This window comes from Lepidochelys olivacea, assembly GCF_965140295.1.
Source record: "Lepidochelys olivacea isolate rLepOli2 genome assembly, chromosome: 11".
Classification (NCBI taxonomy): domain Eukaryota; kingdom Metazoa; phylum Chordata; order Testudines; family Cheloniidae; genus Lepidochelys; species Lepidochelys olivacea.
Genome location: NC_140421.1, coordinates 79984213 through 80126645, shown reverse-complemented (window position 1 = coordinate 80126645; position 142433 = coordinate 79984213). Strand labels below are relative to the sequence as shown.

At 49.8% G+C, this 142433-nt stretch overlaps 2 protein-coding genes and 2 long non-coding RNA genes across 12 annotated transcripts; 2 read left to right on the top strand and 2 right to left on the bottom strand.

Moving 5' to 3' along the window:
- Positions 1–4610: 4610 nt before the first annotated feature.
- On the bottom strand, positions 4611–48009 carry LOC311528158 (butyrophilin subfamily 1 member A1-like). 4 transcript variants are annotated; one of them, XM_084642856.1, is made up of 10 exons: positions 47934–48009; positions 47487–47648; positions 30499–30731; positions 25489–25605; positions 19463–19810; positions 15851–16132; positions 13711–13827; positions 8927–8947; positions 8796–8822; positions 4611–5371 (listed from the first exon to the last, which is right to left on the bottom strand). In XM_084642856.1, exons 4-10 carry the CDS (start codon positions 25592–25594, stop codon positions 4809–4811), a joined length of 1464 nt encoding a protein of 487 aa, XP_084498982.1. In that variant the 5' UTR covers positions 25595–25605; positions 30499–30731; positions 47487–47648; positions 47934–48009; the 3' UTR covers positions 4611–4808. The 4 variants fall into 4 exon arrangements, with proteins under 4 accessions (XP_084498982.1, XP_084498983.1, XP_084498984.1 ...); XM_084642857.1 differs by lacking the exons at positions 47487–47648; positions 47934–48009 and adding an exon at positions 44676–44760; XM_084642858.1 differs by lacking the exons at positions 47487–47648; positions 47934–48009 and having other exon boundaries at positions 30484–30795.
- An 8874-nt stretch (positions 48010–56883) lies between these two features.
- LOC311528157 (butyrophilin subfamily 2 member A2-like) lies at positions 56884–122975 on the bottom strand. 6 transcript variants are annotated; one of them, XM_084642852.1, is made up of 19 exons: positions 122361–122975; positions 119685–119816; positions 112311–112600; positions 100724–100834; positions 95673–96020; positions 94263–94544; positions 88520–88624; positions 86048–86068; positions 83673–83693; positions 79550–79570; positions 72499–72519; positions 70565–70585; positions 69017–69037; positions 68749–68769; positions 65372–65392; positions 64146–64166; positions 63389–63409; positions 63245–63271; positions 56884–57843 (listed from the first exon to the last, which is right to left on the bottom strand). In XM_084642852.1, the coding sequence occupies exons 4-19, from the start codon at positions 100821–100823 to the stop codon at positions 57332–57334; spliced, it is 1584 nt and encodes a 527-aa protein (XP_084498978.1). In that variant the 5' UTR covers positions 100824–100834; positions 112311–112600; positions 119685–119816; positions 122361–122975; the 3' UTR covers positions 56884–57331. The 6 variants fall into 6 exon arrangements, with proteins under 6 accessions (XP_084498978.1, XP_084498977.1, XP_084498979.1 ...); XM_084642851.1 differs by lacking the exon at positions 119685–119816; XM_084642853.1 differs by lacking the exons at positions 119685–119816; positions 122361–122975 and adding an exon at positions 119398–119678.
- LOC311528170 lies at positions 92361–95776 on the top strand. The gene is made up of 3 exons (XR_014713535.1): positions 92361–92421; positions 94747–94932; positions 95686–95776. It is a non-coding gene; the product is annotated as an uncharacterized lncRNA (long non-coding RNA).
- Positions 122976–123097: 122 nt separating the features above from the next.
- On the top strand, positions 123098–127847 carry LOC311528165. The gene is made up of 3 exons (XR_014713528.1): positions 123098–123336; positions 127323–127353; positions 127741–127847. It is a non-coding gene; the product is annotated as an uncharacterized lncRNA (long non-coding RNA).
- Positions 127848–142433: the final 14586 nt, after the last annotated feature.

Genomic DNA, 142433 nt, shown 5'->3' with positions numbered 1-142433 from the left:
TTCCTACCCACCCGCTCCGTGCCTGGCGGCTGCGGCCCCTAGTGGGAATGTGTGTGTTTCCGCATGAAATTTAATGTGGATAAACGTAAAGTAATGCACACTGGAAAAATAACCCTAACTATACATACAGTATGATGGGGGCTAATTTAGCTACAACAAATGAGGAAAAAGACCTTGGAGTCATCATGGACAGTTCTCCGAATACGTCCACGCAGTGTGCAGTGGCAGTTAAAAAAGCAAACGGGATGTTAGGAATCATTAAAAAAGGGATAGAGAATAAGACGGAGAATATCTTATTGCTCTTATATAAATCCATGGTACCCCCACATCTTGAATACTGTGTACAGATATGGGTCCCCTCATCTCGAAAAAGATAGACTGGCATTAGAAAAGGTTCAGAAAAGGGCAACTAAAATGATTAGGGGTTTGGAACGGGTCCCATATGAGGACAGATTAAGGAGGCTAGGACTTTTCTGCTTGGAAAAGAGGAGACTAAGGGGGGATATGATGGAGGTCTATAAAATCTTGAGTGGTGTGGAGAAAGTGAATAAGGAAACGTTATTTATTTGTTCCCATAATAGAAGAACTAGGGGCCACAAATGAAATTAATGGGCAGCAGTTTTAAAACAAATAAAAGGAAGTTCTTCTTCACTCAGCGCACAGTCAACCTGTGGAACTCCTTGCCTGAGGAGGTTGTGACGGCAAGGACTATAACAGGGTTTAAAAGAGAACTGGATACATTCATGGAGGTTAAGTCCATGAATGGCTATTAGCCAGGGTGGGTAAGGAAGGGTGTCCCTAGCCTCTCTTTGTCAGAGGAGGGAGCTGGATGGCAGGAGACAGATCACTGGATCATTCCCTGTTAGGTCCTCTCACTCCGGGGCACCCGGCACTGGCCGCTGTCGGCAGACAGGACACTGGGCTGGATGGACCTTGGGTCTGACCCTGTCTGGCCGCTCTTATGTTTTTATGCTGCCCCTGCCCTGAGCCCCTCTGCTGGCAATGGGAGCTGCGAGGCCAGGGCCTGCAGTCAGCAGCATTCAGAGACCCCCGACCCTCCCCACCAAGGAGCTGCTGCCAGAGAGGGGGTGCAGGTCACTTATGGGAGTTGCCCCAGGTAAGAGCCACACCCCCCACCCCATCTTGCACCCCGCACCCTTTCCCACACCCAAACTCCCTCCCAGAGCCCAACCCCTCACCCCCTCCTGCACCCCAATCCTCTGCCCCAGCCCAGAGCCTGCACCCCACACCCAAACTCCCTCCCAGAGCCTGCACCCCAAACCGCCTCCCGCAACCAAACTCCCTCCCAGAGCCTTAGGGGGCAGGGAACAACTTGGACCCGTTCTGGGCACCACCAAAAATTCTACAAACCTGCCACCCCTGCACACAAGGGAGCTATACTGGTATTCTCACTGTGTTACAGCAGGGCAGTACAGAGACAGGAACACAAAGGAAAAGTGAATATCTTTGATAATGTCGTATCTCCCATAGTGTGTGTGTGGCTGCTAAATCATTTGCACCCTCTGCTAAAGGCAGGGACAGTATCTTAAATCAATTGCATCACCAGGGGTGTACGATGAAGCCCTTTTAACAGCAAAATGCAAACCTGCTTCCAGTCTCCCCTGCCTGACCTCAGCATGACAGTCAGGCAGCTCTGATTCATCAGCTCCCTCCCCACAGACAGCACCAAGGATGGACTCGACTGTGTGCATAGTAGGGCTGGGAAGGTTAGTTGTATGGTCGTATGGGAAAGTGCTGAGATGAGAAACGTGGGAGGAGGCAGGGGGGAGCCGTGTAGCCTGGGTGGAATGAACATATGGGGAGAGAGGGAGAAAAGCCATCTTGGTTCCTTCCCCTGAGTGAGTCCGATTCATCCAGCCCGGGCCCCTCGCTCACGCCGCCCTGGGGCCGCGCTCTCACTCCCCTTCCCCTGGCCCAGCTTCCGAATCCTCTTCCCCAGCTCTCCCCACCCCTCCCTCCATCGCGCTGGGACCAGCTCCCTGCACATGGCTGAAGTAGGAGTAATGGTCTCAAGTTGCAGTGGGGGAGGTTTAGATTGGATATTAGGAAAAACTTTTTCACTAAGAGGGTGGTGAAACACTGGAATGCGTTACCTAGGGAGGTGGTGGAATCTCCTTCCTTAGAGGTTTTTAAGGTCAGGCTTGACAAAGCCCTGGCTGGGATGATTTAACTGGGAATTGGTCCTGCTTCGAGCAGGGGGTTGGACTAGATGACCTCCTGAGGTCCCTTCCAACCCTGATATTCTATGATTCTATGATTCTAAGTCTCACTCCTCCCCTGTGCTGCCCCCCTGTGGCTATTTCACCCAGCAGAGACTCCTCCAGGGCTGGGGTATTTCCCTGGCCTACTGGCCCCCTTACACTTACTGGGGGCCTGGGCTTGCCGTTCCTTTGGAAGTTGTATAATGCAGTTAATGGCCCCGAGGGGACCTGAGAATCCTCCAAGTCCCTTCCCACTCCTTCACCGTCACAGTCATCCCCATCAGGTAGGTGAAGTGCAAAACCCACATTCCTCACTTTTCACCACCTTAAACACTGTGGGGACGTAACAGAGCACAAGGTGAGACTGAAATGGGGGGGCCTCCTTGGAGCAAGAGGGAGGGAGGAGGGATCACTTGGGTGGGGGGCCTGTCTCCCAGCAATAAACAGGTCTCCCTGAGCCCCCACCTACAGAAGCACCTCCCTCCACATCTCCTGAGAGAGAAATCAAACCTATGTGGGAGGGGTGTAAAGTTCTGTTTCGGACACCCAGAACTGTAAACCAAAGTGTTACCCCTCTGTTTTAGAAAGAGTGAGCTTTACTGGAGATTAGACGGTGTCCGCTCCCTGCCACATCTTTCTGTTCAATTCACCAGCAAACTCCTCGAGACTCTGCCAGTCTCTACCATAGCTTGCAGGTAACAAATCAATGATCTCCACTTCCCGAGTTCCCCAGAGATATTTCTCTGCAGCATCCAGTCGCTCTCACAGGACACTGGCAAAACGTTACTAAGTTTTCTGACTCCAAAGAGACACACAGCACACCCCAGCCTGTGAGCTGAGCTGAGGACTCAATCTACACTCCAGTATAACAGCACTGATAGGTAGGAAAAATAAGACTCAGTTTATTAACAAAGAACAGCCATTTAAGTGATACTAAGCAAGAGAAGAAGAGACCAGATTGGTTCCAAACAAAACTAAACAAAGCAGACTTTCCAGTGACTACAACTCAGTTTTAGCACGTTACAATCGTTACCTAAGAAGTGGTTTCAGCGACGTCACTAGCCATCCAGGCCAGGGGACCCAGCTTCCACGGGCTCGGAGGGGGCCGTTCTCTTTCTTCCCTAACTAACAGTATGTCCTGGAAGTCGACTGCATTTTTTTCAGGAGCCAGGAAGACTTCCTGGGGGTGCGGACTCTGTCCCCGGTGTGCTCACTAAGCCCTTTCCTGCCGGCCGCATTGCTTCGTTTACCTTATCTGTAAATGTACTTTCGTTGTTCTCTGCCTGTACCCAAGCCAGTTGGACATTCCTCTGGCTAGGGCTGGCTGGCTTTATGCACTGCCTCCCAAACACATTAAGAACATATTTCCAGCACTCACGTATAACTCTTCTGTACACAACCCACACAGACATCACACAATGATTTTGGGGACCAGCATGTCACCAGTTTATATATGACACCGTCTGGATACCTATGAGGACAACCGTGGGGGGGGTAATGAGTGTGTCAGACCTGATTTGAGTTACTGTACAGTGGGTACTCTGCCAGTTGGCATTGAAGGGCTCATGGAGCACCTCAGGAATATTTTGGCCCTGGCGTTGCTATACAGCACCGTCCACTGTAACTCCCTGCTCTCTGTCCCATTTTCTCTCTCTGCCAGATGTCTCCCTGCTCCCCTGGCAGCTGCCTTTTCACCATCAGTCCCAGAAACTGTTTTCCATCCAACGCCCCACTTATCCCCCCCTCCCCCTCTATGCAGCGATCTCCTCTCCATCAAACCCCCTGTCTTGGAATCTAGTCACGGCACAGATCTGCACCGTCCTGGCTAACGCTGGGTGGGGTTTGCAATGGAACATGGTTCTGATCTATGTTCATCTTCCCCTGAGTCATACAGGGCCCTGCAGGTGCCTCCCGGGGCAGCGCAGCTCAGGCACAGATGAGACCGAGGTTAGTCCTGTCTACACTGCAGCACCCAGCCGCGCTCTGAGGGTGTTGGCAGCCACCGTGCGCTCAGTGGCTCCTGCAGGAACAAGAAACGGAGAGTGCAGACAGGGCCAATCCCTCCTCACTCATCCCTCCCTCCTCTGACTCCAGCCTTCCCCACTCCTAGATCCCTCCCTTCTGCCAACTCTTACCCTGCCCAAGATCCTCCTGCTCCTCACACTGGGGTCTTCTTCCCTTTGTCATTTCTGACATGGTTCTCTTCCTCCTTGTGGTCTCTCTCCCCTCCCCTCACCCCTCCCCTCTCATAACATCCCCCAACCCCCTCCCCAGCGTCTCTCTCATGATCTGGGCTCTTCCCTTCCTGCTGCTGCAGCCCCCTCCCCACTCCACCCCACCCTTGGCCACAGCATCCACCGCTGACATTGCACCCACACATCCCCATCTGTCCCTGCACCCCCACAGCCCAGCAGCCTGCTCCCCGCACCCCCTTCTCTGCCCCCTCCTCTCCCCCAGCTCACAGGCCTGGGACTGGGAACTGAGGGAGGGGGCAGGCAGGTGATACCCTTTGTACCATCCCCATGGGAACAGGGCTGGGGGCTGGTCAGCGCTGGGAGGGGATAGTCTCTGCCACGGGTGTCACTCTCAGGGACAAAGATTCCCTTTGGCCTGAGCTGGGACAGGACAGATTATTAGGGGAGCAGTGTTTTTACCCTCCTCTTTGTAACCAACATAAAAATAAGGATGGAGCGTCCCGGAGAAGGTGTCAGTGAAAGTGAAGAGATGGGACCTGTCAGTCACACTGTAAAATGAGACCTCGCCTGCTTCATAGTCCAGGAAAACCCCCACCCGGCTGGGCCTGATGCCTGTGGGGAGGGGGATCTTGGGGGGGGAGGTGCAGGCCTCGTATTTCCCATCCCTCAGCCACACAGCCCAGTATCCATTCCCAGGAGTGAGTCTGACCTTCCCTGTCCTGATCACAGATTCCCTACAAACCCCCACAGTCCAATTTATTTTGTCTCCCACCTCCACCTCCCAGTAAAACCTCCCGCCTGTGAATCCATTTGTGCCCAGGACAATCGGATAAGTATTGAATCTCTCAGGATTGTCAGGTCGATCCTGTCGTCTATCATCGTATGTCACAGTTTTCTGATCCTCAGACAGGATGAGGTTGGGATGAGCCGTGTTTGGATCCAGAGTCACGTCCACTGGGGAGAGAATCAGAGTCAGTGCTGGGGGTAGGGGCTGGTCACTGGGATCAAAGGGCAATTCACCCACATGCCCATTAATCACTGTGATATGGGGTTCCTCACCCTTAAGGGGAGTCAGGAGCTCAGCTAATGCTGAGGGGACAGGGGCAGGGGGAGGGGGGTGGGGAGCAGGAGTGGAAGGGAAGGAAGGGGGAGATCTCTAGGCAGACACCAGGGAATCAGAGGGGGACGAAAGGGTGGGGGCCAGGGATGCAGCAGGCACCAGGGAGGGCACGTACCAGGGTGCAGAGGGTGAAGGGAGGAGTGGGCGCCAGGGTGATGGGGAAGGGGAGGGGTGGGCACCAAAGGGGGAGGGGAGGGGCAGGTGCCAGGGGGTCGGGTCGAGGGGAAGGACATGGGGGGAGGGGAGACAGGGACGGAGGGGAGACGGGGGGAGGGTGTGTTGAGGGGGCTGAGGGTGGGTTGCACGAGGGGAGCAGAGAGGAGGGGCAGGTGCCATGGGGCTGGGAGGAGGGAAGTAATGGGGGCAGAGGAGTGGCGGGGGGCGGAGGGGGAAGGGTGGGGGAGGGGGAAGGGCAGGCTGGGCGGTGGAGAACACCCCTGGCACAGCCGTTGCCACCAGGTGAGGGAGCCCCTCCCCCCTTCCCCTCCCTTCCGCTCCCGAGGTCCCTGCCGCCCACCACCTCCCTCCTCTCCCCCCCATGAGCCCCCCCGCCTGCCCCTCACTGCGTCCCTCCTCACCCCCCAGCCCACCGCTCGCCATCCCGAGGACGAGGTGCGGTGAGCGGTGGGCGGGGGTCTCACGGGGGCAGGGGGTGAGGTGGGATGCATCGAGTGACGGCCAAGTGGGGGAGGGAGGTGGGGGAGAGGCCTGGGGCCCAGTGGGGGTGGAGTGTGGGCAGGGCAGCGGGTGGAAGAGGTGAGACGGGGGGCTAGCCTCCCCCAAGGGAAGCTTCGCCCACTGCTCATGACGGCAGGCGCCAGGGGGCAGAGGAAGGTGCTCAGGGCTGGGGCAGGAGGCAGACATTGGGGGGCAGCAAAGGAACGGGAGGGGCAGGTACTGTGGGAGCTGCTGTGGGGCTCTGAGGCCACTCAAGCCGGTTCCCCGTTGTGCTGGTTGCTACACGGGCAGAGGGGGATCTTCACCTGGATCTGAATGACTGAGGGCACAGATCCCAGGGACTGTCAACAGGACAGTTCACGGGATCCGGAGTCACCTAGGGCGGCACAAAAGGAGCTCGGGGCCTAAGTCCCTGGTTTCAGCTCCACGGTGAGGCACAAACCTCCTGCTGACCCCGTAGCTTCCAAAACTCACTCACAGTCGAAGTTTGTGCAGTAAAAGTTCCCTCCGTGCCTGTGTTTCTCCCTCCAGCCATGACCATGGCTGCCTCCCTCTAGGCGCGTGGACGCCTATTCCCCTGCCTGAGCCCCAGCGTGATCCACAGACTGGGGGAAGATCGGGGTCCAGCCACCCCAGCCTAGTTTGGTAGGCGGGCTCAGGGGCGCTCTCTCAGACCGGGTCCCTCAGGCGAGGCCACGCAGCAGCTGGTTGGGGAGGGCTTCCCTCATACATTTTAACCCAGTGGCTAGAGCATTCCCCTAGGATGGGGGGACTCCCAGTCCCTGCTCTCCTCAGGCAGAGGGGGAGCTTAAACTGAAACAGGGCTCTGCCAGTCTCAGGAGAGCGCTTTGACCACTAGGCAAGGCTGAGGTGGGGGGCTCCCGCACTCTCTCCTGCTGAGGATTTTCCATGGTGGATAAATAAAGGTCCATTGGTGCAGGGACGGGACCCTGGCTTCCCCCCTCGCCGGGGGGGTGCTCTAACCCCCCAGCTGTAAAGTCAGCTGCATACTTGCTCTCTCTGACCCAATCACAGGTGCCGACTCCGTGGGTGCTCCGGGGCTAGAGCACCCTCAGAAACAAAACAGTGGGTGCCCACCAGCCATCCTCCAATCAGCTCTTTGGTGGGCCCAGCTGTTTGGCAGTGGGCAGGAGGTGCTGGTGTGGGGCAGAGCGGGGGCAGGAAGAGATGGAGCAAGGGCAGGGCCTTGGGGGAAGGGGCAGAGTGTGGGCAGGGCCTTGGGGTGGGGGTGGAGCACCCACCCAGAAAGAAGAAAGTCGGCACCTGTGCCCAATGATCTTTAATTATTCAGTCCGTCGTGGAACAGCTTCCAGAGAGAGGAGGTCTCAGAACAGACTAACTTATACCCCAGGGGTTAGGGCCCTCCCCGGAGAGCTAGAAGGCCCTTGTTCAAATCCTTCCCTGCCTTGGGCAGAAGGGGGAATTGAAGCAGGGTCTCCCAGGTGATGGCTTTAACCACGGGGCTACAAGTCATTGCCAGCTCCTCCACCCCTGGCCGGTTTGTGTGGCGTGAGGAAGGCGTCCAATTCATTCCCACAAGATCTGCCGTACGTGCTAAGCAGCCTGACTCCAAGAAAGGGGATCCCTTTGTGGATCACTGAGCAGAGAGAGGTGCCCGTCTCCACGAGAGAGGCTGGGCTTAGCACACACCACTTTCATCCGCATCTCCTATCGTCTAGCGTAGGCATCTCCTCACCTCATGTCTTGGCTTTTGTGAATCACAGTCTAAGGGCAGGTCTTCGCTTAAAATCCTGCACCGATGCAGCTGCGCCGCCGTAGCGCTTTCACGAAGATGCTCGAAACTGAGAGGAAGGAGCTTTTCCCATCAGTTTAGTTCATCCAGCCCTGCCCCGCCCCCGGCTCAGTGCATTAGGATACCCTGGCGTGCGAGGAGCCCGGGGCTCCCGGTGCTACAGTGTGCGTGCACATCCACTGGACTCTCTCATCCCTGCTGGAGCTGCCAGACTCTCCCAGCCTGCTCGAGTACACACACATGGTCAGGCTGCGAGCCAGGTGAAAACACGCACACATAGCCACAGGTGTGAGGCAGAAAAGCTGCTGTATGGGCACAATTTGTGGCAACTGGGTCAGGGGAGTGTCACAAGCTGGTTATAAAAACCTGTCTGCCCTTGCAGTGGGGACAGGGCCTGCCTCACCCCAGAGCCAGGGGGACACTGAACAGCTCTTGTCTGCTCCTGTTACACGAGAAGAACACTGTGGGTAGAGCTCGGTCTGAGCATGGAAATCCTGCCGTTGGGAAGAGAGCTGAGCCGTTCAGTGCCAGTGATGGGCAGATAAGAATGGCCATCCTGCAGAACCCAGGTATGGCCCTGGGAAGGGGACACTAGGGGATATATTTCATCACTAATCAGCCCTTTCCCAAAGGGAGTGTGTCCCTGTGCTCAGCAATAAATCTGCGTTTCGTCAGCCCCCAGTGACATTGCTATTTCCAGCCGACTGAATGTCACAGGGAAATGCTCTGTGCAGGGAAAGGAGCAGAGAGCTCCCAGGGGAAGGTGGGTCTCACCATGGATTCAATGCCAGCGGTATGTACAGTACCTGTGTAGAGCCGGGCGCTTCTCCACTCTGCAACCAAACACAGACAGAGGGGTAAGAACGCCCCTGGACACAGACACACTGAGCAGGAGACAATGTCACACAGGGGTCGTACTAGGGGGAATGGAACTTACTGAGCTCAGCCTGGAGTTTGTCTGAAAATAAAACAGAGAAATGAGTCAGTGTCACATTATCTTGCAGAAGGGAAGTGAGTGAAAAAGACCTTAAAGCAAGGAAGCCTCCTGGGAAGCAAAGGAAAAGGAAAGGAAGAAATACAGTACAGTAACCTCATCTGGCCACCTGGTCAGGAGCAAGAGGTTGTTAGAGCTAAAGAGGGATCCTTCAGCAAATGAAAAGTATTAACCCTGTGAAGCCAGTAGAAAGCCACATTAAGTACACTGGGTGAAGCGAATGATAGGAATTAGGGGGTTAAAATGGAATTAGAAGAGGGAATAGCCAAAAATATAAAACAAATAAAGGGAACAATTGAGGAGGGTAATGACAATGCCGAGAGACTGATTTCTTTGCAACAGTTTTTACCATACTGAGTGTGGTGGGAAGAGACCAGCCCTGGAGCTGCTCTTTTCAAGAAATGAACATCGGGGCTTGAGGTGTGAAGCAGAGATAATGGAACAGACTGATTATGAAAGAGCTAGACGCCACCAAGACCAGAGGAGATCCTTGCCAGGTTGCAAATGCCCAAGAGTTGTGAAATGACCTAAGAGCATTATGGCTGAGCTGTTAACAATAATATGCATCTCATTAAAATCAGCTACTCTTCTGGAGAATCGGAATGTTGTAACCAGCTTTTCAAATTTTGGTAGGACTTGTCCTGAGAATGACAGCTCAGTGAGCCTTGGGGAAGGGGTTGGAATAGGGGCAGGGAGGAGGCAGAGTTGGGGTGGGGCCTTGGGGTAAGGGGTTGGAATGGGGGGTGGGGCTAGGGTGGGAAGAGATGGGGTTGGGCGGGGTCGTATGGAAGGGGTGGAGTGGGGTCAGGGCCGGGGGTAGAGGGGGCTCGAGCACACAGGGGAAACGGGGAAGTCAGCGCCTATGGTGGTATTAGTTAAGTTTTTCCTCGGTGATGCCCTCATCAGGGACAAACATTGTCATTCATGTCCCCAGCAGTGATCCTCACACATGGTGCTTGCCGGGCCTGTGTGAGGCCCACGTTAAAGAAGCGTTGCTCAGTCATGAAATGGATTCAAGTGGCTCGAGACCTTTGCCTAAAGCAGCACCTGCTTGAACAGGCTATGTGACCTGCTTTCGTTTTGAGGTCCTTGTCTGATTGGAAGTGGCCCTCGGGCTCTGAGAGCACTGTTGCTTCGCGGTCCAGAGCAGGTGCCTCTCTCAAGAAACGGGGGAGCTGTTCCCCATTGCATACACCAAGGAAAGGATCTCATAAGACCAACTGAGACTCCAGGAGACTCACTTTGCACAGGGCTGGTGCTCGTGTGCGATATGGCATGGGTGCCTTTAACCTTTCCCTGGTACCATGCGGAGAGATGAGAGACCTGGTGTTATGGGCTCTGGTTCCGGCCCCAGGGCATCTGTGGAGTCTGGTACCAAAGAGGATGACGGTGGCACTGACTGTCTCCGTGTCCGTGGCATTCCAGGCAGCTACCGACCTCCTTTGCCTTTCACCCCAACCTCTCCTTTGGTCCAGGGCTATGCCATCTATAGCCCCATTGGCTGAACAGGCTGTTGAATCAGGGCCAGTATCGAGGTTGGTGTGGGAGATCTCAACAGCGTTCACCGTCCTTGACTTCGGCACTGTCAACCAGTCCAGTACAACTGATGACTTTGGGACTGACACTGCCTCCAGCCTTGGCATACGCAGTGCAGCTGGAGCTGCTTCCATTATCAGCACTGGTCCCTGCCTTGTTATGGGTAACAGATGAGTCAGGCCAGTTACTTGCGCCCTCTGGTCTGGCTCTGACTTTATTCCTGGAATCCCAAGGCTTCTCAGTTTCAAGGTTGGGATCTTCCTTCTCCTGGTCTCCACAGCCAAACCAGCATCGGGGACTGTTTACAGAGCATTATAGGCATCAGGGCTGGTGCTTCTCTCATGGTCGAGATGGGGGTCTCTGGCCACAATGCCTTATCCTTACCAGAGGCCTCCATGGAATCTGTGGGACCTTCCTGGGTGATGGAGGCCATACTGCTTAGCTCAAGCAAAGGTGACATTGCTGGTCAGATCAGCAGTAGGAAATATAAGCCCACCACAGGTTCCAGCACTGGTGAGCTTTACCCATGGAGTATTTCGAGGCCTATCAGGACCTCTTGTCCCCTGCTTCACTGGGGATTCAGGCAGAGTTCCTTCGATGAATGTCCATCAATTAGCGGATGCCCTGCAGCCATCTGCTCCTGGTAGCGTAGCCCTCCCGATCAATGATGCACTACTGTAGTCTGCAAAGGTTTCTGGAGCCTGCTGACTTCCATGCTGCCCACCACACTGCATTGATTCGGCCTTAACTGGAGTATTGTGCCCAGCTCTTGGCGCCACATTTCAGGAAAGATGTGGACAAATTGGAGAGAGTTCAGAGAAGAGCAACAAGGATGATTAGGGGTCTGGAAAACATGACCTATGAGGGAAGATTGAAAGAACTGAGTTTGTTTAGTCTGGAAAAGAGAAGACTGAGAGGGGACATGATAACAGTTTTCAAATGCCTAAAAGGTTGTTACAAGCAGGAGAGAGAAAAATTGGTCTCCTTAACCTCTGATGATAGGACAAGAATCAATGGACTTAAATAGCAGCCAGGGAGGTCTAGGTTGGACATTAGGAAGAACTTCCTACCTGCCAGGGTGGCTGAGCACGGGAATAAATTGCCTCGGGAGGTTGTGGAGTCTCCATCACTGGAGATTTTTAAGAGCAGGTTAGACAAACACCTGTCAGGGATGTTCTAGATGGTGCTGGTCCTGCCATGAGTGCAGGGGACTGGACTTGATGACCTCTCGAGGTCCCCTCCAGTTCTATGATTCTATGAAAGTGCACAGAAAGGGCTTCTTCTCTCACTTGGCATAAACTCCCTCGTCATGACTGCTGTGAATGATAGAGCCCAGCAGGGCAGGTTTAGGTCCATTCTGAAGGACAAATTCTCCAAAAGGATGGATTAAATGGGCAGGAAGATTGACACTTGCTCCTCCCTGCACATGGGAATTGTATGCCAGCAGGCATTGCTGTCCAGTTATGACTTCATAAATTGGACAGTGATGCCTAAGTTTGCAAACCAGCTGCAAGTAGCCACTAGAGAGGAATTTCAGGAATCTGATTTTCGGCAAAATCTACAGGGTTCTGACCAGAGTGCGGGGTGAGGGGCTCAGCCTACGTAAGCAATGAAGTATGCAACCTTCTAGTTGAAAAAAAGCCACATAATTTTGCTCCATGATCTAAATTTTCACCGTGAGATTCTGTGCTCGGAACCTGCAGCATCGGTGCACGGAAGAGCTAAGGTGACCGTGACGGGTTGGATCACAGAAACCCCCTGGGGCTGCCAACTGATGTGCCAAGACTATGTCTGCCCCTGCTTACCCTGCCAGCTTGGGACTCCAGCACCCTGTCCTGTGGAGCCAGACACGCCAGTCTGCTCCAACACAGACCCAGGGTCTGAGCCACATGCCCCAAAGCTGCAGGCTTATCTGAAAGCAACTTAGGAAGTGTTCCTGTCTTTAACACTCAGATGCCCAACTCCCAATGGGGTCCAAACCCCAAATAAATCCAGTTTACCCTGTATAAAGCTTACACAGGGTAAACTCATAAATTGTTCGCCCTCTATAGCACGGATAGAGAGATATGCACAGCTGTTTGGCCCCCCCCAGGTATTAATAAATACTCTGGGTTAATTAATAAGTAAAAAGTGATTTTATTAAATATAGAAAGTAGGATTTAAGTGGTTCCAAGTAATAACAGACAGAAAAAAGTGAATTACCAAGCAAAATAAAATAAAACATGCAAATCTAAGCCTAGTACAGTAATAAAACTGAATACAGATAAAATCTCACCCTCCGAGATGTTTCAATAAGTTTATTTCACAGACTGGCCGCCTTCCCAGTCTGGGCACAATCCTCTCCCCTGATACAGCCCTTGTTCCAGCTCAGGTGGTAGCAAGGGGATTTCTCATGATGGCCGCCCCCTGTGTTCTGTTCTACCCCCTTATATGGCGTTGGCATAAGGTGGGAATCTTTTGTCTCTCTGGGTCCCCACCCCCACTTCTAAATGGAAAAGCACCAAGTTTAAGATGGAGTCCAGTACCAGGTGACATGGTCACATGTCACTGTGAGACCCCCCCCCCAAGCCTTCATTGCTCCCAGCCTGGCTCACAGGAAGGCCTGCCTGCAAACAGCCATCCACCGTCAATTGTCCTGGTTGATGGGAGCCATCAAGATTCCAAACCACCATTAATGGCCCACACTTTGCATAATTACAATCGGCCCTCAGAGTTATATTTCATATTTCTAGTTTCAGATACAAGAGTGATACATTTATACAAATAGGATGACCACACTCAGTAGATTATAAGCTTTGGAATGATACCTTACAAGAGACCTTTTGCATGAGGCATATTTCAGTTACATTATATTCATACTCATTAGCATATTTTCATAAAATCATACAGCCTGCAACGTCACTGTGACTTTTAACATTCCTGGCATCCGCCGGATCCTGGGCTGCTCTGGTGCCAAAGCAGCCCCTGAGGTAAGTCAGGGCTAGTCCACATGGGTGTTGCAGTGATGTCATCTCCAGAGCACCATCTTCTAGCATACGGTGACTTGCACGCACAACACCCTCATTTCTATCCTGGGGCTCCCTATGGTTTTTCATAGGCCAAAGCACATAAAATAAATTTCCCCTTCTGCGGGGTTCTGATATACTATAAATAAATTCATTTATTTATTTTCTCCCCTCTTGTCACTTTACCTTTCTCTCTGTGTTGCCTCCACAAGCAGTACCCGGCCAGGGCAATGAGAACCGCCAGGAGAGCCAGGATCACCCCCAGAACCACTGTCCAGGCATCGACTCTTGGGAAAAAGAGCTCTGCAAGAGAAAGTGTTATTGACTTGGGAACAAATATGTACACAAGAATATTAGAACAGCCAGACTGGGTCAAACAAATGTTCCATGTAGCCCAGTATCCTGTCTTCTGACAGTGGCCAAAGCCAGATGCTGCAGAGGGAATGAACAGAACAGGGCAATAATCACGTGATCCATCCCCTGTCACCCACACCCAGCTTCTGGCAGTCAGAGGTTTAAGGACACCCAGAGCATGGGGCCACATCCCTGCCCATCTTGGCTAATAGCCATTGGTGGACCCGTCCTCCATGAACACACCTGCTTCTTTTCTGAACCCAGTTATACTTTTGGCCTTCACTAGATGGCAATGAGCTCCACAGGTTGACTGTGCGTTGTGTGAAGAAATATTTCTTTTTGTTTGCTTTAAACCTGCTGCCTATTTGTTTCATTCCTTGGTTCTTGTATTATGTGAAGGGGTAAGTAACACTTCCTTGTTCACTTTCTCCACACCCGTCACAATTTTATAGACCTCTGCCCTATCCTCCCTTAGCTGTTTCTTTCCCAAGCTGAAAAGTCCCAGTCATTTTAATTTCTCCTCACAGTGAAGCTGTTCCAGGCCCTTAAACATTTTTGTTGCCATTCTCTGCACCTTTCCATTTCTAATATAGCTTTTTTGAGATGGGGCAACCAGAACTGCCTACAGTATTCAAGATGTGGGCATACCATGGGTTTATATATATTTATTATGATATTTACTGTTTTATGATCTACCCCCTTTCTAATAGTTCCTAACATTCTGTTAGCTTTTATTAATACCACTGCACATTGAGTGGATGTTTTCAGAGAACTATCTGCAATGACTCCAAGATCTCTTTCTTGAGTAGAAACATGTAAGTAAGACCTGATCATTGTATATGTCTAGTTGGGATTATGTTTATCAATGTGCATCACTTTGCATTTATCCACATTGAATTTCATCTGCCACTTTGTTCCCCAGTTTTTTGAGATCCCTTCGTAATTCTTCATAGTCTGTTTTGGACTTAACTATCTTGAGTAATTTTGTATCATCTGCAAGTTTTACCATCTCATTGTTTACCTCTTTTTCAGACCTTTTATAAGTATGTTGAACAACACTGGTCCCAGTACAGATTCCTGAAGGACATCACGATTTACCTCTCTTCTTTCTGAAAACTGACCATCTATTCCTACACTTTGTGTCCTGTCTTTTAAGCAGGTACTGATCCATGAAAGCACCTTCCCTCTTATTCCATAACAGCTTACTCTGCTTAAGAGCCTTTGGTGAGGGGCCTTGCCAAAGGCTTTCTGAAAGTCAAGGTACCCTGCATGTATTGGATCCACATGTTTGTTGACCCCCTTCAAAAAATTCTAATAGATTAATGAAGCATGATTTCCTTTCCACGTTGACTTTTCCCCCAACAAATCATGTTCACCTATGTGTCTGGTAATTCTGTTCTTTACTATAGTATCAACCAATTTGTCTGGTACTGAAGTTAGGCTGTAACTGCCAGGCTCGGTTCTGGAGACTTTTTGTTTTTAAATAAGAATTCTCTTCATCACCCCCTTGAGAACTGTGATGTTCCAGCACAGAGAGAGAAGTCACATACAAACCTAAATACTCTTGCTTGAAGCTTGCAGCGTAACACAATGTTTTGTTTTTTAGAATCCAGAATCTTAACACCCAAGAACCCAAAACAGAGAGGGGCTGCTCCCTAAGGCAGCAGGCACAACTTCCACCTTGCAGGGCCCTAGAGCTCAGTCTCTAGCCCAAGCCCAAATGTCTACACTGCAATTTAACAGCCCCTTAGCCCAAGCTCCACAAGCCTGAGTCGGCTGGCATGGGCCAGCCATGGGTTTTGAATTGCCGTGTAGACATATCCAAAGAGAACTAAGCTTATTCAGAAGTTTCCAAGAAGTGCTCAACATGTTGAAGATCCAGGCCAATAAATAGGAGACACAATGATAAATACTTTCTGCCCATGTCTGTGGCATCTCAGTCCATCCATGTGCGGCACGGATGGGCACTGACCTGCTATGGAAATCGCTGACTCTCTCTCCTGGTCGAGTCGGGGGTTCCTGACACAGCAGGACACTTTCTGGTTGGACTCTTCTGTTAGAACAATGGCAATCTCTGTTTGAAACAGGCCACCGGCCTCTTGGGATATTTTTTCAGAGGCTGATGGAAAGAGCTTCCCCTGGAGATCTCTCCACTGAGCCTCAGGCTCTGGGTACCATCCAGATGATCGACACACCACCTGGATCCCTCCATCCTGATGTCCCTCTACAGAGATGTCAGGATCGGAGCCCAAACCTACAGAAGAAATAAATAAATTTGTGATAACCCAGTAATGAGCCAAAAGCTTTATTACACTGTTATCAAAAGCCATTTCCTATCAAACTAATAATTGAATGTGAGTCCACGAGTGCAGCTGGTCACCTAATTTGGCCAGATTCCTATTTGATATAGAGTAGAATTAATGTTAATGTCAGTGCTGTTCTATGCACAAACTTTCTCCAGTTTAGTTAACCTGGTTTAGTTAATCAAGTGCAAATCCCTTAAATCAAGACTAAAACGAAATCAATATAAGCCATTTCCAAACTCGTTTCAGAGGTTCCACCTGGATGTTTCCACTAGTTCAGCAGTTCTCAAATTTTAGCAACCTAAGGACCCCCATTTTGATTTCAAATTTTCAGCAAACCCCCTTGCCCAACCCACTCAGCACCAGGCCCTGCTCTCACTCCACCCCTTCCCCCAAGACCCCATCCTCGCCCCACCTCTTCCTGCCCCTCCTCTTCCCCACCTCTTTCTATCCCCTCCCCTGAGCACACCCCGTCTCTGCTCCTTCCCCTCCCTCCCAGCCCCTGCTGCACACCGCTGAACAGCTGTTCCCCAGCACACAGGAAGCACTGGGAGGGAGGAGGCGGTGTTGAGGGAGGAAGGGGAAGGAGTTGATCAGCGGGGTCAGTGCACTCCCTGGAGTACCTGGGGGTCCACGGACCCCATTTGAAAAACTCTTCACTAGTTCATTGAAACCAGTGTATGTGTATGTGTAAACAAGCCTTAAATAATTCACTAATAAAAAACTTTATTATAGGGGAATTCAGGTTGCCTTGGCAGGGCCTTGTATCCTTCCAGAATGCTGAAATGGGTAGCAGAAAACTGATACCTCTCAGAGCCAGGAAATACACTCACCAAAACAGAAACACAAACCATGGGCGGCAGGGAAAGCTGAGCCTTCCCAAACAGCCAGGATGTGGCCCATCCACACTCCGCCCCTTCTCTCCGTCCTGCTTCTCACTCTGCAGGTGTCCGGCTCTTCCGGGGCTGCCAGCCTCCTGATGCTCTGGGGCCAGGGGGGCTGGGGCTGCTCTGCCCGGCTTCGGAGTCCTGGCACACCGGGGCCGGGAAGGCAGGGGCCTTGCTGCCCAACAGCCCAGTGCTTTGGGGCCAGGAGGGCTGCGGCCACGCTGTCTGGCCTCCCCACACTCCAGGGCCGCGTGGTGCTCCGTGGCCGGGAGGGCTGGTCCCTTCGTCCCTCCCATTGTACTGGTCGACAGCCTGGTGCTTTGGGGCCAGGAGGGCTGTGGCCACACTGCCCAGTGTAATGGCAAAAACAACAGCCAGAAAATTTTCCTACTCCAGCCCTCCCAGCCCCGGAGCACCAGGGGTAGGAAAATTTGCTGGCTGCTGTTTTTGCCATTACATTGGCACTCCAGCTTGGAAAGGCTGGAGCTGCACTGCCTGGCCTCCTGGTTCTCGGGGCCAGGGGGGAGGACGGGCGCAAACCTGGGGCAGGGACCAGTGGCTACAATGGAAGGGGGCTGGGGGCACAGGGCAGGGGCCATGCCCACAATGTGAGCTGGGCTCCATTGGACACAGAGGGGATGAGGCCTCGGGTGGAAGGGGCAGGGCTGGGTCGGGGGAGAGATGGGGGCTGTCGCAAACACTAGATAAGGTCACACTGGGGATTTTTTATTACTGATGAGCTAAACTGAAATAAAATTATCTTAATTTGAAGCAAGTGTCTTGTGAATTCAAATGGATTTCTTTATTGCGGGGTCAGTCTGTGGGCAGAGAGGCCCTTAGGTTGCTTGGAAATTGCATACAGACCATCCTAGAGAGGGAAAACAACCGCCCAGAAGAGACAAAGAAGGGATGGGTGTCTGGTACCATTTCCGCTCGGGAGTCTTCACCAGAAAAGCACAGGCTAGCAGGGGTTCTCACAATAATTTTTTTGGTGGCCTAAGTGTGTGCAGCCACTCCGGTGGCCACTCTGAAAAACCCCTCTCCGACCTGCAGCCCTTAAGCAATAGCCCACCCTGAGGAAGGTGAGTCAGGAACTCACTGGCCAGCTGCAAAGTCCCAGCCTCCCCATGCCTTGGCCGGGTGGGAGCCGGGCAACTGCCCAAGGGAGTGCCTCAGTGACCGAACCCTGCTGACAAGAGCCACCTCCAGTGCCATTCACACTGGTCCCACATGTCTTGTTTGTCTTACAGAAGCAATTACAGGTCCCAGCTGAGACTGGGTCCCCAGCGGGCTGGGCATGGTGCACATATCATAGGAGACAGTCTGCGCTGAAGAGTTTACAGTCTCAACAGGCATGATGGAGAAAGGGCGAGCAAGGAAACAGAGGCACAGAGACGTGCCCAAATTCTTGCACAGCTCAGTAGCAAAGGCAAGACTGGAACCCTGTCCCCTGACACTCAGTCGACGGCTCTATCCACCAGGTAACCTTGCCTCTCACTTATTGCTGGTCTAGCATATGTGCACCTGCTTCACATTCTCCAGTGATGCTGGGTGAGCGGCCCCATAATCCTGCCAGCTCCTGAGCAGGGGCAAGGGACTGGCTTTCCCGTTGATGAACACAGACCGTGCCTCTCGCCACAGACACTTCGCGGCAGGTGTGAAGGGTTGAATAAGAACCACTGGAAGCAGCTGTGCACAGTTTAACTGATGGGCAGGGAGGCTAAACTCTTCCACTACTTTCACTTGCAAAGGTAATTTTAGAAACATTATTTGTAATCCCCTTGGGCTTAGAGAAGCCCCTTTAACACCTGCCTCAGGCAGAGGAAGGGCTGGGTGTTCCAGAGGGAGCAGGGTGGAGAGAGGGAGAGGACAGGGGTGGAGGCGCCAACTCCGTGGGTGCTGCGGGGCTGGAGCCCCCCTGGAGAAAAATTAGTGGGTGCACCCATGGGCAGCCAAGCCCCAGTGGCAGGCGGTGGGCTACAGGACCCTGAATATCAACCACGGTTACCCTGTGGGTGCCAGACAGGAGGCCAGACATTAGCGTGAGGAGGATCAGCTATTGTTTGGCCCCAGGGGTGCACAAGAGAGTTGTAATAAACACAACATATTCATATCACCCAACTTTTTAGGCGTGTTTGTGTATTTGATTAACCCTGTAAATGTAACCCATTAATGCTACCCCAGACTCCCAAGAGCCACAACACTCTTCGAGACAATCTGAGTACTTGCGTGGATTTTAGAGCCCTTAGAAAAAACAGTCAACTAGAATAAACCTTCACCAGAGCAGAGCTGCTGCCCCACTGTAATGAGATAAATCAGGTGTCATCTCACAATGAATCTTTGATCCACTCATACCCTACTGAAGACATCCAAGTATCACAACAAGTTACTGACCTGCCACCTGTAGTTCCAACAAAGCTTCTTCATAAGCCACTCTAGACTGAAAAAAACACTTGTACTGTCCATCGTCGGAGGGTTGGATATCGCGTATTCTCAGGGAAACACTCCCATCGGTGATGTGGTCTTTTAAGAGCTCAGTCCTTCCTTGATATTCTGGCATCTGCTCACCATACTGATCCTGCCCATCGTGGTACAGATGCACAACTGCAGAGTACTGGGACCTGAACCATCTCACCTCCATGCTCTGAGCATCCATCCTGGGGGAAAGGTGGCAGGGCAGGAAGGCCTCCCCACCTAAGGAAGCGGTGATTGGATGGGCAGGTCCAGTTACTGTGAACTGTGCTGAGAAAAATGCAATGAAAATAGAAATTAAATTGACAGGGGGCTGAGGGTGGCATTAATTCAGCAGTAAGACAAAATAAAAGAGCGTCCTGCATTAGAAGTGAACACCCCGTCTCCATGCAGTGCCCTAGTCATGTCTATAAGTGCAGAGAGTCACATGCTTGGGGTAGCTGCATCTTTGACTCCCTCTGGGGTCTGCTTAAGGATTGTCCCTCAGGTCTCAGGCCTCCAGCTGTCACCTCTCTCTGGGCAGGGACCCATGGCCCTCTCTCTCCACTGGGGTTTAAGGCTTGCAGCTTCATAGAATCATAGAATATCAGGATTGGAAGGGACCTCAGGAGGTCATCTAGTCCAACCCCCTGCTCAAAGCTTCCTTGCAATTCACTGTGGTTTTCCCACCAGGTCTGACCAAAGTTCAGCACCTGTGCTTTGCTTTCCATCCCAGGGCTATGAACAGTGTGTGCCAGAGGTTACCAGTAACCAAACAGGTTTTCCAAAGCAGGGAACATTTATGGACAAAAGCCCGAGAGAGAAAAGTTACCATAAACCAATCAAACATCTTACACTTATCGCAAAGGATTCTCATCTGGCACATGGGGACAGACTCTCTGTCAAACCTTTCTCTAAGGGTTTCTCTCAGTTTGTAGCCCAAGATCCCAGGCTTCTGGTTAGTTTAAATCAGCTTTTCATACCAAAAATCTTCATTCTCTTTGGTTTCTGGAACCTGCTCTGAACTAGTTTAACCGCCTGGGGTGGTACTTCTCTGGAGCTGTTATCTGTCCCACAAGAAATTACACCCCATCATTTGTATATCCTGCAGGAGATGGGGTGACCCTCCCCCACGGAGTAGATTACAATCCGGAGCCCACAAAGATACATATAGAACGGATCGATACTGTGAAGTTCCACTCGGTATGCTTTATGAAAATAGGCTTATGAATCTGAAAATGACATAGCTGGAATGTGCTTTATGCAAAAGGTCTCTTGTAACACATCATTGACAAAGTTATAATGTGCTGAATTTGATTTCCCTATTTGTATGCATGTATCGTTCTCATAGAAATATGAGGTATGAACCTGTATTGCTGGTGTAGTCATACCAGGTGAGGGCCGTCAATGGGGCATCAGGACTTGGTGACTCCCATTGACAGGACAATTGGCTGTAAAAGGCCTTGTTTACCTTAAAGCCTTCCTGTGTATGGGTCAGGCAACCTAGGAAGAATGGAGACTGGGGTCTTACACAGACATGTGACCATGTCACCTGATACTGAAATCCATCTTGAAGCGGGTACTTTTCCAGAGTGGGGGTGGGATTCCAAACAAGGGTTTCCCCGCCTTAGGGAAATTCTATATAAGGCGGGGGAAGTAAACAATGAGGGTCTTCATCTGGTTTAAGAGATGGCCTCCCCACCCCAAGAAGATACCTGAAAGCATCTGGAAACAAAAGAACTGTAACTACAGGGGTGGGAGAGAACAGGCTGGACCCAGGTCAGAAAAGGCAACTGACCTGGGAAGCATTTTACTTGAAATAACATCGAGGGTGAGAAGTTATCATCTGTAACTGATTTCTTAGTGTATTAAGCTGAGCCGTGAGTGTTTTGGTTTATCTTGCTTTATGATTTACTTTGTTCTGTCTGTTATTACTTAAAACCACTTAAATCCTACATTTTATACTTAATAAAATCGCTTGTGTTTATTAATAAACCCAGTGTAAGTAATTGTTACCTGGGGGAAAAACATAGAATCATAGAATCATAGAATATCAGGGTTGGAAGGGACCTCAGGAGGTCATCTAGTCCAACCCCCTGCTCAAAAGTAGGACCCATACCCAATTAAATCATCCCAGCCAGGGCTTTGTCAAGCCTGACCTTAAAAACTTCTAAAGAAGGAGATTCCACCACCTCCCTAGGTAACGCATTCCAGTGTTTCACCACCCTCCTAGTGAAAAAAGTTTTTCCTAATATCCAACCTAAACCTCCCCCACTGCAACTTGAGACCATTACTCCTTGTCCTGTCCTCTTCCACCACTGAGAATAGTCTAGAACCATCCTCTCTGGAACTACCTTTCAGGTAGTTGAAAGCAGCTATCAAATCCCCCCTCATTCTTCTCTTCTGCAGACTAAACAAACCCAGTTCCCTCAGCCTCTCCTCATAACTCATGTGTTCCAGACCCCAATCATTTTTGTTGCCCTTCGCTGGACTCTCTCCAATTTATCCACATCCTTCTTGTAGTGTGGGGCCCAAAACTGGACACAGTACTCCAGATGAGGCCTCACCAATGTCGAATAGAGGGGGACGATCACGTCCCTCAATCTGCTCGCTATGCCCCTACTTATACAGCCCAAAATGCCATTGGCCTTCTTGGCAACAAGGGCACACTGCTGGCTCATATCCAGCTTCTCGTCCACTGTCACCCCTAGGTCCTTTTCCGCAGAACTGCTGCTGAGCCATTCGGTCCCTAGTCTGTAGCTGTGCATTGGGTTCTTCCGTCGTAAGTGCAGGACCCTGCACTTATCCTTATTGAACCTCATCAGATTTCTTTTGGCCCAATCCTCCAATTTGTCTAGGTCCCTCTGTATCCTATCCCTGCCCTCTAGCGTATCTACCACTCCTCCCAGTTTAGTATCATCCGCAAATTTGCTGAGAGTGCAATCCACACCATCCTCCAGATCATTTATGAAGATATTGAACAAAACCGGCCCCAGGACCGACCCCTGGGGCACTCCACTTGACACCGGCTGCCAACTAGACATGGAGCCATTGATCACTACCCGTTGAGCCCGACAATCTAGCCAACTTTCTACCCACCTTATAGTGCATTCATCCAGCCCATACTTCTTTAACTTGCTGACAAGAATACTGTGGGAGACCGTGTCAAAAGCTTTGCTAAAGTCAAGAAACAATACATCCACTGCTTTCCCTTCATCCACAGAACCAGTAATCTCATCATAGAAGGTGATTAGATTAGTCAGGCATGACCTTCCCTTGGTGAATCCATGCTGACTGTTCCTGATCACTTTCCTCTCATGTAAGTGCTTCAGGATTGATTCTTTGAGGACCTGCTCCATGATTTTTCCGGGGACTGAAGTGAGGCTGACTGGCCTGTAGTTCCCAGGATCCTCCTTCTTCCCTTTTTTAAAGATGGGCACTACATTAGCCTTTTTCCAGTCATCCGGGACTTCCCCCGTTCGCCACGAGTTTTCAAAGATAATGGCCAATGGCTCTGCAATCACAGCCGCCAGTTCCTTTAGCACTCTCGGATGCAACTCATCCGGCCCCATGGACTTGTGCATGTCCAGATTTTCTAAATAGTCCCTAACCACCTCTATCTCCACAGAGGGCTGGCCATCTACTCCCCATGCTGTGATGCCCAGCACAGCAGTCTGGGAGCTGACTTTGTTCGTGAAGACAGAGGCAAAAAAAGCATTGAGTACATTAGCTTTTTCCACATCCTGCGTCACTAGGTTGCCTCCCTCATTCATTAAGGGGCCCACACTTTCCTTGGCTTTCTTCTTGTTGCCAACATACCTGAAGAAACTCTTCTTGTTACTCTTAACATCTCTCGCTAGCTGCAGCTCCAGGTGCGATTTGGCCCTCCTAATTTCATTCCTACATGCCCGAGCAATATTTTTATACTCTTCCCTGGTCATATGTCCAACCTTCCACTTCTTGTAAGCTTCTTTTTTATGCTTAAGATCCGCTAGGATTTCACCATTAAGCCAAGCTGGTCGCCTGCCATATTTACTATTCTTTCGACACATCGGGATGGTTTGTCCCTGTAACCTCAACAGGGATTCCTTGAAATACAGCCAGCTCTCCTGGACTCCTTTCCCCTTCATGTTAGTCCTCCAGGGGATCCTACCCATCCCAGTTGTGCACGTCTCTCTTTCAGTGCTATAGAGGGCGAACATTTTATGAGTTTACCCTGTATAAGCTTTATACAGAGTAAAACGGATTTATTTGGGGTTCAGGCTCCCAGAAAGGCTGAACTCTGGGCGCTGGGAAAGTCCCTGTTAACTGAAAAGCCCCACGGCTGAGTGAATCTCAGTTTCTGTGAACTGCAGAGGGGCGTGGCCCAACCTCTGAGTCTGGGCTGGAGCTGAATTGGAGTGTCTGGCTCAGCAAGACAAGAGTGGAGGGGCACCCGTTCTGGCAGGAGGGTTGTTCTCTGTGGTACCCCAGAGCATCAAGTGACAGTCTCAAGGGGGTCTCTGTGACCGAACCCATCACAGATACTATCTATGGAAAGGGTGCAAAATAGACAGAATATTCATGATGTTAATTTGATAGTCCCCAAATATGGCATGCGGTTGCCATATCTGCCACCCAGGGTTCACAGGTGAATGTTATACACTATCCCTATCATCGCTGAATAGGGCTGAACACTTCTCACAAGCACCTTGGGTATAATGGGTAATGGGGAGGGGGGGGCTGGTTCTCTGACACACCAAGGACTTTTCATGCTGCTCCAGTGCAGTGCCCTCCCTGACTGCTGTAAGGATGGTGTAAGGGCCAGCAGGATGTGAAAAGAGATCATTGCCACTGTGCAGGTAAAGTCAGAAGTCAGATAATGAAGAGGGAGAAGGAGGCAGATAGAAAAGTGCAGGGGGCAGAGAACCAGCCATTGTGGAACTGAACAGAAAGGGGGGGTCTCTGGGCAGAGACTCAGCATCCAGAGCAACAAAGAGAGCTGGTTAAATTAGCAGAATGGAAATCACAGCAGGAGGGAATCAAAATGTCTGTGCAGCTGTGGGGACAACCCCGGGGGTGCCATGGGATACGATAAGACTTTCACTGAGGGCACAGAATGAAGAAGGTCTCACTCTCACCCCTAGACGGCTGTGCCTAGTGCAGTGTGAATGACCTGTGGGTTTTAATTTCATAACTGGAGAGTTGGGAAGTCATGATTTGTTTGTGGCTGAAGAGTCTGATCTGTGACTTACATGGTCCAGCGGTGTAGTGTAGCGGAATTGTGTAGTGTCCCTTTAAATAGTTTGTGAGCCCAGTAACGGCGCTCACCATGTTCTATGTTTTAGAAGCCTCCAGTCAGAGCAGCAGCGTGTGTATAGATAAACACCATCACTAGGACCCAGCTGTGCTCTGCGGTTTATGCTCGTTGTGTAAAGAGCAAAAGACCAGGGCTGGATTTAGGGGCAGGCGACCCAGCCAACCACCTGGAGTGCCAGGATTGGTGGGCGCCAGGCTCGGGGGGTGCCAGGCTTGGGGTCCTGTGTCTGTTAGTGACAAAAGGGAAAACAGAATGTTTGAAGTGAAATGTTTCAAGTATAGATGTTAGTACATTCCAGTTATTCCTACAATTAAAAATTTTCTTTGAGGAAACTTTTTTTTTTTGCTTATATAGGCATGAATAGATACAGATGTACAGATCCTAGCATGCACATTTATTGTCTTATATGACAGGGATAAATCATGCATGCAAATCGTGCATCAAAGCCATGAAATGGGCTACAAATACAATAAAAGAAAAGTATTCAAAAAATTAACCAATGGAAGGGGGGGCAACAAAGAAACGCTCCTCGCCGAGGGCACCATTTGGTCTAAGGGCTGGCCCTGCAAAAAGCAGACGTGGTTTACGAGACAAGGCAGTGAAGCGAGGTGGATGGTGATGACCAGCAACAGAACATCAGCAAACCCAGCGAGAAGGCCGGAGCTCCTACCTGACACCAGACTGTGAACCTGTAGAGCGAGGCAGAGAGCGACGTAGCCGGGCAGAGCGGAGCTCACTGTGGAGCTGGGAGAGAACAAGGGAACCTTCCCCATCATCGTAGCTGGGTCTGGGGAACAGGAGAAATAACAAACCAGATGGTGAGTGAGCGGGATGCGGTGACAGCGACACAGGGCAGTGGGGAGGAGGTAACAAGCACCAGAAGGGAAGGGATTTCCCCCACAGGTCTCGCCTGCCTGGCTCTGAGCAGGGTCAGATGTCACTGGGCCAGCAGCCGGTCCATACCACACTCACACCATGGCTGCACCTGTGGAGATGTCTGGTGTAATTTAGATTGCCATAGGACATCTACACTGAACACATCACCGGCCACCGACAGTGCCAGGAGGCATGAGCTGGAGCGACATGGTGCATCAATGATGAGAGAGGGACCGAGAGACTTTGTCCATTGGACCATATGAACTGGAGCCATAAACTCACTGAACGTTAAATCTCACCAAATGAGGGTCAATCCATCCTCATCATCGCATTCACTCACTGTACTCCACACCTGAACATAGCCATTATATGAACAACATACCCTCATACCTCAATGTCTGTCCTTTGACCCGTTAACCTTTTACCCCCAATCGGGGATATTGCAGATTATGTATTCCTTAGCCACCCGATCTCAAACCGAACTTCTTCTTACACCCCTTGACAATCTGTACGTTATTCCCTGATAACCTGAAACGTCTGTGCTTAAATTCTGTACCGTTCACTTTTTTAAAAAACATCATCTTAATAAAAATTTTAAATCTGTAAACTCTCCAGGGCAAGGATGGTTCCTCACTAGTGGTGTGTCCAGGGCACAGCACAATGGGGCCCGCATCTTGGTTGGGCCATTTAGGTGTTACTGTAATATAAATAAATAAATGAGAAAGGGGGTATTAAGGAGAGCAAGTGAGTGCAAGCAATGCCTCTGAGCGTGGTAGGAATGGCCCCTTATTGCTGTAGGAGAAAGCAGCGCCATCTCCCAGCCACACCTGTCTTGGGTGAGGGCATGGGCAGTAGGTATCACAGGCCACGGAGGCTCAGCCTCCCCAAACAGCCCAGCCTGCCCAGCCCAGCCCATGCTCTGCCCCCAGCCCCCACCTGCCTGCTTCCAGTTCCCTCTTTTCCGCTGGGACTTGGGCAGGGGCAGCCAGCATGTGGCTGGGACTTGGGGCAGCTGGGGCCGGTACAAGCACTGGCCTATGGCCAGGACTCAGGGTGGTGCTCCGGGGCTGGGGGTGGCTGGGGTGGCCTGGGACTGGGGGGCCAGTGGCTATGGTGGGGGTGCACCGGCAGGGAGGGGGGCGGGGACTTGGGCAGAATGGGAGAGGCCCAGGGCTAGGGTCCTGCAACGGGCAGGTCACGTGCTGCCCATAGGTGAGGGCTCTCTGAGGATCTCCCTAAGAGCAAATCAGCCCCCGGCCCCAGTGATTTTACATGTCAGTGACCCACCCAACATCTCCAGGGTTGGTGCAATGTCAGGGTTGAATTATGATCAAGGTCACCACATCTCTGTGGCCCCTCAGCACCGCGACATTTAAACAATTCTAAAGTGAGATTCCCAGAGGCGGTACGGTCTGTGGTCCTGTCTCTGACAGCCGGGAACACGTAGCCTGTAGGGTCCTTAGGCTTCCTAGGTGTGTCTGCAATCTGCGGGTACCGGGCGTAGGAGTGCCCAAGTGACTGCATACGCCGGGCATCACCTCTGGCTGGCTGGGGGCTCACTGGAGGGCTCGTGGGTCTCTTTTTGGAGTCTTTTTCCTACGTTCACCCTCTGGAGGGAGAAGGCTGCGGTGCTGGCAGGCATGGCCAAGGAGACTTGGGACCAGGTCAGTCGCCTCTTGGATGGCTTCCTCCGTACGGAGAAGTTTTGATTTTAGTTCCTGGTATTTTTCAGGATCTGTGTGAAGGGGTGTACCGGCCCCTTGTTAGGCCACCAGGGACAGACCAGTCGCTGCAGGCCTCAGAAGGCCACGTCCCCTCAGCCTGGCTGCACCCGCTCCCAGTGGAAGCGACAGATAAAAGGAGGCGGCCCAGCCCAGTCTGGGCCGGCGGAGGAGGAGGAAGGACGTGTGTTGCAAGCTCCTGCAGAGAGGCCAGAGGCTCCCCAAGCAGTGGGAACCTGAGACCCAGACTACACTGTGAGCAGCCAGGCAAGCGCAGAGGTTGACAGGGATGCTGAGCTGCGGCGAGCCAGGAGGTGTATGAGAAGCGCCCTGGGGTAGGAAGTGACCCAGGGAACGTAGTAGGAGCTGATGGTTCATCCCTCAACGTGGAATTCCCTGGCTTCATTGGGCCCTGGGTCGGAACCCGGTGGAGCTGGATGGGCCCGGGTGACCCTGCCACTCCCCCACTTCCCGCTAGGTTTGGCTACTGTTTGTTCTGCCCGGCCCAGAAGGTCAGGAACCCGAACTGTTACTGTCGGCCACAGGCAAGAGGCTCGGAGGCTACAGACTGCTTGTTCTACCCTGCCTGTGGGTTGATATTTGCTCAGCCCTGCCAGGGATCCCGAGACCCCACTGTTGCAATTATTTGATCCCACAGGGAGTCCAGACACGTGTGTGACGGCATGGGCGGCGGGTGAAACCTGGGCTTGGGGAAGCTAGCCCCTGGCCTGGCCCATCCCTTCTGCCTGAGGCTCTTCCCCTCCCACCAGAGCCCAGAGCCCCACCCTGCATGGCCACCACCGCCTCCCCCCACCCCCGGGCTGCCTGAGTGCCCCCAGCCCCAGAGTGCCAGGCGGGTGGCGCAGACCTGCTCCCGCAGCCCCGGAGCACCAGGCAGTTGGGGTGGGTGGCGTGGCCTCCCTACCCCAGTCCCAGAGCACGGGCAGTTGGGCAGGCAACATGGTCCCCCTCCTCCAGCCCTGGAGCACCAGGTGGGCACCTCCCCTTAGCCCCAGAGCACCCCCTCAGCCCCGGAGTGCCGGGTGGGAGGGCAGGCAGCATGCCCCCCCACCAGCACCAGAGCACAGGCCGGCCCCCACTGGCCCCAGCCTGGGTCCCTGGCCATGGGGGGGAGGAGCCCCCCACAGCACAGCACCAGGAAGCAGGAAGAGGCCTGGGGGTGGCGCGTCAGTGGGGCCATGCAAGGCTGTTTGGGGAGGCTCAGCCTTTCCCGGCCTTCGATCCCCACTACCTCTGTGTGAGGAAGTGTACGACCTCCACACTGGATCTATGAGCGTGGCCCCCTTTGACAAACAGCCCCCCCCCCATCACAATCTGACGTTCAGTTGGTGAGAGAAACCATTAAAACGTGAGTCTACAATTCCCTGGTCCTCTTTGCTCCTAGACTTAGGGCTAGGTTCAGAAAGATTTAGGTGCTTTTCGTCAGTAAAACTTTCGTTGGCCCAGGGTGTGTTTTTTTCAAACTCTTGACCGACCCAAAAGTTGTACTGATAAAAGTGAAGCGTAAACACAACCCTGTAATGTAACTCACAAAAGCCAGCACGCTACGCATGGAACTGCCTACGCTAGACAATGGGAGGTGCCAGCCACAGCCAGGAACCCTCTTTGGAGATACCCGCCTCTGCTGGTTTTGCAAGAAGCCAGGGGAAGCGACACTTCCCTCGCACCTTTTTAGCCCCCTGGTTAGAGCACTCACCTGGGATGTGAGCGACCCAGGCGACAGCCCCCCTCTGCCTGAGGGTGAGAAGGGATTTGGACAGGGATCCGCTCTTTTTAGGAGCGTGCTCTGAGCACTAAGCTATGGGATACTGTGTTGCGAGGCCCCGTCAGTCTGTCCTATTGAAGCTGTTGCCCTCTGGATAAATAATTAAAGCTGAATTGGAGCAGGGGGACTGGACTCTGGTCTCCCACCTTGTGGGTGGGTACGCTAACCACCCTCCGATAGCGTCAGTCTCATGCGTGTGTTTTCTTGTGCTCTCTCCCTCTCCTTCAAAGAGTGATCTAGGCCAGAGCCTGAGAGAGGGAACATAAACTTGAGTAGGACCCGCTTGCCGGGGGGTTACAGCACTGACCAGCGTCCAGGCCTGTGTCCCCAGTGCAGCTTTACCTGGAGAGACAGGGAACGCCTCACATCAGCATAGCCCCATGGTTCGAGCACCCTCCTGAGTCACCAGCTGCCTGGGGACTCTTACCATAACCCAGTTGTGGCTCTGAGGCCCCGTCCCCGTCTGGAACCAGGTCGGGGGAAGAGCCGTGCAGACAGCTGTGGGGAGCTGCACACCCCCCACCTGCCCTGGCCCGGGGGATGGAGGGTGGGATATGGGCTGGGGGCTGTTCTCAGGCCCGCCCAGCCTGGGCACACGGGGGGGTCTGTGGCTCCCCAGCCCTGCTCCGGCTTCCAGCTTGGCTGGGGGGCGGGGCCTTCAGGGAAAGAGGAGGGGCAGGGGCGGGGCCATGGAGGGAGCAGGAGCTCCTGGCCCCCCATTTTTGGGAAGGCTCCGCTCCCCTGTGCTGAAGGCCTTTTCTTCCCCTGGTTTGTGACTTGCTCTGGGGCTCATGCGGGAGATAGGCACCGGGCGCCTACAATATGGCAGCAGGGCACGTGCCCAGAGACAGAAACATAGTCAAAAGCTTAGGTGCTGAGTGAGTTTAGACCCCTGCATTTTCAGCTGGAATTTTGTGCGCCACTGGGGAGCCTAAAACGGGAACCTGGTGCCTAAACCCCAGACTTAGCTGCCTGGCTCCTTTTGTGCCTCGGGACCTTAGTAACGAAGGGAAGGGAAGAGAAACACACACACGCACACGCCATCATAACCTCACCTAAGGAAAATGACATAGGGTCATTACCTGCCCATCGCATCTAACATTAAAGAAAGCAGATGAGAGGAAGGGAGGCCAGCACTGTGGATCTCTGAATTTGCATGGCCACTTCCACAGCCTTGTTTATTTTCAGAGTAAGGAGGTGCCTGTTGACCCCTATGGCCTTTTGGCAGTAACACCTCATCTAGATTAAGTACTGTAAGGAAATCTCAGCCAGAGCCATTTACCTGGAGCTCCCCTACCTGCTGAATCCCGGAGAGACCTTTTCCAGCTGTTTCTGCCTCTGCAGGGCGCTCCTACCCACAGCCATTTGAGGAAGAGTTGGTCTCACAATTGTCCATTTCCCTTGCTGAGGCTGTCTCATCCATTCCATTCAGGGAGTCCTGGAGCCCAGGGGCTTGAGGCTGGATTCTTCATGCTTTATTGATTCATTTAAGGTATTTTAAACTGTCCTGCTTCCTGATGCTTCCACCTGCTGCAAAAATGAAAGTAAGAAACCGGCTGGAAAATTACAGTCATAGACTCCCTGGCACACGTTGATTGCTGCACAGAGATCAAAGTTCTCTTAAAGAGACATACACCTGCAGTAAGTACCAAGATGGCAGGTCAGGTGCCAGCAATCTCAGTGATCCATGTGAGCCAACCTGGGGTGTGTCAGCCCTGAAACCTGCTTTTCCTCCTCTCCACTGATCACTATAACAACAATAAATTCTGTTTATACCACACCTTCTGCCTCAGCTTTCTGCTCCCGATCTGAGCAGCTACTCAAAGTTTGGGGCCCTGTGGGTTTTTCCAGGTGGGAGAAGAAATTGAAGGTGGAACATGATATCTTTGGGGCAATCTTGTTTATTTACAAGGAATGGACAAAATTGGGTTTCCCTGAACGTGGAAGGAACCAGCAACAGGTTTCTTGCTCACAACACCCAAAGCATTCTTCAACAAGCACCCCAAAACCGCTCTGCAGGCTTTTCCCATGGCTGTGCTGCCAGCTGTTTGGACACGCTGTGGCCTTGTCTACACGGCCACTTACAGCCCTGAGACTTTCCTCGCTCAAGGGTGTGAAACCCCCCCCCCCCCCCGAGCGACGCAGGTTTCAGCGCTGGAAAGGGGCCGTGTAGACAGTGCACCAGTCCTGGGAGCTACGCCCCTCGTGGGGATGGCTCTTTACAGCGCTGGGAGAGCTCTTGCTCCATGGCAGCGCTTTAACGTCAGCTGTGTAGACATACCCTCTGTCTGTCTGTCTGTCTGGCTTCTCCCTCACCCACCCTTACTCTAAGACAATACTTCACTCTGGAGCCCTCTGCTGACAGACTCAGAATGGCTGGTTGGCTCACACACACCTTTGTCGCAGGTGGGGCTGTTCAGCTGGAGCGTCCAGCTAGCTCAGACGAAGGGTGGAGGTTACAGCAGTTTAAATGAGCTCTAATCTGACGCTCAGCGGAAAACTAGCCTGTGACCATGTTATTACAGACTCTGTTGTAATCCGTACACACAAGGGGGCTGGATGAAGGTTTCACAGTCACTAGCAGTACTGGCATTTCCTCACTTATGACCAAGCGCTTGACTTCGCAACCTGAACATTCTTTTAACGTTGCTGTTTTGCATGTAATTTCCCAGGTTTTAAAAAATAATAAATGGGGGGAAAAATAGAAATATTTTCATCGGCACCAGACACCAGAGGAGTGTGAGCACGGGAGAGAAAGTGTCGCTGCTCTCAGGGCAAGTGCCTGGCACCCCAGGAATCCGGCATCCAGGAGGTGCAATTGTAGGTTACCTCCTGCTCAGCTCCTTCAGTCTTGGGCTGGACCATGCTCAGGGTTGCTCTGTGTGGATGGGGCATGTGCAGCCCCATCTCTCATAGGAGTGGTGAGAGGCTGGAACATGTTCCGTGCAGATGGGAGCTTTGGAGAATTTAGGTGCATGTGTGAAATGCAATTTTTCAGAGGCTCATAACTGGGCCAGATTGCAAAAGACACAGCCCTGACTCCAGTCTGATTCCCCTGTCAAATTTTAAATCCCAGCTTGAAAGCCTGGAGGCGCAAGGCCTTCTCAGAGAAACAGGTGCAATATTTTTTCAATCAGAGCAAGAGAAGAGAGAATCATAGAAATGCAGGGATGGAAGGGACGACAGGACGTCACCAAGTCTAGCTCCCTGCACTAAGGCAGGGCCAAGTAACCCGAGCCCATCTCACACAGGTGGCTGCTCTTAAAAACGCCCAGCGACGGAGATTCCACAGCATCTCTTGGAACCCTGTTCCCGTGCGTCACTGCGGCTGTCATGAGACACTTTATCCTAGGGCTTGGCTCCACTGACAAGTTACTGCGCTGAAAAATCACCCCCGCGTGCAGCAAGTTTCAGCGCAGGAACTTGCCGTTAGTTTTGTTCAGGTGCTGGGCGAGCTCCCTCCCCACGCTGGCGTCGCGACCGGCTGCAGGTGCACGCAAAGCCTTAATAGCGAACCCAAGTCTCCCTTGCTGCACCGTAAGCCCCCCACTTCTTGTCTCACCCTCAGCGGACACGGAGAACAACTGAGCACTGTCCTCTTCAGATCAGCCCTTAACATCTTTGAAGACTGTGATCGGGTCCCTCCTCTGTCCTTTTTCTTGAGACTAAACACACCCAGTTATTTTAACCTTTGCTCCTAGGCCAGGTTTTCTAACCCTTTTATCATGTCCCCTGTTCTCATTCTCAGACATGTCGGAGCCATTTTTGCTGAAATTTTCCAAAACTGCTCAGCCTGAGGCAGGCACCCAACATGGAAAATTTGTAGCCCTAACTGTTTAAATTGATTTAGTTGGGGCTTGGTCCTGCTCTGGGCAGGGGTGGGACTAGGTGACCTCCTGGGGTCCCTTCCAACCCGGATCTTCTATGATTGGGGATTGGTCCTGCTTTGAGCAGGGGTGGGACTAGGTGACCTCCTGGGGTCCCTGCCAACCCTGATCTTCTAGGATTCTACGATAAATTTGTCAAAGTTATCAGAAATTGAAAATAGGGTCTTATGGGAACTGCCAGGCCACCTTAATTACAGGTTTCAGAGCAGCAGCCGTGTTAGTCTGTATTCACAAAAAGAACAGGAGGACTTGTGGCACCTTAGAGACGAACCAATTTATTTGAGCATAAGCTTTCGTGAGCTACAGCTCACTTCATCGGATGCATCACTAGCAGCTGGGCCTGCAATACTCGTTCATTAGCGTTGATATTCAGGCTTTTCAGGTGAAAATTCTAAAGTGCTTTCACAGATGGAGGAACATTATAATCCCCACTTTTCAGATGGGGAAACCGAGGCACAGAGACAGTAATGACCTGCCCAAGCTCTTCAGTGCTCCCTGTCCTGGATTTTAGAGAAGAAAGCCTAGTCTGAATCCATGGCTGTTGAAAGAATCTCCACCCCTTTTCAAGGCTCCAAGCCTGACAGGGCTGCAGGCCGGATGCTGTGTGTTTTATAGTAAATGTGAGAGCTGCCTACCTAAATAAGTGCTATGATCTCCAGGGTACTGAGCAAATACAGAGGTTCTCAAACGGGGAGGATGCACCCCTCTGGGGGGCACAGAGTGTATTCAAGATGGGCCATAAGAAACTTTAGGAGGGCCATACCAACCTACCTTCTGCGCTGCTCCTGGCGGGGGCACTGCTTTCAGACCTGGGAGCCCAGCCAGCAGCTGCTGCTCCTTGCTCTGTCTTCAGCGTTGGATGGTGGCAGATGTACGTGTGTGGCGGGAGCGGTGTGAGGGGAGGGGCATAAACGACTAAAGACACCAAGGAGAGGGAGCATGATGACATCCGTTTGAGAACCACTCGTATATGTTAAGCGTGAGACCTGCCTACCTAAATACGTGCCCGATTTTCAGGGTACTGAGCAACTACTGATCCAGCTAACTAAAATGGTAGGTACACGTGCTCAGCACCATTGAAAGCCAGACCACTTATTTAGGTACCTAAATAAGAATGTTGGCAACTCAGTTCAGACCCCAGCTTTGAAAACATGGTTTCAAATAATCCTTTGTAAATTATTGTTCCTCAAATCCTGGAACCACAAGTTTGTGTTGAAAGTCTCTGTCCCTCCCATCTCTGGAAGCAGGAGTTGTTCTAAACTTCAGACTTGGCAGCAATACATTAAAACCCCCTCTCCTTAACTAATGTTTTCCCCGCACACGGTCCCTGCAGGTCAGAACAGATGTTGAGAGTCGTGCGGAATTAACATCAACCTCTGTGTAAGGTGGCAGTAAAGAGAAACTTCCCTGCAGTCCATCTCTAAGCACGAAAACATGCTGCACAGGTGTCTAAATCTGGCACTGATGCTGCAATCCAGGCAGTCAGAAACCCATTGACCTCAGTGGAAATACACAGGTGAGCGGTAGACAACACTGATCTGATCCGTGTAACGTAATCTCTGTACACTCACGCACATCACACATCATTTGAAGGCCTGTTAGGTCTACTTCAAGATGAGCTATGAGATGGAGCTGTCCAACGTCACTGTTACCGTACAAATGGAGATAAACAATGACACCATCAACACTTTAAAATGACCACTTCGAAATATTTGCATTTTTTCTGTTAGTGTAATGACTTCATGTATTAGTTCAAGACATAAGATTGGAGTTCTTTGTGACCTTAAAGCCCCAACAACTAAAGGGTAAAACAAAATTGAATAATAAATTTGCATGGATATCACGGAAATGTAATAGCGCGGGTGACATTTCTATTCACTGTCAACATCATCTTATTCACCATTACAGGCTCTGTGGAGAGTGCGTGGGAAAACCCACTCTTCACTGCCTTAACACATACGCAGTTCCATGCAGGAAAGAGTTTTCTGACAACAATCCCACTTCTGCCCTTTGAGTCTGTGATGACAGTTTTCTCTGTTCCCATATCGCTCTGAGTTCCATTGACAGAACCAGGAGTCTGACACACAGGAAATTCCCCAGAGTCAAATGTACTGTGTACTTCTTCAGGGAGATTTAACATACCAAGGATGGTAGCCATCTGGCCTAGTTTGGCCCGTCTGCTGTAAAGAAGTATGGAAACATGGCACACTGTCCATATAAGTGGAGTTTCCAATCACCCTCTCACTCTGCACAGACATTTAACAGTAGTAGCCCCATAACTTGGAGAAAATGATCCCAAACTTGAAACTAGGAGACGGGGCATTCACCCATGTCTGAAATTCCCCCCATAGTGGTAGCCTGTGCTGAGTTACAGCGTCATCAAACTCTTTACCGACATGTAATAAGGACTCAGTGTCTTCAAACTCCAACACCTTTTGAGTGACAAGGTGGGGGAGGTAATGGAGCAACTTCTGTTCCTGAGAGAGTCAAGCTTTTGAGCTTACAGTGTCAGCCACCACTCGGGAGACAAAAGCAGGCACTACATGAGGTGTACCTCCTCCCTGCTCACACCATTTAACAAATGAAGAGAGTTTCAGAGCACTTGGCCTCAAATGCTGGAGTCAAGCCATGCACAGCATGGTTGAATTGCATACCAGCAGGCATTTGATCTGTGGTACAAGGTGCATACACATCAGAATCAACAAGAAGTCTCGCAATCCTTTGCCTCCCTCAAATTTCCTAATACATGCAACACAGGAGCACAGGGTGCGAAAACCACCCAGGTGAATCACACTGGTACCCTATTCATTTGGGAACGTTTATTTCACTTGCTGAGCAACAGCATATCGCTGCTGATCCATGGGCTGAACGGCAGGCTGCTGTCCTAGAGCTGCTGCCCTTTCCTTTCATTTCAGGATTGTAGCATAGACTGTGGCCAGGTCAGCTTGTTTGGCATCCACAGGAGGTGCGTATGCAAGTTTTGTGTAGGTGCTCTTCTATGTTGCAAACTTGTGGTTGAAACCCCTCCATAAATGGAGTCATTTGAGTGTGAACAACATCTTCCTTTGGTAGTGGTAAGACATCCGGAGATAGTCGTCTTAATAGACATCAGGAGAAATCTTGGACAGCGTTCATTTGTAGGAGACAGTTTCCTTTTCAGTCCAACCCCGACAAATTTCTTAACAAATATTTAGAATTGCCAGAGGACCAAAACCTCCATTCTCCTCCCAGCTCCAACCCAGCATGGGGACCCAGCATGTGCAGCTTTCCCTGGGGTGGCAGCATGTTTTCTTGCAGTTCCCACTCCAGCCTCCTTTGCTATTTATTTAGTAGTATTTTATGTGGCTAGGGTGCGTTAATCCCCATTGCTGATTTGGCCCCTTGGGCAGATATTGTTTCTGACTCAGGGACTCAGAACTGTCGGGCCAGAAGCAGGTGTATGTGGCTCAGCAGTTGTGCCAAGGGGTGGCAGGTATTTTCCAGGATGTACTGGATCCAATCACATATTCTTTGGGATTGTCCAGCATTCCCAGATACCAAAGCCATCAGCTCTTGCCAGACATGTTCTAAAGGCAGAATCAGAAAGTCCCAGCCCTTGAGCTGAGGATCAGGAGTTCCCTCCCCTGGTCCAGACCACATTTCCAATGCACAAGTAAAGTGACATGAATCCCTGTTCCTGAGGTGTGTGTTGGGAATGTTGGCCAGTGACGGATCTCTGAGTGGAATTCCAGAGCGGATTTCTGGGTGTAATTTCTGGTGTCGTGTTTGGTTTGGTGTGTATAATCCCTTCTCTAGACAAGCAGGGTGGGTTGTAAGGCCAGATTTTCAGAGGCATTTAGGAGCCTAAAGAGGCAGATAGGTACCTTATGGGAGTTTCAAAAGGGCTTACACTATTAGGTACCTAACTCCCACTGGTTTCAGTAGCCCTTAGGCACATAACTTGCCCAGGTGCATTTGTGAACCCCACTAGGCGTCTGTCTGCCTCTGTAGGCACTGACATATCTTTGTCACTCTGGCCCATAGTGAAATTCCATGGGCCGTACTGGTCAGGACATCTGCCTCCGTTAGACCTGGACTCCTCAGTGCTTCCTGTGCTCAGATTTGTGAGAGCACAGGCCCTTCCTTCGGGGCAGCCAGGGGCAACCAGGGACCTCACCCCTCTATGAGCACTCTATCTGTGAGCACATCCTGTTGTCAGCTACCCCGGGACCTCCTGTGCCTATGCCCATTCTCTGCTGGCACCACAGATGTAGCCCTAGGAAAAGCCAGACTGGGAAGAAAGCTGGGGCTGGAGTTCATGTTGCATTAGTTTGAGTTACTTTGTGAATAAAGCAAAGTCCCAGGCAGGGGTGAGTTTGACCCCACACAACACGTGCAGACTCTGTTTGGAGCAGGGTGCGAAGGTCGCTTGTTTACTGCATCACGTCAGCAGGAGTTTATAGCTCCTTGGCCAGTTTCTAGCCCCCTGTCCAGTGAGAGAAGGAGATTGTCCACCAGTGCCCCTAAAGCAGTTGCACTTCCATGGCCTGGCCTCAGTTCCAAGCGAGTCGTATCTAGAGTGTGAGCTTCAGCCAGATGAGCTTGTGGTGGGCCGCTTGCTAGCTCCCCTCCTCTCAGCTCGCTCACGGATAGGAGGCCTGACAGCGGGTGATAGTTGGTTAGACCTGAAGCCTCCAGGGTGGGTTTGCTAGTGTTGGTCAGACTATTGCATGTTGGGAAGATTCCTTCTCAGACTGAGGCCAGGGCTGTGTAGGTGAGGAGTGGCTCGCCCCATTCCTGTCTCCTGTTAACAGAAGATAAAGCACGGCCGCCTGCCCCAGCAACGCTGTGAATTCTGTGACAGACATGCTGAATTCCGTGGCATCGCGATCCCGCCCAGCTGCGAGGAATGGTGATGTCCCCAGGTCTTAGTGGAATCGTCTCAGGCTGTCACATTCAGGCAGGTGTCACTGTATCAATTACACTCAGTTCATTTTTAAGGTTATCTCTGCAACCACAAGGGCTAGAAACAGGGTTTGATACTGTGCTGGGCCTCTGGGACTTACTTGCAGCCCAGAACTCACAGCTCTGGGGGACAGATGGCAAAGGTCACTTGACACCACTTCTGCACCCTTGGAATTCCAGGCCGCTCTGGGGGAGGAGGGTAGCAGAACATCCCCCCGTGTAATTTAAAGTAGCCCGGGGAGCTACCCTAAGGCACAGGAGCCCAGTGTGGGCCACCTAGGGGAGACTGGACTGTGACAATTGCCCCAGTGCTAACAATATGGACCCAAACCCTCTGCCCGCAGCACATTCCCTCCCAGCCCCATTAGCACCCAGCTGCACTCCCAGTACATCCCTTATGGTGGGGTTTCCAAGGGGCCCTGTGATGCAGAGCCTGTGGTTGTGTTGCACAGCGTCTGTATGGGCGAAATTCTTCCCCAGCCAGATACAGATTTTAACGGCCCCTGTACAGTGCCACAGTGGGCCAGACCAAGAGCTTAGATTCTGGATGCCGGTGGCATTCCCAGGGTGCCTTTCTGCAGAACGCCACTGCGAGTTTGGAATGTGAAACTATTTGATGGGTTACCAAAGAATTGTGGTGTCAGAGGCAGGACACCGAGATGGCGAGTGACCTTTGGAATGGCTTCCCTGAGTGTCGCAAAGAGGACACACCTGTTTCTCTGTTTGTGTTTCGGTCTGTTTATTTTCTGTGCACTTGCAGTCTACAGGGGGGCGTCCATGGGTAGAAAAAGTTTCTAAAAACAGAATTTCCGTGTTGTTAATTAATTGACTGCTCCAGGTATGGTAATAATGCTAAATACTTATGAGTGACGCATTTTGGAGCTGTGGAGTCTTAAAGGAAATATTTATTTTTATGAACTTTTCCTCACCTCTTTATAATTCTTCCGCAAACCACTCAGACCGGTTCTCTGGGCTGTGAGTCAGACATTGACAGTGCCTTGTTGGTTACAGTCAGGAACCTTTAAGTAGATATCTGAAGAGATCTGCAGCTTTCTGATTTATGGCCTATAGTGTAAATATGACCTGAAGTGACCTGAAATGCTCAGATTTCCCTGCTCTCCTGCACCCCCACTCACTGTAGTCTGGAGTTGGTGGAGTCTAGAGTTCTGGCAGGTCCCTCTCCAGCCCCTAAGGGAAATGTTGCCTGGTCTGCTCTGGAGGGCTCTACCACCTACCCCAGCACAGTGATTACAGCTTTTATTGATTGCTGGGTTCCATGGAGTTCCCAGAAATTATGCAGCTTCTTTAAAAGTCACTACTGTGTCATTACCCTCCTCTGCACCATCTGCTGCCTCTTGTTTGCAAAAACTGCCCATTCATCACCCTTTTTCAAAGCTCATCAAAAAAAGACTAGTGGCAGATAAAACCCTGAACATTGCATTGCATTGCATACCAAGAATACACTCCCCCAACGCTTAAAACCTCTTCCTGCTCTTCAGATTTGTCCAGGCTGCAATACCCAACCATGCCAGTTTAATGTATTGGTCAGGGTGTCCCCTTGCCGTATGAACTGTTGGTGGAGGTCTCTTGTCCTTTCTTTACCCAACAGGGATAACAACATATTATTACCCCCAAAACTAAAACTTTACTGAATGTTTACAGAAATGTCCAAAACTGTCACAGAACTGAAATGCAAATGAGGCCTGACCCATTCAGTCATTTTCCCAGCTCACCAGCAGATGCCAGCAGAGTGCTCCTTCTCCCATGGAGCCCATCTACCCCTGGAGCTCTGAAGCAGCTCCTGATTGTAATGGTTCCTTGGTTAAAGAGCCCTTTAGGACCTGCAGTTTTCTCCCTGTAAAGGGACTTGTATACTGATTAAATCACCTCTCAATCTTCTTTTAGTAAACTAAATAGGTTGAGCTCTTTAAGTCTCTCACTGTCAGTCATTTTCTCCAGGTATTGAAACATTTCTGTGGCTCTCTTTTGCATTTTCTCCGGTTTTTAAACATCCTTTTTAAAATGGAGACACCAGGACTACATACAGGACTCCAATACTGGTCCCACCAACACCATATTCAGAGATAAAATCACCTGCCTGCCCTGCTCACTTCTCTCCTGTTTGTACAGATGAGGATCACATGAGCCCTTTTATCCACAGCATCACTCTGGGAGCTGAGTTGTTTTCACACTGTGAGCCCTAAATCCCTTTTAGAATCCAGTCACTGCTTTCCAGGATACAGCCTCTCTCTATTTTGTTGGTATGGCCCACACCCCTTGTTCCTAGGTGTGGCACTTTCCAATTGTCTGTATTAAAACACCTTTTTTGTTGGTTGGTGGCAGAGTGCCCTTCTGAGGGAGTGTGAGCCCCCTCTCCTCTATGCATGTGTCAGGATCTGGAGGCCCTTAACCCTCTGGTGCCTATGAGCTTTTCCCTCTGCCTCCCATAAGTTTACTGGGATGTGGGGGGCCCTGCACCTCTAGGTGGTGTTTGAACCCCTCTCCCTGCCACACCCCATGTAAGACAAGAAGTGAGGGGGGTAAGTCCCTCCTGTGGATGTCTGCAGCCAGGTCTATACTAGGAAGTCAAATCAGTATAACTATGTTGCTCAGGGGTATGAAAAATCCACATTCTTGAGCAATGCAGTTATACTGACCTAACTCCGTGTGTGCACAGCGTTGCAGTGATGGGAGAGCTTCTCCCACTGATATAGCTACCACCTCTCAGGCAGGCAGATTAACTATGCCAATAGGAGAAGCCTTCCCATCAGTGTAGGTAGCATCTTCAATAAGCACTCTAGCTGCACAGCTGCATCTCTGCAGCGTTTCAAGTGTAGACCTGCCATAAGCCTCTCTCCATGTTCCCTTTCATGTGAGCTATGATCTGGGGGTAAGGGTTGGGGTAGTGCCCCTCTGCAGGGATCAGAGCCCCTCACTCTGCCCACCATATGAGCCGGGTCTGGGGAATCCCTACATCTTTTGGTGTGGTGCTCAGAGGCATATTAGGAGTATGCACCAAGAACACACTGCTGAAGAGTGGGGTGAGGAGTTGAGAGCAGGAATACATATCATGGATTTTCCAACACCAGTGAGGAGCAAGATAACACCCATTGAGATGAATGGAGTAATTTACTCCTCTCAGAGCTATTGTTTCATGCTGTGTCATCTATACTGCCTATTCTTTCCATTCTCCCTTTGTCCTTCCTAAAAAGTTCCCCTTGTAGCATTAGCCTGTGCTGAGGATCTGGGTATAGCACAGAAATTGCTGATGACTGATTTAATAAATATTATAGGGCATGCCAGCTCTGCTACAGATCTTTCCGTGTAAAGGATAATTATTTTATGTGCTTTAATATATGCATGCTTGTCCAGATTGTTTTGAAATGTTCAGTGCATTATGGGAGTGTGGAATACCATTGGTAAGCCCAATGTGGGGTTATTGAGCACAGGATTCACAAAACACAGCTTCCCCCAAGAAACAGCATTTCATAAAGTTCACAGATTCTTCAAATATTTTTATGCACACCTGGCTTCTCAAATGGTAATAGGCTTAATGGGATGGGAAGGGGAGGGTAAGCTGGAAATAGTGGTGGGAGGGGCTACATGTTGCAAGGGATTGTGGGGGATAGAGAAAGAGAGAGACACACCAGTCTCCTTTCACATGATTAAAGTTACTGTAACCACCATGTCCTAAAAGTATCAGGTAGGTTATTGGGATACAGACCATGTCTGACATTTCTCTCACCAGCCCTGTTAAAAACTGTGTACTACAAATATGTCCAAACATGGCCATTATCCCTATTCAATTACAACAAAGTGTATTGGGGAGGACAGGGCAGTTAGGCATCAGAAGGCAACATTGTGGCCTTGTGGAGAAAACAGTAGACTGGGACTGAGAAATTCTAGGCTTTATTCCTGGTTTTGCCACTGGCTTTCTGCAGGTGACTTTGGCCAAATCATTTTATCTCTCTGGCCTTCACTTTCCCATTTGCATAATTGGAAGGAAGATGTTTCTCTCTCAGACGTACCAATGAAAAAAGCTAAGTATACTCATCATTTCCTGGCCTTTGCACTGTACTGACGACAAGTTACCTACCTGCCCTATACTCAGACACTTCACCTGCTTCACAGAATGAACACCACTTCTACTGCATTTTTTAGCCTCTTCAGCTCTTTATACAGCTCTTCATACAGCTCTTCACTCTCATGCACATACTATCCAACACTGCATTTTCACTTACCCTCATTAAACTCATAGGCCGCTCCCACCTCACTGCTGACAATCCCCATGGCAAGAAGAACCCTCTACCCCCCAGTGACACTACCAACAGAACACAGCACTGAAATGAGGTACATTGGATCTCCCAAAGTATACAGGCACCTCTTTTGTTTGATCATACACACGTGGAGGTCAGGGAGAAGGGCCCATGTGAACCCCAGAAGGCCATGGCCCCTCGTACCTCTTTATAGCACAATCACAGCTCTTCCATACAGCTCCATCTAATGTCTCCATACACTGTTTTGATTAAGGTATTTTAGTGCTTGTAGGCCCAGAATGTATTAAGCTGATTTTTAGAGCCTGTTAGACTTTTGGTACGTTTTTCAAAAGCATCTGTTTAAAATAATGTAGGTCTGGGATCAGGCACCTGACGATGCAGATGGGGGCCTAGTGGGTTGTTCAAAACAGGTTAGGCACCAGGGGCTAGCTCCACAAAAATACAGAGGTGGGCTTGGCTGCTACTTTCACTTTAGATACCTAAATCTGACACTTAGATGCCGCCAATCCTCAAACCCCCATACAGCTACGACCTAAAGCCCCTCCACACCTAAATTTCTGAGGTTGAAATCTTCCAGGGGCCTAAAAATCTGCTCCTGGGCACGCTCACACCTGCCTCAGACAAGGCACCCAGCTCCCTAGTTCCAACCGAAGCCCCAGCACGCTCCTCACACGACATGTTCCCTGGCCTGTCTCACAGGTGGGCCCAGTTCGACAGGCCATTGAGCTTTGGTTGCTGCGGGCTCAGCAGAAATTGTCTGCAGTCTGCGCACAGCAGGATTTAAATAACTCCATAGAGACGGGACAATGAGCTTCGTCCTGCAGACTCTCCGTTGGCTTGGCAGCAGCCATGACTCCTTCTGGGGAGAGGAGCTGCCTCTAGATTTCCTCCTCAGCCTCAGCCTGGAGCAAGAGTTGAACGGTCCCCTCCTGGGCACAGACTGGAGCTTGCTGACCTGGAGCGAGACCCTAGGCAGTGCTGCAGCTCCTGGAAGCTGGGGTGAAACTCACCCACTCCAGCTACAGCGTAAAAGAACTACGACCTGGATCTACAAAGGACCCTCACAGCACCAAACTTTTAGGCAGCTAAAAGTCACTAGAATCCAGAAAGCCCAAGTTAGACGCCCAGGCTCCCTGTACAATCAATGGGAAGAAGGAGGTGCCTGAAAGTACAAAACCCAGCGTGCGAGGCACCTCCACACCAACGCTAACCAACGGGAAAGGCCGATGGGAGGGGTGTGTCCTAAGACCCACCCCTCCTTGGATCTCAGGTTACGAGGTCTGGCTTGGAGAGAGGTACCTTTGTCTGCTTGGGAGCCCCTCAACTGGAGTTAGGTGCTCAGGTCATTCTGTGCAAAATAATCCAGCAGAGGAGGAAGAGGTCATGGTGCTGCTGGCTCCCTTGCGGCATTTAAAGTACTCGACCAGGATGTGGGAGTTCAGAGTTAAAATCCCCTCCACAAAGATCCCTGTAAGCTGTGCGGACGTGCAGTTCCATCTTTAGCCACCCTGGTCCTGCGCTGGGACCTGGAGCCGGCAGCAGCATTGCCATACCCTGTCCATGTACAGATTGAATTTTGTGATGTGTCCCACCTCCCCTCCATCCTGGTGCACGCAACAAAATTCACTCCGCACACGGACATCAAACATGAGAGGAAACACTGTTCCTGACTCTCAACCTCTCTGTCACATCTTGAATTTCATACACTGATGGATCAGAATAAAGTGCTCTCAGGTGAGCTACAGACCAACAGTTGTTCATAGGAATTATTCAGCAGGTATTTTACAAGACCGAGAACATGAGAGGAAATCATGACCTGCTAAGAGACAATTAACGGAGAGAAGCAGTAAAATTAATCCCATACATTGGATTGGTTGTGACTTATTTGCTTGATTTGAAAAGAGACCAAAAGGACCTGAGTCTCCTTGCTGTCGATAGCCCCCTGCTTGGCCAATCAGCATGGAGATGCTGAGGGGTGGGAGGCTGAGAGGTCTCACCAGATGTCCCACAGGACGGCCCAGGTCACCATCAGAGGGGATCACTCTCAGATCGAGACCCCCCTTTTTTGAGGACCCCCACAATGAGAGCAACCCCCCCTCCCTCGCCCACACTTCACACACACCCCTCCTTGGTAGAGGGAGGGAAGCAGGGAAAAAAGAAGCAAGAGAAGAGGAGAAAGGAAGGAGGAAAGAGGAAAAGGGAAACCAAAAAGGATAAAACCCAGTGTCCCCAGTGATTCCAAGCATCAAAGCACTAGGTAGGAAATCAAATTCTGCCCCCTTAAGCCAGTGTTTTCTATGCCGAGAATTCTGCCTGCAGCAGGTGGATCAGACCCAACAGGTTCCAAACCTCTCTGAGCCTCTTACCTTATCAAAGGAAAGTTCGTTTCCTGGCACAATCAGTGGTGGAAAAGGAGAAAACTCCACAGAGGCTCCTCCTCATGCTACGACGTGAATCCTAATTCTCTCCCCGTCCTCGAGGGGAGACCGGGAGAAGGAGACGTGCAGCAGCAAAGCCGGGGGGGTCTCAGCAACTGCCCTGGCCCTGCACCTCGGCCCTGCCCCGCTGATGTCGGGGTCTCTCTGTGAGGTCACCCCCTCCCCACCACCTTTGCCCAATGGGCTGAGGTCCTGCAAAAGGCCTTTGTGATGTCACTGCCCCCCACCCCTCCCCTCCCAGCTGATGTCCTGCCCCTGCCCAGCCTCTGTGGAGCTTGGAGTTGTTGCCCCCGGATCTCCGCACTCAATGACTGGTGAGTCGGGGGATGGAGCCGGTTATACAATAAACCACCAGTTTTTCATAAATTAGTCGACTTAAGGCCAGAAGGGACCATTGGAGCATCTAAGATGACGCCCTGCATCTCCCAGCCCTCCCGTGTGTCACAAGAGCTGCTTCTGCACTGAAGCACCTTCCCGAAAGGCATCTAGTCTTCACTGGAAGACATCAAGAGATGGAGAATCCATCACTTCTCTTGGCAGTTTGTTCCAGTGATGAGTCGCCCTCCCTTTACAAATCTCTGCCTTGTTCTAAGGAGAATTTTTCTGATTTCTGCTTCCAGCCATTGGTTCTTGTTCTGCCTTTCTTTGCAAGACTAAAGAGCCCTTTAAATACTTGGTGTTTTCTCTCAGCGAAGGCACTTGTATGCTGCCATCAGCTCACCTCTCCATCTTTTTAAAAACTAAACAGACTGAGTTTTTCAATCCCTCCTTATAAGTCTTCTCCAGCCCTGAAATATGGCTCTTTTCTGCATCCTCTCCAGTTTTTTGAAACGTTATTTTTGAAATGTGGACACCAGAACGGGATGTAGTATTCCAGTGTCAGTCTCCCCACTGCTGAATCACCTCCCTTTCCATCCTCTCTTTATCTATCCATGGATGGCGTCACAGACTCACAGGACTTGTGCTCTCTCTCAGCCTCATACAGTCCTTGGGAGGAACCCCCTTCAGTGTGACAGCCCTTCTCGGAGATCCACTCTCTCAAGGGTTAAGCCGTAGGCCCTTCCGCCTCCTGCAACCCCTCTTCTCTGAGCCTTGAGCATGCCTGTCTGCAGTGTCTACTCCCAGAGGGAAGAACGCAACCCCGATCTCGAGACTGCTGTGACTCTCAGCCAGCGTAAAAAGAGGGGTTTATTCAGCATCTGAACACAGCACAGGAAACTCTCAGGGCCTCAGGCCTAATCTCCCTCTGCACAGTCCATCTAGGTCTCTCCTGCTCCCGTGTGGGCTCTGGCTGTTTTCTCTCCCCAGTCCAGAAGCCCCCTCTTTCCAGCTAAGCGTCCGATATCACCTTCCCACAAGCCTGTGTCCTTTGTCTTCTGTCCCAGGTAAACAGGCTGCCTGGGTCTCCTCTATCTCAGCCTCTCCTCTCCTCCCTCTTTTCTTTCCCCCTGGCTGGAAGCAGTCACCGGGTCTTCTGTCCTCAGCCCATTGTCCTACTACTGGCCCGACCTGGCTGTGACTTCCAAGCTGGGCCTCCCGCTCACCAGTCGCTGGGGTATCCATTCTCCAGGCCTTTGCCTGAGGGCCCAACTGACAGGAGAGATCACCGCTGGTCCTCTGTAACAACAAACTACCTCTCCCACCAGTGCCACCTCGTTAAACAAACAGCACCCAGGGAAACTGAGTCCCACACACAGGATGCAAACCATTGAAAAACCAAGAAAATCACCCCGTCATCACCGATGGCTTTGGCCCTGTTCCCCACAGCATCGCACCGGGAGCGGATGTTGAGTGGCTTGCCCAGTATGACACCTAAATCCTTGACAGAGTCACGGCTTCCCGGAGTACAGTTCCCCCTCGGTGGCCTGCCTGCTCTGTCCTGCTGCCCCCTCCCACTGCGCCAAGAGGGGACCTGGTGACTGGAGCTGCTGTGGTTGTGTGAGAGCGCCGGGCTGAGAGACCAAAGGGCACCTCTGTTCTGGAACAGAGGGGTCTGGCCGGTAGGCGCAGTCGCCCCCGGTTTGGGGCACAGAAGGGGCTGTGGCTGGCAGCAGCTTGAAGCCCGTCCCCCAGCTGCGCTAGGCACTGTTTGAATGAGTGCAACGTCCGTGTTACATACGGGCTGCTGGGGCTCGGTCGGAAGCACTGAACTGCCTCAGAGTTCTCTGTTTGCAAGGTCGGTGCCAGGAGATTAGAGAGACAAGGCGGGGAGGGGATCTCTTTCATTCTCCAACTTCTGCTGGGGAGAGACCAGCCTTTGAGCTCCACAAAGCTTGTCCTCAGGCCCTGGTCTCTCTCCTCAACAGAAGCGGGTCCAATAAACCATATGACCTCCCCGGCCTGGTCTCTCGGCATTTTGTGCTCCCACGGGCGTGGCTGCCTCCCTCAGTGGCAGTCTGTGGGGGAGGTCTAGAGTGGCCAGGTGTCCCGATTTTAGAGGGACAGTCCTGATTTTTGGGTCTTTTTCTTATATAGGCTCCAATTACCTCCCACCCCCATCCCAATTTTTCACACTTGCTGTCTGGTCACCCGAGGGAGGTCTGGCAACCCCCTCCCCAGCCACAGTCCGTGCGTGCCCAGCAGTCTGTGTGTGTCTCAGCAGCCCCCTGCTCACTCCCACGTGGAGTCCAGATCGGGCTGAGCTGGGCCTCTGGTTTGTTTGATCCCTGAAGGGTTTTCTGGGCACTAACTGGGACCCCAAGTTTCTCCTACTTTGAGGAAATCCCTGTGAAAACTCACCTTTTCCGGGTGTCTGTTTCGCACCCTCTGCCAGAGACGTTCCCCATTCTTTCTCCAGTTCAGCTGGCAGCAGGTCTCGTGCGAGGGGCGGGGGAGAGCTGAGATTTCAGGCTGCTGTCTTATGGCGGGATTGCTGCGATTAACTGGCTGAATGTGCTAATTCTGGGGACGAAACGGGGAAAGGGGCAGAGATCGAGAGTCAGGGAGTGAAATGGAGAAAATACAGGAAGCATTTCGAGCAAGGGCGAAGTGCAATGACCAGAATCCAGAATATTCTCTGCACCCCTTGTCTAACTCTGGGCCTGATTCTCTTCCGCATTGACGGCCCTTTCCCTGTCTCCGGCCGTGTCTGGAGGGCTTTATGCCCCTGTCCAGCCCCTTCACACTGCCAGGAAGGGAGAGGTGTTATGGAATCTTAGCCCAAAGAGGAACCAGGCCCTGTGTCACCTTCATCCTGGGTTTCAGGTGACCCCGAGAAGTTGGGGGGCCACCGGGGCCTAGAGCATGGCCCTGCCACAGCGGCCCCGCCCCCGGTCATCCTCTTCCCCGGAGGCCCCGCGCACCCACTGTTCACTCCTCTGGCCCCCGAGGTCCCCCTACCTGCCCCTCGCTCCTCTCCGCCTCTTCCCCCGGGACTCCACTCACCCCCTGCTTGCTCCTCTCTGCCCCTTTCCCCGAAGGGGGGCTACCGGGGGCCATGGGGCCAGGCACCCGTCCCTTTTCTCTGTCTTCGGTGAGCGGGGGGCTGAGGGGTCCTTGGGGAAGGAGGTGGAGCAGGACAGGAAGAGGCAAGAGAAGACAGGGCCGCGGGGGAAAAGGCCGAGGGGGGGCGGGGTGCAGGTTTTGGGGGAGGAGGCGGAGGGGGGATGGGAAGAGGCAGAGCAAGAGCAGGGCATCGGGCTAAGAGGCAGAGGGGAGCGGGGTGCAGGCGGGGCCCCCACTTCTCTGGAGCTTCGCTTCCAGCACTCGAAAGATGACCACGGGCCCACGGGCCTCCGGCGGGGAGACCCGCCCCACATCCCCAGCGTTTCCCCCCCGCATGGACGGCCTTTTGGGGGAGGCTCAGCCTCCCGTGGCCTTTTATACGGGCTGCCCGTGCTCAGCTCCTTCCACGCTCTGGAGAGGAGCAGCACCCAGGGGTGGGGCTGAGCCGGGGGGCGCTGGGTGAGGGGCAGAGGCCTGAGACCGCAGGGACACAGCGTGAGGCACCATCCCAGGCATCCCCATGAAAGGAGCAGAACAGGGTTTACCTGGGGTGGGGAGTGTATGGAGAGCGTCTCAGGGCCGGTGGAGATGTATTGCCCTGGTGAGCAAGTGTGGCTAAAACACAGGCCTCGCTGTGAGCAGGATTTGAACCTGCGCAGGGAAACCCGGTCGGATTTCGAGTCCAACACCTTAACCGCTCGGCCCTCACAGCTGTGAGTGACGTGACCCCCTAAGGCCCGAGAAACTGGTAAATAATCACAGTGCCCAGGCCTGAAGTCATCAGAAACACAGAATTCAAACAGGAAACCTGGTTCCCAAAGCGCAGGGGGATTTGGGGTTCTCGTTGCTTAGCCATGTGGTTAAACATCAAACCAACCCCCTCCTGTGGGGCCTGTAATTGTTTAAAGATAGGGACATGGAGAGGTTAACTGACCTGACCAAGGTCACGCAGGGGGTTAGAGTCCACTCTGAGCCCCAGTTCCCTGCTCTATCCACCAATGTACTGACTGTCTTGCTGTATTCAACAGTTTTTATTGTCTCTTTTCTCTATTTATAAACAGGACTAAGCCATGACCGGACTGTCAGATTGGAGAATGGGACACGGCTCCCTTCACCTGGACCCTGGATTTCTCATTACTTCAGAGAAACTTGTTAGTGGAAAAATGAACCATATTCAAATAACTACAGATTATGAACCGTTTGTTGTTGTTGCCTTGGAAAATCTCCCAGCCCTTTCCCCTGAGTCAGGAATTATGGTTTATTGGTTCACTCTGATTTGTTTCAGTTTTATGTTTGCATCTATTGCAACTAATGGGTCAGAGGTCACTTCCGAAAGTCCCAGACACGTGCCTCAGTTTCCCCACCTAGCTCCCTTCTCGGTACCTTTGATTTTCCTCAGAGTCTCCTTCAGAGCACTGGTTTGTTGGCACCAATAACCAGGTCTGATTTCCAGGTCAGGAGACGTGTCCTCCAGCTGCTGGAACTTTCCTTTTTCACAACAAGAAAGAAACAGGTTTTTTCCCCAAATAATCATTATCATATTTTACTATGAATTTGTTGCCACTGAAAATGCTGAATTGAGGGGTCTGGAGAATGAATCTCTGTGTATCCAGCCACAGAATAGCTACAGCCCCAGCAATGGCTGGCCAAGCTTCCCCGAGTGTCCTGTCAATGTGCTTCAGCCCTGATTGACTGAGACCAGCTCTGGGGACAGGACGGGAGTTCAGTCCCCGCGGGCAATTCACTCCTTGGCCTCCATGCTTCAGTGACCAATAGATTACAATGTTCCTGCTGGTCTTCATTCTGTGGACATCTGACCACCTGCATCTGGACCAAGATCCACTCCCTCATGACAGGTTCATTCCTTACCAGTCTCTGAATGGTCATCAGAAGAGAACCCCAGTGCCCTGGAGGTGACAGGCCCGGACTGTGTCCCTGGAGTCCCGGGGCATCGTCCCTGCCCTAAGGCTGTGGCTGCACTGGGGAGTTTACAGTGGCAGTCTCGAGTGGAGCCGCTGGAAGCCGACGGGAGGGAGTTCTCCACCCTCAACGAGCAGCCGTAGCCAGGTTGGCAGGAGAAGCTCTCCCAGCACCATAGCACTGTCCACACCGGCGCTTTGGTCCGTGTAACTTGTGTCACTCGGGGGGTGGCTTATTCACACCCCGAGCCACATACGTTCTACCGACACAAGGGGGAGTGTAGACGCAGCCTTAGCAGAGAAGCGATTAAGAAAACCGCTTTAGTTTTGTAGGAAATGCAGGAACCCCAGGTTTGTAATAAAACCAAAGGAGATTCCGACCCCACGAGTCACCTTCCCCACTTTGCAGTTGTGCCCTGGAATAGTTGTTTTGTCTCAGCCTGTGGCCAGAATAATGAGGTGTGAGGGGGAAGGAGCCAGGCACCTGTCTATGGTGCTTCTGACATCCTAGAGGGGAGAAAGGAGAAAAGACGCTCAGTCCCCCATGCCACTCACACAGGGGGTGGGAACTTTGGTGGTAATTTAAAGAGAATCAAGGGGCTCAAAGAGAGACAAAGGTGTTAACGTGACCCTGTCACTGTCCAACATTAAACAGGTGAAACAAGGCTTGCAGTTTGGTATTTAGAAACTTCAGCCTGCTTAGTCCCAAGGCAAACACCCCTCTAAAATCCTTGTTAGTGTTTTATTAAAATACAGAGGAAAAAAGAGAAAGAGCTAAAGCAATAGAAATGTAAAATATTCAATAAGACTTTTCTTTTTACGGCGTCCCTTGTGCCCTTTCTCTTTAGCTGGGAGAGTTTTTAGCAGGAAAGTTCCTTATGTGACAGTCTCTTAGATGGTATTTAAGATGGTAAGAGCTGTCCTTCTGGGGAAATAGAAGAGGTTAGCTGAGATGGGCTGGAGCTGTCATTGTTGTGGTGTTTCTTGTAAAAGTCCAATCCCATTTCCTAGGTGGCAAGATAAGGCAAACACACACCCAAATGGGGAAAGAAAGGAACAGCAAAGATAGAAGATGCAGCTTCTGGCTCTGGTGTTGACCTCTTGCAGCTTCACTGCCAGAGAAACACAAGCCTTGCACAAGGCCTTCCAGCGACGCCGAGACCTGGCAAACTTGTTTCAGCTCAGGCTGCTTGGGGCATGGCATTTAGCTGTCGTTCTTTTCACAGGCTTACAGCAGTGTTGCAAAACATGCAGTCTTGGCCAGCTGAGTCAAATGTTGATTGAACAGAAGCAGAAAGAGAGGGATAGGAGAAAGAAAAAGCGATACGGAAGGGAAAAGAGAGGCTGGGGGTGGAGGTGTCTTACTTAGGCCTGGCTACACTAGAAAATGAGGTCGACAGAACGACATCATTCAAGGGTGAAATCCAGACCCCTGCGCAGCCTAGCGGAGCCAACAGACGTCCCTCCTCCCCCCGCGCCCCGACCCGGAGACAGTGCTCGGTCCAGGAGAGAATTCGTCCGTCCCCCAGCTCTCCGCAGCCGGCGATGGCGTTCCGTTGGCACGGGGGTGTCCCCAGGTGGTGTTTGGGATTCAGTTGGAACCAGTGGAGATGACACCGTCATCTAGCTCCCTCTCTCTGGCGTAGTCTGGTAAGAATATCTCATGGGATTACAACAAGGAAGGTTTGGAGTTTGAGATCCCGGAGCCCTTCCTTTTCTGGCTGGTACCTAGCCACACAGCCAAAGGTGGGGAATTAGCTCACATGGAAGAGCGGTTGCTTTGCCTGTGAGAGGTTGTGGGCTCAGTGGCCGTATTCCCCATGCGCTGCTGTGCATCTTTATTCTGTCTCATGTGATCAGCCCACCCGCCTCCTTTTCCTCCTGTTTTGGCCTCCCTGTCCATAGCAGTCAGGCAGAAGATCAAACGCCTTCCGTCCCAGGCCTGCAGCTAGCCAGGGGATCGAATCCACAATCTTGACCTCTTTAGCGCCAGGATCTGGCCAACTGAACGAGGCAGCCCCTGGGAAGCTCCTCAAAGCCTTCCGCCAGCGTATGGTTAAAGATGTGAAAAGCATGTGAAAGTTCATCAACTGTTGCAAGAAGTGTGAAAAATGTTTCGTGGCCATTGTGAAATCCTTTCCTTTTCTTTTATGGGGGGAGCATTAGGGCTCTCTCTCTCTCCCGCTCTCTCTGTGCACGTGTAAGCGCATTTCCCGTTTAGATGCATGAGAAAATTTGGAAGGTTAGACAGGCTTCAGGGCGGTGGCGTTAGCTCAACTGGAAAAGTGCTGGCTTTGCATGGGAGAGGTAGTGGGATTGCTCCCCATGTTCTCCAGCCGACTCTCTTGGGGTGAGGAATTGGCCCTCTTCTTGCTGAGCACCAACCACCCTTTGCCCCCTCCCCCATGCTCCTCTGCACAAAGCTGATTGGCTAGGAGGGAGTGTCACTCAAGGACATGATGACTCTGCTCTCTGGGATGCACTGAGTGAATGGGCAGACGGGTGGGAGGTGCCTGATGCCATCATAGCTGTAGGTCACGTAACCCACATGGCCTCCTGAGCTCAGCCCACGATGGAGGCATACAGACAGCTTGGAGTGAGCCAAACCAGCTAAGGGCTGTGTGCGGCCATGTATCTGTGGGTGTCTGGCCAGGCCAAGGGAGGGGTGTTAACTGGACGCTGTGCCAGGGAGTTTGTGTAGGTCCGGTTGGAGATCCTGAGCTGGGTCTGCTCCTGGATTTGTTGGGTTAGATAAAAGTGGTGTTCTCTTCTGAAGTCTGGTGCTTGTTCTAGGGGCTAACTCTTATCCCTGCAAGACATTTCATGCAGGGACCGTTGGTCTTTGTGCCAAGGTGCGTGGCTGGGATCCAGGACTATAAGTATCCCCCCTCCCCCAACACTGTTGTGCTTAAGAACCCAAAGTCCACGGTTTACCTGGCTAGCGCCTCGGCCTGGGGCCAAAGGTGGGGAATTAGCTTAAGTGATAGAGGGCTCACTTTACCTGTGAGCAGTAGCGGGTTTGATGCCCACATTCTCCAAGCGCTGACTTGTTGCAACTGGAACAAAGGACAGTAACTACAGGGGTGGGAGTGATTGCTGGAACCAGGCCATAAACTACAGCTTTGGTCTGAAAAGGATTATACCAGAGATAACATCCAGAGTGAGAAGTTAGTAGCTGTAACTAGATCCTTAGTGTATTAAGTTAGCCTTGCGTATTTCGATTTATTTTACTTAGTAACTTACCTTGTTCTGTCTGTTATTACTTGAAACCATTTAAATCCTACCTTTTATACTTAATAAAATCACTTTTGTTTATTAATAAACCCAGAGTAAGTGATTAATACCTGGGGGAGAAAACAGCTGTGCATATCTCTCTATCAGTGTTATAGAGGGTGGACAATTTATGAATGGACCTTGTATAAGCTTTATAAAGAGTAAAAATGTTTTAATTGGGGTTTGGATCCCATTGGTAGCTGGGTGTCGGGGTGCTGGAGACAGGTACCCTGCTGAGCTGTTTTCAGTGAATTCTGCAGCTTTGGGGGCATGGCCCAGACCCTGGGTCTGTGTTGGGGAGGCGAGCATGTCTGGCTCAACAAAGCAGGATTCTGGGGGGGCCAGACTGGCAGGGAAAACTGGCTCAGAAGTAATTTTGGCACATCAGGTAACAGTCCCAACGGGGGCTCTGTGACCGAACCCATCACAGGGATATCCCCTTGAAATCAACCTCTCTAGTCTCACGCACCCTTGTCTTTGTGACACTGGACGTTTCCTGTCTTCCTTCAGACTTTCTGCCATGCAATCTCTATGACCCTGGAGGGCCTGATAGGTGTCTGACCTGTCGAAGTATAGGAAGCAGGGGCAGCTTCTCTACCTCCTCCGATCTCATTGACCCACGGCTTTTGCCGCCCCTATGGCACTGTCCTCTATGGCGCAGGAGGACTCTGGGAATTCTGGCTCAGACAGTGCTCCTGAGACGTGGTGGGAATAGTTCAATAGGCATGAAAAAATGGGTGTCTCTAATCACAGTCATCCTAGTCTCTGGAGGGTCTGGAGGACTCTCATCTACCTAGCCTGGGGCTCATCTTTATGACCTTGGAGGACACCTGTCTACCCAACTCCAATATCTAATCTCTGTGACACTCCCCTTCCCGCCCTGCAGCCCCAGGGATGGGAAGGAGGGGTGTGAATAGCTCTGGAGCTGCAGGAGGAGCATGGGGGCCCTGAAGGGCACATGTGGGGGCTGCAGGATGAGAACTGTTGGAGGGTCAGGGACAGAAGTGATGTGGGGCTTGGGGCCGTAACTACTAGCGGGTCTGGGGGACAGGCAGATGCGGGGGTGGCAAGGACAGCAAATTAATTGTGATTTGGGAGGTTTGGGGAGAAGGTGAATCCTCTGCACCAGCCGGGAGCCTGGGAGATAGACACCCAGTCCCAGGGACTGGGAAGTGTGACCTCCAGGCTACTGGGGAAGGGATGCTGTGGTGAGGAGGAGGGGTGGGGAGGATGTCATTTGGATGAAGGTGAGCTGGCTGCAGGGAGGAGAGAGGCAGGTACAGAGCAGCTTTAATCAGAAGGGAGAGAAGAAATCAAAGTGGTGGGGGGGAATAAAGTAAAACAAGTGTAAATAGAGAAACCTGGGGAAAGGCATGGGGGGTAGGGAACTAATGTGAAAAGAGTGAAAGCAAAACAATCCTGAAACCAGAAAACCTCTTTGGGGCAGAGCAGAGGAAGGGAAGAGCTCGGGGAGAAAACTGGGAACCTGTGTTGGAATGATTTGTGATAGGGAATAAAAGAGATTTAGGGGCAGACAGAGAAATAAATGGATGGAAAACAAGTGCTAGCTAAAATGATGTGAAAAACCGGGTGAAATAAAATAAAAGGGAGAAGGAAAGAAAACACGAGAGGGAGATCTATAAAATCTTTCTGAATGTGTGACTGTAACTCATTAGCAGGGGTGAAAGTAAGCAGAGGGACTTACTGGTACCCCGGGTCCCCCCTGGGCAAGGTGTGAGGGGTGGCTCTGGCCACCGGAAGGGGGGGGGCCTCATGTGGAGGGGGGGCTGGGGATCAGGCTCCCCCAGGCAGCCCTTCATTGCTGCCACTGTGATTTGAAGGGCCACCCAAGGCCGCTGCCCCTTTTGGCCCCCCCATCAGGGGCCCTGCCGGACCCTACCGCAGGGCTGCCGACGCGGGGGAGCAAAAGTAGTAGCGCTTTAACGTTGGTTGGTACTGGCGGCCAGTTCTCACCAGCACGCCATAGCGGCCTGCACCAGCCACTTTCACCCCTGCTCATTAATTCCTACCCAGAGCTCATTTGCAATATTTCCACTTTAATGCCTTTCAGGACAATGCATCAAATTTTTGACTGTTTTTACCACATGGTCTGGTTATGAAAGTTCCCTCCCAGTCTCTTTAAGCCTGACATTTACTTAATGTAAATAAAGCATATAAAAATGTTTCCTTGTTTATATCCTTTTCATTTTCCAGGTGTGGTTTTTGAAGATAGTCGTGGAATTTTTTTTTCTCCTGACGTGGTTGTGTCACCGAACACTAATGAGGATATGCATGTCTGTCACTCTGGGATTGTCTACAATGCAATGTAAGCCCAGGGTTATTGGGTCTGGAGTCCGCTGGCCCATGTTGGAGAACCCTGGGCTTGAGCATCGACACTGTTTCTTAACCCTACATAAAGACATTTCTAACCTAGGGTCAAACCTGGGGCTCTGGTGTCCACACTGCAGCATGTAGACCTGAGTCAAACCAACCTTATCCCAGATTCCCCAACACCCACCTGAAATGTGGCCGCTGTGGCCCTCTGACCATGTTTCAGTGTAGCAAAACTTCTCCGCCCACCCTGCTTGTTACAGGAAGTTTGAACAGCCCACCAACACAGACTGCCAAGGAGTGATTTGGTCTGAGTGTGCCCAGCTACCAGAGCCAGCAACATGGAGAAGGCACCTTTTGAAGAAGTCCTCTTGTTTGCGCTTTCACTCCTGCATCAGAAAAAGGACAGAGCTTCCTTGAAGTGCTGGTGGATATTTCAGAGGAATTTTCTGACCCACCAAAGGTACCTGATGGACTGTATGATGGAGCAGGAGGAGGAGTACCCTGGCATGGCAGAATCACACTGGCATATGCTGCTCAGTATAACTGGCATAGCTGCTGGTATTCCCTAGGTAGACTGGCACAAGGCCTCAAGCAGAGACTGGTGAGATCACATCATCCTGCAGATGCCCACCAGACAGTCCAGAGTTTATGCAGGAAAAAAAGGTACTCTCCTTTAAAAAACAAACAGTTTGAAAGAAACAGAGAAAAAAGAAAATAACAAGCAGAAATAACAGTATTTAAAATACATGCTATATTTACAGTCAGGAAATGTGAGAATTACAATTAAATGTAATAATCAGAAAGCAGAGAAGAGAGTGTCCAAAATCTGTGAGAATAAGGCCCTAAAATAGCTTTTCTCATGAACAAAGGGATTGATTTAATAAGCCATCCAATAACACAATCACTTTCCATAATATTTAACAGTTTTATTCCCTCTCTCTTTACTTATCCCCTTTCCCTTTCTTTCTCTCTCCATTTCCTTCCAGCATCTCCCTCCCCAGAAAAGCCCCATGTTCCCCTTTCCAGTCTTCAGCTTCTCCACTCCCTACCATAGGCGCCGACTTCTCCTGGCGCCGGTGGGTGCTCGACCCCTCTCAGCCCCTGCCCCACCCCGACTCCACCCCGGCCCCGCCCCCTCCCGTCCCTATTCCAACCCCTTCCCCAAATCCCTGCCCCGGCTCCGCCTCCTCCCCTGAGCGCACCACGTTCCCAGTCCTTCCCCTCCCTCCCGGAGCCGGTTACAGCTGTTTGGCGGTGGCAAGCGCTGGGAGGCAGACGGAGGAGCGGGAACGCGGCACCCTCAGGGGAGGGGGAGGAGGAGGAGATGGGGGGGCGGGGATGGGAGCTTGGCTGCTGGTGGGTGCAGAGCACTCACTAATTTTTCCCCATGGGTGCTCCAGCCCTGCAGCACCCACAGAGTCGGTGCCTATGCTCCCTTCAACCCCCCATCTCCTCTGTCTCCCCCATGCCCCTCTCTAGAGCCATAGCAGTGTGTTGTAACCCATCTGAGCTGTCCCTGGGACAATGACTAGTTCAGTCCATTTCTGGTCCACAACCAGAGTGAACCCTAGTGGGATATTGCTACCCCTGACTCCACCTCCCCATCTCCAGGCCTCAGGGGCAGATTTTGAGCAGGACGCCAATGCCCACCCAGAAGAAGGGAAGGATTGTCTCCCCAGTGAAAGACGCTGACATGAAAGTAAAGATCAGGGTCTCATTACCAGTATCATAAAATGCCACGCACTCCGCTTCATAGTCCAGATAAACCCCAATCTTCTTAGGCCTCTCATTCAGGGGCATGGGAGTCTCAGGGGAGGTGAGAGCCCGGTACTGATCCCCACACCGCTCCACAGCCCAGATCCCCTGCTCAGGGTTAAATCTGATCCCTCCCTTCCTCCTCATAGACTCTCTGGCGACACCCACAGCCCAAAATCCCCCATCTCCCACCTCCACCTCCCAGTAATGTTTCCCCAAGGTGAACCTCTCGCAGCCCAGCAAACAGAAAGAATGGAATCTCTCTGGATTGTCCGGCACCTCCTGCCGTGCAATTCCACGCCTCACGCTTTTCCGATCCTCGGACACAACGAGCTGGGCGTTTGCCGTGTTTGGATCCATGGTCACATTCGCTGCAGTGGAGAGAGGGAGAATCAGGACGCTAAAGGCAGAGCCAGAGGTGCAGGAATGCGGGAATGGCCCCCCCACTCCCCACGGGCCTGGCCCCCTGCCCCTTCTCCTCCCCCCAAAGGCCCGCCTCCTGGCCAGGCCAGAAGCTGGAGCCCGACCTGGGGAACCTCTGCAGCTGTGGGGAGTCGTGGACCCTCCCATGGCCCTGCCCCCCAGATGACCCCCCATCCAAGGCTGATGGAGGGTCCGTGGCTCTTCGCAGCAGCTGCCCGGCTGTCGCTTACCATGGCCCGGTTGCAGCTCTTTGGCCCCCCAGGCCAGGCTGGAAGCTGGATCTGGGTCAGGGTAAGAGCCACGCGGGCAACTGTGGGGAGCTGCAGAGCCTCCACCTGCTTTGGTGGGGACCCAGGGGATGGGGACTTGGGCCAGGGGCTGCTCTCGCCCCTCTCCCCATCCCAGGTCCCAGCTTCTGGCTTGGCCAAGGGGGCAGGGCCTCTGGAGGAAGAGAAGGGGCAGGGGCAGGGCCATGGAGGGGGGTGCGGCCTCGTGCCCCCCCCGCCCGTCAGTTTTAGGAAGAAGGATCCATCACCCCTGGACAGAGCTCATCTCTGGGGGAAGGTTTGATCTGCCCCAACTCCTTCCTCCGGGATTTGCCCAGCTCTGAATGGGGAGGAGCTCCAAGATCTCATCAGAGTGCAGGGCAGAGTCACAAACCCGAGCAGGAACAGGTCAGTGACAAGAGCAAAAGGTCATCTGAGCCAGGCCTGAGATGCAGACTCTTTCCTCTCCTGCAGATGCCTCTCCCTGGAACCAGAGACCCAGGAATGCTGGGGATTTTATTCCCGTTTCTTTCTCATGGACAGAACCCCTGCTGTGCTCCTCCTTCCTAATATTTAAAGTCAGATCACACCATAACATGATTTGATATACCCCTAACTTAAGTTCAAGGCCAGGTAGAAAGGAATAACAGCCAAGAGACCATCTCTACTAGAGGGAAGCGATCCACAGGAAAAGGGAATTAGGACAGGTTGAAGAAGCAGAGAGATAGTTTAGCACAAACAGTGCTTAAAGTAGATTGAAACACAATGGGCCGCTCTCACAACTAGAGTCGGTGACATTGTTAGGCCAAAACTTTTGTTGGTGAAAAATTCAGATTCAATAACACAAACATTTTCCAAATCCACGTCAGTTTGGCCAAATTGTTTGTTTAAGAGAAATAAAAATATTAAAAAAAAATCAGAATATTTTGTTTTGATATTTTAAAAACTAAACATTTTAATTTCTTTGGTTGGGAACAATTTTTCATTTCAAAATTTCCCTTAATCTTATTTTTAAAAAAGCAAAAAAACTTTATAAATGCTTAAAATAAAACATTTTGTTTAAATCATTTTTTTAACTCTCTACAAATTTTCATTTCTGATCTGACCCAAAACAAATTTGTCTTCAATTTTTTGAAATTGCCAATGAACTGAAATATCCACTTTTCACCCAGGTCTCCTCATGACATTATCTAAGGAGGAAGGAGGAGATCATCTGTTTTCAGCAGAGGAGAGGAAACTTCTCTCCTATCCACCACACCCCCCACACTCTCTATCCTTTAACCATCCGTGGACGTTACTCCAGTTCTCATTCGATGTAAGTCACTGCAGAGTGGTACCAATGTAGACGTAGCTCACTTCCAAGGTAAAAAGTTGGGGAAGCAGCTGTCCATTGGCTACCCTACACTGCAGTGGCCACTGCAGAACTGACCTTACCATCACCTTCCTATGCTCAGTGGCTCTGGGGTCATCTCAGCTGGGAGTTACTTGACTCTTCAAATGCATGGGTTGAATTTGCAAGCCATGTTCCCCTAACAATCATGTTCTGATTATTGTTAGTGATATTCCAGTGTATGCGGTTTGGAGGGAAAGCAGGGCTTATAATGGAAGCTCACTTGCATCCTCAACTACAGAAGACATAGGTGGCCCACAGCTGATTCAGGTGTCTCTAGCTTGGCATCCAGGTGGAATGAAAAGGGATTGAGAAGGTGGTATCACTTTTTCCATTTGAAATTAAATGTAGGCCATCTCCCATCCCAAAGCTAGATCTGACTGAGAATTCTCACCTTGTGTGAGGTCCTGGCATGGCAAAGGATAAGGCCAATATCCCATTTCAGTGTTAGTATAGATAATGCTTGTTGTGAATGAGTCAGAATTTCATGGCTGTCATGAAATCTATGCAGCTATCAAAGTTTGTTCATGGTAGCAATGTGGACCAGTGAAACTCACTCTATAGATAAGGTCCCAGCTGAGTTTCCTTTAATAGCCCATTTTTGCCACGGTTACAATACTTATATTAGCTTCAAAATTGGCTGATGAGGTCTGGCTCTTAATATTATATAAATAAAGCTGAAAACAAACAAACAATCAACAACACAGCAGTCAGCAGGACAACCCTATATGAAGACCAGTGTCCAGCATCAAAATGTAGGGGATTAAAGTTTAAATTTGAAAGTAGTTAATATGGTTTATTCTCTTTGGCAATCTAAGCACTGAAGCTGGGGGAATTTTTTTTTTTTCTGAAAAATGTAGATTTGGACTGACTGAAAGATTTCACGAATTTGTGTAAAATTCAGAGAATTCTTCTGGTAGGGAAAAAACTCTGAAAAAGTTGACACACTGCTTTTTCACATTTTTGAAACAAAACAGTTTGACTTTTTGGTTCAGAAAGATTTTTCTTTTTGAAATTTGCTTCAATTTTATTTTAAAAGATGTTTTAAACCTTTATAGATTAATCAGCCATTTCTGGCCAAAAGATTTGTTTCATTCAACCAGATTTTTTCAACTTTTCAGTTTGCCCAATTTCTTTAAAAAAAAAAATCATTTTGAGCCACCCTGAAAAGATTTTTTCATTTTATTTACAGTAGAACCTCAGAGTTACGAACACCCCAAGAATGGAGGTTTTTCATAACTCTGAAAAAATGTAATGGTTGTCCTTTCAAACGTTTACAATGTTCAGCTGACTTAATGCAGCTCTGAAATTTTACTGTGCAGAAGAAAAATGCTGCTGTCCCCCTCACCCCCCCTTTTTTTTTAGTAGTTTATGTTTAACACAGCACTGAACTGTATTAGCTTTTTTATTTAATTTTATTTTATTGCCTGATCATGCACTTCCAGTTCCAAATGAGGTCTGTGGTTGACTCGTCAGTTCATAAACCTGGTGTTTGTAACTCTGAGGTTCTCCTGCATGTATTTGTTTTCAGTACAGCTGGCAAACTGAAGAATTGGCTATTCACACACCTCCACTAAGCACATCAAATGACTGCCATAGAATCAAACTTTAACAAAAAATGACAAACTAGTCTTTTCCCCTGAAGACAGAGCTCCCAGTATAACCTGATCACTAGGATGGCTGACAATAAAAAAGGACAGACAATTTCCATCAAATCATACATCAGGAATAAGGAGGACTGTGTGGGGAAGGGGATGTGTTCAGTGCTTAAATTTGTGCCAGGACATGCCAGCGTTGAGCCCTGTCATCTCTAGGCTTGGCAGTTTGTAGCCCTGGTGCCTCTGGGCTTGCTGCATCAATTATGAATGTAAAAAAAACTGCTTGAGCCCTGGAACCTCTTTCATTACATGTTAAACACTGGATGATATAAGAGCAGACCCATGGAGCAAACCCGTGTGGGAAGCGTTTGTGCATCTTTGTCTTCTTCTCCCAGAACTGTGCAAATAACTGATTTTTAGGTTCACACCAAAAATAAATTTAAAAAAATCATTTTGGGTCAACCAAAAATCTTAAAATGTGTTTGTTTTGGGTTGAATGACATATATTGTTTGACACAGAATAAAACATTTTGTTTCACTTTTGAGGGTTTTTAAACCTGAAAAAAAAAATGAAGTAAAATTTGAAATGAAAAGTCTTTTTGAATAAAAAAATCGTAATATTTCACTTTGGACATTGCCAAAATGGAGACTGGGGGAAATTGGGCTTGGAGAGGAGGATAGGAGGAGATTTGGGTGGAAGAGAAGAAATCTTCTTTCATGTTGCAGGAAATGTCTGCAGGCAGGGAGAACCTTGTGGGTGATTTGTTGAGTTCAAACTCAATAGAAAAATCCTACCTTGGGCCCAGACTTAGCCTATCAGTTTTCAGGCTAAGAATCACCTTGCTTTTGTTCTGTTGATCTCTCTTCTCTTCCTTTGTTACTTCCTTGCTCATACATTTTCTTTCAGGTATGTTTCCCCTTTTCTTCCCCTATCCTGACTCTCTCAGTCAGGTTCCTAATTCTCCTCTTCATAGCCTTTCCCTGATACGTGATCCCTTCCCTTCAAATAGCTGCTTCTTTCTTCCTCATTCCCCAGGGCTCCCTTTCCTTCATTCTTTTCCAGTGTTCTTCTTCCTTCATGCTGACCTCCCCCTTCTTCCTCTTTCTAACCTCCCTGCCCGAGGATAACCTTTACTCCCCTTCTTTCCTGTCTCTCTGGCTCTGTCAGGGAGGCTCATGCAGTTTACTGTGCAGGCCATGGCGTTCATGCATGAACAGAAAGAAAGGAGCACTAGATGCAAGATAGTCAGGGAAATGAAAAAAGTTCAGTGAATCATGCACGATGTCCTGAGAAACACTGGACATGTCTGAGCCATCTGCCCCACTGTATTCACAATTACTGAAAATGTAAATCAGTTTGCTAGATTCAGTGACATAATTTGACCCTCTGCTCTGGAAGTTAATTTTACAATATACTTAAGGAGCTAGGCTATGGTTCATCCATATATATATATATATTCAGGAGGAGACTAAGGATTTAGCCATTCTCTGGTTAGAGGCATCGCACTGTCAAGAATATACTGTTTATACATGTAATGCAATGGCCATAAGAATGACCAGACTGGGCTAGACCCAAGGTCCATCTAGCCCAGTGTCCTGTCTTCCGACAGCGGCCAGTGCCAGGTGCCCCAGAGGGAATGAACAGAAAGGAATCATCCAGTGATCCATCCCCCATCACCCAGTCCCAGCTTCTGGCAAAAAAAGAAATTAAGTGATTTGCCCAATGTCACACAGGAGACGGGATCTGAACTGAGGCCTTCAGAATTCTAGGTTAACACCCTAGCCGCTGGACTGTCCTTCCCCTATGAATGTGCAAAGAATAACATCAGGACAGCATCCCATTCAAGTACTACCTGAGCATGTATTATCCAGAAAAATGTTAATTCACTCCTCTCTGTGTTCCCAAAGGAAGATTCCCCAGCTCTACAGCTCACTTGGGGAACCGCCTTCACCATTCAAACTTCAACCAGAGAAACTATTGCGTTATTTCCTGTTTGTGTTTTGTGTTGTTTTAAACTATTTCTACCAAGAAAGGGAGCAAGGTTCTCTCAAGGAAGTGAAATTTGGACATTAACTAAATACAAACTTTACTTACTTGGACAAACTAGGGCTTTTCTCCATTCTGAAACCAAGCAAATCAAATAAAGGTGAGCACTCATGTGAATAAGTTCATTGTTAAGCTGAATCTGATTAATAAAAAAGGATGCATTACAGAAAAAAGAAGGGGGGAAAAGCTTACCAAGTTCCCTTTGCAGTCCACCTAAATAATAATAATAGTAACAATAATTAAAACATCGGAAATAAAGACATTGTGGACGAGCTTTTCTCCCAAGAATAAATGAAGCCCGACTCCTTCATCAAAACCATCTCAGGCCAAGACTTTTTAATCAAGTCTTTGGGAAACGATTCCCTTCCAAACCATGGATAAAGTACCTCTGAAATCTTCCAGTATCAATTATTCTAGCCCTAAGTGGGTTTAAAGGCCACATCCTATACCCAACCACTACACAGCGTGGGACAGGGGTTGTAGGCAGTGAAATTATGTAACTTGATGATCACTGTAGACAAACTCCTTACCTACAGATAGTGTTGTATCTTCATTTTAGTGTTAAATTGTTGTCTTGTATGTTATTATCTTGTTGTATCTGATCTGGGACTTTAGTACAAAGTCAAGGCCTGCGTGTGTGTGCTGGAGTTGGTACTCGCAGTGTTTCTATACATTTCTGTGATTCCATAAGGAAGTACTATAAAACTCCAGACTAGAGCTTGTCAAAACTCAGAATGTATGTCACACTGTTTCATTAGGTGGCTGAGAATCTGGACCAGCATATCTATTCAATACCCTTAGTTCTAATCACTATCTCACAATCTTTCTTGGTGACAAATCATTTGTTGTGTGTTTGAATTCAGCCTGCAGTTCCTGTCTGGGGAGAAAAGTAGATGGAAAATGTCACGAGAAGATGCAATCCATACAAAAATGAGAAAATATCACTTACTAATTTTTTCATTGAGTTCACCTTAAATAAAAAGAAAAGGAAAAGGCAATTAAAAATTCTCTTACAATGTTTGGAAATTTAAAGATCACTTTTCATTATAGTCATTCAGCTCACGTACATAGGCCTTGAATTATTTCAGTGGAACTAATCACATACTTAAAGTTAACCATATGCAAGTGTGATGGCCACCATACTGTTTGATGCACCAGGCATTTAACTGGGGACCTCCAGAGCTAACAAAAAGACCAAATTGCTGTAGATTTAGCAAGGGTCTGTAGCAGACTCATATTGTATGTAGAGCAGTACGCAGGCAGGCCTGTAACACATTCACCAGTGGGTTGTATAATGCAGAAGGATCATGGCTGTTCATTGCTATTAATATCTACCTTCCCATGGTATTCTAAAGACCTGAATCTACGCTGAAATCAGGGGGGCTGAATTCAACAGTTCACTCGCATGGCTCCAAACTCAGGATCAGGAGCTAAGATTACAGGCAACAATGCATTATAAACACCCAATCTGACCAGCACTCAGGCACATGCATAAAGTTACTCATGCATGTAAGTATTTGCAGGCTTGGACTCTTAGGCACTGATGATACAAAGAGTGAGGCTCGTACGTAATTTTAAGCATGTGAGCACTCCCATTGACTTCAACAAGGCCACCTGTGTGCTGAAAATGAAGCATAAGTTTAAGAACGTGTTGGCTCAGAGCTCCAATATAATTTTTTAAAGATTTACAGTTTTGCAGAGCAAAGTGTCTTTAGGTCTGATTATTAATTGTTAGAGCTGGTGGGAAAATAGCTTGTGTTTGTGGGGGGAGGGTAAGTGACAATTTGGTTGACATTTTCCCTGCCCCTTTTTGGTCATTGGAAATAAAAATGATGATGATGGAAAATCAAAATTCAGAATATTTTGATTACTATTCCTCACAGCCCAGTACCCTTTGATTGCACTGGGAGTGGTGTGCGTGCAAGAAATGAAAGGTCAGACCTTAACATTATTATCAAAGTCTGGTTTTTATTCTGACATACCATTTTGTAGACAATGATTTATTACAAAGACCCCAATCCTGCAAATGACTGATCTGCTGTGCCCTCTGAATTGTGGCCAAAGTTAGTGCATTTGATTTTCAAATTGACATTATTCCTTTAATTAAAAACAACAACAATTTAACCGCGTACAACTTCATATGAGAGATTAGATTGGGAGAAAAATTGAACTTACTAATATTTTCAAGATGTGCCCCTGAAATAAAGCAAACAGAAATAAATACAAACTATTAAAGAGTTTTTTCAATGAACAAAGGTTTAAATATTTTTTCCCCATTTTATATTGATTCCTAGTGTCCAGATAATCATTAATTACATTTCTATCCATATTGTGGATTTTCTGGTTACAAGTGAAACTAAAAATTCAAAGGTTTACAGTTTTGAATTGTGTCTAGAAGTGGGGCTCAGTTCTGCTTCTGGGAGCCTGAGGCGTACAGAGATTGCAAGAGTAAGCCCTAAAATGATAACGGCTAACACCACATGAACAATTAATATTCATTCAGTTCTATAACTCAGTCTTTAGACTTTCTTCTTTCCTTATCCTTAATATGGATTGGTTTAACTTTCTTCTAATATGGCACATCTCTCCATTATATCCTTTCCCCTCCTTCTGTCACCAGAATTCCCTCTCTCTCTTCCAAGGTGTAGCCACTTCTGCCACCACTGAGAACAGCCGAGCTCCATCCTCTTTGGAACCCCCCTTCAGGCAGTTGAAGGCTGCTATCAAATCCCCCCTCACTCTTCTCTTCTGCAGACTAAATAACCCCAGTTCTCTCAGCTGCTCCTTGTAAGTCACGTGCCCCAGCCCCCTAGTCATTTTTGTTGCCCTCCGCTGGACTCTCTCCAATTTGTCCACATCCTGGACACAGTACTCCAAATAACAATATCATAGCATCTGGGGACTAATGCTGATATGGCTGAGGTAGGGGAGACATTTATCATGCAATCTAGACCTTCATGTCATGTCTACTTTCCTTATCCTTAATATGGATTGGTTTAACTTTCTTCTAATATGGCACATCTCTCCATTATATCCTTTCCCCTCCTTCTGTCACCATAGTTGCCACCCTATACCAGAAACCTACTGACTGCTATAACTACCTACATGCCTCCAGCTTTCATCCAGACCACAGCACACGATCCATTGTCTACAGCCAAGCCCTAAGATACAACCACATTTGCTCCAACCCCTCAGACAGAGACAAACATCTACAAGATCTCTATCAAGTGTTCTTACAACTACAATACCCACCTGCTGAAGTGAAGAAACAGATTGACAGGGCCAGAAGAGTACCCAAAAGTCACCTACTACAGGACAGGCCCAACAAAGAAAGTAACAGAACGCCACTAGCCGTCACCTTCAGCCCCCAACTAAAACCTCTCCATCGCATCATCAAGGATCTACAACCTATCCTGAAGGACGACCCATCACTCTCACAGATCTTGGGAGACAGGCCAGCCCTTGCCTACAGACAGCCCCCCAACCTGAAGCAAATACTCACCAGCAACTACACACCACACAACAGAACCACTAACCCAGGAACCTATCCTTGCAACAAAGCCCGTTGCCAATTGTGTCCACATATCTATTCAGGGGACACCATCACAGGGCCTAATCACATCAGCCACATGATCAGAGGCTCCTTCACCTGCACATCCACCAATGTGATATATGCCATCATGTGCCAGCAATGCCCCTCTGCCATGTACAAACCAGTCTCTACGTAAAAGAATAAATGGACACAAATCAGACGTCAAGAATTATAACATTCACAAACCAGTCGGAGAACACTTCAATCTCTCTGGTCACTTGATTACAGATTGAAAGTCGCAATATTACAACAAAAAAACTTCAAAAACAGACTCCAACGAGAGACTGCTCAATTGGAATTAATTTGCAAACTGGACACCATTAAATTAGGCTTGAATAAAGACTGGGAGTGGATGTATCATTACACAAAGTAAAACTATTTCCCCGTGTTTATCCCCCCCCCACATCCCACACTGTTCCTCACACATTCTTGTCAACTGCTGGAAATGGCCCATCTTGATTATCACTGCAAAAGTTTTGTTTCCCCCCCCACCCCCACTGGTAATAGCTCACCTTAACTGATTGCTCTTGTTACAGTGTGTATGGTAACACCCATTGTTTCATGTTCTCTGTGTATATAAAATTGTCATACTGTATTTTCCACTGCATGCATCCGATGAAGTGAGCTGGAGCTCACGAAAGCTTATGCTCAAATAAATTGGTTAGTCTCTAAGGTGCCACAAGTCCTCCTTTTCTTTTTGTGAATACAGACTAACACGGCTGCTACTCTGAAACCTGTCATGTGAGTTGCTCAAAGGGGCCAGGAAGCGGCTGATGTCTTCCCCAGCATGGGCAAGTCCCTAACAGGCTTTGAACTAGCATGGCCAGCTTCTGCACAGCCGCCCTGCAGCCCACCACAATGGGGCCACGCAACAAGTCAGAAGGGGGGTGGCTAGAAAGCATGGCCCGCTGGTAACATCTGCCTGGCGAGAAGCCATAGAGCAGCTGCAGCCAGGTGGTATAGATTAGAATAGCCCAGCAGCTGCTGTAATCAAAAGCTGGGCGAATAACAGGTTCCTCAGATCTCTGCAATTCCAAATAGTTGGCGGGGAAGGCGCATTTCAGGTTGGAACCACAAAGATTTTTTATTTAGTTGTTCTCAGTGACTGAAAAGGTCAGTAAAAAATTAGTTCCAGGTTGACCAAGATACTTTGTTTGACCTGAAGTGAAACGCCTTGCTCTGATTTCAAGCATTTTCTTAAAAAATATAAAATAAAGGAATTTTCAAAACAAAAAGTCATTTTGAATCAAAAACTCAATGTTGCATTTTGAAAACGTGAAACCAAAACATTTCAATCTCTTCAGACTTTTTACACCAAAACAATTTGGCAAATTCAACATGAATTCTCAAAACATTTTGATGTCACTGAATTTCCTCTTTTCCCCCCTAAAAATAAAATTGGTTAAAAAATTCCACCCCTCTAGGCTACTCGACAGTAAGGCTGGGGTCTGTGTCGAACTGGCCAGGGAGCCATTACTGAGTCCTCTCCATCTTCTGCTGCGGCCACTCTCAGTCAGCATGCTGAGGGTATGTCTACACTACTCACTGGATCGGCGGGCAGCGACCGATTTATTGCGTCTAGCCTAGGCGCGATAAATCGACCCCCGAGTCTCCCATCGACTCCAGAACTCCAGCGCCGTGAGCGGCAGCCGTCGACTCACCGCCGTGGAGACACCACAGTGGGTAGATCTAAGTACGTCGACGTCAGCTCCGTTATTCACATAGCTGAAGTTGTGTAACTCAGATTGATCCCCCACCCCCACCCATGTAGACCAGGGTTGAGTCAGTACCCTGACTTCTAGTCACTTAAACATGTTCTCACATTGCCTTTTTACATCAGATCATTCACTGTATGTCTAATCTAAAGCTGCAGGAACTTTGAGGGTAGAAAAAGAAAATTATGTTATAATGGAAAGTAACACCCTACAAAAAAGTTTCAACTGCGGGAAATATAGCTTACTAATTTCTTCATGGAGTTCACCTAAAAAGAGAGAGAAAGAAATCCACATAAATAATTAGAAGCTTGTAATATTTTATCTGAGTGCATCCAGATTTAGGCCTGATCCTGCAAACACTTATTCACGTGTAAGAGTCCCACTGAATTGCATAAAGTTACATATTGGCTTATGTCTTTGCAATATCTGGGTTCAATTGTCATTACATGGGATTTTTCTTTGCTGCCTAAAACTTCATGTTAGATATTTCATTAGAAGAAAAATAGAACTTACTGATATTTTCAAGGTGTTTCCCTAAAATAAAACAAAAACAAATACAAATGATATCATTAAATTATATTTTCATTCAAATTATTTAGGAACTTGCAGTGAATAAAAATTTCAAGGATTTTTTTTTCATTTTTTACATATCAAGATCATCAGCACTAACATTTTTCTTTCATGTTTCAGAGTAACAGCCGTGTTAGTCTGTATTCGCAAAAAGAAAAGGAGTACTTGTGGCACCTTAGAGACTAACCAATTTATTTCAGCATAAGCTTTCGTGAACTACAGCTCACTTCATCGGATGCATACTGTGGAATCTTTTTATACACACAGACCATGAAAAAATGGGTGTTTACCACTACAAAAGGTTTTCTCTCCCCCCACCCCACTCTCCTGCTGGTAATAGCTTATCTAAAGTGATCATTGTAAGGAGAGTGATCACTTTAGATAAGCTATTACCAGCAGGAGAGTGGGGTGGGGGAGAGAAAACCTTTTGTAGTGGTAAACACCCATTTTTTCATGGTTTGTGTGTATAAAAAGATCTTCTGTACTTTCCACAGTATGCATCTGATGAAGTGAGCTGTAGCTCACGAAAGCTTATGCTCAAATAAATTGGTTAGTCTCTAAGGTGCCACAAGTCCTCCTTTTCATTTTTCTTTCATGTTGCTTTACACTTCTGGATTCACTACACATACAGATCGATCCTTTCAAAGGTTTAGAGCTCTGAATTATTTGTAGGATTCAGGCCAATTCTGCTTCACAGACCCTAATCTCCTGTTGGCTTCACTAGCAATCGAGAGTGCAAAGACTGCAGGATCAAATCCTAACATGGGAATAGTTTGTTGATATGACTTGAACCTTCAATATTTATTTGCTTCTCTAGCTAGGGAGGTTGTGAAATCTCTATCACTGGAGGTTTTTAAGAACAGATCAGACAGGCACCTTCAGGGATGGTCTAGGTATGCTTCACCCACATGTACCAAGGCAGGATGGGGGGAAGTGGCAGGACTAGAAGACCTCTTGAGGTCCCTTCCAATTCTGCATTTCTACAATTCTCTTGGTCTTTATTCGTGCTGTTGCTTTTATTATAAAGATTAAGGGTAGTATTTTCCTAGCTCTGTTCCCACTGAAGTTAGTGGGAGTTTCACCATTGACTTCAGTACGAGCAAATTTAGGCCAGTCCCGGGTGTTTTTGATAATGCCACCCTAATAGGTTTAGACGGTCCCTTGTCTGCCACAACGCTATTATGTTATGGCTCCAATTCAGGAAAGCACTTAAGCATGTGTTTCAAGATAAACACTTGCTTAGGTGCTACGTTGAATTGGGGCCTTGGCCTATAATCACTCGGATGCTACAGCGAACAATAAAACAGCGTCAGAGTTTCTATTGGAAACCTTTATTTCTGTTCCTTTTCATGTTTCTCCCATTGCCTTTTGGTGACCTTAGTGCATAGTGAACCTTGGGGAGGGAGGGGGATTGTGCTGGAGAATAGAGTTAAAATTCTTCATATGAGATGACTATGTACAAAAGGGAATACAAGGAAAATGCTAACTTACCGATTTCTGCCTGCAATCTCCCTAAGGAAAGAAGAAAAAACAAAACAGATAAAAATAAATACAAATGTCGTGCTCCTGTCCAGGTGCCTACAGATATGAAAGACCATTTTCATTACAAGCACAAAATTATTCTTTCTTATTACCGTATATGTCTCCCAGTAGGCACCCTCGGGTTACAGGTCAGACCTGTGTTAGTTGTGCCCAATTTTGCAAATCTTTATGCACCGGAAGAGCATTATTCATACGTGTGATCCTGTGTGGGGCTGGGCTCTGGAAATTATTTTGGAAGGGTTACCAGTTTGATGGGTGCAAGACGGTTTTGTCTGCTCACTTGTTACTGATCTTTTTTCCATTTTTTGTGCATCCCAAACTCCTGTTCACTACTCTGGGAGTTCTGCACACAGAAGGAATGAAAAGTAGGCCTTGAAATCACTAATACTTTACTAACAATTTGAGGCTATGGCTTGTTTTCTACTTTTCTGGTTAACAGAATCAGAGCTGTCAGCAGCGGTGTAGCTCAGTGAATTGTTGATTTTTCTGTTCGGTGGCCAAACTGAACGTTGCCCCCCCCCCCCACACACACACACTTTTGTTGTTTCAGTTTGTTTTTTCCTTCACAAAATGAGAAATGAAAAAAACAAAACAGTTTGGTTGAACAAAATGTTTAGAATATCAATCTGAATGGCTATTTTGAAACAAAATATTGATTCAAATTGACACTCTCTAAATGAAATATTGATTTGAATTCACATTTTTGAAACAAACCATTTTACCATTTCTGAATTCTTAAGTGTTTTCAGTTGAAATTATTCAGTGAATTCAACCCAAATTTGCAAATAGTTTCAGTACCCTAAAAAACATATTTCAGTGAATTTACAATCCCCCCTCAAAAAAACAAAACAAAAAACCACCCCAGCCAAGCTGTACGCCTTATGCCGAAGATTACAACTTGGGCAACACATTCTAGCATTTTTATAACAATAATTAATAATGATGTGGCTGAGGCAGGGGACTGGATTTTCTGCTACTTTGTGGGCCCTTTTGACGTCTAGACTAAAAAGCAATTGGATGTCCCAAGCTGAAGGCTTCCCTGGTGTGATGGAGTCCCTAGCAGGCCCAGAGCTGGTGTACTCAACTTCTGAACCACCCCCTCAGCAGCCTCCGGGGAAGAAGGTGCGCTGGGGCTGGAAAATGACCAGAGTGACACAGATTATGTCTGTGCTGGGTCTGCAGGACTGGTCCCAGAGTCAGGGAGCCGTAACTTGCTCTTTTATGTCCTCCTCTGGCCACAGCTGAAAATGGGAGCCAGCACTTCTATTAGTTATTTATTATTTGCATTGGGTAGTTCAGAGGCGCTCCAGCCCTGGGTCAAGACCCCGTTGTGGTAGGTGCTGTACAAACACAGAATAAAGACAGACGCTGTTCCAAAGAGTTGATTTGGGCTTGGATTTTCCAAGCAGGTTAAGTGTGTAAGGGACCCAAGTTTCATTGACATTGCCTTCGGATCTTTTGAAAATCCCAGACTTTAAATTTATTCACAAAGCCTGGGGTGTCATGTCATTTCCCTACCGGTGACTGAAGCCTACAGTACTTACGAGGTCTTTGTCTACACTACGCAGCTTTTAGCGACATGACTGTCGGCAAAGCCCTGTCGCTAAAAGTCGGGCAGCGTAGCCGCTGTTTGTTGGCTCTTTTGCCGACAAAATACTCCCACCCCCAATGAGCAGCGTTCGCTTTGTTGGCAGGAGAGTGCTTCTGCCAACAACGTTCTGTTCACACTGGCACTTGTCATGGCAAAACTTTTGTCTTTTGGGGGGGGGGAAGGGGGTTAACACCTCTGAACAACAAAAGTTTTGTCGTTCAATTGCCAGTGTAGACACAGCCTAGGATGCAACTCCATACAAACCATTGCATTAGAGGAGGTTATAACTTACTAATTTCTTCTTGAAGATCACCTTGAAAAAAAAGGGAAAGAACTAGATCAGTAAATGAAAGCCTATCAAGAGCTTTGTTTCTCAAGGCTATGGATCTCAAGGTCAGCTTTCATTATAAGCACTCTAATTAATCTACTTTGACCCCAATCCCAAATGGGCAGTTGGCTGTAACCCTGTAAAGAGCCGCTGACTTGAACAGGACGACGAGACGAAAGCTCAGTACGTGCATAAGTCTCTGTACCCTGGGCGCCGGAATTACTGTCGATTTCCAGGGCACAATGCGCAGCAGTGAAGATAGGTGTCTGCAGGATCAGGGCCTCTGGTCATATTGCCTTGGTAGGGCAGTAAGAGCAGATCTACACCACAGACGCCTGTTGGCATAGCGACGTCAGCCAGGCACGTGGGGAGACAGAGGCGCCGAGTTCCTGCGTTCCCTGGGTTGCTCGACCCCTGCCGTGCCCCATGCTCCACCCCCACCAATCCCCACTCCTGCCCTGCCTCGTCCCACCCCGCTCCCCGGTCACATCTCTTCCCACCCTATTCTTCCCCCTCCCCCTGCCTCTTCCTGTCCCTGCGCCACTCCCTCCCCGCAGCCCCTCCTGCACCCCGCTGAACAGCTGACCCCAGCAAGTGGGAGGCACTGGGGGAAGGGGTGCTGAGCATCCACGATTTTTTTCCATGGGGCAGAGAGGTGTGAGAGGCAGGGGTGGGGGGTGCCGGGGAAGGGGCAGAGAGGCGTGAGAGGCAGGGGTGGGGATGTGGGGGAAGGGGCAGAGAGGTGTGAGAGGCAGGGGTGGGGGGCGCCGGGGAAGGGGCAGAGAGGCGTGAGAGGCAGGGGTGGGGGGTGCCGGGGAAGGGGCAGAGAGGTGTGAGAGGCAGGGGTGGGGATGTGGGGGAAGGGGCAGAGAGGCGTGAGAGGCAGGGGTGGGGGGTGCCGGGGAAGGGGCAGAGAGGAGTGAGAGGCAGGGGTGGGGGGTGCCGGGGAAGGGGCAGAGAAGCGTGAGAGGCAGGTGGGGAATGTGGGGGAAGGGGCAGAGAGGTGTGAGAGGCAGGGGTGGGGGGTGCCGGGGAAGGGGCAGAGAGGTGTGAGAGGCAGGGGTGGGGGGTGCCGGGGAAGGGGCAGAGAGGCGTGAGAGGCAGGGGTGGGGATGTGGGGGAAGGGGCAGAGAGGCGTGAGAGGCAGGGGTGGGGGGCGCCGGGGAAGGGGCAGAGAGGCGTGAGAGGCAGGGGTGGGGGGCGCCGGGGAAGGGGCAGAGAGGCGTGAGAGGCAGGGGTGGGGATGTGGGGGAAGGGGCAGAGAGGCGTGAGAGGCAGGGGTGGGGGGTGCCGGGGAAGGGGCAGAGAGGTGTGAGAGGCAGGGGTGGGGGGTGCCGGGGAAGGGGCAGAGAGGTGTGAGAGGCAGGGGTGGGGGGTGCCGGGGAAGGGGCAGAGAGGCGTGAGAGGCAGGGGTGGGGATGTGGGGGAAGGGGCAGAGAGGCGTGAGAGGCAGGGGTGGGGGGCGCCGGGGAAGGGGCAGAGAGGCGTGAGAGGCAGGGGTGGGGATGTGGGGGAAGGGGCAGAGAGGCGTGAGAGGCAGGGGTGGGGGGTGCCGGGGAAGGGGCAGAGAGGCGTGAGAGGCAGGGGTGGGGGGCGCCGGGGAAGGGGCAGAGAGGCGTGAGAGGCAGGGGTGGGGGGCGCCGGGGAAGGGGCAGAGAGGCGTGAGAGGCAGGGGTGGGGGGCGCCGGGGAAGGGGCAGAGAGGCGTGAGAGGCAGGGGTGGGGGGCGCCGGGGAAGGGGCAGAGAGGCGTGAGAGGCAGGGGTGGGGGGCGCCGGGGAAGGGGCAGAGAGGCGTGAGAGGCAGGGGTGGGGGGCGCCGGGGAAGGGGCAGAGAGGCGTGAGAGGCAGGGGTGGGGGGCGCCGGGGAAGGGGCAGAGAGGCGTGAGAGGCAGGGGTGGGGGGCGCCGGGGAAGGGGCAGAGAGGTGTGAGAGGCAGGGGTGGGGGGTGCCGGGGAAGGGGCAGAGAGGCGTGAGAGGCAGGGGTGGGGGGTGCCGGGGAAGGGGCAGAGAGGCGTGAGAGGCAGGGGTGGGGGGTGCCGGGGAAGGGGCAGAGAGGCGTGAGAGGCAGGGGTGGGGATGTGGGGGAAGGGGCAGAGAGGTGTGAGAGGCAGGTGGGGATGTGGGGGAAGGGGCAGAGAGGTGTGAGAGGCAGGGGTGGGGGGCGCCGGGGAAGGGGCAGAGAGGCGTGAGAGGCAGGGGTGGGGGGTGCCGGGGAAGGGGCAGAGAGGTGTGAGAGGCAGGGGTGGGGATGTGGGGGAAGGGGCAGAGAGGCGTGAGAGGCAGGGGTGGGGGGTGCCGGGGAAGGGGCAGAGAGGCGTGAGAGGCAGGGGTGGGGGGTGCCGGGGAAGGGGCAGAGAGGTGTGAGAGGCAGGGGTGGGGGGCGCCGGGGAAGGGGCAGAGAGGCGTGAGAGGCAGGGGTGGGGGGTGCCGGGGAAGGGGCAGAGAGGTGTGAGAGGCAGGGGTGGGGATGTGGGGGAAGGGGCAGAGAGGCGTGAGAGGCAGGGGTGGGGGGTGCCGGGGAAGGGGCAGAGAGGAGTGAGAGGCAGGGGTGGGGGGTGCCGGGGAAGGGGCAGAGAAGCGTGAGAGGCAGGTGGGGAATGTGGGGGAAGGGGCAGAGAGGTGTGAGAGGCAGGGGTGGGGGGTGCCGGGGAAGGGGCAGAGAGGTGTGAGAGGCAGGGGTGGGGGGTGCCGGGGAAGGGGCAGAGAGGCGTGAGAGGCAGGGGTGGGGATGTGGGGGAAGGGGCAGAGAGGCGTGAGAGGCAGGGGTGGGGGGCGCCGGGGAAGGGGCAGAGAGGCGTGAGAGGCAGGGGTGGGGATGTGGGGGAAGGGGCAGAGAGGCGTGAGAGGCAGGGGTGGGGGGTGCCGGGGAAGGGGCAGAGAGGTGTGAGAGGCAGGGGTGGGGGGTGCCGGGGAAGGGGCAGAGAGGTGTGAGAGGCAGGGGTGGGGGGTGCCGGGGAAGGGGCAGAGAGGCGTGAGAGGCAGGGGTGGGGATGTGGGGGAAGGGGCAGAGAGGCGTGAGAGGCAGGGGTGGGGGGCGCCGGGGAAGGGGCAGAGAGGCGTGAGAGGCAGGGGTGGGGGGCGCCGGGGAAGGGGCAGAGAGGCGTGAGAGGCAGGGGTGGGGGGCGCCGGGGAAGGGGCAGAGAGGCGTGAGAGGCAGGGGTGGGGATGTGGGGGAAGGGGCAGAGAGGCGTGAGAGGCAGGGGTGGGGGGTGCCGGGGAAGGGGCAGAGAGGCGTGAGAGGCAGGGGTGGGGGGTGCCGGGGAAGGGGCAGAGAGGCGTGAGAGGCAGGGGTGGGGGGTGCCGGGGAAGGGGCAGAGAGGCGTGAGAGGCAGGGGTGGGGGGTGCCGGGGAAGGGGCAGAGAGGCGTGAGAGGCAGGGGTGGGGATGTGGGGGAAGGGGCAGAGAGGTGTGAGAGGCAGGTGGGGATGTGGGGGAAGGGGCAGAGAGGTGTGAGAGGCAGGGGTGGGGGGCGCCGGGGAAGGGGCAGAGAGGCGTGAGAGGCAGGGGTGGGGGGTGCCGGGGAAGGGGCAGAGAGGTGTGAGAGGCAGGGGTGGGGATGTGGGGGAAGGGGCAGAGAGGCGTGAGAGGCAGGGGTGGGGGGTGCCGGGGAAGGGGCAGAGAGGTGTGAGAGGCAGGGGTGGGGATGTGGGGGAAGGGGCAGAGAGGAGTGAGAGGCAGGGGTGGGGGGTGCCGGGGAAGGGGCAGAGAGGCGTGAGAGGCAGGGGTGGGGATGTGGGGGAAGGGGCAGAGAGGCGTGAGAGGCAGGGGTGGGGGGTGCCGGGGAAGGGGCAGAGAGGTGTGAGAGGCAGGGGTGGGGGGTGCCGGGGAAGGGGCAGAGAGGCGTGAGAGGCAGGGGTGGGGGGTGCCGGTGAAGGGGCAGAGAGGTGTGAGAGGCAGGGGTGGGGGGTGCCGGGGAAGGGGCAGAGAGGCGTGAGAGGCAGGGGTGGGGGGCGCCGGGGAAGGGGCAGAGAGGCGTGAGAGGCAGGGGTGGGGATGTGGGGGAAGGGGCAGAGAGGCGTGAGAGGCAGGGGTGGAGAGTGCCGGGGAAGGGGCAGAGAGGCGTGAGAGGCAGGGGTGGGGGGCGCCGGGGAAGGGGCAGAGAGGCGTGAGAGGCAGGGGTGGGGGGCGCCGGGGAAGGGGCAGAGAGGCGTGAGAGGCAGGGGTGGGGGGCGCCGGGGAAGGGGCAGAGAGGCGTGAGAGGCAGGGGTGGGGATGTGGGGGAAGGGGCAGAGAGGCGTGAGAGGCAGGGGTGGGGATGTGGGGGAAGGGGCAGAGAGGCGTGAGAGGCAGGGGTGGGGGGTGCCGGGGAAGGGGCAGAGAGGCGTGAGAGGCAGGGGTGGGGGGTGCCGGTGAAGGGGCAGAGAGGTGTGAGAGGCAGGGGTGGGGGGTGCCGGGGAAGGGGCAGAGAGGCGTGAGAGGCAGGGGTGGGGGGCGCCGGGGAAGGGGCAGAGAGGCGTGAGAGGCAGGGGTGGGGATGTGGGGGAAGGGGCAGAGAGGCGTGAGAGGCAGGGGTGGAGAGTGCCGGGGAAGGGGCAGAGAGGCGTGAGAGGCAGGGGTGGGGGGCGCCGGGGAAGGGGCAGAGAGGCGTGAGAGGCAGGGGTGGGGGGCGCCGGGGAAGGGGCAGAGAGGCGTGAGAGGCAGGGGTGGGGGGCGCCGGGGAAGGGGCAGAGAGGCGTGAGAGGCAGGGGTGGGGATGTGGGGGAAGGGGCAGAGAGGCGTGAGAGGCAGGGGTGGGGATGTGGGGGAAGGGGCAGAGAGGCGTGAGAGGCAGGGGTGGGGGGTGCCGGGGAAGGGGCAGAGAGGCGTGAGAGGCAGGGGTGGGGATGTGGGGGAAGGGGCAGAGAGGCGTGAGAGGCAGGGGTGGGGGGTGCCGGGGAAGGGGCAGAGAGGCGTGAGAGGCAGGGGTGGGGATGTGGGGGAAGGGGCAGAGAGGCGTGAGAGGCAGGGGTGGGGGGTGCCGGGGAAGGGGCAGAGAGGTGTGAGAGGCAGGGGTGGGGGGTGCCGGGGAAGGGGCAGAGAGGCGTGAGAGGCAGGGGTGGGGATGTGGGGGAAGGGGCAGAGAGGCGTGAGAGGCAGGGGTGGGGATGTGGGGGAAGGGGCAGAGAGGCGTGAGAGGCAGGGGTGGAGAGTGCCGGGGAAGGGGCAGAGAGGCGTGAGAGGCAGGGGTGGGGGGCGCCGGGGAAGGGGCAGAGAGGCGTGAGAGGCAGGGGTGGGGGGTGCCGGGGAAGGGGCAGAGAGGCGTGAGAGGCAGGGGTGGGGGGTGCCGGGGAAGGGGCAGAGAGGCGTGAGAGGCAGGGGTGGGGGGCGCCGGGGAAGGGGCAGAGAGGCGTGAGAGGCAGGGGTGGGGGGTGCCGGGGAAGGGGCAGAGAGGAGTGAGAGGCAGGGGTGGGGGGTGCCGGGGAAGGGGCAGAGAGGCGTGAGAGGCAGGGGTGGGGGGTGCCGGGGAAGGGGCAGAGAGGCGTGAGAGGCAGGGGTGGGGGGTGCCGGGGAAGGGGCAGAGAGGTGTGAGAGGCAGGGGTGGGGGGTGCCTGGGAAGGGGCAGAGAAGCCTGAGAGGCAGGGGTGGGGGGTGCCGGGGAAGGGGCAGAGAGGAGTGAGAGGCAGGGGTGGGGGGTGCCGGGGAAGGGGCAGAGAAGCGTGAGAGGCAGGTGGGGAATGTGGGGGAAGTGGTGAAGAGTCACAAAAGGCTGGTGAGGGGGCCACAGGAGAAAGGGGTGGAGAAGCATGAGTGGTGGGTGGAGGGGCCATGGGGTAAGAGGCAGGGCAGGAAGAGGAGCAGTGTGGGTAGGGGGTCATGGGGGAATGCAGGAGTGGGGTCTCAGGGTGGAGTGTGGGCAGGGCCATGGGCCAGGGCCCTTTCAGGGGCAATGCTCCAAAGGCAGCCAGGCAGCTCCAAAGGGGGGTGCCCTGCATCCTGTTTGGGAAGGTTTTAGCCTCCCCTGGCCTATTATACCCACTGCCCTTGTGGGGCGGTGTGATCCCTGGCTGACAGGGCTGTGCTGTGGAGATCCAGTTATAACGGCAAACCGTGCCATGACCGATATCACTTGTTTCGCTCGTGGGGGTGGCTTTACTATATCATACAAAGCACGGCTTTGCTGGCACAGGCCCCATCCGCACTTTCCCCCTGTGATCTACTGGGATTCCTAGACCCGGAAAGTGCTTCTGATGTAGACAAATCCTTGCAGGTGAAAAGTGCATTATGGTTTCCCGGGCCTGAAAACACTTAGGCATGTAAGAAAAATTTCTCATGAACACAAGTGTCTGAAGGACTGGAGCGTTACCGTCAAAGGTTTACCGTTTGGAATGGTGCAATATGTTTAGGCCCGATCACTAATTACTCCTAGAGAGGCAGTGTGGCCCAGCAGACACAGTGAGGGGACTCAGGTGACATGAGTTCTAATCATGGTTCTGCCACTGGCCTGCTGGGAGACCTGGGCATGTTAGTTGCCCCTTCTGTGCCTCAGTTTCATGATCATGATCTCTAAAGTGCTTTGAGATCTACCGATGAAGTTTCTTTACAGAAGAGCTCGGTATTCTTACTGCTTACTAGTCTTTGTAAACCTTCATTCTTTGGGAACCTCCTCCTCCCTTCAAGCTTCAGAGGGGGAGCCGTGTTAGTCTGGATCTGTAAAAGCGGCAAAGCGTCCTGTGGCACCTTACAGACTATCAGACGTACTGGAGCATGAGCTTTCGTGGGAAGTGGGTGTTCACCCACGAAAGCTCATACTCCAGTACGTCTGATAGTCTGTAAGGTGCCACAGGACGCTTTGCTGCTACTCCCTTCAGTTTCACCGGGAGTATGAGCTATTCAGGAATGAGGGAAAGTCAGTCCTTCAAAGTATTTTAAAATCCTGGTTGCATTATGACTTCCCATAACATAGCGTGGGGATTACTGTTAATAAGTTATTGACGTTACCTGTGATTTTTCAGTTGACCTTGTCCCTTAAATTAAAAACTTAACTGCGCACAACTTCACATATGAGGTGATATTGGAGGAAGGGAATGAAACTTACTGATATTTTCAAGAAGTTTCCCTAAAATAAAACAAATGGATAAATACATTATTTAAGATTTTTTTCACTGAATGGAGATATTAAGGAGTTTTCCATTTTATTTTGATTTACAGTTTCAAGAAAACCATTGCTCAAATTAGAACTTCCACCACTGCAACAGACTACCAAGGGAAGTGATGGATTCTCCATCTCTTGATGTCTTCAGACCAAGACGGGACGTCTTTCTGAAAGATCTGCTGAACACAGAGCACTGGACTCAATACCGGGGTAACTGGGTGAAATACTCTGGTTTGTGTCATGCAGGAGGTCAGACTAGATGATCTGATGGTCCCTTCCAGCCTTAAATCTATGAATGAATTACATTTGGATTCATGATACAAGGTGGGTGAGGTAATGTCTTTTATTAGAACAACCTCTGTTGGTGAGAGAGACAAGATTTCGAGCCACACAGACCTCTTCTTCAGATCTAGGAAAGGTAATCTGAGCTCATAGCTAAAGGCAAGGTGGAACAGATTAGTTAGCATATATTGTAAGGGACCATTCAAGGTAGTGTCCCATTAACACCTGCAGTCATAGAACAAAAAGAAAGGGTTAGTGAGTTACGGATTGTTGTAATAAGCCCAAATCCAGAGTCTCTGTTCAGTCCATGATTTTTAGTATCTAGCAGAGTGATGAAAGCCTTTTGAAAGCGGTGGGCAGGTTTCCTTTGAGGATAAGGACTGAGAGGTCAGATATAGAGTGATTGTTTTGGGAAAAGTGTTCACCCACAGGTGACAGGGTGTTTTGTCTTTTATCAGTTTCCTGAGAGTTCATCTGAGGGCTTGTCTACACGACACAGGTTTTAGCGACACGGCCATGTCGCTAAAAGTCTGGCAGTGTGAATGCTTTTTGTAGGCACTTTTTCAGACAAAATACTTCCACCCCCTATGAGCGTCTTTCGGGGTGGGGGTGGGGGGCTTTTTTAAGCACCTGTGAACTACAAAAGTTTTGTCGTTCAATTGGCAGTGTAGACAAAGCCTAGGAGTGTAGTGATTGTCTGGCTTCCCCCACAAAGGGCACAGCTACGCTCGCGTTCACAGCCGCGCAGCTGCACGTATGCCGCTGTAAGCGTGCTGATTAGCTAATGCGCTAATCGTGTTGTCAGACGATGGGAGAGACCTCTCCCTTCAGCTTAACTCCACCAGTCCCCGCGAGCAGCAGACGCTGAGTCAGCAGGACAAGCTCTCTCGCTGACATAGGGGCTGGTGTGGACAGTCAGTGCAATGTCAGTGTAGCGTATGTTGCCAGTATACGTTGTGGCGTAGACATAGACATAGGTGTTGGGGCATTTAGTGCACAAGTTGTTGTGATAGGCCTGTGTAGGATTCATGGATCTTGAAAGCGTTGTGGGGGGTTGATCACGGTAGCAATGGAGATACGGCTGCAGGTTTTGCATCTGCTCTGGTAGGGTCTGGTGCTGCTTTGACTTGGTGTGTCCGGGTCTGTGTGGAGCTTTGTTCTGATGATGGGCTTGGAGAGACTGGGGAGGTTGTCTGAAGGCCAGAAGTGGGGTTTAGGAAAGATTTATTTCAGGATGGGGTCCCTCTTCAGTATGGTTTGTAGGTGTTTGATACCCCATCTGGATTCCAGTGTGGGGTGGTAGGTGGCAACTAGGCTGAGTTTTCATTCATGCTTGTGCATTCACTACAATTAGCTATCGAACAAATGAATACTTTCAGACATTTACAGGTCTGAATTACCTGTAGGATTCACACCAAATCTGCTTTTTCACGTACCCTAAACTCCTGTTGGCTTCACTAGCAGCATACAGTGTGCAAAGACTGCAGGGTCAGCTCCTACAATGCTAATAGTTGGCTAACATGACTTGAGCCTCTCATAGTTACTTGGTTCTGTACCTGAATCTTTAGCTGTTCTTCTGTCTTTACTATAAAGATTATGAGTAGGGTTGCCCTAGCTCTGCTCCCGCTGAAGTTAGTCAGTCGTGAAACTCCCATTCAGTCAGAGCAAAGCAATGGGTGCTTTTGAAAATAAAAGTAGGACAGGGTTAGATTTTTTGTCTTCTGTGTCACAGGCCTGTAGCAGATCAGTGGTGTCAATTCAGAAAAGCGTTTAGACACATGCTTGGGTCCAGGCACATCGAAGTCAATGGGAATGCACATGCACTTAACTTTAAAGACTATCAGAGCTTTTTTGAATCAGATTATATCGTCATTTAATATTCATTTGATTCTGTAACTGAATCTTTATCCATTCTGCTCTCCTTCCCATCAAGATTAATAAGCTTAGCTTTGTGTTTCTATTTACTTATTGTTGGATAAAGACACCAAGACAGAAGCTCTAATTTTAACTAATATAAAAACCTGACACCATAGAAGCAATGAAAAAGAACATTCAACAGGAAAGGAAGCCAACATGGGCAGCCAGCAGCTACAAAAAGCTCTTTCCATCCCCATCATCCTGGGGACACACCCTCTTTGTAACAGGCCAGACTGCCCCTTTCAGGGCCAGAGGGGCCAGGGACCAGACAGCCCTATTCCTGGGAGAAGCCCAATAGGCAGGTCCTGGGAATCATCAGACCCACTGAGCAGCATCAAGTGACTGGGTCTGAGATATTGATGAGGGCCCCAGCTCCATTAGGGAGCCTGGGACCAGGAGAATACTGTCCTGTAACTACACTCTAGACATCAGGAAGTGCAGCAGAGGATGCCAACAGGGTGGAGGCACCCACATGACAGATTTACATCAAGACCAGCCAGCCATGGTTGATGGGTCATTAAGGAGAATGAACTCTGCCAGTGGGCATCTCCAGAGGATGTTGCAGAGAGCACATGGACAATGGAGGCCCAGTGACTCAGCGGGACATGGAAGACATGTGATCCCTGACTCCATGTTTGTGCCAGTAACTTTCCATGCATACAGGCTGAGGGTATAAAAGTGGAGACGGTGACATAATTTCTTTGCCTCTTTCCTGTTCCACATTTCTGGACTACAATTTCTAACAAAGAAGAGCTTTGAACAATGGACTGAGGACCCCAGTATTTGGGATGAACCAAAGATTTATTGCAAGCTAGCAGATTTAACATCACTGCTATTATCCTGACCTACAGACTCTGAAACCAGCTGCAAAGTATCTGATTCATTTTAATCTCAACTCTCTTCCTTTTCAAAGCTATTAATAAACCTTTAGTTTTTAGTTACTAAAGGATTGGCTATCAGTGTGATTTTAGGGTAAGATCTGGAAGAGCCTAATATATGTGATTTCTGGTTTTAATAATCACGTATCACAGAAGTCTGATTTGTCTGGGTGATGGAGCTCTTGCCGTGTCCCATATCAAGCAGTGGGGCACAGACTATTGCAGACCAAGGAGGGGAGCAAGTTTCAGAGCTCTCACAGAGAATGCGCTGCCAGTTGCCTTCTCCCCACCCTATAGGTGCCTAAATCCCTTAGGCACTCAAGCTTCTGCCTTTGGGCATGCACACAACTGCCTGAGTCCTGGTGGCACAAAGGTGCTTGGGGAGATACTCTGGCTAGGCATTCCCCTGTCTAGCCTGTGGGACCTGATCCAGTAGGCATGCCCAGACCACACATTACACCAAAAAAAAGGTGTGAGCAACCAGATCAGGAAGAGTGAGAGAAAGTGAGTGTCTCTGCATCTGTCCCAGAATACCCAGTTGCTAGGGCACTCACCTAGGGTGTGGGGGACCCAAGTTCAAATCCCTGCTCCTAATCAGGCAGAACAGGGATTTGGAAAGAAGCTCTCCCACAGCCCAGGCGACAGCTTTAACCACTGAGCTCCAAGGGGCCGAAGCAAGTTGAAGGGGAGAGGACTGCTGCCCAGAAGAACTGGAGGGAATTTATACCTCCTGCAGCCCCAGAGAAGCCCTCTTTCACCTGCACTGGAGTGGCAGCACCCACCCAATTGGAAAAAGGACAGGGTTTCTTCATGATGTGGTGTGAGCATTATGGATATAGTGAGATGGGGGGCTCTCTCTCTCACTGTCTGGAGTTAGGAATTGCAATACTTAAGTCTCTTTTAGGACCTAGACCTTGGTGAGTAGATTAAAACAAATCAAAAGGATACAAATGTGCACAGAAGATTATACTAAGAAGAATGTAACTTACATTTTTCAGCCTGGATCTTCCCTAAGGAAAGAAGATAGATAAAGCAGAGTAAAAAAGAAATATCACAAGAATGAGCTTCTGGATAGGTTTTATTCTAAGCATTCTAATAATTTACATAGCTATTATGCCAGGCAGAATTCCATTTTTTAAAATCTTGATGGATAATGTTTATTTTAAGCTTTTTATATTTATCTATCTATCTGAATTCCTACAGTTGAGGGAACTTGGGGGGTGGTGGTGGTGTCAGACAATGATTTGAGGACACTAGACATGAGATTGAGAAAGGTAAATCTTTATAACCATTAAAACCCAAATTCTCAGCCTTGCATGTCCAAATATACAAAGTAAAGATCCTTAAATCAAACCCTAAATTCTCAAGCAGCATTTTTATTACTTTGCCTACCTGTAAACTTCTATTGTCTACGGAAATCTTCTTTGTTCAGTTTGTACATGTATGGCAAAATCAACATTGACCAACACTACCAATTAGAACCTTATCCTTCCAAGCTCAATTACTGTATCTCTTTAGTCGTAGTAACTTATTATAGTTAGACTTTCCCAGTGAGTACCCTATGATTATTTGTCAATGTGCTTTACATGTATGGCCAGTCCTGAAAATGTATATGGGAGTGAAGTTACTCATCTGCTTGAGGGCTGACCTATACACAACTGTAGAACTGGATGGGAAACAGTTTTCTTGCCCCTCGAAACATCTCAAGAACTACGGACTTGTTCAGCAGATCATGTTTCATGAGACCACTCCCAAATATATTTGAGCAAACTGTATGTCAGTTATTGTTCAAATGCAACTGGCTCCCCCCCCACACACTGTATTCTTATAATTAAAATTATGAATAATTAAAAAAAAAGTATTTTCAAGAGGTCAACTTTTCTTCCCAGCTCAAATCAAGACAAAAAGTCAGAAAATCCCCTGAACTTCCACAAACTGAAAAACAGAACTTTATTCCAGTTCATGTCAATCAATGTTCTGTTTCAATAATTTGACCATGACCGGCTAACTCCTGTTAAAAATACAACCTGCTTGGTCTTCATCAGGTATTTTACCTCTGGTTAGCTAACACATGTAAGTACCAATGTTAGCATCTTGTTTTCCCAGTGAAAATGCACACTTAGGCATCTTAGAAAATCTCACTCTGTCAACACTGACCCAGCAAATGTTTGCGCACATGTGTAGGTGCATGCATAAGAGTTTGCTGGACAGGGGCATAAGGTATTTAAATATGTCCTGACTGCCAGAGATGCTGAGCACAAAGCTCAACGGGAGTCTGTCTGAGCGATGGGTGAACATCGAGGCATTCCTCTCTCTATGGATTTAGGTGCCTAACTTCAGGCTACTATGGGTACACCTACATTGCACACTCCCTACAGCAGCGTGCAGAGTACAAACCCTGCATGCCCCCCTCGCATGGGGACAAATAGCTGTGTAGATGATGAGTCACTGCTTAAGAGCGTAGAGTACAGACATGCCTGAACCTGACGGCTATGCACCCAAACAATTCTTCCCCCACCTACACAGCTGTTTTTAGCAATGTAGTGTCCTGCTGCCACCCTGCTTCTGGAGCCTTTCCTCACTGCCTCCCCCAGGCCAGAGTTTTTCACTGACTCATACCACATTGCAGTGTGGACACTGCCTGCTTTTCACTATGGCCTTGTCTACACTACCACGGTAAATTGACCTAAGTTACACTACTCCAGCTTCGTGAATAACATAGCTGGAGTCAGTGTAGTTTAGGTTGACTTACTGCCGTGTCTGCACCGCCCTGCGTCGACAGGAGACGCTCTCCAATCGACTTACATTAATCTTCTCCTTCCAGTGGAGTACTGAAGTCGACCAGAGAACAAATCTGCTGTTGATTTAGTGGGTCTTCACCTGCTAAATTGACCCCCGCTGCATCGATTGCAGCAGCGTCGATCCCTGGTAAGTGTAGACATGGCTTATTATATGTAGCTACCCACACGCAACATGTCACTTCAAGTGGTGTGAAGTCTAGACAGCCTATGTGTGGTTCATCAATCCTTATTTGCTCTGTCCCATCTCTACCCTGTGGCATTGGGATTGTGGTGATAAGGATTTGGTAGGGTTATGGAGCTACATTTTCAGAAAGTGTACCCCCTCTGCAAATCAAGCCAGTCCAGGAGATTTCAAGTTTGGCACCCAAAAACTAAGGTGTCCAAAGTCACTACTTGTAGTCACATTTGAAAAAGTGGGCAATATTTCCATTCACTTTAGGCCATGAAATGATGTCTGCCTGGACTCTCAAACATTATTTAAAATAAATTATATTAAACAATCAAATTAAAACACTGACAGACACACACAGGTATGATGTAGTGAAGAAGAGGGAATAACTTACCAATTTTTGCATGAAGGTTTCCTAAAACAAAACAAACCAGTGTAAGTTAGTATAGATTACTTAGGCTCTTCAGTTTCAGTAAATACATATCTAAAGAAAAGTCTTCATAGCCTCATGATATAGTGTCATTCTATTTTATCCTATTAAATATTCTTAATGATTCCACTGTGACTGTAAAGTGGCATAAAGAAGCTATGATACTAGAATAATAACATTTTACACACATTTTGCATTCACTTTCATCGTCAAGGCAAATCCACTCAGGTGTAAATCATGAAGAAACCTTGAACATCAAAAATGCTACATAAATCATTCTGGAGAAAGATGTGCGCGCCTCAAAGAATGAAAACAAATTAATATCTGGATAACATGATGTGCATTTAGAGCCAGATATTTAAAGATATTTAGATGCCAAACTCCCATTGATTTTCATGGGATTCAGGCACCTAAATACTTCCAAATATCTGACCCTTAGTGTTTCTTTCATAAGAACTGCATCTTGTCAGCAGTTCTCCATCTGTTTAACACCTCTTCAACTCCGAAAGCGTTCAGTTTCCCCTTCGTATCTTTGCATTACACGAGTTTACTGATGCAGAAATCAGGGTTGAAGCGTGTATCTATACACAAACCCTACTTATAACGACTTATAACTTTCTCAAGTTGTCTTTTGTCATGAACTATCTCATGCTTGGTATCCGCCCCCACACAATATTGTTGTTGTAGAAAGTTCAATGAATACTTCTTCAAATATTTTGTTTTCTATTAAGATTTTTTTCACAAAAGTAGGTATTTAATCATCAAATAGCCCTTGCGTATAACACATCACACACCTGGTGTATCAGCATTACCAACGCCAAGTTTTCAAATAGCCTGACTCAGGCCTCTACTCATGGGATTAGATTAAAAAGTGAGATTTAAATAAATGTTGTGTTCTTATTTGTCTACTGGGGTTTGAGCTGCTCGTAACCACGTTCATCTGGGAGGCCGCAGAACCCCCATCACTGGAGGTTTTTAAAAACCGGTTAGACAAACAAGTCAGGGATGCTCTTATTTAGTCCTACCACAGAGTGTGGGGATGAAGTAGGTGACGTCTCAAAGTCCCTTCCAGTCTTACATTTTTATCATTCTATGGCTTTGACCTTTTCTCCTCAACCATAACTGTTGGTATCAGACATTTTTTTTTTTTAAAGAAAGTTGAGATTCTCTCACAAACAAATTTTTCCAGTTGCTGCAGCTTTGAGTGGGAGAAATGAGCGAGAGACTTGCACTAAAATTGTGAGAACTGGCAACCCCGTTAGTGTGGTGTTCAGTGATCACTCAGGCCCAAATCCACAATGAGACTTATGTGCTTGAAAGCCCCTCGTCCCCCTGGCCATTTTGTGTGGCATTGGGTCTACTCTGCCATTGTATTTGCAAGAAATGGCTCAGTGCAGGAGAGGGGTTCATAGAGAGACACCTCTCTCCAGCCTAAATTGAGGTGCCAAACTCAGAGATGGGGCAGGACTCAGACCACACCCCTCTCCTTGGCATCTGCCACTGGCTAGTTTAGGTGGCTTCCTGCCTGGCATTCTGGCTTTTGTGGCTCCCATTCTTAGGTGCCTCTCTCCCCCCAGTCATTGACTAGGGAGCCTAACTCGGGGTTTGTGGATCACAGTGCTGTGCAAGTGATTTTCTGGGTGCCAGAACATTAGCCATTGTGATGCTCAGCATTTTAACACTTCAGTCTATTTGTGGATCCAGGCCTTAGTGCCTCAGCAGAGCAAGAGGGAGGCTGGGAGGAATTACAGTGTTCTCCAGTCTGTTCCTGGGGCAGCGCCCTTTGTCAGAGCAAATTACAGAGTTACAATCTGTCCTGAATTCTGTAAATCACCAGGAACACGGATCTATGCAGGGCTCTATGTTAAGTAAACGGTGAAGCATCAGGTCTCATTAGAGCCAGCCAGGAACTGGGAGAGGGGTATGGAAAGGTGAACAAATGGTACTAGAGGCTCTCTTTGGAGGGGAAGGAGGAGGATTTGGGCTAACAAATGAAGATTGCTATTTGGATAACATGTCATTATTAGGGCCAGACCTCAAATAAATTAGTGGCACAATTAACTAACCAATTTCCATGCACAGCTAATGTGACCGCACATGCATAACTGCTCAGACTGGGTTTATCAGGATAACCACATGTTCATATTAAAAGCATAATGCTGCACCATGGTTATAGCCCTGATTCTGCAAAACCCTTCAGCACATGCTTAATCATGTGTGTAATCACATCCCGATTCAGCTGAGCCTGGTCCTACATCATTATTATTTTCCCCCCTCCTTTCCTCACCTGCTGCACTTTCCGTGCCGGTCTCTTTCATCCTTTCTATGCTGTTCTGTCCTAGTCATTCCTGTCTTGTCCATTTACCAGTATCTTTTCTACAGAGGAAATCTTTTTTTTCCTCTTATCACATTGTATTCGCCTCTTTAGGCCTTTACCTCTTAATGTGAAGAGAAAAGCAGCAACGCCTAACAAAGCAAAGGAGATAACCAGGAACACGTACAGAGCCACCATCCAGGGAGACACCCTTGGAAAAAAAGGTTCTGAAAAACAAAACCCCAGAGAGATGCGGCAGTTTGGAAAATAAAATACTTGTATCTCAGAAAAATACATCCCAGCAAGATTTATGAGATAAGGGTGTAAATACTCTTGTCTGAGCAACAGAAAATACCAGAATCCAATTTTAAACATTGTTTCAGCTACATAATTTCAACAGAGTAGGGAGGGAAGAAAGTGCATCAAACAAAGGGAAGTGAGGATCCCATATTTCTAATGTGGAAACCATCTAGAAGAAAGAGTGGGGGAGGGGAATATGAAAGTGTCACAAAGCAGAAGTGAAGGGGGGGAGGGAATGTATTTGTCTATTTCTCAATATACTTTAGAAATAATCCCTGCTTGTGGAGAAAAAAATATCAGCATTAACTGAAGTAATAGCTAAACTTAGACCATGTACAAGTTAGTGATCAGAGTGCAATGGTGATTGTAAGAATTTGAAACACATAACACACACACACACACCCGTATTCGTTTAAAAAAATACTAAAGACAGCAAAGAAATGAATGGAATAGGAGCTATTTCTGTATCCATCAGCCAAACCCAGGTTCCACCTTCGAGGAGAGTATAGGAAGGGGAGCTGCAGCTCCTTTCATTTCTCCATTAAAGGATTGGTTTAATTAATATACATAGGAAGAGATCTGGTACTGGGCTTATCAAATTCACCAACCTCCCCCACCCCAAATTTTTAAACTTAAAGTCAATGAAGTTGAGAACATTAAAGTTAACACAAATAACTAGACCTGTACAAGTGACAGACTTTTCAGTTTGCTCTCAGTTCTGGGGGAAAAAATCATTTTGGGCCAATCTGAAAACGATTTACAGAAATTCTGATGAACCAAAAAGTAAAAACTCATTTTAATTTTGAATGTTTTTCTTTAAATTTTTGCCCTTTTGAAGAATAAAATTGGAGGCAATTCGAAAAGGAAAGTCATTTCAACTTGAAAAATCAAAATGTTTCAAAAATGTCAAAACAACATCTTGTCTTTTGGGGGGTGTTTTGTCGATGAACAGTTGAGTGAAGCTGACATGAATTTTTTTTTTTTGAATCTGCATTTTTGCTTGGAAAAAAAGTTTTGGACAAAAAATGCACCCCAGCTCTATAGGTAACTTCAAAAAGTGTATTAAAGTTCGGTTCAGCTTTTCACTTCGGGCTTGGTCCTGCCAGGTATTAAGCAGTGCGGCACTGAATAGCATGTAAGTGTAACCCCATTGACTTCCTGGACCCAGTCAACCTCTTTGGTTTGTATAAAGGATCCAACCTTAATTACAGTCTTAGCAACGTGAGCAAATGTTGAGGGTTGGAATACGTGCCCAGGTTCGGTGTGCAGTGTGTTACCTGTTTGCAGGGTGAGCATGTAGCTGTGAACAGGAATTTGCATTATAACAGGGGGGAGGATCCATGTGGTGTGCTCAGTGTGTTTCCTTATCTGTTGCAGGCAGAAATTCCTTGCAACGTCTGTCACTGTCAATAGAGTTATGATCCACAGACATAACTTGTGTTTCTTTTTGTCCCTTCCGCCCTCTGTGTATGGGCTGGAGACCTACTTCACTGGCAGTCACTCTACCAATGTAGGTCAGAGTTCCTCACCATCCAGACACAGACAACGTATGGATATGTGACCAATCCACTCTGCACTAGCTGCAGAGGCTGCAGATTTCTGTGCATCTCATTCAGCGAACAAGATGCAATGGCTGGAAGTTGAAAGTAGACAAATTCAGACTAGAAATGAGGCCCACATTTTTAACAGCAGGGATTATTAACCATTGGCACAATTTACCAAGGGTGCGGGGTGGATTCTGTATCACTGGAAATCAAGATTGGATGGCTTCCCCGCAACCCCCCTACAAGATACGCTCTAGTTCCAACAGGAATTAAGTCAGGGAAATCCTGTGGCCTGTGTTCCGCGGGAGTCAGACTCGATCAGGGGTTCTCAGACTTTTGTACTGGTGACGCCTTTCACATAGCAAAGCCTCTGAGTGCGACCCCCCTTATACATTAAAAACACTTTTTAATATATTTAACACCGTTATAAATGCTGGAGGCACAGCGGGCTTTGGGGTGGAGGCTGACAGCTTGCAACCCCCCATGCAATAACCTTTCCACCCCCGAGGGGTCTCAACCCCCAGCTTGAGAACCCCTGGACTAGATGATCACAGAACTTGGCAATGGGTAGACTGCTAGTGTGCTGAGACGACACCCTATCATGGTCTCATTGTTTATTCATACTCCCATGCCTGTCTATAGCCATCTGTTGTCTAAGCAGAGGCCCATTAAGATTTACTGGGGCCCTGGGCACAAAGAACATTTGAATCCCCTATGCCCAGGGGGCCCAGGGGCACCAGAACTGGGGGACCCAGTGGGGCTATGGCCCCCTACTTTTTAACATGGGCTTAGTGGCCTCAGGCAGGCATGGAGTCGCAGAGGCGGGGGCTATGCTTCATGGTGGGGGAGATGATCCCATGCTGTGAAGCGCAGCCCCTTCTAGCTGTACCAGCCTCTTCCCGGAGAGGGGGCTGAGGTGAGCCTCAGCACTTCATTGTCATGGGCCCCTGCCCCCTGCTTCCCCCGAGGCCCTCCCCCATGGCGAGGCTGGAAGCCAGAGCCGGGCATGGTAAGAGCCACCCAGGGAGCCCAGGCCACTGTGAGCAGCCCCACCACCTGCCCTGGGGGGCAGGGACACAGGCCAGGAGCTGCTCTCAGGCACCCCAGCCCCCCTCCCAGGGCAGGTGGAGGGTCCAGGGCTACTCACAGTGGCCCGGGCTCCCCAGGCAGTCCTCACCATGGCCTGGCTACAGCTTCCAGCCGGGCCAGGGGGCAGAGCCCCAGGGAGAAGAGCAGGAGCAGTGGCAGGCTGCTGGGGGGAAGACGGGGAGCAGGAGTTACACTGTTCTGGCACTCGAGCCCCCCACCCTCCCCTCTACACAGATCCTGGCACTCCTGTGAGGGCCCCAAATTGGCCAGGGCCCATGGGCCTGTGTGTTAATCCACCACTGGCTGTAAGGCCCCTGGGGCGGGGACTTTCTTTTTGTTCTGTGTTTGTACAGCATCTGCACATGACGAGGGCTCCCTGGTGCTATAGTTGGGATAATCATCATCATCTCTGAATCTGTAAAACCAGCTGTGACACAGAAATCCTTCGCTTCTCTGGGTCAGCAACCGCTGACAGTCCTGAAAAAAAAAACCCAGGAGGACTTGTGGCACCTCAGAGACTCACAAATTCATTAGAGCATAAGCTTTCGTGGGCTACAGCATTGAATGCACTCGATGAAGTGGGCTGTAGCCCATGATGATGAAGTGGGCTGTAGCCCACGAAAGCTTACGCTCTAATAAATTGGTTAGTCTCTGAGGTGCCTCAAGTACCCCTGGTGGTTTGGTTTTTTTGCGGATACAGACTAACACGGCTGCTACTCTGAAACCTGACAGTCCTGAGAAACTCACTACACCCCACACACCACTTTCACGGTATTTATCCGTCAAGAAAATGATGTAAGGGGCTGTCATGAATACAGGGGGAAAGGAGGTAACCTTTATGTATGCCAGCCCAGTCAGTTAGCTATAAAATCCTTCTTAGTAGCTGGTCTCTACTTGCTTTCCCTGTGAAGGGTTAAAAGGTCTCAATGCTATGCAAAGGTAAACTTACAGTGGGCTGGCACCTGAGCGGGGGAACCAACAGGGAGGCTGAACCCTTTCAAATTGGGGAAATCTGCTGGGTGCAGGGTCTTTGTTCTCTGGGCGGCAGAGAGAAACCAGACAGAAAATATGCCGTCAGAACCTCGGGCCAGGTACGAGAAATCCTCAGCATCAGACTGAGACACACCTCATTGGAACCCCAGACATGTCAGTAGATTAGAGAATGTTAGAAATTGTGGTCACGGATCTTTTTGTTTGTTTTGGCTTGTGGGTTCCCCTGTGCTAACCCCCGGTGTGTTTGTTTGGTTTGCTTGTAACCTTTAAGCTGGACCCCAAGAAAGTTATTTTTGGTGTTTAATCCCTAACAGCCTGAGTTTTCAGATGTGGTTCTCTATTTTGTTCTTATAATAAAATTTACCTTTTTTAAAAAAAGAACACTTTGATTCCAAAGTCCTTAGACAAAGGGTTTGTCTGTGCTCACATTGCTAAGGCAGCTGGTTGGTATTTTATTCTCAAGCCTCCCCAGGAAAGGAGGTGAAAGGACTTGGGGGGATATTTGGGGGGATAGGGATTCCGAGTGACCCTTCCCTGAATATTTGGTGTAAATCACTTGGTGGTGGAAGCAATACCTGTCCAAGGCAAAGGACTCTGTGCCTTGGAGGAGTTTAAACCTAAGCTGGTAAAATATAAGCTTAGGGGGTCATTCATGTGGGCCCCCACCTTCTGCACTTGAAGTGCCAGAGTGGGGAATTTTAGCCTTGACAGGGACCTAATAAAAGATTTTGTCATACTGCTCTTCCTAATCAGTGTGAGATGTATGTACAGATGATACTTAAGAAGGTGTGTGTATGTACTGAAAATATGATTTAGAAACTGTGTCCCAGGCAGAGCAGACAGACAGGTTTCTTCCAGACAGGAGATAAGATGTAAATTCAGCATTATAAGTCATGGGAGCCTTGGCTGAATACAGGGAAACAGGAATATTTAAAGAAACCTTGCAGCCTGCACCCAGGAACCAGGGGAGTCATACAGACTCTGAGGACAAAAATGATAGATTCTGGGGTCTAAGAGGAAGACAAGTAAGCCATTTTGTTATTCCTCACAGCACTTTTTGCATCCATGAATGGTGGGTCCTAGCCATGTGGGTTGGTGATGCTGGAAAAGACTGTTTTAGGTGAGAAACTACTTTAGACAAGGATTTTAGTCTCTTGAAGTTAAGTTTAGCCTCTAATAAGCATGTTATACTTTTGTTTTATGTGTAACCATGTCTGTTTACATTATCTTTACTCAGTATCTCTTAAAACTTAATCTTCGGCAAACTTATGATTGTTTTCACTATAATTATACCTCAGAAGAAGTGAGCTGTAGCTCAGGAAAGCTTATGCTCAAATAAATTGGTTAGTCTCTAAGATGGCACAAGTCCTCCTGTTCTTTTTGTTGTTATAAAGGACCTGATCCTGAGTTGTATACCAATCAAGCTGTGTGTATACTGTTCCCCTGGGAATAGCGAACCTGGTAGTTACTGGGAGTGTCCAGTGGACGGGCTGGACATTACAGAGGGATGCTTCAGAGAAGCTCGGGGCCTTGGATGCCCCTAGTGTTAACCTGCAAGGTAAAGTCCGGGCTGGCAGAGCCCTGAGCAGATTGTTTGGGGGGTGACAGGCTGGTGGTGCCAGGGAGCTGACACCCAGCTTAGCACTCTCTCACTGAGACAGGCGGTAACATGGTGACTCACAGCCTTGGGTACCCCCAAGAAAGTGTCACATTACTAATCCACCCCGGACAAGAGAAGACGAAGTGTCTGACATTTAACATTTGCAAAGTCATTAACATGAGATGAAAAGGAAGAGCACTCATGAGACCTTTAACAGTAGCTGTCTTTGGTGCAAATGCATTCATATTATTTATCAGTCGTAATTTATTTAACCAATTTTTATTTTATGTACTTATTAATTATTGGTGACCGCTGGGTGTTGTTTGGATAGTAACTGACCTGCTATATAAACTGTCGACTCCTTTTCTTGGTTGAGGAGGGCGTTCCTGATATGACAGGACAGGCTCTGGTTAGAAGTCTCTGTTATAATGATAGAACTCTGTGTCTCAAACAGGCCGTTAGCCCCTCGGGGTTTTGTTTCTGACAGTGATGTTAAAGCCTGTCCACTGGGATCTCTCCACTGCACCTCGGGCTCTGGGTACCACCCAGCTGATCGACACACCATTTGAATCCCTCCATCCTGATAACTCTCAACAGAGATGAGAGGAGCAGAGCCCAGACCTGAAGGAAAGTGGGATAAACTGCTTTAGTTCTCAATGCTAACTTATATGAATATTCAGTATAAAATATAAATACTTAAATCTCTAATAAAAGGAATGAATGGGTTTCCCCTCTGAATTCCTAGGACTCATCATCCAGGAAACCATGGCCCAGCAAAAAACTTAACCATATTCTTAATTTTCTTTTCAAACATATCTTCCAGTGAGATGCCCCTCATTCCCTGATCACCTTCAGTTTGATCATAAGCCCCATGAAGTTTGAGTTCTGTGTAATTCAGGGGCCACCTCTCTGCTCGTGCTTCTTATCACACTTCAGATCTCTTGCACTTCAGTTCTGATGTTTTTGCCTGGGTGGTTGAGGAAGGATGTTCTCTGAAAAGGACTCTAAAGTAAGGAACTAACTTAAGAGCTAGTTGAAGTATTTGGTTTGAAACTTTTTCTGGGGAGGGTGTGGGAGGTCAGTGAAAACTGGAAAACTCTGAAGGGATAATTTCAATTAAAATTTGTGTAGAAATGTTTCTGGGAGCAAAATCTCATTTCTTAGCCAGCTCTAACTCCCCCCATTTCCTTGGCCTTGCAGACCCTGAATTTGATAAATTTTGGAGCGTGTTGCAAAGCCCATCTCGTCTCTCAATATGGTTTTTTTATGGGATGTGTTGAATGAGGCTGGGTGGCAGGAAGTGGGAGGGGTTCAATTCATTGTGCTGGGAAGATTTTCTGTGGACAATAACTCAACTTGACGATCAAAAAGAGTTTAGGCATCTGCTGACTATTGTCACACACACCCACCCACACCCACCCCCCACACACCCACCCCACACCCTACCCCCCATCCCCCCCGCCCCCCCACACACCCCCCACAGATCCACCCACCCACACACACACACACACACACACCGCCCAGTGCAAAAAAATACTGAGACCAACGACAGGTTTCTCATGTTTTGACCCATGGCCACCTGGGAAGTTGTAGCCTGTTAGCTGTAAAGAGGTCTGGGGTGAGGAGGGGGTGGGGACAACCTGAAATGCAGAGAGACACGTGGTGAAGATGTCAGACAGTGTCGTGATAATACACAAGTGAGGGTGGGAAATGTTGGGTCACAAGGAAACACCAGCCCAAGGTACTGACCTGCTACTTTCAGTTCCAACAGGGATTCTTCATGAAAAACACTTGATCGAAAAAAGCACCTGTACTGTCCTTCGTCAGAGGGTCTGACGTGGCGTATTCGCAAGGCAACGCTTCCATTCGCAATGTCGCCTCTCAGAAATTCCGTCCTTCCCCGATATTCCGGCATCTGCCTTTCGTTCTGAGTGTCCCCGTCGCGATAAAGGTGCACGAGTGCGTAGAACTCGGACCGGTACCACCTCACCTCCATGCTCTCAGCACTTACCCTGGGGCTGAGGTGACAGGCTAACACAATGTCCTCACCTGCAGTGGCCATGACAGGGTGCTCAGGTCCAATCACTTTAAATTGAGCTGTGAAATGTAGCAAAGAGACAAAGAAAACAAATATGAAAACAATGAACTTTTGATGAAAATGTAATCATTACAAGCGCTGTGTTATATTTCATTACGGCTGGTCTAACACTACTCACCCCAGCTATGATGAGGAAATAATACATTGTCTTGCTAACATTAAAATAAATTCTTACAAGTATTGCAGCCCTGGACAATCCAGGACCCCATATTTGGAGCAGGGACATGAAATCTGGCAGGCAGACAGCTCTGGGAATCAGGGAGGTGACTCTTGTTGTCCCTATGAAAATCCACCCATATTTGGCCAAGTTATAATGCTCTGAAAACCACCATTTGTGCATGTGCCATCGAGAAGATTTTTTATTTCTCATTTGGGTCCCTATGGGGGGGGGGGGGAGGTTGACTGTTACGATCTCCAAAAGTTCTGTCTTCTTGAGCGTGCTCCAACCTCACTTTCTTTTCACTGCACGGACTGTGCTCTGACATTAAGGCCCTTCCGTCTACACTGAAAGTGATCCCAGGCTCCACTGTGTGGTGTTGGACATGACTGCATCAAGGGGTCTGAATTCCAGCATTTCCTAACCTTTGAGTGCTTGACTTTACAACCTTAACCTTCCTGTCGTGTAATTTTGTGCATGCAATAGTAGGGGGAGCTGGCAGTGACTGCTCTGTGGTGGCTGCTTTTAACACTCTTTGCTCTTCATTTTCTGGGTGTGAAACCTCAGAAGCGCTGAGCACTCACAGCTGCAAGGGAGGTCAGTGGAAAGTATCTACGCTGTCATTACAGTAGTAAAGAGTGTGAGGCATTAAAAGATGCTGAGTTTCTATCCTGTCTCAGATCCGACCGTGACGCGAACAGGCTCGGGAGGTATATTACTGGGTAAAACACAAGCCCACTGACAAGTGAATTAGTTTAAATACACAGTGGCAATGTTTATTGGATAACAAAGTTACGCGGTGACTGAGGAACAGAGCAAACGTTTTTGCCCGCGAACGATTCAAATGATACAGCTTCTTAGGCGACAAGGAAATGGGGTGGGGTACAGACCTAGAAGTAATGGATGTACTTTTAAATGATAGGAAAATTACATACATACACAGCCGAGCCAACTGACCAGCAGGACAGACACCAATTGCATGGTAGTCATAAGGCGAGCTACAATAAACACGACACGACACGGGCCGGTGCTAACGGGAGGATTCTCTCAGCTGAGGGATGATCAGTCTCCTTGGCGGACACACGGGAACCCCCGCCCCCCATGCTTGTTGGCTGCTGTATTTTATGGAGCTTTGTTGGGGTCGTGTCGCTTTGCTATAGGTTGTTTAGCTTTTCCGCCTTCCGGGTTACGGGTTGGCGCCCTTTACGTCAGTGGGTTTGTGCACGGCACCCTTTGGTGTACGTGACAAGAACCTGCCGTAAGCGGGAGGCTTTTTGTTCTTTCCTGTGGTCGGTCGACAATTGGCCAGCCCGGTATTTTTTTTTTTACTTTGGGTTGCGACAAGATCCTGAGTCACTGTGGGGTGTTGCACTTTACTTTTCAGTTCCCCATCTGAACAATACTTACCCAACTACTTCTCTTGAGTGTTACAGAGATTAATTAGCTGTCCAAAGAGTGCTCCGAACATATAAAAATGTGACCTACCCTGAAATAAATGACACCTCAGATGTCTCACATTGGGGCCTACATTTAATGGTGACCTTTGCAAATTTTGTCCTTAATCACGCCGTGCCTCAGTTTCCCACCGCTAAACTAGTAATAAATAATAACACCGAACACCCCTGTTTATTCAAGTGGCCCGAGGGCCGCCTGAAGCTTTTGAATAACCAGGTGTTCGGATAAAGGGAAGTGCTGTTTTGAACTGTGCTGTTGGGCTCGCTGATGAGAGAGGAGACCTGACTAGAGATGCCACTGCAGATACAAGGAGTTGCCCGGACGGCGCTTTGATCTGGACGCAGTGTTGCAGCCACGGAACCACAATGTGAGAGGATACACTGTTGCACTCATGTGGCACGAATGAGACTCCCTGCTGTAAATGGCTCTCCTTGTTATCTGAACCCCCAGGGTTTACGGGGTGTGGGGACACACTGTGGATTTTCAGATAAAGGGAATTCGGATAATGGGCAGTGTCCTCTACTCTGCTATCTCACACCAAAAATGAGAAGATCAAACATTCATGTTTGGGAGGCACTCAAGATACTTCAGTGATGAATGCCCTAGCAAAGCCCACAAGGTCATTCATTCCTCATTCAGCGCAATGAGGCATAGCTCCCGCATTCCCTGAGCACCATCCATCCTGTGCCCTGAATACATGAGGAAGGAGACTGATGGGAAATTAACACGTGACTTTGCATATACAAGGAAGCTGAATTAATGTTGCACCTGCAATCATAAATCTGGCATTTCCTAACTTTTGAGTGGTAGACTTTGCACCCTAAATATATATTACACCCCCAAACAAAACAAAACAAACCCCCTCCTTTTAACAGAACAGTAACATTGCAACCCCATGACAGAGCTCTCCACTTTTCCCCAGGCGTATCCATCTGCGGATGTTTTCGGGCCCTGATACCACAGCGTCTGCGCACTTTCAGCTGCTCATTCATGTGGGGTAACGTGCTCCGTTTCACCATAATGCTGGCAGTCGTGGTATCCCTACATGCTGAACCTGTCTTTCCTTCCTCCTTTCCCCTGCCCAAAATCCCATCAGTCAATGTCGTATTTCAGGCATCCTCCTTAGGAATAGAGAAAAATGTCGGCATTATTCCAGCCTGCTTTAAAAGCTTGACAAACTCATATCTTTTGTACAGAAATTTGGTAAATCAGGAACAGAGCTGTCAGGATTTGCGGGGTGGGGAAGGAGTAACTATTCGTGTAACATTGTTTAACACGCTTGCTGAGAAACCTCAATGCCAGAGGCATGTAGACAGGCACCAGTGCCTTTAGCTAATGGTTCCAAGGCCATATTGAATAGAAGAGGTGGATGCTTAACACACGCCTCGATTCCGAGTGAATGCCTCGGAGATAAGCCTATTGGTAACATTCAGGGCTATAGATTAGGGGATATGTATATCCAGATAATCACCCTGTTTGCTACGGCATCCCAGGGGAAAGGGACAGCCCCCAGAAAGTGGGACCCCCCCAAAGCATAAAGACACCTACCCTCCAGACATGCACAAAATGAATGCGGCTCCCTTTTGGCAGCACAATATTAGAGAAAGAGGCAAAGGTTGCTAGAGGGTGCTAGGACACCAGAGAGACAGAGGGAGGAAACTGAAACAATGAGCAAAAAGAAAAGGAGTACTTGTGGCACCTTAGAGACTAACCAATTTATTTGAGCATGAGCTTTCGTGAGCTACAGCTCACTTCATCGGATGCATACCGTGGAAACTGCAGAAGACATTATATACACAGAGATCATGAAACAATACCTCCTCCCACCCCACTGTCCTGCTGGTAATAGCTTATCTAAAGTGATCATCAGGTTGGGCCATTTCCAGCACAAATCCAGGTTTTCTCACCCTCCACCCCCCCACACAAATTCACTCTCCTGCTGGTGATAGCCCATCCAAAGTGACCACTCTTTACACAATGTGCATGATAATCAAGTTGGGCCACCTGGATTTGTGCAGGAAATGGCCCAACTTGATTATCATGCACATTGTGTAAAGAGTGGTCACTTTGGATGGGCTATCACCAGCAGGAGAGTGAATTTGTGGGGGGGGGGGTGGAGGGTGAGAAAACCTGGATTTGTGCTGGAAATGGCCCAACCTGATGATCACTTTAGATAAGCTATTACCAGCAGGACAGTGGGGTGGGAGGAGGTATTGTTTCATATTCTCTGTGTGTATATAAAGTCTGCTGCAGTTTCCACGGTATGCATCCGATGAAGTGAGCTATAGCTCACGAAAGCTCATGCTCAAATAAATTGGTTAGTCTCTAAGGTGCCACAAGTACTCCTTTTCTTTTTGCGAATACAGACTAACACGTCTGTTACTCTGAAACCTGAAACAATGAGGTATTTCCTTGATGTTTACTTATTTTTTCCCTGACCCACCGCTCCAGCTGCACCAGGTCGTGGTTCGGTCTGTCCACCTTAGATGTCTAAGACCGGTGCAGAATGGGCAGAGCACTCGTTCATCTCACCAGGAAACTTTCACCTCTCAGCTCTGTGATCTGCTCAGGCATCCAGTGCAATTCAAGGTGGTTTTGATCTAAGTCCTGTGGAATCCAGGGCTTGACTACATAAGAGATTGTGTTGCCTCGCTACGGCATACCATGGCAGAACATATCAGCTGGGCTGCTTGAGGTAACCGCTCTCTGGTTTAAATGGAGTGCCAGGGAACTTTCAGTGAACGGTCCTTGATGCTTCAGATTTCTTTGCTCCTTGGTCTGGCTGACTCCCGATCCGTTGATCTTTAGTCCAGGCTGCCAGCCCAGACCTAACTATTCCCCTTGATTTTGGGAATGGACAAATTGAATCAAGAATGACTGCGTTTAGATGGAGTGGGAAGATTTCTTTTCCAGATATTAGAGCAGTTTGCGGTTATAGTTTGTGTTTGGTTATGTATAAATATCATTGTACATGTTCCTAAAGGTTGGAATTGACACATATCCATATGCTAAAGAGATTATATCTAATCTAATCATCTATTGATCTACCACGAGAGCAGAAAGCACACTGAAGCCATGGGAATTTCTTACCTGAGTCCACTTTGTGACCGGACAGAATAATGAAGAACATGATGTAGCCAGGCAGAGAGGAGCTCATTACAGGGCCATGAGGGAAGGAGGAAACCTTCATTTTCCTTATAACTATATCAGGACAGCAAGAGAGAAAAATGAGCATGATGCAGAGATTGTGACAAGAGAAAAACTGGAGGCTGGAGTATGAAGAATAGATGAATACTTTTTGCAAAAATTCTGTATTTTTTCATGATCTTTTGCTATTGTTTGACCAGCTTATAAGTGATCATCATTTTTTTCAATTAAATCTCAGCAAAAAGTGTATTGACCAACTCTAAAAGGACATGGCCTCTGAAAGAGTACAAAGGTAAGTAACTGTTTTGATCATCACTGTAAGATTTTACAAAAAAGCTGAAATCGTATTGCCTCGCCTCTTCTTTAAAGCTGTGTAAATAACGGAGTTTGGTGGCAGTCCCAATAATAATAATAGGAATATTTATTTTATTTTTTTTAAGTTAAAATATTCAGCTTGACCCAAAAATCTTTTTTTTTCTTTTTTTACAAATTTCAGCAAATCAAGAAGTAAATAGGTATAACATTTCACATTTCATTTGATCCAGAATCATATAATAGAATCATAGAAATGTAGGACTCGATGGGCCCCCAGAAAGCCATGAGTCCATCTTTCCAGGCTGAGACAGGATTAAGTATACTTGAAACGAAACATTTAATTTCCTTTGTTATTTTAAAGCCTTTTAATTTAAAAAAAATAAAATAAAATTGAAGTAAAATTCTAAATGAAAAGTCATTTCAAATAAAAAAGTCAAAGCACTGAATTTCAAAAATCCTGAAATGAAACTTTTAATTTTTTCTGATTTTTTAATTTTGTTTTTCTTTTTACCAAACAATTCAGTGAAATCAACACAAGGTAACTCTGAGCGCTTCCCATCGAGTCTCCCATCACCAGCCAGTCGCAAATCAGCTACATGCCATTGTGGGCAGTCTCATCATACCATCCTCTCCATAAACTTAGCAAGCTCAGTCTTGGCGTCCATTAGGTTTTTTGCCCTCACTACTCCCCTTGGAAGGCTGTTCCAAATTCACTCCTCTGATGGTTAGAGATGTTCCTCTTATTATAAACCTAAACTTGCTGATGGTCAATTTATATCCATTTGTTCTTGTGTCCATACTGGTGCTTAACTTAAAGGACTCCTCTCCCTCCCTGGTATTTATCCCTCTGCTGTAGTTATAGAGAGTAATCCTATGTTCCTTCAGCCTTCTTTTAGTTAGTTAGGCTCAACAAGCCAAGCTCTTTGAGTCTCCTCTCATAAGGCAGGTTTTCCATCCTCGGATCATCCGAGTAGCCCTTCTCTGTACCGGTTCCAGTTTGAATTCATCCTTCTTAAACATGGGAGACCAGAACGGCACACAGTATTCCAGGTGAGGTCTCACCCGTGCCTTGTATAACGGTACTAAAACCTCCTTATCCCTGCTGGAAATACCTCTCCTGATGTATCCCAAGACCACATTAGCCTTTTCCACAGCCATATCACATTGACGGCTCATAGTCATCCTGTGATCAACCAATACACCCAGGTCTTTCTCCTCCACTGTCACTTCCAACTGCTATGTCCCCAGCTTATAGGAAAAAATTCTTGTTGTTAGTCCCTAAATGCATGACCTTTCACTTTGCACTATTAAATATCATTCCATTTCTATTATTTCAGTTTACAAGGTCATCCAGATCATCTTAATTATATTCTGGTCCTCTTCCATATTGGCAATGCCTCCCAACTTCTTTGTATCATTGGCAAATTTTATTAGCACATTCCCACTTTTTGTGCCAAGGTCATTAATGAAAATGTTAAAAAAGTTTGGTCCCAATACTGATCCCTGAGGAACTCCATGAGGAACCTCCCTCTAGCCTGACAGTTCACCTTTCAGTGTGACCCGTTGTAGTCTCCCCTTTTACCAGTTCCCTTATCTTCCCTTGCTTCCAGATGTTGGAGAACTGGCCATGTTTTTCCTGACATCGCTTGTCTATTTTGTAGTTTGTTAAACATACAAGACTGACAATTCATGAGCCAGTGTTTGGAATGTGTAAAAATATTTGCAAGTCAGGACCGGCTCTCGGCACCGGCAAAGCAGGCACGTGTGGGGGGCGGCGCAATTCCAGGGGCGGCGTTCCAGCCACCCCCCTTTTTATTTATTTCTTTTTTTTGCTTGGGCAGTTGCGCTTTTTTTGCTTGGGGCGGCAAAAAACCTAGCGCCGGCCCTGGTGGGAGTGTCTCCTCTAGGGACATTAGCACCTTTCAGGACCTTCTCCCCAATAGGCAAGGCTGTGCTAAATCCACATCTTTCTATTTGCTTCGCAATTTACATCTTCACAGGGCTGAAAAAATCAGTCGCTACCATTCCCTGTTGCAGCAGGTGAGCGAATGTTAATAACCCACTTTTGGCAGGCACAGAAACTGAGACACAAAGAACTTGACCCTTCACTCACTCAAGACCGTGGTGAAACCCCCATTGACATCAATGCAGGCAAGGTCAGGCCCAGGAGTGGGGGCAGGGAGGAGAGTTATTTCTCCAAGATTTTTTTTTTTTAATATTTATTATTATAAAGAAATTTATTTCACCATGTGACTCTCCACCCATCAGACTATGCAGCTAAAGAGCAGGACTTTGGGGAGGGGGAATCCTCCCCCATCATGGGGCTGGGTCCTAGGAATCCAGCACGGCCTGACTCTCACAGCCAGTTCGCCAGCCTAATTGGGACCAAGGCGCACCCTGTGGTGAAGAGATCCCTCTTTCCTTTCACCATGCACCCCATGGGGTGCTGAAGTGATGTTGCTCAGGGCTCTGTGCTGACCCTTTACATCACAGGTAGCTTTCTCACGTAGGAAGGATGCTGCTTCGCCCTGGTGACAATCCCCGGATCACACCTGAATTGTAAAGAGACAGGACCACCATTCGCTACAGTGGCAGAGCTGAAGCTAATTGTCAGATATTCCTGGCCCCTTGTGCCTGTCCTTAGAGCTGGACCATGCTGCGGCCTGAATGACAGCAATAAATAAATGTAAATACAGCTAAGAGGAGGTGTGTTTGTGTTTCACCTACCTGTTTAAATTGGCAGAAACTGCTCAGCAGAGTCAGTCTGTGGGGACTTCCCAGCTTCTCCTTCCTCAGAGTCAAGCCAGAAAGGCTTTTTTGTTTGTTTTTTGCTTTTTTTCCATTACATATTTCCAGTTTTGTTTCAGGGCATTAAAGTTTTCCCCCAGCTCCTTGATGTTCCTCAGATCTTACAGACTTTAATTTTGAATGATTTTTAATCAGCATTTCATACGCCCCTCTCTGCTGCAGTGAGAGGGTGAATGTGAAAGTGGAAGAGGACAGGAGGAATTCAAAAAAGTCACATGGTTTTGTGATATTTTAAAAAAAACCAACCCAGCTCTTTTTAAAGAAACACACACAATTGTGACAATCCACTTGGGGTCTCAGTCCCTGTTCTTGGCTTGGCTTCTGTGATGCTGGAAGACCAGCTGCCAACTCATGCCAAAGCCCCAGGCCAGTTCACTTGTGCATTAGTATAGATCAAAGTGGTTGTAAATTTATTTGGTGTTTAAACTTCATGAAAACTGTGGGATGTTACGTGCATTGTTTTCACTTATCTGTATCCTGATAGACTGTAATAGAAAACATTTACATTGTATATACCCCTGTAACTAAATAACCCATCAAATGAGAAAGAAATAATCATGCAATGCAAATGAAGCACTTTAGCAGGAAAGTGCTAATTCATGCACATTTGAAGGCAAGCAGTAATGGTGTGCGATGATCAGAGATCAAAGACTCAAAATGGGCTTCTCTCTCTCCACCAGTCAAAGAAAAAGCCCACCTGGTGGTGACACTGTCAGCTTGTTTCCTGTGAAAGGAAGCTATAAGTATGTGTAACCCTTCTGCCAGGTGGATTTGGCAGCAACCAGGGCCAGGTTCAATATCTAGAGGTTCCTTTTCAACAGTACAACACAAAACCGTCTCAAGCCCACACCCAATAACCGGGAAAAATTGCACACCACTCCTGGGTGCCTCTTAGAGGCAATACTTCCCCACTCGCAAACACAGAGTCTGAATGTAATAAAGAAACTTTTAATGAAAGGAGGGAAGTCACCCAACATTAATTAGGGAAAATGCTGCAAGCAGGATTCATCACAAACATAAACCTGTGAGCAGGACGCCCACCCCCACTGAATGGGGCAGTGTCTTTTGCCTCATGTTCTACAACCAAAAGTTCCTTTACTGTGCCCCCCCCCGCTCCCTCACCACACCCCACTCCACTCACAGTGGTTGTCCTTCATCAGTAGGATCCAAGGTTCAGAGGTGCATCTGTGTGAGTTCACCTCCCACCCAGGGAAGAAAGCACCTAGCTTTCTTTGCCATCTGAGCACTTGCTCTGACTGACCGTGTCAGGGTTCCCTCCCCACTCTGAACTCTAGGGTACAGATGTGGGGGCCCGCATGAAAGACCCCCTAAGCTTATTTTTACCAGCTTAGGTTAAAACTTCCCCAAGGCACAAATTCTTTGCCCTTGGAGGGTACGCTGCCACCACCAAGCAATTTAACAAAGAATCAGGGAAAGGACCACCTGGAGTTCCTATTCCCAAAATATTACCCCAAGCCCTTACACCCCCTTTCCTGGGGAGGCTTGAGAATAATATCCTAACCAATTGGTTACAAAGTGATCACAGACCCAACCCTCTGGGTCTTAGGACAATAGAGAAATCAGGTTCTTAAAAGAAGGATTTTGTTTAAAAAAAAAAAGGTAAAAATCACCTCTGTAAAATCAGGATAGAAAATAACTTTACAGGGTAACAAAAGATTCAAAAACACAGCAGAACTTCCTCTAGGCTTAGTTTCAAAGTTACAAAAAACAGGAATAAACCTCCCTCCAGCAAAGGAAAAATTCACAAGCAAAACAAAAGATAATCAAACATGCCTTGCTTGGCTTTTACTTACAATTTTTGTAATATGAGAGACTTTTAGGATGGTTTATAGGAGAAGAAGTTTTCTGACCTGATGCTTCTCTCCTTCCCAAAAGAACACACAAAAACAAAGCCTCCCCTCCCCGCCCCCAAGATTTGAAAGTATCTTCTTTCCCCATTGGTCCTTTTGGTCAGGTGCCAACCAGGCTATTTGAGCTTCTTAACCCCTTACAGGTAAGGAGGAATTCTATCTAGGCTACCCTTTGCTGTATGGTTATGACAGGCCGCCTTGCCAGCTACTCTTCCTCAGTGCCCGGCCACTCCCACCGACCACCTGCTTGCCATTCCCACCAGCCAAGATGCAGGGGCCTGTGCCAGTAGCAGGGATACCCTCAAGGGAATTCTCACCACCCCTAGCCCAAGAAAAAGTCCCCTCTGGCCCTGTCCCTGTCCCTGCCATGCCAACTCTCAATAGGCATGACAGAGTTATAAGACCAGTAAACAAACAAACTTATGAGAATCCATGCAGTTTGTAACATCTGGAGCGGGCTTTGCTGCGATGACAAATTATCTGTGGGGGAGGGGGGTGGGATGTGAGCAGGATCTGAATGAGCTGTCCCTGGTCAGCTAGCTGGGAAGGGGAGAGACTTCAGGAGCAAACTGTATTTACATGAACACACCTACACTGCCTAGATATCCAGCATATAGAGCAGTGTGGCTCAAAATGATCAACTTTGGCTGGTGCTGGGTTACAAATCACTTTAGTACTGAATGAAATGTTGTTGTCTTTACTGTTTGAGTAAAGGGGACCAGAATTGTGCTTAGCCTGTCCCAAATGAGGGGGTCACCCTCAGCTGAAAGGACCTTGTTAAGCCAGGGGCTTGAATGCCAGACCCCTGTGAAAGCAAGAGGGGTAGGGATATGACTGGGCTCCAGTTCTGTGTAAGAGTAATACTCCTCCTTAGTAAACACAATAAATAAATAGCAGTATTTCAGCTAGGTTTTGCACTAAGAGCTATAACTCACATTTGTGGAGTGACATAAGGGCTGACATCTATCTACACAGCCACCATTTACTTAGGAAGGTTCAAAGGTGGCATCTTCAGCTGCCGAACTCAATGTTTCTATTCAACCGGCTGAGTACTCAACATCCTACAGTCAGAGCACATAAATTACAGGACACAATACGTATGACTTTTTTTTTTTTTTAACCTTAGCTCTGCTCCGGTGGAGCTGGGGCATTCATCTGCAAAACAGCAGCAGTGATTTCCTCCCCCTTAAAGAAATTCTTCAGCCAACAGCATCCAGGGAACAGCAGGGCTGGGGGAAGTCAAAGCAGCATCTCTGCTTTCCTCAGCTCAGATGCCACAATATCTCTATTAACCATGTTGCCAAATTGCTGCATCATTGTACCCAGGAACTAGCCACATCCCCAGCAGCATCTCTAGTGATCATAGCTTCCCCAGCACAATTGAATTTCTGCTGCTCATCCCAGGTGGCCTCTTCCAGGCCCCCACAATGGGTCCCCAGATTACCTTCCTCAGCCAGACTGGACAAGTGAACTGAGAGCCTTGTGGACTGGAGTTCTTTGCTTATCCCACAGCCTGTACAGGGCAGGAGCCCCAGCATCCACTCACCCAGGCTGCCCACTTCCACGGGGCTCAGCCCTGACCTCAGAGAGAGAGGAGCTCCATCGAGTCCTTGGCTTCCCTCCTGAAGCTAATGACAAAGGGTGCAGGGCAGACTTCACTGGTTATGTTTGTGTGTGACAGGGACACCTGCCCCACTAGGGACCAGGCTGAGACCCCAGCCCCTTCCACCAGGCCCATGAGCAGCCACACATGGACTTTCAGCCACTGCCCAGGTCAGTGAGGTTTATGCTATTAAACTGACATGGACCAGCTAGGGAAGGGAGGAGCTTTACTTGTTTACTTGTTTACTTTACAGTTCCCTCAGCTTCTTCTCGTAAGTCATGTGCCCCAGCCCCCTAATCATTTTCATTGCCCTCTGCTGGACTCTCTCCAGTTTGCCCACATCCATTACACTGTGTCGATACAGCCTTGTCGCTAAAAGTCAGCGTGTGTGAATGCTCTTTTGCGGTATTTTGATGGCACTTTTACCGACAAAACACTTCCAGCCCCGTGAGCGGCATAAGCTTTGTTGGCAGGAGAGCGTTCCCACCGCCGCTTGTGGTGGCCAAACTTCTGTCTTTCATAGGGGGGCTTTTTTAAGTACCCACAAAAGACAAAAGTTTTGGTGACAACTGTGCAGTGTAGACATACCCTTAGTGTATTAAGCTTCGGCTTGCATATTTTGTTTTATTTTGGTTTGTGACTTTGTTCTGTCTGTTATTACTTAAAACCACTTAAATCCTATTTGGTATACTTAACAAAATCACTTTTGTTTATTGATAAACACAGTGTAAGTCCTTGGTACGGGGTGGGGTGGGGTGCACAAATAGCTGTACATATCTCTCTTTAAGTGATAAAGAGGGCGGACACGTATGAATTTACCCTGTATAAGCTTTATACAGAGTAAGGCAGATTTATCTAGGGTTCAGGCTCCCAGAAAGGCAGTACAATCGGTGCTGGAACAGTCCCTGTGAACTGAAAAGCCCCACGGCTGAGTGAATCTCAGTGTCTAAGGAACTGCAGAGGGGTGTGACCCATTCTCTGAGAATGTGCTGGAGCTAAACTGGAGTGTCTAGCTAGCAAGACAGAGTTGAGGGGCACCCATTTGGGCAGGGGGGTTATTCTCAGTGGTACCCCAGCGCATCAAGTGACAGTTTCAAGGGGATCTCTGTGACCAAATCCATCACACCATCCAGAGGCTCTTTTTCCTTGGGGTCTCTCTCCCCTTCCCACTTTGTTACATCCCCACTCCCGGCTGTAATGCAATAAGATTGGATAAGAAACCCTAGTAATTACACATAATTTCAGTGTGCAATAGCGAAAGGAGCACAGGTATTTCTGAATTAAATTTTAAGGAAAAAATATTTATTTTCAGCTTAACCTTTCCCTGTGTGAAAGCCTGGGAATAACAAGTAGCTTCACCAGCCCATGCCACCTAGAAACCTGCAGGTTGGATGAAAACCCAAATGAATCCATTTCAAGATAATTTTAGGTCTTTATTTTCAAATAATCAAAGTGAGGAGAGTGCACTCTGCCCTAAATTGAATATTGTGAATAAATCTTCAAAATTGAACTACAATAAAAGTGTTAATGCTGCATCCAGGTTAAAACAAAAACGTAGTCGACGTAATGCCAGGTGGTGCGCTTCCCCTCATGACCTGCTCAACTATCTCTTCAAGTAAGTAGCTTCAATTATTAATTTCAAGAAAATAGACTAATCAATCACAATTTTTACAGAGCATTCCAAAAGATGGTGGACTGAACCCAGAGCAATTGGGATGAATTTTCTAGAACAGCTTTATTTTCTTTGTGGTCTAAATCTCACATGACACAAATATATCATCCTTTGTGAACTGATGTATGAGAAGAAAGGTATCCTGATGAATTTTCACCCAATTGCATGGTAAGTCTCTTTAAGTGCCAGGGTCTTTAATACAATCAACTTGATTTGTGATTATTCAGTTAAGCCCATAAAGCACACAAGAACAGCAATACTGAGTCAGACCAATGGTCCATCTAGCCCAGCGTCCTGTCTTCTGACAGTGGCCAATGCCGGGTGCTTCAAAGGGAATGAACAGAGCAGGTAATCGTAGAGGGATCCACCCTCTATTGCCCATTCCCAGCATCTGGCAACAGCAGCTAGGGACACTTAGAGCATGGTGTTGCATCCCTGCCCATCCTGGCTGATAGCCATTAAAGGACCTAACCCCAAAAAACTTATCTAGTTCTTTTTTGAACCCTGTTATAGCTTTGGCCTTCACAACATCCCTCGGCAAAAAAGTTCCAGAGTTTGTGTGTTGTGTGAAGAAATATTTCCTTTCTTTTTGTTTTAAACCTGCTGGCTGTTAATTTCATTTGATGACCCCTAGTTCTTGTGCTATGTGAAGGTGTAAATAACACTTCCTTATTCACTTCCTCCACACCAGGCAAGATTTTATAGAGCTCGATCATCTTCCCCATTAGGCACCTCTTTTCTAAGCTGAAAATTCCCAGTCTTTTTAATCTCTCCTCAGATGGAATCTGTTCCAAAACCCTAATAATTTCTGTTACCCTTCTCTGTACCTTTTCCCATTCTAGTATACCTTTATTGAGCTGGTGCAACCAGGACTACATGCAGTATTAAAAGTGTGGGCACACCATGGATGTACCGTATATAATAAAAGTGGAGGAGTTTAGTTTGACAGACTGTTCAACAAAGCCAATGCCATCAACCTACATGAAAAGGCTGCAAAAGACCAAGCCTCGGGACTGCAACGACACACCGAAAGTCTTATAAGCCAGTCACTGTCAAAGCCAATTTTAGAAGTACTGAATGAGGCTGTTAAGAATGCTGGAGACACAACATAGTTTATGTGAACAAACATGGCTGTCACATCATACTTCCTATTTAAGCAAGAGATACCACAAACTAGAAACTGGAGGCCAATGTTAAGTGCATTGTCACTTGTTAATTCTGAAGCTGGCCACTGGTTCTGACCAAGACCAGCAAATGCTCACTATCTTTCTGCAAGGAACTCAGCTGACTGGCTAGAAGCATGCGGTGCAACAGTGAAAGACTCAGCAGTTGAAAAAGTGAAGGACTCTCTCCCTACATTCAGAAAATGTGCTCACATGGCTGATGAACGCACCGATGGAAATGGGTTCAAGTTTTAAGTCATTGCCTATCTTATCTTGACGTCAGTAGTAGGCCAATGGATGTATTTCTAGATGTTCAGATTATAGAAGACACATCATCTGCATCTCTGACAACCCACATCTTGGAAGAATTAAATGCTTGTAAATTGAACCCCAACGAGATGGCTCTTTGTGCATTTGATGGAGCTGCAAACTTCTCTGGAAGACATGGCTTTGCTCAGAGAAAAGAAGCATAACATAGCCCTAATCGCTCTTATACTCACCGCAGAGGCCTTCTACTCTAACTAGCACTAGTATGAGCTGCAGAATGTTCAAAAGACATTTTTAAAACCATAAATGTAATGTCTTTGTTATACTCCTTTCTTCCAGCAAGAGTCCAAAAGGACTGAAAGTCTTGGAAAAAATAGAAGATACACTGGGATTAACGTTCAGATGAGTCCTACCTGGGAAAACCTGCTGACTTTCTCATGAGTGATCCTTGGCTGTTATCTTAAAATTACTGCAACCATTATTACTGGCTTTGGAAAGTATCTGCTGAGATGGGACAGATTTGAGTGGTGAGGTAGGTGGACTACTTTTGCTACTAAATTCAGATAAAACTATCGCCATTCTTTCTCTTGTAAGTCTACTGTTGCAACCACTTTGGTCATTAAACAATGCCATCCAGGCATCTGCTACAACAGTACTAGATCTCTGTCCAGCAATAGAAGCTACATTTGATTCAATCAGTTGAAAACCTATTGGCAGAAGCAAAGACTTCAGTCTAGAAGTTGACTTACAAAGGCACTTAAGTGAAGTCTTCCTAAGTGAAGAGGACAGAAAGTGTTTGTTAAACCAGCTGAAATAGTACACAGACTTGATTTTTACGAATCTACAACAGTGACTTCTGGATTCTACTCAACCTCTACATAGCTTTTACAGGTGCCTGTCTTATAAAATGCTCACAGTTGAGTGGAGTGAGGCACGACCAGCAGTGGGGCTGCCATGTGCCCAGGACAGAATAGAGAATTTGAACACAGACTGGAATATCATATGACAAACAGATTAAGATTTGACTTCAACTTCTTCTTTATCATCACTAGTGGTTTGACCCACTTTTTGTGCTATGTTTCCCGGGGTGAAAGAAGTAGGAATTCATCTCTTGCTACTCCCAGTCACAAGAGCTACAGTTGAATGTTATTTTCCCTCACTGAATAGAATTTTGTGTTCTGAAAGGAGTCACGTTCTGCCTGATCATGAGCATATCGTGAGGGACTGGAAGTACTGGAAACATGAGAAGTCAGCAAATATGAACTCACTGCACTCAAGAAGTTCATTAACAGAGTTGTGCAAAATTACAAGAAGCCAAGAAGGATGTAGGTATAGTGCTTCATAGAAGGCTTGAGTAGTCACTTTAATTTGTGTGATGATTTTAAAACATGAGTTAAATCTAATAAAATGGTTGTGAAACATTTTTCAATTTTTACTATGGTGCCATACAGCAGCCCCCACAGTAGATTTGCCCACTCTGAATTGGTTCCCGACTGACTGGTAGCAGTCAGGTGTTACAAGCTTCCACAAGGCTATTGCCACTCACTTCTCAACTGTCAGGGCAGCTCTCATCTTGGTATTCCTGCACTTCAGGGCGGAGGAAAGCAACTCACAAAGTTCCATGAAAGTGGCCTTATGCATGCAAAAGTTTCGCAGCCATTAGGAATCATCCCATACCTGACAGGTTTCAGAGTAACAGCCATGTTAGTATGTATTTGCAAAAAGAAAAGGAGGACTTTGATGAAGTGAGCTGTAGCTCACGAAAGCTTATGCTCAAATAAATTGGTTAGTCTCTAAGGTGCCACAAGTACTCCTTTTCTTCATCCCATACCTGCAACACTATGCGGTCCCACCAGTCTGTGCTTGTTTGCTAGGCCCAGAATCGCCGTTCCACTGTATCAACATGCCCCAATGCCACCATGATATGCCAATTGTCACATCCCGTGCTTTCAGGAATGTCTGTGTCCGTGTCCTCGTCACAATCTTCCTCGTGGTGGCAGCTCCTAGCTAGGCTCTGCACATACTGCAGGATAATGTGCGAGGTGTTTGCAATGCTCACAAAAGCAGTGTGCAGCTGAGTGGGCTCCAGGCTTGCTGTGCTAAGGCATCTGCACGGAGAACCTAGGAAAAAAGGAGCGAAACGATGGTTTGCCATTGCTCTCTAGGAGGGAGGAAGGGAGGAGAGGAGACTAACATGTACCCAAAACCACCCGCGACAATGTTTTTGCTCCATCAGGCATTGGGAGCTTAACCCAGAATTCCAGTGGGCAGCGGGGACTGTGGGATAGCTACCCATGGTGCACCACTCTGAGAGTCGATACTAGCCACGTTATTGAGGACACACTCCACCAACCTAATGCGCTTAGTGGGGTCATGCATGATCGGCTGTATAAAATCAGTTGCTAAAGATTGTCTTCTATAAAATCGACCTAATTTCGTAGTGTAGACATGCCCTTATACTGAACACATCTGGTGTGAGGGTATCTGTCTTAGAAGGAACCTCTGTAGCCAATCCATATCTGGGATAGATGCCTGTTACGATGTCAGAAATAAACTAGTGCCAGAGGAGAACGGAAACTGAAGGAAGAAAGCAACAGACATGTAAATAGAAGGGAAAAAAACCAACAAAGTTTGCAGGATCTCATCAGCATGCCACTTTTAAATGCCCCAGAGAACTTCAGCTTTGACAAACCTTCAGAATGGACAGACTAGAAACATATTTTGCAAGATTGTACATTGAAACAAACTCCACAAGGAAACTGGACCTATACAAGTATCTTCTTTAATTTATGCTATGGAGAAGCAGGCAGAACATAGCCTTAAATCCTTTGACTTTACTGAAAACAGTCACAAAGATGACTACGAAAGGGTTCTATCTTTGCTGCATACTTTATACTGCAGAGAAACATGATTTATGAAAGAGCATGTTTCCACCAGAGAATTCAAGCACCAAGGGACAATATTGACTGTTTTATAAGAGTTCTGCATACGTTGGCTGAAAACTGTCATGTTGAAACTAATCAAGCAGCAGAACAAAAGGCAGGACAAACTTGAAACCCGCAAAACTAGCTTAGAAGCTGCAAACAGAAACTTGAATGCTAAAAGTCTATCATAAAATGCCAGAGGTAAGGAGACAGAACTTCCAACTAAGAGGGACAAATTCCAGCCTACATGTACAAGGTGTGGTAAAAGTCATAGCCTGAGAGATGCATATCAACCCAGAGGTGGAAGGTGTAATAAATGCACAGAATATTAACAATTTTGCAGCTGCTTCCTGCACCAGTGCAGTCAGAGGTTTGACTAACATTACAGAGAATCAAGAGCCATTGTTTCTGGGATCTTTCACTTGTGACAACACAGAATCTGCCTGGAGAGTAAAACTGGATATTTATAGCAAGACTATTGACTTAAAAATTGATTCAGAAGCTGATGTCACAGCCATTTCAGAAGGGACTTACATTCAGCCCCTCCCAGAGCTGAAGTCAGCTGACACAGCTCTGATTAGCTCTGGAGGGATTCTGAACTGCGTGGACAAGTTCACCATAGAAACAATTTACAAAGACAAAGGCTATGCATTCAGAGTGAATGTGTTCAACAGATTGAAGACCAAGAACCTTCTGAGCTGCACTTTGGCAGTCAGGATGAGCCCAATGAGAAAGAACTCAATGGACGATTTAATGATAGTTAACTTTTGAATGGAGATCCAGTCTAAATCAAGTGGAGACAATACAGAAACAACGTACAAAAATCCCTATCAGAGAGACTAGTCTTGGAATAGACGGGCTGCAGATTTGTGCAAATTCAAAGGATATTATTACCTGGTTATCATGGACTACTTTCCAGGTATATAGAAATGATGGAAGGTAATACCGATGGTGAGCGTTCAGCTGTTGTGACCTGCACAGTTTGTGCCATGTTTGTCTTTCTGCCACAGGACAGAAGTGACTTTGTCTGTACAAAGTGCAAGCTGGTCTCCATATTGAAAGAGAAGGTTCAAGATCTGGAGAAACAAGTATCGACCCTGTGTTGGGTAAGAGAAATGGAAGATTTCCTGGACAGACGTCAGGATATGCTTCTACGGACACAAGGTTCTGAAGATTCAGAGCAGGCTGCACAGCGGGGACAGGAGGATGGTAAAGAAAATTGGCAGCATGTGACCGCCAGAAGAAGAAAGGGGAGCGTCCATGTACCAGCAATGCAGATACAGGTAAGTAACCGTTTTCATGTTCTCTCCAGAGTTACTAACACGGAGAGTGGACTAGATGATACATCTGAGGGAAGGGAACAGAAGGAGACTCCGCCGATTGGAAGGCATGAGATGCACTGTCCTAGGGATGGGGGTTCCACGACCACCACTCCCAAGAGAAGGAGGTGGGTGGTGGTGGTCAGGGACTCTCTCCTCAGGGGGACTGAGTCATCTATCTGTCCTCCCAACCAACTTTGCCTCAGTCTTTAATAAGACTAAAGAGGATCTTAGGGATAATGGTAGCATGATAAATGGGAATGAGGATATGGAGGTAGACATCACCATATCTGAGGTAGAAGCGAAACTCAAACAGCTTAATGGGACTAAATCGGGGGGCCCAGATAATCTTCATCCAAGAATATTAAAAGAATTGGCACAAGAAATTGCAAGCCCATTAGCAAGAATTTTTAATGAATCTGTAAACTCAGGGGTTGTACCGTATGATTGGAGAATTGCTAACATAGTTCCTATTTTTAAGAAAGGGAAAAAAAGTGATCCAAGTAATTATAGGCCTGTTAATTTGACATCTGTAGTATGCAAGGTCTTGGAAAAAATTTTGAAGGAGAAGGTAGTTAAGGACATTGAAGTCAATGGTAAATGGGACAAAATACAACATGGTTTTACAAAAGGTAGATCGTGCCAAACCAACCTGATCTCCTTCTTTGAGAGAGTAACAGATTTTTTAGATAAAGGAAACGCAGTGGATCTAATTTACTTAGATTTTAGTAAGGCGTTTGATACTGTGCCACATGGGGAATTATTAGTTAAATTGGATAAGATGGGCATCAATAGGAAAATTGAAAGGTGGATAGGGAATTGGTTAAAGGGGAGACTACAACGGGTCCTACTGAAAGGTGAACTGTCAAGTTGGAGGGAGGTTACCAGTGGAGTTCCTCAAGGATCAGTTTTGGGACCAATCTTATTTAATCTTTTTATTACTGACCTGGGCACAAAAAGTGGGAGTGTGCTAATAAAGTTTGCAGATGATACAAAGCTGGGAGGTATTGCTAATTTAGAGAAAGACAGGGATACCCTACAGGAGGATCTGGATGACCTTGTAAACTGGAGTAATAGGAATAGGATGAAATTGAATAGTGAGAAGTGTAAGGTCATGCATTTAGGGATTAATAACAAGAATTTTAGTTATAAGCTAGGGACGCATCAACTAGAAGTAACGGAGGAGGAAAAGGACCTTGGAGTATTGGTTGATCATAGGATGACTATGAGCTGCCAATGTGATATGGCTGTGAAAAAAGCTAATGTCGTCTTGGGATGCATCAGGAGAGGTATTTCCAGTAGGGATAAGGAGGTTTTAGTACCGTTATATAAGGCACTGGTGAGACCTCACCTGGAATACTGTGTGCAGTTCTGGTCTCCCATGTTTAAGAAGGATGAATTCAAACTGGAACAGGTACAGAGAAGGGCTACTAGGATGATCCGAGGAATGGAAAATTTGTCTTATGAAAGGAGACTCAGGGAGCTTGGCTTGTTTAGCCTAACTAAAAGAAGGTTGAGGGGAGATATGATTGCTCTCTATAAATATATCAGAAGGATAAATACCAGAGAGGGAGAGGAATTATTTAAACTTAGTACCAATGTGGACACAAGAACAAATGGATATAAACTGGCCACTAGGAAATTTAGATTAGAAATTAGACGAAGGTTTCTAACCATCAGAGGAGTGAAGTTTTGGAATAGCCTTCCGAGGGAAGTAGTGGGGGCAAAAGATCTATCTTGCTTTAAGATTAAACTCGATAAGTTTATGGAGGAGATGGTATGATGGGATAACATGGTTTTGGTAATTAAATATTCATGGTAAATAGGCCCAATGGACTGTGATGGGTTTTTAGATGGGGTAAGATCCAAGTTACCTGGGAAAGAATTTTCTGTAGTATCTGGCTGATGAATCTTGCCCATATGCTCAGGGTTTAGCTGATCGCCATATTTGGGGTCGGGAAGGAATTTTCCTCCAGGGCAGATTGGAAGGCCCTGGAGGTTTTTCGCCTTCCTCTGTAGCATGGGGCACGGGTCACTTGCTGGAGGATTCTCTGCTCCTTGAGGTCTTCAAACTACAATTTGAGGACTTCAATAGCACAGATATAGGTGTGAGGTCTTTTTTAGGAGTGGTGGGTGAAATTCTGTGGCCTGCATTGTGCAGGAGGTCAGACTAGATGATCATAATGGTCCCTTCTGACCTAAATATCTATGAATCTATGAAAGTCTGCTGCTTGCCAGGAGCCAGAATTCACGATGTGAGGGAGAGACTGCCGAGACTCATCAAGTCCTCGGATCGCTGCCCCTTCCTGCTTCTCCATGTGGGCACCAATGATACTGCCAAGAATGACCTTGAGCAGATCACTGCAGACTACGTGGCTCTGGGAAGAAGGATAAAGGAGTTTGAGGTGCAAGTGGTCTTCTCGTCCATCCTCCCCGTTGAAGGAAAAGACCCGGTTAGAGACCGTTGAACCGTGGAAGTCAACGAATGGCTACACAGGTGGTGTCGGAGAGAAGGCTTTGGATTCTTTGACCATGGGATGGTGTTCCAAGAAGGAGGTGTGCTAGGCAGAGACGGGCTCCACCTAATGAAGAGGAGGAAGAGCATCTATGCAAGCAGGCTGGCTAACCTAGTGAGGAGGGCTTTAAACTAGGTTCACCGGGGGAAGGAGACCAAAGCCCTGAGGTAAGTGAGGAAGTGGGATACCAGGAAGAAGCAAGAGCAGGAGAGTGCGAGAGGGGAGGGCTCCTGCCTTATACTGAGAAAGCAGGACGATCAGCGAGTTATCTTAAGTGCCTATACACAAATGCAAGAAGCCTGGGAAACAAGCAGGGAGAACTGGAAGTCCTGGCACAGTCAAGGAATTATGATGTGATTGGAATAACAGAGACTTGGTGGGATAACTCACATGACTGGAGTACTGTCATGGATGGATATAAACTGTTCAGGAAGGACAGGCAGGGCAGAAAAGGTGGGGGAGTTGCACTGTATGTAAAAGAGCAGTACGACTGCTCAGAGCTCTGGTATGAACCTGCAGAAAAACCTGAGAGTCTCTGGATTAAGTTTAGAAGTGTGAGCAACAAGGGTGATGTCGTGGTGGGAGTCTGCAATAGACCACCGGACCAGGGGGATGAGGTGGATGAGGCTTTCTTCAGGCATCTAAATGAAGTTACTAGATCCCAGGGCCTGGTTCTCATGGGGGACTTCAATCACCCTAATATCTGCTGGGAGAGCAACTCAGCAGTGCACAGAGAATCCAGGAAGTTTTTGGAGAGGGTAGGGGACAATTTCCTGGTGCAAATGCTGGAGGAACCAACTAGGAGCAGAGCTCTTCTTGACCTGCTGCTCACAAACCGGGAAGAATTAGTAGGGGAAGGAAAAGTGGATGGGAACCTGGGAGGCAGTGACCATGAGATGGTCGAGTTCAGGATCGTGACACAAGGAAGAAAGGAGAGCAGCAGAATACGTGGAAGCATGGGGCCCAGGACAGCCCGGAGGGTTAGCAGGGGACTGGCACCAGCAGCAGGGGTCGGGCCTGACCCCGCAGTCACCAGCGGGAAGCAGGGTGACCTGGCCCCAGCCTGCTCCAGTCCGCCGTCTCCCAGCATCGCTCGGAGAAGGGGGCTTGGGGGAAGGGTGGAATGGGGGCAGGGGTGGGGCGGGGGCAGAGCAGGGACAGAAGCTTGGGGAGGTGCAGGGGGGTGGAGCAGGGGCAGGAAGAGGGAGGGGCAGGGTCTGGCATGGAGTGGGGGTTGTCACAGGCCCCGCACCCCCCCAGGGATGGCCCTGGTAGCATTAACCAGGTAACCTATCCTCCCAGCGTCTGCATATTCACATCACCATAATTTGGGGCACCACCGGGACAGCAGGTGAGGGATGGCCCTGGGTGTTGCAGACTCCGGTGAGGTGAGGATGCAGGGTGCTCCTGCTCATTGTCAGGCCGGTCTGGAGCTGTCTCCCAACCCCAGGGCTGCACATATGCAAGAAGCCCATCTCCCCTCTTAGGGTCAACCTGATGCCCTCACCCCCGGGACTGAGTCCTTCTCCAGCCCCCTTTCCTGAAGGGCTGTAATGTGGGCTCTGTGGGTTGAGAAAATCCTCCCTCTGTCCAGGTGTCCCTGATACCAGCAGCATTCTTTCCGCTGCTTCCGTTGTGCTGCCAGGCAAGGGGAAGACACCCCCCAGCCCCAGCCAGCCAGGTCATTTCCATCTTCACATAGATGCCTGTTCAGCATGAAGGCTCCTTGGATTCAAATCCTTGGCTGTTACAGAGGCAGGGGCTGAATTTTGCCTTAAAGAGATACCGTCCTTTTCCACAAGTATGTCAAAATGGATGCCTGGTGAATCCCAACCCCTGCTCCCCCAGGGATCAGATGTGCCTGAGCCCAGCAAGGTAAAACAGGACATAGGCACTGGGGCCTGGAGGGAGAGCCCGTCTGCCACCACCCCATGTCCCCAAGGGGTTGGCTGTGTGACTGCTTTCCTCTGAACGGTCTGCGACACCGTCCACTCTCTGAGTCTGAGTTCCAGGCTGCTTGCCTGGCGGGGTGGGGGGGGTGGGGGAAGTAGAGGCTGAGTCAGCCCCCCTGTGTGGGGCATCCATCCCCAAGTGACCAGCATGAGGACATGCCTGTGCTCACAACATGACTCGCCAGGGTGCTGCCTGGGCACACTCACTTGCTGAGAGGGTTGGTCAGGGCTTTGGTTCTCTCCCACTGGAGCTTTCCTAGACAATTTTCCGTCTTCTTTAAAAGGCCTTTCCCTGTTTTCCTTTCCTGGGGCCCCCTCTAAGCCACCATCCCTGGTGCTCTCTTGGGCCAGGGCTATGCTTTCCTCAACTGCAAAACTCTGGCTGTGAACAACTGGAACAGCTTGTTCAGTGGCAGGCACCTCTTCCACCCCTTTGTCTCTGAGGGCACGGGGCAGACTGCCTTCTGCTGCGCTGCAGGAGTTCATCTCCCCACCTCCTTTTGCTGCTGGAGACACGCTGCTTCTTTCCACTGCCGGGGTGTCAAAGAGACTTTTTCTGTCGCTCTGAGTAGCTTCTGGGATTTCCCCCCTTCTCCCTGGGATCTCAGCACAAAGATGCACTTTGGCTGCAAGTGACCACATCCACACCATTAGTCACATCAAAAAATAATTCCCAATAAGCATCTCAGCGGGGATGTCATCCACCGCCCCCACTTGTCAATCACTTCGTAAACCATCTTCTTCTTTGTGCGCCATGGCTAAAGGTACAATACTCCTAGATTGTCTTCTTAACACAAGCTCTGCCATTGCGCCAGGCAACGGGTCAGATTTTGGAAACACGCTCGACATAACCAGAGAAATTTGTGTCCCTGTAACTTTCCATCCCATGTCTACTCTGTCATTGATTTCCCTCTCTCTCGCTCTGCAGAGCCAAGCCTCTCAAAGCCTTTCAAGTAATCTTCGGGTGCTTCAGGGGTGTCTGTGCTGAGGACAGCTGAAATAATGTGAACTGGCTGAGGCTTGGTTTTTCTCAGCTCAGGGCCCTGATTTGTCTGGTGCTCTGGGTAGTTCCTCTGATCACAATTCCTCAGGCTCTTCCTTGACAGGAGATTTATCGTGGGAATTCCTAGGAGAGCAGGGGCAGCGAGTTATAGTCCCTTGTGGAACCCGGGCTTCAGAAATATTCAGGGCTTAGGGCCCTGCTCCAACAATGTTTGGATCTGGGTCTCTCCCCCGGCCCTGCCTGGAGCGGCCCCTGGTCCAGAGCATCCGCCCCCAGCCCCCACCTGCCCCCCCGAGCCCCCTGGCTGAGTGAAAGCGGCGCGTCTCGCCCTGGGCTCCGCTGCCGGCAGCTCCAGACCCGCACAAGAGCACCTGGGAAGGGGGAGTGGGAGGGGGCACACACATGCTTGGCAGCCCTCTCCCCCGCTCCCCTCTCCCGGCACCAGATGCCGAGGGGCCTTCTGGCGGGAGACATCTGGAGTGGACCCGCTTGACTCACCTCAGCAGCCGCTGGGGCTTCGGTGAGTGTTTAACCCTCTGATCCACCCACCCACCCCTCTGCAAACACTGGGCAAGGGGCAGCCCTGTCCCCAGCCCCAGTAAGGCTATGAGGAGGGGGAGCAGGGGAGGAAGGAAGCCACATGTGATGGCAGTCCCCTCCCCACAACACCCATCACCCCCTCCCAGAGCCCACACCCCTCTCTGGCCCCCAAACTCCCTCTCAGAGCCTGCACCCCCAGTCTAGAGCCTGCACCCCAACTCCATCCCAGAGCCTGCATCCCTCACCCCCTTCTGCACCCCCAGGCCCTGCCCGAGTCCAGAGCCTGCACCCAGCACCCAAACTCCATCCCACAGCCTGCACCCCCACCCCCTTCCCACCCCCGCCTCCTGCACCCAAACTCCCTCCCAGAGCCTGCACCCCCATCCCCTTCCCACACCCCCCTCCTGCACCCAAACTCCCTCCTACACCCCACCCCTTACCCCAGCCCAGAGCCTACAACCAAACTCCATTCCAGAGCCTGCATCCCCTCCCCCGCAGCCCCTCCCCCGCAGCCCCTCCCATCCCCAAACTCCCTCCCAGAGCCTGCACCCCTCCACCCAACCTGCACCCCCACCCTGTGCCCCAGCCCGGAGCCTGCACCCAGCACCCAAACTCCATCCCAGAGCCTGTATCCCAGACTCCATCCTAGAGCCAACCTCTCAACCGTCCTACACCACAATTCCCTGCCCCAACCCAGGGCCTGCACCCCAGACCTCCTCCCCCAACCCGAACTCCCTCACAGAGCCTTCGGCAGGTTGGGGGTGGAGTTTGGAGGGCGGGGGCAGCCTCTGAGTGTTCTGGGCACCACCAAAATTTCTAAAAAACTTGCCCCCCCGTAAGAGAGGAATGATTCTGGGGAAGTCAGTGCCTAACCTCCCAATCCTGCTCCTTTGTCTTTGTTTAATGAGCAAATTGAGGATAAAAGCATTGTACTCAATACTTGAAGTGTCCATACAATCTCTGTGCGCATTGGATTTGAAAAGTTGTCCTTCTTCGTCTGTACACCACCAGTGTCCATTTTAAATCAATAGATGCACAATGACCCATGGGCTACTTCCCTAGGATACACAGGGTCACAAACATCATGGCGAAGAGGACAGATTACTAACTCACCACGAAAAGAAAAGGAGGACTTGTGGCACCTTAGAGACTAACCCATTTATTTGAGCATGAGCTTTCGTGAGCTACAGCTCACTTCATCGGATGCATACCGTGGAAACTGCAGCAGGCTTTATATATACACAGAGAATATGAAACAATACCTCCTCCCACCCCACTGTCCTGCTGGTAATAGCTTATCTAAAGTGATCATCAGGTGGGCCATTTCCAGCACAAATCCAGGTTTTCTCACCCTCCACCCCCGCACACAAATTCACTCTCCTGCTGGTGATAGCCCATCCAAAGTGACCACTCTTTACACAATGTGCATGATCATCAAGTTGGGCTATTTCCTGCACAAATCCAGGTTCTCTCACCCCCTCACCCCCCTCCCAAAAACCACACACACAAACTCACTCTCCTGCTGGTAATAGCTCATCCAAACTGACCACTCTCCAAGTTTAAATCCAAGTTAAACCAGAACATCTGGGGGGGGGGGGGTAGGAAAAAACAAGAGGAAACAGGCTACCTTGCATAATGACTTAGCCACTCCCAGTCTCTCTTTAAGCCTAAATTAATAGTATCCAATTTGCAAATGAATTCCAGTTCAGCAGTTTCTCGCTGGAGCCTGGATTGAAGTTTTTCTGCTGCAAGGCAGCGACCGTCATGTCTGTGATCGCGTGACCAGAGACTGAACTCCTCCCGGGGGGTTCCAGCCGCCTGCCATCACCTGCCAGCGGCCCGGGCCGCGGGAGCGGCCCCCGCCTCCCGGGCAGGCCACGGGCCCGGCCGCCCCGCGGGCTCTGCAGGGGACCCCGGCCCGGAGGCGCGGCTCCGCCCGGGATGGGCCCGGCAGCGTCAGGGCGGCCCGACCGGCCCGAGGCTTTTCCTGGGACCAGCCCGGGCGGGGCGGGGCGGGGCGGGGCGGGAGAGCCGCGCTCCGGGCAGCCGGCCCCGGGGAGACCTTGCCGCGCCCCGCCCCGCCCCCCAGCGGCCGCCCCGGGAGCCCAGCACCGAGCGGGCCTCGCCCGGAGAGCGGGACGGCCGGCTCGGGCCGCGGCCACGGCGTGCGCGCCGCGATGGCTGATGGGAAATGGAGGGTCACCCGCGGGGCCCGGTCCGAAGGTGGGGGCAGCGTCGCGCGCTGTGACATCATCTCGGCGCGACAGCGACGGGGCGGGAGCGGAGCCTGCGGGGTGACGTACGTGCGCACGCTGCGTCTCCCAGCGTGCCCGGGGCCGCGCGGTGGCTGACGGGAGTAGTCCCCACGCAGCGACTTCCCGCGGGGGCCGATGGGAAAAGCGGCCGCGAGACGCGGGCGCGCACGGCGCAGGCGCGCTACGGCTCGGCCCCGACAGCGCAGCGACGCCCCCTGAGGCCGGCGGGACTCGACCCGCTGCCGCGCTACGGCGGCCCGTGAGGCCCCGGTCCGGGGGGTTCAGCCGGCGGGAGCGGGAGCGGGGGGAGGAGCCCGGCCGGGCCTGGCAGCGCCGCCCCTCCGCCAGGTAGCCGCGCGCCGGCCGCGAGCGGGGGCCGGGCTCGGGGCCGCCCTGAGCCGGCGGCGGGAGCGGGGGGGCCGGGGCCGGCGGGGGGAGCGGGGCCAGCCACGGGGGGGGGCGCAGCATAAAACCAGCAGCTTTGAATTCCCGACCCCCCCCCCACCCAGAGACCCACCGACGAGACAGAGACCCCCACACACAGAGAGACCCCCACGCCCCCCCCAGAGACAGAGACCCCCCCACGCACAGAGAGACCCCCACACACACCCCACACAGACCCAGAGACCCCCCCACACACCCACGAGACAGACCCCCCCACACACACAGAGACCCACCGACGAGACAGACCCCCCACACAGAGAGACCCCCACGCCCCCCCACAGACCCAGAGACAGAGACCCCCCCCACACACAAAGACCCACCAACGAGACAGACCCCCCCACACAGAGAGACCCCCACCCCCCCCAGAGACAGACCCCCCCACACACAGAGACCCACCGACGAGACAGAGACCCCCACACACAGAGAGACCCCCACGCCCCCCCCAGAGTCAGAGACCCCCACACACACCCACGAGACACAGACCCCCCACGCCCCCCAGAGACACAGACCCCCCACACCCAGAGACCCACCGACGAGACAGACCCCCCCACGCACAGAGACCCACCGACGAGACAGACCCCCCCACGCACAGAGAGACCCCCACACACACCCCACACAGACCGAGACCCCCCCACACACCCACGAGACACACCCACGAGACACACCCACGAGACAGACCCCCCCACACACACAGAGACCCACCGACGAGACAGACCCCCCACACAGAGAGACCCCCACGCCCCCCCACAGACCCAGAGACAGAGACCCCCCACACACACAAAGACCCACCAACGAGACAGACCCCCCCACACAGAGAGACCCCCACCCCCCCCAGAGACAGACCCCCCCACACACAGAGACCCACCGACGAGACAGACCCCCCCACGCACAGAGACCCCCACGCCCCCCCAGAGACAGAGACCCCCCCCACACACAAAGACCCACCAACGAGACAGACCCCCCCACGCAGAGAGACCCCCACCCCCCCAGAGACAGACCCCCCCACACACAGAGACCCACCGACGAGACAGACCCCCCTACGCACAGAGACCCCCACACCCCCCCCAGAGACAGACCCCCCCCACACACAGAGAGACCCCCCCACACACAGAGACCCACCGACGAGACAGACCCCCCCCACACAGAGAGACCCCCACGCCCCCCCAGAGACAGAGACCCCCCACACACACAGAGACCCACCAACGAGACAGACCCCCCACACAGAGAGACCCCACACCCCCCCACAGACCCAGAGACAGAGACCCCACACACACACAGAGACCCACCGACGAAACAGACCCCCCCACGCACAGAGACCCCCCCACACACACACCCCACACAGACCCAGAGACCCCCACACACACCCACGAGACAGACCCCCCCACACACACAGAGACCCACCCACAGAGAGATTCCCTCACACACAGACCCAGAGACCCTGAGACAGAGACCCCCCCACACACAGAGACCCACCGACGAGACAGACCCCCCCACACAGAGAGACCCACCCACAGAGAGATCCCCTCACACACAGACCCAGAGACCCTGAGACAGAGACCCCCCCACACACAGAGACCCACCGACGAGACAGACCCCCCACACAGAGAGACCCACCCACAGAGAGATCCCCTCACACACAGACCCAGAGACCCTGAGACAGAGACCCCCACACACACACAGAGACCCACCGACGAGACAGACCCCCCACACAGAGAGACCCCCACGACCCCCCCACAGACCCAGAGACAGAGACCCCCCCACACACCCACGAGACAGACCCCCCCACACAGAGAGACCCCCACACCCCCCCAGAGACAGACCCCCACACACACACACAGACCCACCGACGAAACAGACCCCCCCCACGCACAGAGACCCCCCACACACACACACACCCCACACAGACCCAGAGACCCCCCCACACACACAGAGACCTGCACACACGTCCTGTGAACCGGGAGTTCTCGGCTATTTCTTAAACCGCGGGCAATTAGCAGCAAGATTTGAGGAGTCCCTGAACTAGTTAATATCCAAGAATAACAATTACTGCAACCCAATCAAGTAATTTTCATAGTGTGTACATATAGACACACACACACACATATATATTGGGGCTGTCAAGCGATTAAAAAAAAACACAATTGTGCGGTTGTACAACAATAGAATACCATTTACTTTAAATATTTGGCATGCTTACATTTTCAAATATATTAATTTTAATTACAACACAATACAAAGTGTACAGCCCTCAATTTATATTTATTTTTGATTACAAATATTTGCTCTGTAAAAAACAAAAAAATTGTAAAGATTCTTAAACCTTGGGCCGAGCGCTGTTGCTGTTTTTAGAAATCTCACATTGGTACCTTCTTTGCGTTTTGTCAAATCTGCTGTGGAAGTGTTCTTAAAACGAATATGTGCTGGATCATCATCCAAGACTGCAGTAACATGAAACATATGCAGAATGCAGGTAAAATAGAGCAGGAGACCTACAATTCTCCCCCCAAGGAGTACAGTCACAAATTTAATTGATGTATTATTTTGTTAACGAGCATCATCAGCATGGAAGTATGTCCTCTGGAATGGTGGCCGAAGCATGAAGGGGCATATGAATGTTTAGCATATCTGGCATATCTTGCAACGCCGGCTACCAAAGTGCCATGTGAACGCCTGTTCTCACTTTCAGGTGACATTGTAAATAAGAAGCAGGCAACAGTATCTCCCGTCAGTTGTAAACGAACTTTTGTCTTAGCGATTGGCAGAATAAGAAGTAGGACTGAGTGGACTTGTAGGCGCTAAAGTTTTCAACTGTTTTGCTTTTGAGTGCAGTTATGCAACCAAAAAAAAAACAAACTGCATTTGTTACACTTTCACAATAAAGAGTTTGCACTTTAGTACTTGTATGAGGTGAATTGAAAAATACTATTTTTTTGTTTTATCATTTTTACAGAGCATATATTTGTAATAAAAAATAATAATATAAAGTGAGCACTCTGCACTTTGTATTCTGTGTTGTAATTGAAATCAGTATTGAAAATGTATCAAAATATATATAATAAATTGCAATTGGTATTCTATTGTTATAAGTGTGATTAATCGCGATTGATTTTTTTGAGTTAATCGTGTGAGATAACTGTGATTGACAGCCTTAACGTACATATATAAAATAATACCAAATCCTCAGAACACCAATATAATGGGGAAACTAATTCTTACCTTAAAATGACAAGTGATTTTATGTACTCATGTGGCACTTGTTGGCATTGCCCTAGCAACAAAGCTATTGAAACAGAAAAGCAAGCAGGGTGCGGCAGTGAGGCTGATGCCTAGCAGGGCTACCAGGGGGGAAAAAAAATCTTTTCATTTTGCCTGTGCTCCTAAGAGGTTGAAAGTTACCTAAACCCCAAAGCATAAAAGTGGGAGTGGGGGCAGGTGCTTTCAAACTTCCATTCCCAGGATCGCCATGGCACATGGGTCATGAGAGAGAGAGTCTACAGGGGCCAGGGCAGGGCTTGCAACTAAACTCCCATGTTTCCATGTTTCCCTCAGGATTTTCAAACTACACTGGACCCTCACTAGAATGTGGGATTTGGGATCCATGCCAAATCCCGCATTCTAGGGGGTACTGCGTTACAGTGGGGACCGCGTTACAATGAAAGTTAATGACGGTTACTAAATTTGGGATCCGCAACCATGTTCTATCAGAATTTGTGTTATATAGACGCGTGTTCTAGCGAGGGTCCGGTGTATAACTTTCAGGTTCTCGTCTCTGTCAACTCAGGCTATGTCTACCCTATAGGATTTACAGCGGCACAGCTGCTGTGGGCTAGCCCCTTGTTCTGTGTTTGGGAGTGGCAGGGGATTCATTCATGGTCTTTTTCCTCTTTCAGGTGCTTTCAAGGGTCATCATGGTGCACCTTGGTAAGTGCAGACAGGGCTTGTTAAGGGTTGCGCGCACACCATGTTGTACTGACAGACCCCAGTTTCTGCATCCCTCTAAATCAATCACAGTTAGTGGAGAATGTGCAGCCTTCACCGCTGAACTCTCTTAAGGGTTGGTAGAGCAAATCTGTCATCTTTATTGTAAATAAATTGCTGTAAGACCTCAATCTCCTGGCCAGGTACAGACTTCGATTCCATCATGAAGAATAATCTATTGTTGCTGCGTAAGGGAAGGTTACAGCAGTTTTCTTGATTTTTAAATGAAACCAAGCTTTTCTCTAAGGCCTTTGGAATTTTTTGGCTCGATGTCTATACGCATCTGTTTATAATCAAATCTATTGTGACACCTGTTGATCTTCCCTTCAGCTCATCTCCTTATGAAAAATTATCATGGAGGACACGTAGCTATCCGATTGGCTCTTGGTGGTTGTGCCAACAGACCCTTCTTCCGTATAGTGGCCGCATATAACAAGCGAGCACGGGACAGCAAGTATTTGGAGCAAGTGGGCTGCTATGACCCACTCCCAAATAGCCACAATGAAAAGCTTGTTGGCTTGAACATCGAGAGAATCAAACACTGGATTGGTTGTGGAGCACATGTCACAAAACCGGTTGAAAAACTTCTAGGTAACTCAGTGTGTTTTCCAATCTCAACTATTTGCTTATTTCTCTTCAAAGACCATAGGTTTTCCTTGGTGATCCTCCGCATACTTGGAGTACCAAAGACTCTTTCTTCATTTCTTTGCATGAATTCTTGAGAATATGTATATATGCAATCACCCTTCTTTTGGCCACAGGAAATGGGATGCTTCAGAGTAGCAGCCTTGTTAGTCTGTATCCGGAAAAAGAACGGGAGGACTTGTGGCACCTTAGAGACTAACAAATTCATTTGAGCATAAGCTTTCGTGGGCTACAGCTCACTTCATCAGATGAATAGAATGGAACATATAGTAAGAAGATCTATATACACGTACAGAGAATCATGAAAAGGTGGGAGTTGCCATACAAACTGTAAGAGGCTAATTAAGATGAGCTATAATTTGTTAGTCTCTAAGGTGTCACACGTACGCCTGTTCTTTTTGAGGAAATGGGAACGGGTCTCATTTATGGAGACACTGAGCTGGCTGAGACAGCAGTAAAAGGTACTTCAAGCCACTAGAGGGTTGGTGAGAGAGACAATTACTCTCACTTCTTAAAAGTCTCATTAACTATTGGAACAGTTGACCCAGGGTTGTCGTGAATTCTCCATCACTGACAATTTAACTTGAGATTGGATGTTTTTCTGAAATATATATGCTAAGAATAATTTTGGGGAAGTTCTATAGAATATGTTATATAGGATGTCAGACGAGATAATCACAGCGCTCCCTTCTAGCCTTTGAATCTGTGAGTCTAGAACAGTCATATTGCAACTCCAGCTATAAACATAAATCATCTTTCTTTCAGGTCTTTCTGGATTTTTCCCATTGCATCCTATGACAATCACAAATGCAGAAAGATTAAGGAAGAGAAGAGCCTTGGAAGCCATAACAGCTTCTGAGGAAGAAACTCCAGGTGACTGATAACATCTAACTGAACTGAATTACTCAAAAGATTACTGTACAGACAACGATCAGAACAGTGTGCCAACTAAAAAGGACAATATATTTACTACAGGCAAAGAAATGATAGTGGATGTGAATTATTTCATAAGAACATTAAAGTATTTTGAGGCTTTAGGAGTCCTCAGACAAGGATTCTGATTGTCCTCATTTGTTAATTACTTCTTATTTTGCACAAATTATTAATCTTTCATGTTTGTCAAACTGCAATTACTTAAGCCCAGATCCACCAAGGTAAAATTTAGGCTCCTAAATTCCACTGAAATCCAATGGAAGTCAAGAACGAAAATACCTTTGTGGATCTGGGCCTTCCAGATTACAGCATTCATACAAACTGAATATAAACTCCCGTTTTCAAAATAGCTCTATTGTGGAGGTAGAGAGAGCGTTACTGACTGTCGTAAGAGTCTAATGTATAGGAAGTTGTGCTGGATCAACGAACAGGTGAGGATGCACCTGGAGGCTTCCTTCTAAACGTCACCTTACCATTACTTAAGACAAGCCACAGTTGGTTTTTAATTTTACAGTGAACTATTTCAAGATTTTTGTTAGAGGAGGGACACTCAGACCTGGCCACTGTTGCTTCTTTATTTTCACCCAGTGAAGCTGCAAATAGTGTAAGCAGCAGAAAATCCTTTTTTTGGTGCAGGGGTGCAGCACAGAATGTGACACGAATTACTTAACCACACTACTGTTCTTCCAGAAGGTATCCCACAGAACATGACCGCTCTAAACATAGCAAATACTTGGATGGTTTTATACCTTTCTCCCTGAACAGTATTTGATCAAACATTATACATGCGTCCAGCTAAAACAATAATTTAAAAATCCAGGAATTACTACATGATGTTCATAGATGATCAGCCACCCATAGCAGCCATTCATATTCCAGCGTGTTAAGCACAATAAGAATTGAGCTATGTTCAGAGGCAGACGGCTATCCCTGTTACTTGGAGGAACTCGCACATCATTCATTCTAGAGTCTTCCATCCACATTCTAACTCGCTTAAATGTCTTAGGTAAGGCTTGTACCATCCACGAAGATCACCAACTTCAGACTCTGGTAGACCAAACAAAGCCACTGAGTTTGAGTCATAGAACCATCACCCCAAAAGCCTTAATGCCAATCAGTGCAAATCTCAGAATTGATGATGGGGAGCACATGAGATCTTTCTCAGCCCACACAGTGCAGCGCATCACCCCTTTTAAAGCACTCGACGTAACAAAGCTGAGACACGCTCACTGGACGATCACAGTATCCTGCTTATTTAAGAAGAGCACAATACAATAGACCACTCTAGTGCTGACAGAAAAGTCGCCTTCCTCAGCTGTTGCTCCAAGATGGCAATCTGCTGCTGTTCCTGCATGTGAGGAAGTTGGTGGGGCTCAAAAGGAGGGCAGCTCACAGCAAGAGAAATGGCTGAGAAGAGCTAGGCAAGTTAGAGGCACTTGAGATTCATTGCAGGCCTGTGTGTTGCTCCCTTGGCAGCACACCCATAAGGGTGCGGGGAGAACCATGGAAACTCAGCCAGCTCTCACTTGCCAGGCAGCTGGGAATTGGTTACATTTTTAATGGAGATGTAAAATCTGAGCAAATATATACATGGAACCAAAGAAAAATAAGATCTTTTGGGTGATACCTGAAGTCCTGCCTGAAAAGGTTCAGGCAGACATGGCTGGTTTGGATTTTGCCTATTAGTACATTTAAACCAGGGGTTCTCCAAACACGTTTTTTGGTGGCCTCGGACTGTGACCCACCAATTCTTGCTGGTGGCCGCACTGACACTTTTCCCTAAAATACGTAACTGTAGGAAAAACAAATAAATATGCACATACGCGTGTCCAAATCCTTGTAATTTATTTATGTAGGGTTTTTTCAGACTCACAAATAATATGAAAAATTATATTTGTATGTTGAATATTGCTTTTCGCAGCACACTCAGTAGCTAGCTGGGAGTTTGTGAAAAGTGATATTAACAAACATACAAGTATCACTTTTCACAGCCTCCCCGGTAGCTAGTCAGTGTGCTGTGAAAAGTGATACTTGTATGTTTCTTTGTTTCGCTTTTCTCAGCAAGCCCCGGGTTTTGAGAGGGAGGCAGCAGGGGTCTGGGGCAATGGGGGGGATAGAGGTGGAACCAGGGAAGGCAGTGGGGGCTGGGGGCGATAAATGGGGGTTTGGGGAGGTGTCGGGGGGAATGGTGAGCCCTGCTGCCCTATGGCTGGATAAAATCATGTTGTTGGTGTAATGCAGGAAGTCAGATTAAAAAACTCACATTAGTCCTGTCCATGGAATCACAGAACTGGAAGGACCGTCCTAGTCCCGTCCCCTGCACTCAAGGCAGGACTAAGTACAGTAGAACCTCAAAAATACGAACACCAGAGTTACAGACGGACCCGTCAGCCAGACACCATGTGGCCCCAGAAGTACGCAGTCAGGCAGCAGCGGAGACGAAACACAAAAAAACCCAACAAATACTGAGCTGTGCCGGCATGGCATCGTCCAGTTAGGCACATCGGGGCTGCCTGTCCCCACCCCCACCCACTACTTGCCACGCGGAAGGCCAGCCACGTACAGGTGAAGACGCTGAGGTTCACAGGCACAGCTGTGAGCTCCCGAGAAGGAGTGCTGGGGTCTGCACTAGCCACAGGGGCTGTTTCCCGCCTATGGCTGGGAGGGGGACAAGCCTGCAACCTTAGTCTCAGTCCAGGAAAGAAGCTCCCTGAAGTGCTGCTGGAACCTGGCCGAGAGCGTCAGCTGCTGGAGCCCGAACTCCTGCCCGCCTGCCGCGCTCTGTAGGAGCGGCTGCGTTTGAAAGGGCCCCGGCCTGCACTGCGCACCCACTGGTGCCAAAGCGCCCCCGGGTGCCTCACGCATCACCCTTGCAGTCAGGGGGCGAGAATCAGAAACTTGCCGGGCAGCCGCTGCAGAGCGTGAGCCCCCATTCCGAGCACTCCGCCCTGAGGAGCAGCCCATAACGGCTTGGGCAAAGTTACCAACAACCTCCATTCCCGAGTTCTCCGTAATTCTCCTGTATTATCTAGACCAGGGGCTGTCAACAGGCGAACCACGGGCCAAATCCGGGTTGCCAGACGCTTTTGAACGGACCCCACAAACTTTTTATTTACATATTATCGTTATTATTTTTTTAAATGATTTTCTCTGCAGTCTGGCCCCGACTGTACATTGATGAAGAATTTGGACCTTGACAAAAAATAATTGACTACCCCTCATCTAGACCATCCCTGAGCGGTGACTGTCGATCCTGCTAAGAACCTACAATGACAGAGATTCCACAACCTCCCTAGGTAATTTGTTCCAGAGCTTAACTATGCTGGCAGGAAGTTTTTCCTAACGTCCAACCTAAACCTCCCTCGCTGCAATTTCAGCCCATTGCTTCTTGTCCTGTCCTCAGAGATTCACAAGAACAATTTTTCTCCCTCCTCCTTCTAACAACCTTTTATCTACTTGAAAACTGTTCTCATGTCCCCTCTCAGTCTTCTCTTCTCCAGACTAAACAAACCCAGTTCTTTCAACCTTTTCTCGTAGATCATGTTTTCTAGACCAGCGGTTCTCAACAGGGGGTTCATGGCCCACTGGGGGTCCATGAACCCTTTCAGGGGGGCCACAGGGCCCCGTGGCTAAAATCCAAAGCCCGAACCCCAGCACCTCCCGCAGGGCTGAAGCCGGGAGCAGCAGGGCTGAATTCTGGAGCCCCGAGCCCCGGTGCTCCCCAAGGGACAGAAGCCCTGAGCCCATGGGCAGAGTTGGGGGAACACAGGGGTGTTACACCCCCCCCAAACTACAGTGCAAGAACAGGGCAGTCCTGGGGTAGCTCCACACACCCCCTCCACCACCTCCTCTCTCCACCCCCTGGCTAGGTCGGAGGTGGGAAGCCAGAGTCCGGCAGCGTGGGACAGCTGCTGCTCTGACTGGTGCCATGGAGCAGGCAGCCGCAGCGTTGCCTCGTCTCCTGCTGCTGCAGGGGGTTGAAGCTGCTCCCCTTTGCTCATGCAGCTGGTAAGAGCTGCCTGGGCGGGGGGACCCGGCTGCTTTGTGGCTGGCAGAGCCCTCAGGGTACAGGGAGCGCAGGGGAGCCCTGAGAGCACACAGCCCCTAGCTACCTCCTCCCTGCACCCTGAGCTACCCTCTGCCCACACACAGCCCCTAGCTGCCCCCCTCACTGCACCCTGAGCTACCCTCTGCCCACACACAGCCCCTAGCTACCTCCTCCCTGCACCCTGAGCTACCCTCTGCCCACACACAGCCCCTAGCTACCTCCTCCCTGCACCCTGAGCTACACCCCTGCACACAGCCCCTAGCTATCCCTCTCCCTGCACCTCAAACTTTTTGAGCTGAGCCCCCCGCACCTTTGAGTTATAATTTTTGATTGTAGGCCCCCCAAGTCCAGACAGGCAGGTGGCCTGCTGAGGTGAGTCAGGGGGTGGATGTAGCATACCCTCCCCAGACCCCGACGTTGGAGCTGGCTTGAGCCTCACTGGCCCCTGCCCACCCAAAACAGAAGTCAAACTATACCTATGGAAACTTGTTTTCCCCCCTTTCCCCGGCCCAGAGCCTCCCCCTCCCACACTGGGCCCTGGAGATTTTAATGGCATGTTGTGGGTGGCCTCAGAAAGAAAAAGGTTGAGAACCCCTGTTCTAGACCTTTAACCATTTTTGTTACTCTCCTCTGGACCTGCTCCAATTTGTCCACATCCTTCCCGAAATGTGGCGCCCCGACTTAGACACAATACTTCAGCTGAGGCCACATCAGCATGAAGTAGAGCAGAAGAATTACGTCTCGTATCTTGCTTACAACACTCCTGCTAATCCTGCCCAGGATCAGGTTTGCTTTTTTTGCAAGTGTTACACTGTTGACTCATATTTAGCTTGTGGTCCACTCTGACCCCCAGATCCCCTTCCGCAGTACTCCTTCCTAGGCTGTCAAGTCCTGCTCTGTAGGTGTGCAGCTGACTGTTCTGTCCTAAGGGGAGTACTTTGCATTTCTCCGTATTGAATTTCAGCCTGTTAACTTCAGACCATTTCTCCAGTTTGTGCAGATCATTTTGAATTTTAATCCTATCCTCCAGAGCACTTGCAACCCCTCCCATCTTGGTATCATCCGCAAACTTTATCAGTAAAAAGAAAAGGAGTACTTTTGGCACCTTAGAGACTAACCAATTTATTTGAGCATGAGCTTTCGTGAGCTACAGCTCACTTCATCGGATGCATACTGTGGAAAGTACACAAGATCTTTTTATACATACAAAGCATGAAAAAATGGGTGTTTACCACTACAAAAGGTTTTCTCTCCCCCCACCCCACTCTCCTGCTGGTAATAGCTTATCTAAAGTGATCACTCTCCTTACAATGTGTATGATAATCAAGGTGGGCCATTTCCAGCACAAATCCAGGGTTTAACAACAAACTCTGAGGCAGGGGGCGGGTAGGAAAAAACAAGGGGAAATAGGTTACCTTGCATAATGACTTAGCCACTCCCAGTCTCTATTTAAGCCTAAATTAATTGTATCCAATTTGCAAATGAATTCCAGTTCAACAGTCTCTCGCTGGAGTCTGGATTTGAAGTATTTTTGTTGAAATATCGCAACTTTCATGTCTGTAATCGCGTGACCAGAGAGATTGAAGTGTTCTCTGACTGGTTTATGAATGTTATAATACTTGACATCTGATTTGTGTCCATTTATTCTTTTACGTAGAGACTGTCCAGTTTGACCAATGTACATGGCAGAGGGGCATTGCTGGCACATGATGGCATATATCACATTGGTGGATGTGCAGGTGAACGAGCCTCTGATAGTGTGGCTGATGTGATTAGGCCCTGGGATGGTATCCCCTGAATAGATATGTGGGCACAGTTGGCAACGGGCTTTGTTGCAAGGATAGGTTCCTGGGTTAGTGTTTCTGTTGTGTGGTATGTGGTTGTTGGTGAGTATTTGCTTCAGGTTGGGGGGCTGTCTGTAGGCAAGGACTGGCCTGTCTCCCAAGATTTGTGAGAGTGTTGGGTCATCCTTCAGGATAGGTTGTAGATCCTTAATAATGCATTGGAGGGGTTTTAGTTGGGGGCTGAGGGTGACGGCTAGTGGCGTTCTGTTATTTTCTTTGTTAGGCCTGTCCTGTAGTAGATGACTTTTGGGTGCTCTTCTGGCTCTGTCAATCTGTTTCTTCACTTCCGCAGGTGGGCATTGTAGTTGTAAGAAGGCTTGATAGAGATCTTGTCGGTGTTTGTCTCTGTCTGAGGGGTTGGAGCAAATGCGGTTGTATCGCAGAGCTTGGCTGTGGACGATGGATCGTGTGGTGTGGTCAGGGTGAAAGCTGGAGGCATGTAGGTAGGAACAGCGGTCAGTAGGTTTCCGGTATAGGGTGGTGTTTATGTGACCATCGTTTATTAGCACAGTAGTGTCCAGGAAGTGGATCTTAATCGCGTCTCTGCTAAGGCTGCGTCTACACTCCCCCTTGTGTCGGTAGAACGTATGTGGCTCAGGGGTGTGAATAAGCCACCCCCCGAGTGACACAAGTTACACGGACCTAAGCGCCGGTGTGGACAGTGCTATGGTGCTGGGAGAGCTTCTCCTGCCAACATGGCTACGGCTGCTCGTTGAGGGTGGAGAGCTCCCTCCCGTCGGCTTCCAGCCACTCCAGTAGAGACTGCCACTGGGGGCCACGTCACTCACAGCTGTGAGGGCCGAGCAGTTAAGGCGTTGGACTCGAAATCCAATCGGGTTTCCCTGCGCAGGTTCAAATCCTGCTCACTGCGAGGCCTGTGTTTTAGCCACACTTGCTCACCAGGGCAATACATCTCCACTGGCCCTGGGACGCTCTCCATACACTCCCCACCCCAGGTAAACCCTGTTCTGCTCCTTTCAGGGGGATGCCTGGGATGGTGCCTCACGCTGTGTCCCTGCGGTCTCAGGCCTCTGCCCCTCACCCAGCACCCCCCGGCTCAGCCCCACCCCTGGGTGCTGCTCCTCTCCAGAGCGTGGAAGGAACTGAGCACGGGCAGCCCGTATCAGAGGCCAGGGGAGGCTGAGCCTCCCCCAAAAGGCCGTCCATGCGGGGGGGAAACGCTGGGGATGTGGGGCGGGTCTCCCCTCCGGAGACCCGTGGGCCCCTGGTCATCTTTCGAGTGCTGGAAGCGAAGCTCCAGAGAAGTGGGGGCCCCGCCTGCACCCCGCTCCCCTCTGCCTCTTAGCCCGATGCCCTGCTCTTGCTCTGCCTCTTCCCATCCCCCCTCCACCTCCTCCCCCAAAACCTGCACCCCAACCCCCCTTGGCCTTTTCCCCCGCGGCCCCGTCTTCTCGTGCCTCTTCCTGTCCTGCTCCACCTCCTTCCCCAAGGACCCCACTGCCTCCCGCTCACCGAAGACAGAGAAAAGGGACGGGTGCCTGGCCCCATGGCCCCCGGTAGCCCCCCTACGGGGAAAGGGGTGGAGAGGAGCAAGCAGGGGGTGAGTGGAGTCCTGGGGGAAGAGGCGGAGAGGAGCGAGGGGCAGGTAGGGGGACCTCGGGGGCCAGAGGAGTGAACAGTGGGGAGGCGGGGCCTCGGGGGAAGAGGATGACCGGGGGCTGGGCCGCTGTGGCAGGGCCATGCTCTAGGCCCCGGTGGCCCCCCAACTTCTCGGGGTCATCTGAAACCCAGGATGAAGGTGACACAGGGCCTGGTTCCTCTTTGGGCTAAGATTCCATAACAGCTCTCCCTTCCTGGCAGTGTGAAGGGGCTGGACAGGGGCATAAAGCCCTCCAGACACGGCCGGAGACAGGGAAAGGGCCGTCAATGCGGAAGAGAATCAGGCCCAGAGTTAGACAAGGGGTGCAGAGAATATTCTGGATTCTGGTTATTGCACTTCGCCCTTGCTCGAAATGCTTCCTGTATTTTCTCCATTTCACTCCCTGACTCTCGATCTCTGCCCCTTTCCCCATTTCGTCCTCAGAATTAGCACATTCAGCCAGTTAATCGCAGCAATCCCGCCATAAGACAGCAGCCTGAAATCTCAGCTCTCCCCCGCCCCTCGCACGAGACCTGCTGCCAGCTGAACTGGAGAAAAAATGGGGAACGTCTCTGGCAGAGGGTGTGAAACAGACACCCGGAAAAGGTGAGCTTTCACAGGGACTGCTGGGCACGCATGGACTGTGGCTGGGGAGGGGGCTGCCAGACCTCCCTCAGGTGACCAGACAGCAAGTGTGAAAAATCGGGACGGGGGTGGGAGGTAATCGGAGCCTATATAAGAAAAAGACCCAAAAATCGGGACTGTCCCTCTAAAATCGGGACACCTGGCCACCCTAGACCTCCCCCACAGACTGCCACTGAGTGAGTGGGGGGCAGTTGCACAGACCTGCAGTGACCACACGGATTGTGAGGTTTGCTCCCCTCCTGTCTCCAGTGGGGCTGAGGTTTCTCCCTGAGCCTGCTGAGCCCTGTGGCCCTTCCCAGCCACGCCCGTGGGAGCAGAAAACACCGAGAGACCAGGCCGGGGAGGTCATATGGTTTATTGGACCCGGTTCTGTTGGGGAGAGTGTAGCCAGACAGCCAGCCCCCCCCGCTCAGACCAGCATTGCTGGAAACACAGGAGGAAGCCGGAACAGGGCACTTAACATATATTCCAGCACAGCCTTTGAAGCTGTGAAAGCACAGGTGTGCTGCTACAATGTGCCTCTGGGAACAGATACAAGGATTAAGCTCACTGCAGGCAGAGGCCCTGTGACAGACATGGCTCTTCGCCCCTACTAAATAGAGTGATGCACTCACACCAACATCCTAGGTGGGAAAATATTTACCCTGATAAAAGAAATGTCCAGTAGTCGACACTTATTGTTTCTCTCCCTTGCAAGTGTAAACTACTCTTGCGAAAGCTGGCGTCACCCCGACAGACCAGCCTCAATTTGGCATAAGAAAGGAGAAAGAGAATAAAGGAGTACAGAGGTATAAGTAGGGGACCTACAGCACCATGATTTTTGAGTGCTTTTCACTATCTATCTGCTGGTCAGATAAGTGACAGCCTCCCAAGGCTTCTGCAGCTAAGAGGATCCCTACGCCTTGTCCCTTATTCGTCTTTCCGCGGAATTGAGTGACCGATCCTGGCTTGGCACCGCTGGAATCGAGAGATGCAAGGAGGGTAAGAAGCACCCACACCTGATCTCCTATCTTTAGTGTACACATATTTTGAAATAGAGCTCTATACTTTGTTTTCTTTCTTTGGGATTGTGGCTTCAGTTTTGTAACTTGTTTGTGTGTGTAACATCTCTACATTTAAATAAGTAGGCACTAGCAATTTTGTAACCACATGATTAGAATGTAGCTTAATAAATTTTGGTAACCATTTATGCATAAGCCTGACTTGTTTTCTCTGGTTTACTGTAAAGCAGCCAACACAATTAAAGAACCTCAGCTGTTTTGGCTCTAAAGCCTGGCCATTAGGTGAGAGTACTAAGAGCCTAGCGTTGAGTTGTGCCGCCTCCACGGGGCAAACTCTTGGGGCACCTGTCAGTCAATCCTGGCTGCCCGCTGCGAAGGAGCTCTGAGCTCTAGCAGTTAAAGTCACGGGTGTGGAGAGGCTCTTAGTGCTGCCATTGGGGCACCTGTCAGTCAGTTATTGACTGCTCGCTGCGAAGGAGCTCTGAGCTCTAGCAGTTAAAGTCACGGGTGGTTAGGACCTTGGGGCATCCGTCAGCCTAGCCCGGGCTGCCCGCCGCGAAGGGACAGTGCGTCCTAGCGGTTAAAGTCACGGATGGTATAAACGGGCATAGCTGGCACCTCACCAAACATCCTTGGCCGTCGGCTAACAGAGAGAGACCAGGGTCTGAGGACGAGATCTGCGGAGCTCGAAGGCTTGTCTCTCCCCAGCAGAAGTTGGAGAATGAAAAAGATCCCCTCCCTGCCTTGTCTCTCTAATCTCCTGGGACCGACCTTGCAAACAGAGAACTCTGAGGCAGTTCAGTGCTTCCGACCGAGCCCCAGGAGCCCGTATATAACACGGACGTTGCACTCATTCAAACAGTGCCTAGCGCAGCTGGGGGACGGGCTTCAAGCTGTTGCCAGCCACAGCCCCTTCTGTGCCCCAAACCGGGGGCGACTGCGCCTACCGGCCAGACCCCTCTGTTCCAGAACGGAGGTGCCCTTTGGTCTCTCAGCCCGGCGCTCTCACACAACCACAGCAGCTCCAGTCACCAGGTCCCCTCTTGGCGCAGTGGGAGGGGGCAGCAGGACAGAGCAGGCAGGCCTCCGAGGGGGAACTGTACTCCGGGAAGCCGTGACTCTGTCAAGGATTTAGGTGTCATACCGGGCAAGCCACTCAACATCCGCTCCTGGTACGATGCTGTGGGGAACAGGGCCAAAGCCATCGGTGATGACGGGGGGATTTTCTTGGTTTTTCAATGGTTTGCATGCCTCAGTTTCCATGGGTGCTGTTTGTTTAACGAGGTGGGAGAGGTAGTTTGTTGTTACAGAGGACCAGCGGTGATCTCTCCTGTCAGTTGGGCCCTCAGGCAAAGGCCTGGAGAACGGATACCCCAGCGACTGGTGAGCGGGAGGCCCAGCTTGGAAGTCACAGCCAGGTCGGGCCAGTAGTAGGACAATGGGCTGAGGAGAGAAGACCCGGTGACTGCTTCCAGCCAGGGGGAAAGAAAAGAGGGAGGAGAGGAGAGGCTGAGATAGAGGAGACCCAGGCAGCCTGTTCACCTGGGACAGAAGACAAAGGACACAGGCTTGTGGGAAGGTGATATCGGACGCTTAGCTGGAAGGAGGGGGCTTCTGGACTGGGGAGAGAAAACAGCCAGAGCCCACACGGGTGCCGGAGAGACCTAGATGGACTGTGCAGAGGGAGATTAGGCCTGAGGCCCTGAGAGATTCCTGTGCTGTGTTCAGACGCTCAATAAACCCCTCTCTTTTACGCTGGCTGAGAGTCACGGCAGTGACTCCTCTGGGAGTAGAGGCCCCAGGGGTCCAGAGTGAGGGGACTCCCTGAGGGGGCCCACGGCAGACAGGCATGCTCAAGGCTCAGAGAAGAGGGGTTCCAGGAGGCGGAAGGGCCTACGGCTTAACCCTCGAGAGAGTGGATCTCTGAGAAGGGCTGTCACACTGAAGGAGGTTCCTCCCAAGGACTGTACGAGGCTGAGAGAGAGCACAAGTCCTGTGAGTCCATGACGCCATCCATGGATAGATAAAGAGAGGATGGAAAGGGAGGTGATTCAGCAGCGGGGAGACTGACACTGGAATACTGCATCCCGTTCTGGTGTCCACATTTCAAAAATAACGTTAAAAAAACTGGAGAGGGTGCAGAAAAGAGCCATATTTGAGGGATGGAGAAGACTTATAAGGAGGGATTGAAAAACTCAGTCTGTTTAGTTTTTAAAAAGATGGAGAGGTGAGCTGATGGCAGCCTGCAAGTGCCTTCGCTGAGAGAAAACACCAAGTATTTAAAGGGCTCTTTAGTCTTGCAAAGAAAGGCAGAACAAGAACCAATGGCTGGAAGCAGAAATCAGAAAAATTCTCCTGAGAACAAGGCAGAGATTTGTAAGAGGGAGGGCGACTCATCACTGGAACAAACTGGCAAGAGAAGTGATGGATTCTCCATCTCTTGATGTCTTCCAGTGAAGACTAGATGCCCTTCGGGAAGGTGCTTTAGTGCAAAAGCAGCTCTTGTGACACACGGGAGGGCTGGGAGATGCAGGGCGTCATATTAGATGCTCCAATGGTCCCTTCTGGCCTTAAGTCGACTAATTTATGAAAAACTGGTGGTTTATTGTATAGCCGGCTCCATCCCCCGACTCACCCGTCATTGAGTGCGGAGATCCGGGGGCAACAACTCCAAGCTCCAAGAGGCTGGGCAGGGGCAGGACATCAGCTGGGAGGGGAGGGGTGGGGGGGCAGTGACATCACAAAGGCCTTTTGCAGGACCTCCGCCCATTGGGCAAAGGTGGTGGGGAGGGGGTGACCTCACAGAGAGACCCCGACATCAGCGGGGCAGGGCCGAGGTGCAGGGCCAGGGCAGTGGCTGAGACCCCCCCGGCTTTGCTGCCGCACGTCTCCTTCTCCCGGTCTCCCCTCGAGGACAGGGAGAGAATTAGGATTCACGTTGTAGCATGAGGAGGAGCCTCTGTGGAGTTTTCTCCTTTCCTACCCCTGGTTGTGCCAGAAAACGAACGTCCCTTGGACAAGGTCGGAGGCTGCGAGAGGTTTGGAACCTGTTGGGTCTGATGCACCTGCTGCAGGCAGGATTCTCGGCACAGAAAACACTGGCTTAAGGGGGCAGAATGTGATTTCCTACCGAGCGCTTTGACGCTTGGAGTCACTGGGGACCTTGGGGTTTATCCTTTTGGGTTTCCCTTTTCCTCTTTCCTCCCTCCTTTCTCCTCTTCTCTTGCTTCTTTTTCCCCTGTTTCCCTCTCTCTCCCAAGGAGGGGTGTCCGTGGAGGGTGGGCAAGTGGGGGTTGCTCTCATCGCGGGAGGTGCTCACAAAGAGGTGGGTCTGGATCTGAGAGCGATCCGCTCTGATGGTGACCTGGCCGTCCTGTGGGACCTCTGGTGAGACCTCTCAGCCGCCCGCCCCTCAGAGTCTCAGGGCTGGTTGGCCGAGCAGGGGGCTATCGTCAGCGAGGAGACTCAGGTCCTTTTGGTCTCGTTTCAAATCAGGCAAATAAGTCACAATCAATGCAATGTATGGGATTAATCTTGCTGCTTCAGGGGCGGAAGGAGGCAGGGTCTTGGGGGAAGAGGTGGAGCGGGGCGGGGTCTGGGGAGGAGTGGGGGTTGCCCCGAGCCCGCACCCCCCTCGGGACGGCCTTGGCAGCAGTATTGGTCCCACCCCGCGGCAGGGCCGGGCTGGAACCAGGTACGGCCAGGGCAGGGCAGGGCAGGGCAGGGGGTGGGGGAAAGCTGGGCGGGCGGGAGCCGGGGGAGGTACCTCTCTCCAAGCCAGACCTCGTAACCTGAGATCCAGAGAGGCAGGGGGGCTCAGGACACACCCCTCCCATCGGCCTTTCCCGTTGGTTAGCGTCGGTGTGGAGATGCCTCGCACGCTGGGTTTTGTGGGTCCTACTTTCAGGCACTTCCTTCTTCCTGTAAGCGGGGGAATAGTCCCGCTCTTGTGGGGAACTGTCCTGGCTTCTGCACGACCCCGGTGAAGTGGGCTAGCGAAAGGATCTGAGTCCTCGCTCCCACTCCCTTTCCCCAGAGGTCTCCCTACCCTGGAGGACTCCCCTTCCACTCTCCTGTCTGGCAGAGTCCTCATAACCCCGACAAGGCTGGACCCAGGATTCCTGGGGGGCTCGACCCCCAACCCTGCGGTGGTCACCTAGGACAGGGGCTCGGGTGTCCCTACTCCAGGGTACTCTCTGTACTGGGCACTTCTCTGACCCACTAATCATTACATATAATTTAAAGCAAATGCAAGTTATTTAATCAACAATTAATTTAAAAAAGAATAAGGGAAAATGGGAAAGGTG

Bases quoted from the DNA above. Each gene is read 5' to 3' on its own strand.
- LOC311528158 (XM_084642856.1), bottom strand. From the start codon at position 25,594: ATGATGGGGAAGGTTCCCTTGTTCTCTCCCAGCTCCACAGTGAGCTCC. The intron at 16,133-19,462 runs GTCAGTAACTTG...TTTCTTCTGTAG, and splicing joins GTTGGAACTACAGGTGGCAG to GTTTGGGCTCCGATCCTGAC. The intron at 5,372-8,795 runs GTACTGTACATA...TTCTCTCCCCAG, and splicing joins AAGCGCCCGGCTCTACACAG to TGGACGTGACTCTGGATCCA.
- LOC311528157 (XM_084642850.1), bottom strand. The intron at 69,038-70,564 runs GTAAGTTAGCAT...GTTTTATTTTAG, and splicing joins GAGATTGCAGGCAGAAATCG to GGAAACACCTTGAAAATATC. The intron at 63,410-64,145 runs GTAAGTGATATT...ATTATTATTTAG, and splicing joins TGAACTCAATGAAAAAATTA to GTGGACTGCAAAGGGAACTT.